The following is a 142,637-nucleotide window of genomic DNA, read 5'->3' as shown; positions in this document are numbered from 1 at the left end:
GTTGGTCACAACAGCTTCCTTTCAAAGTTATTTAAACTATCTCCTTGAGCTCGTGTTATAACGACTGGTTTAGGAAAAATAAACATCATTTACACTTTACTTGGTAAAGTGTTGTAGGCTTCATGCAAATAACCATCTGACTGAATGAGATGCCTTTGTCTTCAATCCCAGAAAGACAAAATGCCAGAGTAAATACTCAGACTGTACCTGTGTGATCACAGGGGTGTTTGGGTCTGCAACAAGATACCCAGCCCTCTTCTTGCAACTGATACCCTGGTGTCTTTCAACCAGCAACACGCAGTGAGGATAAGGCTCTTGGACCAACGAACTACTAACAGCCAAACTAGTAAGACGAGCTAAATAACCTCTTCTCATTTCTTATGCGCTTATGTTCTGTGAAGGAGTCGTCATGAACGTCCCACTAAAAGATACAGGGTTCACCTCCTGTACATTTTGTGGTGCTGTACATTTTCCACTGCCCCTTAACAAGCTTCCTGGAGCAGAAGTATCACACTAGGGTGGAAGTGTCATTTAAAGGTAGTGAATACATCTCTTTTTACAGCTCATCAACACCACCTCTAGGACCAGATTCACTCCTTGTCTCCAAACACAGAATTCCCAGTAGATATAATTCCAACCCCTTCCCAATGCTGAAGAAATTCACTTTCAAAAACTTCCAAGGTATCTTAAAAAAGTCATCCTAAGGCATTATGCAAGTAATGAAATGTGCAGAAAAGAAAGAAATGCTGATGCAAAGAATCAAAAACAATCACATCCAAAAGCAGAGAGTCATGGAGGGTGTCTAGAACAACCTGCCATGACAAGCTGCTGTATCCTTTTAGACATTGTTTGACCAGATTCTGGGATCAATTATCTATGTGAGATAAACAAGCAAGATGGGCCAAACATGGATGTGGCACAACAGGTGTCTGGGACTATGCTGAATATACGTTTGCACTGAATGTCTCTCTAAGGATCAATGCATTTCCACCTTGTTCTTATACTTGTACTCATTGATCAAAGGTCCTTCTTGTGTAGACATTCATTAATTACCACACAATTGAGAGGTGACATGTAGATCTACGAGTCTGGGCCACAGATGGAAAGGGGTCTCCAGAACAGAGGGTGTAAGGATACACATAGCATCATTACACCTGGACATCTGCAGGCAACCAGTTGACCAATAAGCCCCACACAGTTAGCTCTGCCCACAACTAAGACATCAAAGGGCCATTTCAACTCCTCCGACAACAAGTGAAGATCCCTGGGGGTCTGGGAGTCACCAGGGCTCACAGCACAGAGACGAACGAAACTGGAGGAAACACTGTTTGCACAACAGCACCCAGGACGGGACCCACACACCAGGAACTACAGAGAGCAGTGGAAGACCGCTCCAGTATTTCCCCTGCCCGAAGCTGAATTAAGATATTTTGATTTAATCCAATGTTGCATAATGTTGAATTAATCCTGAATGTACTGTAATTTGAAACTAGAGCCACATGGCAACTTGAGCTTATAAAATGCGAAAGCTCTGACAGATTTCCTTTTGAACAGAACATTCTGGCTGTGACTCAGCCTGACCTGTTATTGATTTACACCTTGTTACCGATCTAATGGCTGGACCATATGCACAGATCTTGTAAACTAGCAGGATCAATAAGCAGCTTTTCCAAAGACAAACTCCATTAAACAGTCCTTTCAGTCCCCGAGATACTTTCGTACTCCCCGAGTGCTGACAGAGACTGTGGGAGAATTTCTGTCACAGTTCTGCCTCTTTAAAGAGAAAAGAGCACACAGTATACAGTAGTATATCAAAAACAATAGTTCTTATTTCTGCCAACTTATCTACATGATGTAAACATATTACTAAGCTCCTAAATACGAATCAAACAAAAAACACCTAGTACGTGAAAATGGTTTTAGACTCATGTGTAAATTCCTATCACAAGCATTACAATCTTTTCTTCATTAATTGTAGAATAAAAGCCACCTTTAAAAGGTCCTATATAAAATGGTTTATTATTTTACACCATAATCTCAAATTCACTTCTTTGATTAGATTTAAATTCAACTAAAAAAAAATTCCATCTTACATCAATTCATTCATACCTAAATAGTTAACCATACATGTATGTCACCTGTACAGAACATACAGCCTTCCTGCTATCTGAAGGTCTACAGCAGTGATTTATAATCCACAAACTCCAATTTGTGTGTTGACCCACACAAATGTTAGTTTTCATTCCTGCCAAACTGTCATTTGTGTAACAGAGTTCAGCTCTTTTGGGAACTCCTTAGCATGTGAAGAGCTGAAAGTACTCAAGCTTGCCCACTTAAATCAATAATGAGCGGTTTTAGGTTTTGTTTAAAAGCAGAGCAAAAGCAATAGGAAAGACAGAGATTTGATCCATGGCTGAAAGTTTGGTGCAGATGAAGTTATCCAAAAGATGAAGAACAAAGGGGACCTTTTAGTTATAGTTTACTATAATAATTCCTAGTATCACAGTACGAGAATCAGAGATGGGAAGGAATGCACATGGTAGGAGCGATTGGAAGTAGGGCAAGCGGAGATTCGGAGAATGAGCAGTGAATGAGAATGAGAGGTGATGCAAATGATAGAGCACAGCTCTCCAAATAGGCAGCAGTAGAGCTCTGAACCGAGCCCCCAGTAAAAGCTGATGTTCCCCTGTGTCTGACAGGCGGCTAAGCAAGCAGAGGACCACTAATGATTTTTGCAAAACACATAGCCACCAAATTGAGAAGGGAAGTCTAGGATGGTAGACATGAAAACATCCAATTCACATCTTTGCTCAGGAAATGCAGAACTTATATCCCTTTACGGAAACAAGCAGAACCCGTTGTTGAAGGAAGGTGGGGCAGGGGGTTTGTGCAAAGTGCTGAAAATCTTTGGGCTGGTTCAGCTGTCAAGAAAAAGATGGGCTGTAAAGACTTTTACTGGCTCCCTTTGAGGCCCCTGAAATCTAGGGATCAAAAGCATCAATTTAGGGGCAGTAGCTATGACTATTGCTATGTGCTCATCTGGCTGTGCTAGGAAGGGCAGCAAGCAGTAGGAGTTAATGAGGCATGAGCCAAGTGAGGAACATATGAGAGGCAGAGGAGCTACAAAAGTAAGGTCTAGCAACACCAAATGTGAAAGAGATGTTTGCCTCTAATGAGAGAATGTCAAGTCTTAGAAGAGATGCACAAAGGAGGAGAAATGTGTATATATACAGTATATGAAGGAAAGCAGAAGTGAGATGATGATTTGACTTTCCAAACTTGTATTATTAATTCCATGGATTACAGTGATCCTAGGAACTGCAGTATCTATTACAAAACGCACAACAGAAAAAGTCAAATGGAGTTAACACCTACCGTCTGGATCAAGCATCATAATCAGCAGAATGTGCCTGTAATTCAGGAAATGTGTCAATGATTCAGGAAAAGGTGAGGTTGTTTTGAAATGACTTAATAGAACATGAGGAAGGTAAGTGTACAGTGCCTGTGATGGACAATGGAGAGATTGTTTAGTAATTTCCAGTCACATTAGCCATGTTTTTGAAAAATTGTAATCATGACATAAGATAAAATCACTTTTATTAGCTATATACAATTTTTTGCATTAGGACATCCTTGATTTCTTTTTAAATCTGTATGATTTGAGCTAGGAGGTGTAATGTTCCATCCTGTCCACTATGCTTTCAATGCCACCATCTCCTGCTGCTATGATGTTTTTCATGTGTGTGCGAGCAGTTCCATACTCATCTTTAACTGGGTATTGGGTTTGTGAATCTATAGAGGTACCATCAGCTTGTATAATCCGTGTGCACACAAAAAAACAGAAGTAACAAAAACAGAAAGGCTGTCAATAAAATGCTTAACCAGGACAGGAAGTACATTCCTCAAGGTAGACCAGAGAGAAGTGAGCTAAGCCTGTAAAATAACTGCTTTTGTGTAGTTTGGTCCTTCCAGCCTCTAGCTGGACACCTCTTACAAATATTCTAAAAATTTCTAAACTACTGCTGTATAACTGATATACTGTTTGACATAATGCTTTGTTTAATCACAAAATACCAGTATATCACTCTTCATCTTGAAATTTGACATGACTGCTTAGAACATACTGTAAGAACCATCTTTCTGTTAATCAGATTCTGTGCAGTTGTCAGCACTATTGCAACTTTAAACACTGTTTTAGCCATCTATTTCAAGGTCACATTTCCAGGCCAGATAGATCCCAGAGACTTGATGTCTGAGACTGGTGTCTAGCAGACATCACCAAGAGTGACTGTTGCTTTTTTTAAGTGGAACTGAATAAAAAATGCCCCATTTCAGACTGTTGCTAAGCATAATGATGAAGATAAAAAAGACCTCTAGAACTCAAAGTCCCAATGGTCAGTTGACAATGAATAAAACTAAATTTCCATTTGAGATTTGTGGGTCTTTTTTTTTAACAATGTGGGGTTTTGCGCTGAATTTAAGCACCATCTATGGGAACTGATATTGGTTGTGCTCTGTAAGGAGTTTTAGGCCAGAGAAAACCTGTAAACAGTTTAATTAAATACTTGAGCAAATACATTTACAAAATAAATGAGCTTGCTTTTGCACAGTGCTGTCCATCAGTAAGAATACTAAGACCAGGAGTCAAAAAGCCAAGGGATCTAGAGCAGAATAGTGAGCAGAAACCACAGCAGCCACCATTTACTGAACAGGTATTTTACAGTACAGGGGTGATACGAGATATTTGTAGTAGACTTTAAAGATCATGCAACACAGTTACTGAGGACTAATGATCATTCAGGGACAGATAAATAGAAAATAGTTTTATTTCAAACACCTATCTTGTAAATTACTTGTAACATTTTTCTTTACTTCTGGAATTAAAAATATTTTCATTTTGATTGTTTGGGTGGAACAGCTAGGCAGCTATTATGCAATTACATTTTGTGTTACTGTATATCGGCCCCGGGTCTCCATGCCTGCCTAAACGTGCTACACTTTTCATTACCAAAAACTCCTGTAAACACGACCATCGAGTTTGTCTGCAGTGAAACTATTTTGTATTAAACAAATGCTGACAACAGAACTTTAGACTGCAGAACTGTTAAATAACAGATATTTTATCCAGCAACATCAAAACACACAAACCACGGACTATAGGTCACAAAACAAGACAACCTATGCTTTTAAGAACTGTGCTTCTTAACTAGAAACACCAGCATAGAGCAAATTAATCTTTTTTCCTGGGAATAATCACCTCGCGTTTCAGTTTAGAGAAGCACCAAACTATATCGTTTCTCCAGCCAAATGCAAGCGCAAAAGCAACGTTTCGCTGAAATACATAAAGAACGTATTCCTTACCTTGAAAGAAGGTCTTTCATCTTATTCTTCTCATCTTACATCTTACTATTTTACTCAAAAAGAAGTATAAACCAGTAGACTGTATTCCACAACAAAGTTAGCTGCCGAAACTCCCTCATCAGTTCAAATCGAGCGGCTGTAAATTTAAGTTCATTTAAGAAGTTAAAATATCTGTCATTCAGCGCATTCTGGCCAATCAGAGACTTAATCCCGCCTCTCTATGGCATGCAGTGGCATTTTTTTATTTTGCTAAACCTGTTTATTATAACTGTATAAGCACATGAATACCACAAAAGTGCAAACAATTTAAAACCCTTGTTTACTGTAAACATTATAAGAAGCCTATCTAGGACCAGCAGTAGTAAACTAAAACAGTAAAAGTAGAGTAGGGGAGTTGATTACCATATGGACAGGTACATTGATCTCTAGGGACATACACAGTACAACAAACCACACCACACGATGTAGACAGTACATTACAAACATAAAAAATAATAACAGGGACAATAAATATGCTGTGGGACAACAAACATGCAGTAGTGAGAAAATGAATTATGGCAGACGTGCAATGAGTCCGAGGCCCTGCAGGGAGCTATTGACGATGTGCACTGCAGTGGGTAAAAGCTGTTCTTGAGTCCAGTTGTCTGTGCTTTAACAGCGCAGGTCAGAGCTCAGGGGGCAGACAAGTCTGTGGCCAAGACGGCTGGGATCCTGGATAGTGAATTGTTCTTTTTGTAATTTTATTATCTTACATTTTTATTGGAAGGCTGAGAAAAACAATGAATGTCCCATCGTCATGAAAATCATGCTGACTTTTTATACTTGTTTAATCACTTTCAAATTTGTATCCAAGATAGTAGACATTTTAGAGAAAACCTGAAAAACAAATGTAATAATAACTCCTTACACTTATATAGCACATTTTCTGGACACATCATTGAAAGCTCTTTACAGGTAATAGGGACTCCACTCCATCACCACCAATGTGCAGCTTCCACATCTGAGGACTGGCAAACTTGAGAAATTTTGAAGAAAGAAAGATTAAAATGTGTGTTTTTTGTGTTTAATTCACTCTAATGCGTGCACTGAGAAAGATATAAAAAATATGAAGGTTCAGACAGGATGTCCAAGGAGTCCTATTTAATTGAAGACCCTAACCAGGCCTGTACTGTGTACACTTTCCAGGGTAAGTCAAGATACTAAAGGGTACATCCATGCCAGGAGGACACTGAGCTTGGGTTCCATTTTAGAGGAGGGGCTGGATAAGGAACTGAGTCTCCTTGATCTCAACGCATCTACTGTACATCCATTAAACTGTTGAGTATTTACAAGACTGAATGGAAACTGCTCACTTTTCCAGTGACTGGATTAGATTTTAGCTTCACTTAGTTACCAAACAAACAAAATGGGGAGAATACCCTCCTCTCATTTGCGTTACTTCTAATGTTTTATTAGAAGAGAAACAAATTTAAACATCTCTGTAACACGATGCTTTCGCAGTGTGAGATTTACTCTGCAGGAACTGTGGGACTTGACATGCGCACTGTCTTATACTGTAGTTAAAATTTATAATCACCTAACTCCACCTGCTGACCTTGACACCCATCTTTTATCAGGACTTCCAAAAAAATCTATTTTCCATAAGACAAACTCACCTTAATCTCGATTGTTCCAAAAGGTTTTGTTAACTGTAATTTTATGCAGGAGATGGCAAAAAAACTGCAGGTGAGAAGAGGAATTATCCTTCTTAAACACCCTGGGGTTGATAAATAATGCAGAGCTGACCTCTGAGACGTGCCAGTCCCATTAGAAAACTGTCAGTAGCTCCAGTCAAGGCCAAGATCCACTGTACCATTAGGAAAGATGCCAATGTTAAAGGCATTACAAATACTCCTTTTCTCCTTTCGAAGGACTCATTTTTTTTGCTTATCTTTAATAACACCCTTTGGGACAAACAGCTCCTTAAAAAAAATTTTTTAAGCAGGAGGTGTTTTGCTGAAGCTCCATTGAAGAGGAAGGATTTTTGTAAAAAAATGTACTGTGTCTGACTTATTACAACTTTGCTTAGAACTCACTACATCAAAATGCCCAAATTAAATTAATCATGACAGAAAGAATACTTTAAAATACAAAAGCTGTATTCTCCAGCCCCCCCACCACACACACACAACTCCAAACTAATGTGTTTTGAAAGTGAAATTAGTAATTGAAAACAGTAGTCCTCTCAGAACCACAATGGACACAATACTTCAATACAGGTTTATTTTATTCCTGAACATAGTACAAAAATAAAAAAAATCATTATATCACCTATTTGTATACCAGTGATTAAAAGTCAATTCTAAAAGATGCTTTCAGTTTTGTCTCTGCAGAACTGACACCTGATACACAGCTACTGTTAGCTGGACGTTCCTGGCAAGGGAATGAGGAGACAAGCCTGGAATATTGATTTAGTTTCTCATAACATCCAACACACAAGGGCAGCCCTAGAGCAGCAGCTGGCGACTGTGCAATTGCCACCCCTCAAGTGATCACATTACTCCAGTCCTGGAGTCCTTGCACTGGCTTCCTATCAGGTTTCGAGTCAACTTCAAAAACCTCATGCTCACATACCGTATAAAAGCTCTACATCATCATCATCATCATTATTATAATGAAAAAGTTTATTAAGGTATAAGGTTCTCCAGGAAATACAGTACATAACGTAAGGTAACACAACTGAATGAATACTAATAATTAGGGTACAATTGCATACTGTGTAGCATAGGAAACTATAGTCTGTATCTTTCATTGAAGAACAGTAGTATTCCTCTTGCCTTCAATGCCAATGTTCCCACACAGTTATACAAAAAGCACATACTTTATATTGAATACATCACAGACACACCAGGTTTTACCTGAGTAACACATTGAATGACAACAAAACCACTTCTGGACGAATGGGTTTACACAGCACATGCAAATTCCATTAGACTGGTAAATTGGGACCTTTCACTGAGAGGTTTGTGTCTGAGAATTCACAAACAATCAGGGGCAGATGTACTGTAGTCTTTGATGAGCTGCAGCAGCTGTGCTCACTCCCATTACAAAGGGTGAGATGCATTATTCAAAATCAGTCGGTGAGCAGTCCGCTCCTTCAGCATCTCCGAGTCTTGGGGCAAAAGGGCGTCAGCATTCAGCTACCCCAGGGAGCTCATTAGATTGGATTTTTAGGGAGTTAGTAAAACACCTGTTGTAACCTTTTTTTTCCTTTGAAACATCAGAGGACCAAAGCAATCTTTGTACATTTGGCTATTGAACCTAATTCTATAATTCTATGAATCATCTGAAATGCAGAGTGGGCAACAGAAATGAAACAAATAAGATATTCCAGGCACACACACTATTTATCCCCAGCTTGGTCACCAGTCCCTAGGCCTTCAGGAAAAGGAACAGCAGGTTTTTGAGGTCTCTTATATAACACAATTTTATAACTGAAGCACAGGGTTTGAATTTTATCTAAATGGCCCCAGAACATTTGAAATATGAGACAGATTGGATTTATCCCTTTGGCTCCAAGGTGTTGAAAAATTTTTGAATATTAGGAATTTGAATTTAGCTTCTATTTCTCTAATTCCCGCAGACATCCAGGTGGATGCTGCACATTGGTGGTTGTGGAGTGGAGTCCCCATTACCTGTAAAGCTCTTTGAGTGGAGTGTCCAGAAAAGCGCTATATAAGTGTAAGCAATTATTATTATTATTATTATTCTGTAAGAAGTAATGCTGATTAGCTGTTTTGAAGTTTTTGTATTCAACACACAAATTAACCACATGAGTTAAACCCACTCATCAAGGCATTTCAGTTTAGAGGCAACATACCTGTACAAATCCAGGTCTGTTGCAAGCTGGCAATGTTAGCTGAATCGATTCAGGATCTTTTAAAATTGTATAAATAGCCTGGACATCCCACGTTCTCTACAGTAGTGGTACTCTCTCTTATACTGGAAAGGAGCTATGTGGACACATTATTCATTTTGTCAGAGTTTATTGCTGTCTTAATGCAAATTACCTCTCTTTTCTAACAAAGGTAGCTGTGCAGGAGTGAGATCAGGACTGAAGCACTGCTTTGGAAAGATAAGAACAAATTGAGCAACACAGTTTCACAGCTACTCAATTCATAAAATCTGAGCCTGAATAAGATACAAACAACGCCTGTTAAACATTTCACATGCTGGCCTGGGGAAGCTGAGGCACAGTATTAATACCTTATGGGTCATTATTAACAATGCCAGAGTCAAACACTCTCTATTCCCCAGGTGAAAGAGCACAGCACCTCCCTGTCAACTGGCCTTCACTGCAGGCTACACAAGTCATCTGTAGTACAGAATGTCATCCCTCCTCATTAATGCACTCACTGCTCTTGTCTGCTTGAGTTTCATAGTAGTTCTCTAATCTAGCTCTCTAACAGGGCGGAGTGGTGGCACTGTGGCTAAGGATCTGCACCTGTGGCTTAAAGGTTGCTGGTTCAAATCCTGTGGCTGGCAGAGGAATCCCCTGAGCAAAGCCCTTAACCCCAGCTGCTCCAAGGGCACTGTACAATGGCTGACCCTGTGCTCTGATCCCAAGCTTCTCTGGGGTATGCAATCTGGGGTATGTGAAAAGATTAATTCCTAATGCAAGAAATTGTATATGGCTAATAAAGTGATCTTATCTTATCTAATCCTGTGCAACATTTAATGGAGTTTATAATGACATTTCAGGAGGGATGACAATAGACTAGTTCAATCAACCTCAGGTTTCAGTAATTTGCAATCACTCCTGAGCTAAGACTCAGCTCATCTATAAACACTATATGTAATCCCCTTCTGGCCTTGCATGTGTTTGTGTTTGTGTACTCCACCTCCACCCCACCCCTCGGCCACTCCGCGCTCTGCACGGACACCCCAGCTTTCTCGTTCCCTGGCCGGGTCTCGGCCCTCAGCCAAGCAGGTTAAGCCACATTTTGCTACTAAAATGCTTCATAAACTTTTCAATATTATTAGTTCTTTCAATGTTGTTATTCCTACTGAATAGATTTTTTCATGTACTGCCATGGTGTGTGACCCTACAGAGTCCTGGTGAAAAAATCTTACCCAAATTCATCAGCACTAAATGGAAGCACCTATAAATAAGTTCAGCTACTGAGCTGAATTATTCAGGAATTAGAAAGGCAAATTCAATCCTGAAGTAGCCCTGAAAATCTCCGTTTCTTGTTTTGCCTTGAAATTCCATTGCAGGATTTACACTTTGCTATTGACCACAACAGAAAAATCCCAGACAGCAGTTTGCACGTTAATGATCACCATTCTGGAGCAAAGCAGCTGTAGCTGGCTTTAGAGTCTAAATGCCCAACAAATGATACAGTAACACTGGCAGTCAGTGTTTATCAGTGACTTCTCCACTTACAAATGTGTTAAATGTTTTCACATCTAACAACGAAAATTAATTCATAACCTTGTTTATTGTATGTCCTTGTTTCCAAGTGTGTTTTTTTCTAATTTTAAAATGGTTTAGAAATATCACAACACCTGCATTTCTGTCCATAGTGACAGAGTTCTGAATGGCAGACTTCCAGTCCATCATCTAACTTTATATAAACTGCACAAAGAGCTCTAGACAGGCAGGTTCTATCATAAACACTTACAGTACATAAGAGCTAGATGAGCCAAGTGGCTGCTTCTCATTAATAACATTTCTTACGCTTGTATACATCATTGGAGTTATAAAAACACTGCTCAGTACATACTGGGATACCTCCGTAAAACTGGAGATTGTATGGTTGCACCATAATCACAAAATTCAACCATTAAATACAAAGACTTACAAAAACCAGAACACTGCATGCCCATTGTCCTGTCCTTCATAATCAACACATTTCAGTGTTACACAATGGAAAGATATTCACATTCTATTTATATATGTTCTAAATGTTAAATCGGTAAAGGGTATATATACACATTTTTATATTTTTATGAGGATGGTCTTTGCTCATTCCAGGACTTCAATCACAGTACATGCTCACGGCTCTTCTTCTTCGACTTACATCTCCATTCAGCAAAGTGTGTCTGTGGTGTCCCTGGGGAAAAAGCTGTTCATACAGCCAATGCATAATTGTTTTACATCAGGGACAAAACAAAGGGAGTTGCTTCCCCTTTTATGTCTTTCTGTTGCAGGCTTCACAAAATCCTTATCAGCAGTTCCTTTCAGGAACAAGTATTTGAGTAACAAAGATTCTTGGGACAATATTTGGGATAATATACATTTTGGCATCAAAAATACTGATTATTAAAAAATACACTTGGGTTTTCTACAGTGTATGTGACTGATTGTATGTGCTGCCACAGTCTTGGTCTAGTTGCATGGTGTTCCTGTTATGGTTGTCCAGCTTTGTTTGAAGTGTCCATAAAGGAACTTCAATGAATTGAACTATTTACAACGGATGGTGAGTGGTGTATACTACATTGTGTGTTTCATGTTATGCAATGTAGATACTTTAAAAACAGCTCAGAATGGGAAAGCGGTGCCTTCCAATTTTGTTTTTGTAACTTTATACTTATATAGGATCTTATCATAAAAATAATGAAATAAAAAGACAATGCAATTCACAATGATGACAAACAGGCCTCTCCTCCTTTCCCTCCCTGGTACTGACCACAAATGTTCTGGTTTAGAAATGTACCATATTGTCTGCATAGATTGAGTTAGAGCACTCTTGCTTTCCACACTAGACTCTGTGAACTGAGAGATGAGTATCTCTCGACTCAGTAGCTAAAGCAAAAAGGAGAAGTGAGAATGGCTAGCCCTGCCTGGTTCCCCTCAACAGTGAAAACTGACGTGCAATATTTGAACTAACTTGAGCCTAAGGATTATAATCACTGCTCAGATTAATTCACTTTGGCTCTGTGTTCATTCTCCTCAGAGCTTCAAAAAGATCATCCAATAAAGATGTTGAATATCTTTTTGGTCCATATCAACTAATCTTAAAAGAATGTTTTCAGTTCTTATGGCTGTCAGTGTAGTGAGAATCTTATAGTCGTAATTAAAGAGAGACATTGGCTAGTGTGTAGACTCTCCCTGGCTTTGGCAAAGATGTGATAACTGCTTTCTCTAAAGTTTCCAGTTGTTGAACTGTTTCTATAACATGGTTGAATATGTTACAAAAAGGGTCAGGTCATTAATGAAGGAAAACCTTACAAAAATTCAATAGGACAGTCACCACCGCCTCATGACTTCCCCCAGCAAAGCTCATCATGGCGAACTGAATTTCCTCTTTTGCAATGACCTCGTCTAATTTATCTCTCCACTCTTCCGATAAAAGTGTATGCCTGATTCCTCTAAAAGCTTTGCATTATTTCTGGTAAATCTCTCTCTGATTGATAAAGGGTTTCACGGAAATCCTTAAAAGTCAGGTTTATACCTTCAGGCCACTCTATACAAGAGTCTCATTTGGTAGCCTAATAGCATTTATGGCTCTGCTAGCTTCCTCCTTTCTTATTTGCCAAAGCTTGAAGTCTTCCTACTTTTTCTCCTTGATCCTAATATTTCTACTTGATCCTCATAAATGCATTCTGCACTCTGTGAGTTGTTAAAGTATTGTATTCAAGTTGCTTACAGTGCAATTTCTGAGAGGTAGACCTGTGAAAAGTTATGCTATGCTCATTTTCAAGGTCTCTCATTTGCCCTCTTATACAGTATATGCTTTCAAAGTGTTCCACAGTATTCCAGGAGATCCTGAATTTTCATTGAATGTTGAAAGTGTCCACTCAGGTTTGTTGATTAAATGTAATTAGTAAAAAGTGACAGAGAGTTGGTACTGTAAGTAGAAAATACTTCTACTGGCCAATGTAAAGTATTGCCTTTGACCAGTAAAATGGGGTTAATAAGGAGATTATTAAAGACTTCAGATTTAAAGTGTTCAAGAATAAGCAGAAAGTGATATGTCATATACTGTATGTATATTAATTAATTATAACAGTTTCAAATGAAAAAAAAAATATTTGTATTGTTGTGAAGCAGTCATGGACAGATAATGTTTTACTACAACAGAAGAATTAAAGAGGTGTAAACAGATTTGTCTCTTGCTCAGTACCTTCACATTCGGACATGATGGTTTACAACATGCACAGAGCAGGGCTGAAGGAAATGGGCCAGATGGATCTTTTAAACTCAAAGAGATCATACGGCTAGTAACATCTCACGCATTTCATATCTAGAGATGATGGGAAGCTATAATAAAAAATACATATATATGAGAAAATAAAGTACATCTATGAATGTCACATCCATTTTCTTCACTTCTGAAATGCAGCTCATGTTTTTCTTTCAGGTTTCAATGCATTTTAAACAGATGTGACTGTGCCTGTATTAATGCCACATGATGATGCAGATGCTCCACAAAATCAAAGTGCTTCTGCTCGCAAAACAATTTATAATTACTAATAATCTGGCTGCTCAACACCAGCCACAAAACCTTCAGAATTGTGATTTTTGTCTGCTTTGATTTTTTTCTCAGAGATGGGCTTCCAAATACCTAGTAATAAAATGTATAATAGAATGTACAGATGACAAATAAACTGAAATGACATTGAATGAATTGTTACCCTTTAAAGTGCTATATATTCTCTTCCAACTCGTACCTTTACAATCTTTTCATGAACATATCTGGCATTGTATATCAGAAGCTCTGTCCTTTTACCTACTGTAGGACAAAGTCATTAATTTAATAAGAAGGAGACGAAGAAGAATAACTGCATCATTTAAGTTGCTTCCTCTTAAAAAAACTAAATTGCTTAAGAAAGGTTACAAATGGAGACCATTCAGCCTCATTTTGTTCTAGTAGTGAAGTCATTCAAGGATTTAATCCAACCCTTTCTTGAAAGCAGCTAGAGCTGGGTAACTTGTTCCAGACTCCCACTACCCTTTCTCAGTTTGTTATACAAACAACTTTATACCAAGTGTGAGGCTAACTCATGTCTCACACATGAGACTCAAAAGAAAGAGAAAACAGTGAGTAATGTTTCTGCTGAGAGACATCCATCTGTGCTGTGCTCCAGAGAAGACACGTGTGTGACAAACTCTTTTACTGAATTCAGAGAAAAAACAGCGCTTAACTACCTTAACAGCTCTCAGGCTTGTGTTCAGGCTCACCCTGTCTGAATGAGTGCTCTCGAATCTGTGAATGGCAGCTGGTATGATTAAAAAGATTTGGCTGGCAGGCCTAAACGGAGGGTAGACAAGGTTGTCGAAGATGATAAGCAAACTCTGTGTTTAGAAAACATTTTCCTGGCCTGCAAGGCCTAAAAACGCCTGTCTCCTCTGCCCAGGACGACAAACTGGTGTCAATACTAATTAACCACTCAGCAAAATGTGACGCCGGTCACGAGGAAGAAATCAAATATACCCCAGAACACAATGAATATTTCATTGGATTTGATGTTTTTCTTTCCTTTGGAGTTATCTGACTGCTGAATTTTTACTGGACCTCAGCAGTGGGTTTATGGTGTTCAGGAAATCTGTCAATCACTAGTTGTAAAAAAGGGTCAATCATTTCTCACTTCAATCAATCTCATTTCCCTGTAATAAATGCTTGTATCAAGCAATAGTATTTTGCAATGGTGGAACTCTATTATTAAATGACAAAGGTTAGTTTAGCAGAGATCTGAAAAATGTTATTTAACTCTCCACAATGCTAGTATCTTTCTCTTTGGTTTATGTTAGTTTAAAGATGTAGTTACAAAAACATGTATCGATGTCTTGACAGCAGAAAGCCTGTTTAGCACTGTGGAGCTCAGTATTCAAAATAGTTAAATCTGTTATTCAGCAGGCATCCATCAGCTGAAGAAGGTCTCATTCTATCAGCTCATTAAAACATCAGCAGGGGAGAAGGGGGAATCGTTAATCTTGATTTGTGATGATTATAATGAGTGTTGTAAGAGGTCTAACTCTAACAAATCGAGGGTCTTACTGTTCCCAGCTTTCCTGTTGCTCTCCCTCTATCTCTGTGTCTGTAGTCATTAACACTTGATGACGCTGGAAATCAACCAAGCCTTGATGGGATGACCCCTCGCCAGCAGCATGACTCTGAAAAAACAGTTAAGACTCAGAGGACAGAATTTAAATACATTCAGGGAAAAACAACATGAGAACATAAACCTTTTATACTTGCCACAAACAAGTATATTGTGCTCTGGATTGCACAATGACTGAGAGGTTGAGGTTTCAAAATGTTTCAGTAGGACATATTATGAACGCCTTCACTTCCAGAGGGATGCCGTGATTTGGAAGGCAGATACTACTGCTGTCATGCTCTTTAATCTTCTCCCCAGATCATCCGTTTTCAATACCTGCAACACACTTTATATTCTATAAATGCCCGAGCTAGGGTTAGGGTTAGGGCTTCAACAACACCTAGACATTTCTTGATGCCTCTGCTGTGCTTTAGGATGCATCTGAAATGCAGTTAAAGTGTTATTTTGTTGTTTCCTCAAAAAGAAATGTTGCCTCAGTTTTTGCTCACCTGTGAGCATGCCAATCAAAAATGGTCAAAAATCAAAAGTTTGAAAATAGACATTCTACATGCTCCTCATTATTTTTAGCATTTATAAGCCAAACTAAATGACAAATTTAGCAAAACCTTAGTGGTAATAGTAATACTTACTCTGAAACCGCACAAAACAACCTTATTATATTACAGTATTTTAGCAGCAGGTAACAAGGGCGGAGCGGTGGCTCTGTGGCTCAGGATCTGCACCTGCAGCTGGAAGGTTGTCAGTTTGTATCCCGCGGCCAGCAGAGGAATCCTGCTCCGTTGGGCTCCTGAGCAAGGCCCTTAACCCCAACTGCTCCAGGGGTGCTGTACAATGGCAGACCCTGTGCTCTGACCCCAGGCTCTCTCCCTGTCTGTGTGTCTCATGGAGAGCAAGCTGGGGTCTGTGAAAAGATAATTCCTAATGCAAGAAACTGTAAAGGGTTAATAAAGTAATGTAATGTTAAAGCAAAAAACAAAATACTGGAAATGTGAAACAGATTCTCAACAGATAAATTTAAAATACCTTTAAACTGCTACATTAAAATGTTTCTGTTGGATTTGCAATAACGGTTAACTTTATTAAGTTTTATTAAGCAGTTTTGATCATTAGAAAGTGTTAATTAGTCATCCTTGAGCTCAAGGGATTTAGTTGAAAACTTCTTCCTGAATTTGTGTTAAATGCTTTGAAACAGTTTTACACAGGGAGCCCGAGTCCTGGTTGTCACAGACATGAGGCCTCCAGGTTTTCAGGGTCTGGTTCCATCACCAGCAGCACAAGACTTGCAGAGATGGATTACACTGGTTGAATGAAGCCTTTATCAGACCAATTCAACCTGCTGGTAATTTGCAGGGATGTAGGACCCCCTGTCCTCAAAGATATTCGCTTTTATTGTTGATGAAAACAACATGTTCTACAAAAGGCCACTACTGTGTAACACACTGCATTTAATTGTTTGCCAACACTGATATATAAATTGTGCTGTCAATTTTGAAAATAAAAGAGCAAACTGCTGTTTGTTCTTGATTTTAAACGTGAGTGATATTAAAATTCACTCTATCTTGTATCACAGGAGTAATTACAACAGCTCTGTCCCTCTTCCCTGCAGCCTTATTACAGGAGAACATTATTCATCCCCGGGTGTCATTATCGTCTGCTCGGCAGATAAAGCCCCAACATGGGGCAGAGAGATAAGACGGCAACATAACCAAAGACCAAGGTGACGCCGTCCTTCCTGCGCTTCAGCAGAGATGGAGCACGTCCTGCGGCACGGGCCTTGAGCGCAGGTGTTACTCTGTTTTCTCTCGCCAACAGGGTGTTGACGTTGTGGGGGAGCAGTTGTTAGGCCTCTGGACTCAGAATGGGAAGGTTGTGGGTTTAAACTGCAGGGATTAAACCCACAACTGTTGTACCCTTGAGCAAAATACTTCTCTGGAATTGTTAAAAAAAATACCCAGCTCTATAAATAGTTGCAAATATAAATTGCTTTGAATCAAGTGTCAACCACAAAAAAACTGCCTTTTGTATTTAGTTCTTACTAGTTCATTTTGCTTGCATAGCTTTGCTTCTCAATGTCTTAGTGTCTTATTACTTTACTGTACTGTACTCAGTTAACCTAATCTCATCACAAATACAGTGTTGTGACAGATAAGTATCCCTGTCCATCAAGAAAGACTTACTTCAGAGAGAAGAAAGTGATTCACACATAAAGTGAATCACTTTGTGAATGGAAATGTGTCTCTCTGGAATGTAGTGTTTTTTGTTGTAGATATTATGTTTTCAACAACCTATTCATGTTGATATGCAAATTGTGATTAATTCCACTTTTCAATATTCTGCAGGATATTCTTTTGTAACGTTATGGGCTTTTTAAATGTTTTGGCAGCAGAAGTGATAGTAATGGTTGGCAGCTTTTTGTAGACAGATGTGTAGGGAGAGGATGGCAGAGGAAACATGGCCTCAGATCAGGATGACAGCAGGCTGCACAATATAATCCCAAAGGAACATGGAAATAAGGCTTTAATTATGCAGGCACACCACTGTAACAAGAAATCAGCGAAGACTTTGATGCACATAAAAACAAGAGAAGCTGAAACAATGACACCTGCATTAATAATGCTTGGTAGCAAAGTCTTCTCTGTTTAGATATCTGTGGGTGGACTTCACACAGAAACCTCTCTTAAAGCACGAGGAGTGCCATGTCCTGCCCCCCCCAACAGGCCGCTATCCAAGCTACAGTTGTGCAGAGGGAGAAGAAGCCCACCAGAGACCTGGAATTTACCTCCCTGTCCCAGGACCTGAAAGGACCTGAAACTGGCCAAGTGGCAAGAAGGGGCATTTGAAGTTGCTGTCTGATTTGAGCAACTTTTAATCTCCGCAACTCAATGTTTAAAACACCGAGGTGGATCAGCTCGCCACCGCCTCTGAATAGCTGCAGAGTGCATGGCAGCCCGTCCTGCCGGGGATCGCCATCTGCCCCAGCCACAGGGGAAACTCCACCCAGGCCACACAAACAAGCAGGTTATCATTTTAATAAACATACTTACCTCTTCATTCCATGGACTGGGAGTCTGCTAGGATTTCTTGAGCTGTTGGCACTTCAAGGAACACAGAACTGGGTACAGCTAATTGTGTACATGCAGGATTTATTTTCTTTGTTCTTTTTTTATTTACCTGCATGGAAACCTTCCTCTCTCCGGCGCCTTCATCTCCCTGGTGCCTGGAAAAGAAAAGCCAGGAAGCCGCAGGGGAGTCAGGACAGAAACAGAAGGAGCAGAACGTGCAGCAGGAAGGCAGGAGGGGAGCGAATAACGGGGCCCCTCTGGCATCTCACAGGACTGTCACCCCATCGGGTAATGAGACAAAACGCTTGAAGGATGACTACTCTGGTGAACTGCAGGACGGCAGAGCTGGGCTTGATTTCAGAGATATGAAGCGAGTGTAGAGAGATAAGGAGCTGCAGTAAACACTTGACAGGCAGGAAAATTAAAGCCGCTGACGGTTAAGATGTCACGGGAGAAGTGTTACCTGGGAATGCTCTCGCATGTTCGCAGCTGCAGCCAGAGAATCGTTGTTAATTCAAACCTTTTTTTCTATTTCATTAACCCTCGTTCTCTCACAGGGAGTTTTTTTTTCCCCCAAAACTACACATATAGTGATGAATGAATATTGCTTTTGAATCTCCTTGGTCTAGGAAATAATGAGAATGACGTTTGAAAAGCAATTCTGAACAAATTGTTTGAACTTAGTGCTGGGCTACATCAAAATGAAAATGATCTAATATTATTATTTTCTGATTCCATATGTAAGTGGTTGTTATTAGAAGTGTAAAGATTCTGGCTAAAATGTTCTAGTTTTTTTAATTTGTAGTAAAAGAGTATGAGTAATTTTGGACTAAAGCAAAACAGGCACAAAAAGGAAAGGCTTGGCTGACTTGATATTTTGTTGAGTTACAAACAAAATGAAATAAGTTACAACTCCAAATCTGATTCTAGGTCTTAGTTTTACAGGTGTGTGGATTTAATAATACAAATATCTTGAGGAAATTAAATAGTATTGAGTCCTGTGAGGATTGAATGTACACAGGTGGTGACAAGAGAGGAATACGTGTCCCCAGTACAACTGGTACTCTAAGAGGAAAGGTACTCTTGTAGCTAAAACTCATATACAGTATTCTTCATCTAAACAAGAGCTTTTCAAAGGGAGTATAGTGAACGGACGACTGTGACTTTACAGTTATTTCATGCCCCTCACCTGTTTTGTAGGAACCCTTATTAGGAAAACTCCCTCAAATGTAACCAAAAGATGTCAATGTGCTGGAAGGAAAAAAATGACATTTGAAATCAGGGCTGATTCAGCAAAATACAGAAATAGATTTTTTTTTTACAAATAACAGAGCAGTCTCTCTCTCTGCAGAAACTATTAAAGCCTCAGATCCCTCAATTCTACTGTCGACATCATTAAAGTAACCCAGCTAAATTTCTCAAGAATCTTTTCAGCTCACAGTGTATTTTCTCCTGGAATGCTCACGTCGTAGGGCATTTTGGGAATAGTCTTTTTATTTCCACAAGAGAAATCTCTCAAATGCAGACCTCCTCACTTCGATTTCATCCTGTTTCTTTCATTATGACCATGTCTAGACATTGTTAGAGTCCTGTACATTTGCAAATCCTCACACAATGCTTTCCTCAATATGAGATGTTTTCCTCAATATAAAAAAATCAAAAACCTACTGGAGAGAGGACTGAAGCCAGAGCAATACATACATTTGACAACCCAACTTGTTTTTCAAGATTACTAATCAAAATAGAATGGTCAATTGTATTAAACGGTGCGATTACATGTAATAATAAACAGGAGATGCCCATTACAAGTCACTCTACTGTACTCCCTTTCTTACTAATGTCGTTAATGTATTAAGAAACTTCATATACCACCAATTCACTGCACTTCTGTCTCTTTTCAAGACACCAAAAGGTAAGTGGTTCATGGATTAGTTTGTTCTGAAAATATATAGTACACAGCAAAATTTAACATTAAAACATTCTTCTTCCTGAAGACAATGCTGTTAGACTTAGATTATGAATCATTATACCCTAGTATAATGATTAACATAATATAACATAAAGTTGAGTTCTTACACCATGCACTGTGTTGCTGATCCAACTAGTACATCAAGCTGCAATCATGCTCAATTTAAATGCATGAACAGTGTGGGGGAAATCTACCCTGAAGCAGGGAATGACTTTCTTGGTTTTGACAAGACCACAGATTGAAAGGTGTAGATAAGGCTTTTTATGGTAAATGCTTTTAGGTGAATTGCTTTTTATGGATAACCGTATGGATATACAGATATTTATTTATAGATTTAGAACCATAGGATCTAACCCACTTTTTAAGCAGTGACATGATAACAATAACCACTGGTAGTGATGGAAATATTTCCAGATGACCTTGAAACATAGACAATACTTAAAGTAAATTATTAATTTTTAAGAACTATAGCCTTAAACAGTTGGAACAGGGTTTAGAATACATATACTGTAGTACATTGAATCTTCATGACTTAATATTTCTGAAAATTATGCTTTTAAGCTAAGTGTGTTTTGGTATTTTGCCATGAACCCTCTGATGTGCAACAGAGATGTTTAAGACTGCAATTGGTAGTCAATGCATCAAGTCTTTCAGAAGTCATTTTACTAATTACCAACTGCAGTACACTTAGAGTGGCACTGTAATTATCAAACCGTTATTCAACTGAGCCTGAAAGTAAGACAGAGTAAGCTGTTCCTCGGGTCATTTTTCTAGTTGATGAACTATAAGACCATGTCTTATTGTAACAAGCTGGTACTTAATGGGGCTAGGCAACATTCACTCAGAAAGAACTTTGTAATGATCAGACAAGGTAAGATGGCAAGTAAAATAATCAGAATATCTAAAGAACGGGAAATTAGGAAATCATGGTAACATACATGATGTACAGTATATAAGTCCCCATCTCGTATAATTCTATCCTGTATAACTAATAATTAACATGTTATAAGATTGCTAATTTCATATTAAAAAGAACTTTAGTGATACAACATTAAAACAGGCTCCCTGCCCCAGACACTCCTGCTCAACACCTCCTTCTTGCCCTGTTGGATGGGCCCATCTCACAGAGGGCAGGACAGGCACCTGCCAGAGGAGTGCTCAAGTTCTGTCAGTGTTAGAGAGATGTTCTTTATTATCGCCATTTCAGTCACCAAACATATAATTTAACTTTTTTAGCTGTTACCTTCGTTAGCATTAATATCTCTTTGTATTCAAAATAAGACAATGCTGTAACAACCCTCCCTAGTAACTATTGCCCAGGTCGGCCTTCCAAAAATGTTCTCTAGACTGTAGAAGCTGATAAACAGATAAGCAGGTGTTTCATTAAGTGACCAAGAGACTTATGTACTATTTGACAATATTGGATTCTAACAAAATAATTGTTCTCACTCTCACACTTACCAGAAAATGATTAGTCCCTAAACAAATTCAGAAGAGCAAGTGTTTCTTCTCTTCTTATGCTTGTAAAAAAGAAAAATAACAATTAACGAAAGTAATACAGGAGAATAAAAATGTAATTCTTATTCTTCCTGGGCACAAAGGAGTCTCAGATCCTCTGAAACAGGCTTTCCAATTAAGTTAATTGAAACACGACCTCCTTTGTGTTCAATGTCCAGTATCCCAGTATTTCAAACATATACCTCAAAATTCAAAATCCATGGAGTAAAAGATTCCCTCAGAGTACACATACTTTTCTACCAAAACAGGACTCTTAAAAAAAAATCTTTATTGGAAGACAGAAAGACCTGACCTGTCTCATTTGGTTCCTTCTCTCCATGATTCAGCCTTGTTTAAAGAAACAGGCTATTTCTGCTCTTACCTGGGCTCAATTATCACTGATACAAATCAGGTGCAAACAGGGTGACCAAATTACCTTTTTAATTAACTGAAATGTCTTAGTGATACATGCCCTGGCATTATTATAGGATAATAAAATATTTTTTATTTAGTGGCTGCTGTCATGACGTAACCATGAAAAGTCAGAACCGACACAAGATCAGTTTGTTGTGATAAAACTATGACACACACAGCGCAGTAAATACATTCAGCATCGGCCGGCTGCCTGCCTTGCCAGGCTAGCGATTCCCCATTCTGTCCGGGAATCTTCGGGCCTGTGGAGACAGACTCCCTCCAACGTCCCGGGGCGGCATGTCCCCCCGTTTCCATCCGGAGTCCCGTCTGCATCTGGGCTGAATTCTCCTTCCAGAATGTGGGAGCTGGCAGAGTGATCAGTCGAAACACCTGTGCAACTTTCATGACCAAGTTGGAAAAGTGATAGAACCTCTAACCTCTGTCTGTGGAAGAGGCAATATTTAACCTTAAAAATAATGTATGTCCGAGGTAAGAACTACAGTAAATTAAAATTAGATTCCAAAGTAAAATCATTGATTATATTTCCCTATTATAGGGAAATGATTGTCTACACTCACAAGACAACGATTCAGTGATTGTGAAGGCAAAGCTTTGCTTGGCGCATTGACTATCGTATTTATAATGTTAAAGTTCTGTTGTGAATACGTTAAAAGGTAGCGATTAAATTAAATCACTCTGCAACACGTAAAAACACAAAAAGCATTGCCTTTTGAGATTTTGGATTAAAATAAACCTAGCTTCAGAGAGTTTTATCAAAAGCTTTATCTCTATTTACATTAATCAAAAGTAATAATAATGGAATGGAATAATAATTATTCTCGTACAAAGTGTTCATTTCACCGAAGCTGTATGCAGAAGTCTGAATTAGAACCTTCCACAGCCTCACAAATACCATCCTACTTCTTTTGCTCCTACTAAAGCAGCCAAGTCTGAAACCTCCAGCAAACTGGACAGAATATTTGTCTTGGTATCAGCTGTTACAGGCCTTTGATCTAAGACACACAGAGCACAAAACCTCAGCCTGATGAAAGGCTTACGCTCTTCATTTCTGTCTCACTCGACACCCATATCTCACCAAAACGCCATGGCCATCAGCTTTTGTTTGTTAGAACAACGCCATTGAAGCTGCACATGTACGCCCTGGCAGTGAAAGAGAAGAAGGATCCAGATAAAAGTCAGTGGTTTCTATTATCAGTGACAGCTGAGAACCATTCTGAACTGAGAAACTCTCTTATACTGTAGGTCCTCCCTGCTGCCCAGATACTGTAGCTCTGACTGGAAACCCCCTGGAGGAGATCCTTACACTACAGAACACAGGGGTTCTGTAAGGCTTTACGACAGACCTAGCCTAATTATTCCTAGAAGTGAACATGAAATTCAGACCCTTCCTTTTCTTTTTTGAATGTCCATGTGACAGGCAGTCAGCATGTGTCACTACCTAAGAGGAGCCAGCCATTGATCATTCCACTCCCTGACTCCTTCCTTATTCAATGTGCTGCATTTCCTTACCGTGTGTGTGAGGTAGCTGGTGGGAGGCACAGTACTGTGAACACCAGGAGCTCTGAGGGACCGTACTGTGAACACCAGGAGCTCTGAGGGACCGTACTGTGAACACCAGGAGCTCTGAGGGACAGTGCTGAACACCAGGAGCTCTGAGGGACAGTGCTGAACACCAGGAGCTCTGAGGGACAGTGCTGAACACCAGGAGTTTTGAAGGACAGTGCTGGACAGCAGGAGCTCTGAGGGACAGTGCTGAACAGCAGGAGCTCTGAGGGACAGTTCTGTAAATACCAGGAGCTCTGAGGGACCGTACTGAACACCAGGAGCTCTGAGGGACAGTGCTGAACACCAGGAGCTGTGAGGGACAGTGCTGAACACCAGGAGCTGTGAGGGACCGTGCTGAACACCAGGAGCTCTGAGGGACCGTGCTGAACACCAGGAGCTCTGAGGGACCGTGCTGAACACTTGGAGCTCTGAAGGACCGTGCTGAAGACCAGGAGCTCTGAGGGACCGTGCTGAACACCAGGAGCTGTGAGGGACAGTGCTGAACACCAGGAGCTCTGAGGGACAGTACTGAACACCAGGAGCTCTGAGGGACCGTGCTGAACACCAGGAGCTCTGAGGGACCGTGCTGAACACCAGGAGCTCTGAGGGACCGTGCTGAACACCAGGAGCTCTGAGGGACAGTGCTGAACACCAGGAGCTGTGAGGGACCGTGCTGAACACCAGGAGCTGTGAGGGACAGTGCTGACATCAGGAGCTCTGAGGGACAGTGCTGAACACCAGGAGCTCTGAGGGACAGTACTGCAGTGTGGAGGACCAGCTGTATGAGTGATCAGACAACTGGCCAAATGGGCTGATAAGAAACAAACTGGGTTTCTGAGGTGCAGAAGAATTAACTCAATTTCTACTATTTAAACATTTTTCCTCTGAACTATTTTGTTTAAAGAATAAAGGGTGCTACAGTAATCTCTTATTGCTCAGCTTGCAACAACCCATAAGCAAAACAAGGTTTATGTATCCGAAAAAAAAAACACTTTGGTACAAAACCAAAATTACAGTTGTGCCAAAAGACTAGTAGAATTGACAACAGTATGCCTGCTTTTATCCAGCCATATCATAAAAAGAGGAACATTCTGAAAAGTCGCATTGGTGCCACTTTATATTATTTTTCAAAATGACTGATTGTATATTCACAATGAGGCTAAATAATTGTTTTTTGTCATTGTTTATGATTTATTTCAGCTAAGCCTACGGCATCTCCGACGTTTAATTAATAGAGGGCTTGGGTTTCCTGCTGAGTTTTCATTAACTCCCAACAAAGCACACTACAGGACTGCAGGATAACAGGCATCCCCAGGTCTAAATGTACAGCAGCACCTCTTTTAGGCAGATACTATAACTGATGTTTCTTCACTGCCTCATAACACATAAAACAGACATTAAACCATTTTACAACCCTTTATTCTCAATAATTAATTTTAATTGGACAATTATACATATTTTCACATAGTGTAGGAAAAAAGGATAAAAATAAAATCCTCCCCAGATGATCCACTTCAGATTTTTTTTAACCTTGTTTTTGCTTATCCATCCACAAATGCACTAGGTCTGATAATAATGAAAAATGTTTGGATTGTAATGCTATGAGTTGTACAGAAATATCACAACAGCTCATGAATGTGCATCTTCTACAGTAGAATACAATTATTGTTAGAAGATGTACAGAAGTACTGGATTCAACTACTGAATATTATCAACTACACTGAGGCTGAAAGAAGAACAAAAGCAGTCTCTTACCTCTCTTCACAACCAATTTCACTGGACTACTGGACAAGAAAATAACTCTTTAATTGCTAACTGGTTTAGAAGACTCCTAGCCCAGAGCTGGCTTGAGCAGCTGTATGTGCACTGTGCTGGGGTCCAGGCAGCCTCTCCAGGTCTCACCAGTTCCTCAGCTGAGTGGCTTCACCAAGTAAGAGTCCAAGGCCTGGCAGCTGTAAAGAGCCACACTGTCCAGCACCCACTCTCTTGTCACGACTCTGGCACTGTACTTCCTCTGGAGAGCTGTGGAGAGTCAGAAAAACAGGGGTCTGATTTCCCACTGTGAGAAACTACAGAGCTGCGTGTGTAAAGAGATGCCCACTCTACAACTTCTGAAATCAAGTTTAGACACTTTTATGTCAATATTTTTGTTTCAACTTAGGAATCAATCATTTCTCCCAATATGGTACCGCCAAGCTGCCAATCTAGTCACCTCACTGCAAGTGAGTCTCATACCAGCACAGGAGGAGTGAGGACAGATCACTGCCATTAAGCCACCTGCCATTTTTTACACTGTGAACCTCACAGCCACACTTCAGATTGGGCACCGGTCACGGGAAGCATGCATTTCTTATAGACAGCACTTTACAATCTTTAGAGTGAGCACAGGCTGAAGAGGTGATGCAGCTCCCATAAGCAACACTCCAGGGTCAACATCACGCTTGTGGAACGTCAAGGTTACGTTCTACCCCCCAATTACACTGGGCTGGAGAACCCCCATCAGTACCATCTGCTGACAGAAGCTACACTTGAATGAGTGGTGTCTGCACTGTAGGGTTCAATCTAAGTGCTAGTGCCATTACAAACTGAGCCACTTCAAAGCCACTAAATATACTTGAGGCCTCCATAAACAAGAGATTCTTGTTCAGGCAGTTTTCTGTTAAAGCCATCCCCAGCACTCTTAAGTTATGCATTGGGAAGTGCCCCTTGTATTCAAAGCTCACTGTTGAAAAGTGTGCCAATCTGACCTCTTATCACTTGAACAGAAGAAAAGGTGACTTGAGATCTGCAAAAATTGAAAGCACAAGCTACCCAATCTATTTCTACAGAGCGTAATCATAGAAGTATAACCCATGAATATGGAACAAAAGACATTGAGGATTGCAGTGCAGAGCTACTAGTTCATTACATATTTATCATGCTACAGGTTAGTGCTCTGGTTTGACAATGAAAATATAAATTATACAGCAGGATAATGCAGAGTGCTCTGACAAAATAAGAGTGAGAGCAAACAAGGTATAAATGTCAATACCCAAAGGGTAGGTGAAATTATGTAAGTGGCATTTGCCCACATGAAGAAAATCTGTGTGTTTTCGTAAATTCATGGAAAGAAATGCACGGAGTAAAAATGTCACCTGCTGTAGACAGACAACAGCACATTCCCCATGGCTGATCCCAGAGGTGAAGTGAATGTGGGCAGAAATTGAAGATTAGTGCCAGGGATACATTCTGCACCTCCCAGCATTGTACTTGTGTTTAAAATGAGATAATTTCCCTTTGTGTCGTTTTCCCAGCTTGTTCTTTGGCCTTTTGGACAAGAGAAGAGACTGAATCCATGTCCATGCAGCCCCTCTGTCGTCAAAGCCCCGCTGAGTAAGACAGTAAGACAGTAAGACAGTGATGTCTGCAGGCCGCCCCCTTGGCTGGGCTGCTGCTCTGCTGGGGCTTGCTGTGAATGTGCTTGGGGATTATGGATAGAAAGGTATGCCTTGACACAAGCGGTTTACAAAAGAAAGGATGAAGTTGAATGGTGACTAGATTTTAATGGACTAGCTGCCCTGAAATGTGTTTTTTTGACATACTAGATGTGTAGCAGTGTGTTACTTACTTTTATATGCTAGTAGGCCCTTTTTCGGTGTCAACGTAGTAGCAACATAAATCATAGCAGTCTGTTAGCTCTGATGTCACTGTGGTGGATTTTACCAGTTACACCACACAGAGGACTGACACAAACTGATGTTAATCTAATTTTGAAAAGTATGTCACGTAAAATTATAGATGCTCCAGAGGAATAGCAATGGCCTTTTTCCACTTTGTCTTTTTTTGTCAACAAGTCTTAATTATCAATGGTCAGGTTTCACAGAAACACAAATGAATATAATCTTACTCACTTCTAAATATGAAATCTTTCAATTGGTTTTTAAACTTTAAAAAAAGAAGCAGTGCTTCTGAATCCTGTTTGGGAAGCTGTGTTTTTTATAGTCTTATTTTCAACCATTTATTCATCAAACAGCAAAAAGAGTCATGAGATGCATATCAGTGAGCTGACTGGATGCTGCTGGGAACAGAATGCAGTGAGCCCTGACAGATCGCACTGCGAGAAAGCTTACATAAGTCAACGGGTCACAAGGAATGCAAGAACCAGCAGACAGCTTTGTATAACAAGGGCCTTAACTTTAGATCAGACCACAAGCAGTCAATTCATTTAACAGTGGTTTGCTGTAATTGCTAAAAAGCTGAGCAATTCCACATGTTGTTTTTGGAATACTTAAACCTGTTGGCTGTGAATATGGTACATGGAACAACTGAGAGTGCTATCCGTTAGTCTTTGAAGGTCCTATTAAAATTTGTGACATACTGTAAGCTGCCCAATTTGCCAACCCTTTGGGAGCAGAATGCTGAAACTAGGAAGAAGGGTGCATGAACTTACTCCTCACCTTTGTAATCTGTCTGTGATTCCTCTGCTTCGGGCTGCACCACAACCACTTGGATGAGCTCCTGGAGCGGACATGGTGAAAGAGGTAAATACACACAAGCCACATGTCAGACCCCCAAGAAAACAACCAGCTGCAAAGCACACAGTCTCATTGCACACCCAAACCTGTATGGTATACTTAAAGGTTACTGTCCCTTTAACGTAACATTAACAGGTGTACTGTTGTGTCCTTTTCTGGGACAGAGTTCAATTTCATTCCAAAAGTATGCGGGACTGAGGGAGCCACTGACAGACCCTATCAGGAGTGAAATAACCAGCTGAGTCCGTATCCAATGGCTAAGACCTTGTCCACCTGCAGGCGGTAAGGAGCACTCACTACAGCTCCCAACCCTGATGATAACTCAAATAAACTAGTCCAAACATCTCTCCACGTTCAGCCTTTTAAAACTAAAAGTTAACTTTAGTTAACCTCTAGCACAAAACTCAAGATAAAATGACTTAAAATAATGTGTAGTAATTAAATACGACATGCAGGAGGTCACATCAAGAACCCTATTTATATGTAACCTTTCTTCCTCCCAATCTAAGAAATGCTGCATGAAAAGCACCATTAGATTTTTTTCTGGTTTTGTTTATTTTTTCTTCCCTAAAACAAGTAAAACAAATCCCTTTGAAGTATCCCTTAAATCCATTTAAATCAATTTCGCCCTAAACTGCAAGCTGTCTTGGATAAAAATGTTTTGGTGTTGCTTTTACTTAGTTATTGCAGTATTTGTAACATAAAACAAATGTATTTACTCATGAATAAGCTGTGCAGCTCAATACATTCAGATTTTTAAAATATTTTAATTTTAAATACAGAAATGTTCTAAAGTTATAATTTTGTTCAGCAAACCTTTAGAATACTAACAAAGGTAATCAGCAGTTTTATTAACTTAAGATGATTAAATAGCCAGCTTCTATCCCAGCACATCATTTTTAAAGTGCAGAGAATGGTCCCTTTCTGTGTCATTTAATGTTGTCTTACGCATGATCCAGTCCACTGACAAGAGACCTTCTGTAAAGATCCTCAAAAAATGTTTGCAAAGCAAATTAACAATCCCTAATGTTCTGAATCATTAGAATTAAAACCTGCTCCTTGATTTACAGACCCTACAGTACCTAGCTATTCTCATCTAGTCTCAAAGTATACATAAGGAGCTCATTTCAGTAGAACATCTATCATGGACTAACTAGACACAAACAAGAAGGGGTATTCACAGCGAAGGAGAAATACATATTATATTCTAATTATATTATATATTCTAAATATACTATTTAAGATTTTTTTTAATAAAAAAGCTGTACAATATCTAATAATTATCCCCAGAACATCCAGATGTCCAAACAGAAACTTTTTTTTAAGAGTAAAAGTTAGAGATTTCACAGAACTCTATAATAACTCCTTTTAGAATTCCAACTTTCCCCACTCACTTAAATCTATGACTAAAATCCCTAATACGTATCCCAACAGAAGCACCAGAAATTGCTATTGAAATAAATAAACAGGAGCTCAGTTCTCCCGGTGACTGGCAGACAGATTTCTTTACAAAGCTGGGCCCCAGCTAAGGGAGGGCTCTGCAGCTGGGAAGGGTCCCTGCTGTGTGGGCTTACCGGGTTATAGGTGAAGAGGAAGGGTTCTTTAGCCACAGTTGCTCCACAGAGCTCCACCATCCACTCCAGCTGCCCTGAAACACAAAGAAGCACATGGCTGTTACAAACAAGGGATCGTAAGGAGCTTAGCAAGCAAACAGGAATTCCAAGAGTTAAGCCAGAGGGTCTGTCAACAGGTTTCCAGTTGATGTCCTGGCTGTGCCACTGGTTCAGTGTCACCATGAGTGAGGTACTGGACCCTGCTGTACCACATTCTTCAGCTGAGATCCAGAACAAAGCTCCTGTTAAAAGTGTCTTTACTGCAGCACTTACTACTGAATAGAATATTTCATGCTTTATCATCTGAAAACTGCCTAGGGTTAAAGCGTTTGCAAAAAAACAAGTATTATTAATACCAGACAAAAGTCTGACTGGAATACAGAGTCCCACAGCCTGGAGAGTTTTAATCAAGACTCCGCGTCCTGTCACCAGCGGTTGGGAGATCCTGTGGGTGCTGACTGGCCGCGACAAGACAAGAATGTCTCCTGACCAACATTAACTCCTGGCTCCTCCAAAAGAGTAGAATGAGGAACATGTCTATTAACTCGCTAATATAATTGGAGCACATGATGCTGCATAACAGTGTATACTGTAAGTAATTCTGAGCTTCTGAAGTGTCTTCTTCACCCATCTGGAGATTCTCATTAGGTATCAGAATTTCTGGCTGCACCAAACTGGTGTGATTTATTGCAGTCTATAGAAAAAAACACTTTCAGTTCAAAACAGCATCAACAAGCATGGAGTTAAGATGCTACTCAAATATATGTGAATGTGAAGTATCAGTATATTTAATTCAAGATACAGAAATGTTCAATTTATCTTTATATAGCGCCTTTCACAACAAGGTTGCCCCAAGGCACTTAACAAAGCTAATATCTCCATCTACTGTGAAGTTGGACTCCCACTTTTACACCTGTTTAGACTACTGAAACTCTGCCAGCCTCTGGTGTACCGTTTGCCCACTATGAGTGTAAAAGTACAGCTACAGGGAACCCGAAACTATGTCAGGGGCATCCCCAAAACATTCACCTCTCCCTATGAATAGTTTGTGGGAATAAATAAAGGAACAGATGAGCTAGTAATGGGCAGCGCTGGAGAAACAAAGCGTCAGCATGCTTGAGAGAAGGATTCCATTTATTTTTTAAATATATGAGACTTAACTTTCTATTCCATGGCTATCGGTCAAAATAGTGCCCCTGGGACTTCAATAATCTACAAAACATATAATTAGTTTCAGCTCTTCTTTTCCTTAAGACCAGTGAAAAAGAGAATTTTGAAGAAACCTCATTATACATAAGGATTATTGATCACTGAAAGAGAAATCCATTGGGGGAATTAAAAATTGTATGGCAGTACAGACATGCTCAGCAATTAAAGCTAACAATGCAATTTGTCTCCCCAGATCTACAATCTGTTTGCAGATTCTCTCTGCATTGGCAGTGACACACTCTGACACCTCTGGCAGGAACTGGGGAAGAGCGAATCTTTTATAGATTATTAGCTACATTTATCTCTGTTATAGCTGCTCTATCTGAAAATAAAAAAAAAACAATGTCTGTTAAAATCATGTGTCAAGACATTTTCCTTTTCCGGGTACCTACTGTATATAGATAGAATCTCAGAGATGTTTTAAGTCCATATTAAAATGATTTAATTTTAAGTCAGCTTGCATTTCTACAAAAAGCACGTAGGGTAAAAACACTGAAGAGTAATAGAAATCTAAATGTTCAAATCCAGTCTTTTACCAATGCTGAAAGGAAAAGTGATCTAACAATTATCCTAATGATAAAGATCACATGTTCTCTTCCCAGGGGGCCATCTAGACTTTCATCTGCAGATAAAGAGCTCCAAATGAGCAGTGTATACTGATCTAAAATGTCTTATAAGAGACCAAAAAGCATTCTAACACAATCCCCAGAGAGTTATCAGCAAAGATGCACATCATTGTAAGAAGATATGGAAAACCTATCTGTACTGTATCTCTGCATTACATTTGCTACACTGAACAATTAAAGACTACGTCAAGTTGGGTTTAAGGGCAAAGCAGAAAAATAAAACAAGTCATGACTGACTGTGGACAATGTACAGGCACCAAAAGGCAACCGAATTCTGAACAAAGGTTCTTACCACACCACGTAGGCTGCAAAGGAACAAGTAATAGGTTTATTCCATGCTGAAAAGAGAAGAAAGAAAACACAACGTTTCGGCTGTGGAGCCTTCTTCACAGCTGAAACGTTGTTTTCTTTTTTCTCTTTTCATCATGGAATAAACCTATTACTTCTTCCTTTACATTATTAAATGCTATGTGTGCTTGAGAATGTATTAGCTTTCTGCTATAGTGCATAATTTCAAGGACCTTTAAGCTTTTGAAAAAAGTACAACCAATCTGTAATGCAGACACTAAGATGTAGCATTAGATTCACTAACATTTTCCTTCCAACAAAATCCACCGTCCATTTTAAAAGGCATGCAGCTGCACTTTTCATTCACTTCCCAGCCCCGTGTCCCGGCTGAATCCGCACACAAAATCCATTTCAAAGGCCTGCAGGATCCTGTCTCTGGTGGAGACAGGATTAATTTTTGAATAAAATGTTCAATCCACCTGCAAGATGGCTTTTCATAAATTAATGTACCTTGCTTGACATTTTCAATCTGTGCAAACAAATGCATTATCTCTTTACAGCCAGCACATTCCTTGCATTCATTAAAGTGGTGTTAACAGCTTATACTCAACTCTGCACTATTTTCCATGCAAATAACAGGGAAATTAATCCGCAAAAAAGAAATCAGAATGAAAAAAATAAGGAGCCCATTCCAAAAGCAGAAGAGATTTCTTTGAAAAGTAACTCCTGCCATGTCTGAAACAGTAGAAAATCCAAGTATGGTTGTCAATGGAGACAGACGTGCTGTGAGGCTCTCATGTGCAAAGTGTCTTCCAGTTCCAGATTTTCATTTTTCTCTGAAGTCTGTCTTGTTTTGCCCTCCTTCAAAATTGCACAAGCTCAAATTGCCCCTTACTGCACAGCAAAAAACACAAACCCTGCAGAAAGAGGACACTTGAAAATACACGCAGAGAGGCTACAACCTAATTTGGTTTAGTCTGCATTACCCCCAGTCAAAGAACAAATTACCTTCTATGTGATTTCTTCAGTAATCCCCAGTTGTTGGGAATTAAAATATCAAAGCAATCAAAACCTTGCTGATCTGAGCAATGAGCTGCAAAGGGGAACAACAGCGGTCAGCAGTGATTTTGCTGTCATGACCATTGGGAATTCTGTAATTCACTGACCTTTCAAAATCATGAGACTTGGACAAAGATAATCCAATAGGCCAGTGGTGGCCAGCCCCTATGAATACATGATAAACGATAAACATTATCTACAGTACCAAAGATTCCTACAATTACAAGTACAGTTAGTTGCATTGCAGCAAACACACCTGAAAGAAGGAGCTCTAAAACAGAAAATGGTACAGGGTGGATGTCAATTACCAACCATTCAACATTTTTAAGAGATTAAAGCAAATCTAAAAATCCTTATCAAACACAACAGGAAGATTAGTCTGCACTTTAGAACTCAGCTGAAACAATAATCAGAGGAGACAGCCTGTTGACAGACTATTGCAGTAGCCACATTGAAGTCACGATGACCTGAGGACAAAAATGAAAATCAAGGGAAGATTAATTCAGGACACAGAACAGGAAGCACTTCTTTATACAAAGCTGCCCAGTCATGTTGTTCAAAACAAGACACTGACATCCCATAAGAATTGTCTGGATGGGATTATTAGTTCAATAATATTTTGGCCTTCTGCTCATACCTGAAGAAAACTCAACCAAAACACTGTGTTTTCCTTTCTATTTACTTTTCAGTGTGACTGGAAAAGCAGGACTTTAAAGGTATGTGAACATACGAACATCCTGTGGGATAACATAAATGTCAAAACTAATTACATACTGTAAATGCACACTACTTAAAATATTTTAACTTTTTGAAAATAAATCCTAATGTTTTTATTTAACCTAATGTTTTTATTTAGCCAGTACTTTCACAAAGCCTCAGAAAGTAGAACCTTCTGGTAGTCTTTAACATTGTTACTGTACATTAATATCAGTACCATATCATCATGGAGAAAATCAGATATTGTCCACAGATCTAAGGTACAGGACTACCAATCTCAACTACTGTAGTGATCCATAAAATCCATAAAAAGGTATGGTTAAAGTGTGGTGAACGAAGAAAAGGAAGAAAGAACATTTTACCCAAGAATTGCGGTCTGAAAAATGACCCTCACATGAGGGCCACAGCTGTGACTCTTCCAAGACTCCAACATCATCGGGATACAATCGGCCAAGACCGCTATTTTGAGGCCGAGCTCATGAATCTAGTGAGAGAACACGTGAATTTGCCAGACTCCAGCTGACTGACTCCTGCTCCAAACTGAGCTATTGACTGGATCACGGATTGAGTTTTTGGACATGTGGTGTGGTTAGCATAGGAAGGTGAAGCGAATGTTGGCGAGTACAGAGTGTTCTATTTGGGTGATATTCTGCAGCCTCTGGCCACGGGTCCTTGACAGAATTGAGCAATGCGTGGGTTATCAATGTATATCCTAATATCTTATACAAACGTCTGGTTTAATACTGGTTGCAATGGGACTTTCCAGCAGGCTACGAATCTGTAGGACTAATCCAAATGGTTTCACAATACCCAGACTTGAGAAGTGTATGAACCTATTAAAAGACTGGAGCAGGCACCTTTCATCCTCTCAACAAAGACACAGAGATTCAAAGAAATATTGATTTCTGGGGTGTGAATAATGCTGAATTTACATTTATAAAACATCTACAATTATGCTGTTCAGGTTTGCTTTTGTGACATCCAATTCAGAGAGTCTTTAAATTTGTCATGTTTCATTTATTAATGCAACACATACTTTTCATTTTTCTTTTGCCAAAACAACTTACAGTTTCATTGCCAAGAGTATAAATGAATTTGGAAGCTACTATACTATGCAATCAATAAGTTCAGACTAGATGAGAGGACAAATACCATTAAGAAACCAGTGAAATTATACAGGCATAATTTGTATCAGCTGCTCCAACAAGACTACCATATTTCAGTCTCTTAGGCAATGTGTTCAATATTTATTGTGTGCATCAGAAAAGAAATGTTTTATACAGTAAGATTTGTGCGTCATTATTAGTCCAGTTCTTGGGACAATACATCAATGAATGCTTTCAGGCCAGTCATAAAAAACATTGCTATGTCTAGTTTAAAAGACACCATTTGCGTATTTTAACCACATCCATTTATTTTATTCTAGGACTCCTCAGGCCTCGTGATCAATACTGTCGCTCTACCATAAGACACAGTGAAGACAATCTGAGAAAACACACAGGCATGGAGAAGCACTGGCTGAGTTCAGCCAAGGAAAGAAGTCCTCTCAGAGGCAAGAAGGATGACAACAGAAAAACAACTGTTTGACAGCAGAATTGGGAAGGCCTTCATCCAGGAGCGCAACCCTCTGCTGGAGGCGGAAATTCATTTGTCCTGCAAGAACGGGAGCTTTTCACAAAGCCTTCAAACACCACAGCTTTTAGGATCACAAATCAAAAATAAAAAAGCATTGTTATCCCAAACTGAAAGGTTGCTGTGGAATGCAAAAACCTTACATAAAACAAAATCTCTGAATCTTATCACATGACCAGTCTTGCTCTAATTTTTTAAAATCTATTTGGCAAAAAGGCTTGAATTATGAAGTTGATGGTAAACGTTGGAGTAGAACAGATGAGAAAGATAACACCCTCATCTGTAATAAACATGTTACAACTACACGTTCAAATACAGAATATAACTGATGGCCAATTCTCTCTACAGAATATTCCCTCGTAGTTTCTCGTGAAATCATTTTTTTTCCCAAAACCTATACATTCAATTACACAATATATTCACATGTTCTCTGTAGCCCCTAGTTCTGTCACTAGTGTTCTATTATCCTGTAAATCCATCCATCCTGATGACCAAGTGGATATGTGAGTGAGCTTGTGGGCCCCTGGCGCCAAGGAGCCTCCAGCTGCTCACTGTGATGCTGTTGACTGCTGATGACTTTTGCACAATCTGCTGGAGATTCTGATGATTCAGTTTATGTCTACGTTCAACCAAGATAATTAAAAACCCAGGTGGAGTTAAAGTCACCATATCAGGCAGCAATGGAGGCTGTGTTCTGCATCCCTTTCCTAAATACATTAAAGACTCTTTCCACATGGGGTCCAATTCAGGCACTGTGCTGCTCATCTGGGCCCAGTTTTTTCCCTGTATTACTTTCCTCATGGGTAATTCCCAAACTCAAGGTTTTCACATTGAAATTCCAAATTAACTGTGGCTCCTTTAAAACTCTCTCTCAGAGGCTTAGAGTCAGGTATAATACAATAGTGAGAACTGACTGCAAAGTGTTTGGCTTTGACAGGGCAGGTAACATCCCATCTGTCTTTAAAACCTCACAGCGCACTTTCCCTCCAGTAGCTCTTACCTGTGGTCATATCTGTAAATGATCCATGGCAGCAGATCTCATAGTTGCTCAGAAGAAGCTAAAAACACAAAAAGAGAGAGAGGAGAGAGGACACTACATTAAAACTTTATTTGGAGTGGAAATAAAAGTGGGTAATAAACTAAAATGAGATTTAGACTGTTCCTGATCCATCTGTTCAATAACTCTCCAAAAAGCACTCACTGCTCTGGCTGTATTTCCATTGCAGATAAATTATAGTCTCGTACGTGCCCGTTTAATTGAGCCCAGATCAAGAGTAAAAAGAAACTGAAGCTCATTTGCTTTCTACTGATATTGAGTATCATATATTCTGGGATGCTGTATGGCACTAAAGAAGCTTAAAACTACTCAAATCATCTTGAGGTTTCCAGATCACGTCTCTCGGGATGTGCAGTTTAAAACTTTTCAGGTATTTTTTACTCTGTTCATAAGTCAGATAGCAGCCTCCTAGAGGCATATCAATAGGAATGCACGCTGACAAACAGAACAGTAGGTATTGTCAGGATAGGAAGTCCCCTTCAAACTTCAACTGTGTAATTACTCTCCATGAATCTCCACACAAGAAAATAGATCAAAGAAATAGCTCACTTGGCAAATTCTAAGTTACACAGGTGGACAAAATGCAAGAGCAGCTCAGAGATGAGCTTTACTCTGCCTACAGCTTCAGCATAAAACGGGCAGAGTGCTGGGGACCTCTGTTATAGAAAAAAAAAGTGTTTTTTTTTTAAATAACTGTAACCTACAGCCAGGGAGTAATTATTTAAGGTGTGTTGGCGGAGGAAGTTAAACAGTCAGGATCTGTGTGAAAACAACTTAAAGGTCAGAGGGAAAAGACATCTGGTCTCGTTTTGCTTCCGTGCTCCTGAACAGACATCTGACTTGGTGACAGATAGAGCAGGGAGGGAGGATAGAGAATAAAGTGCAACAGTCATAAGTGACGCCTGATCTCAAAGCCACTGAAAGCTCACCATCCTGGATACAGAGATGTGCAGCCCCGGGCACAGCTCGTCACAAATGGTGGCAGAGTGAGATATCGCCCTCTAGTGGTTTGCATAAGAATAAAAAAGCCACTGATGGTCTGAACTAAAGCAGCGGTTCCTAGTCCTGGTCCTGGAAACCCACACACAAGTTGGTTTTTAGTCCAACTGAGCTCTGAGTTACACGATCATACCGTTCATAGACTTAATAACAGTAAGGATTAATTACAACTACTCATTCTCAGCTCTTAAACATCTTCGGAGCTTTAACTGCTGCATTTTATAAGTGAAATAAAACCTCAAACTTGTGACTGGAAACAAAAATATTATAATAAAATATGTACATATTCAATTAAAGCAACTTCCTAAACCAAACAAGGCTTCAGGTATCTTCTGAAGGTGGGCGAGAATGAAAACCAGCAGGTGTGGGGCACCAGGACTGGGAAGCACTGCTCTAAAGCAGGCCCACACAGTGCAACAAGTGCAGCAGCACAACCCACAGGCAGCAATTTACAGCAATGTGTCAGTAATTAAGATGGATAAAATTAAAACCATGAAAAACTCCAGTACCTGCCAAAAATCCATGTAAACACACGAAGAACAGGGAAACTCAAACAACCACCTCAAACTGCAATCGAACCCGAGATACAGGTTTTCCAGCTGGGCAAAGTGGAGGTAAGAGAAGAGCACAGATTTGCTGTACACAGGCACACGGCACATGCAGAAAGAAACCAAAGCAAACGCCAGATGACATCAGATAACTATTAATGTGCAGACAGTATGAGGAAGCTTAACCTTAAAGTCAGACTTTTAACAGAGTGTGTGCAAATACAGGAGCATGTTTTTGTGTATTGAAAGGTTTAACAGTGACAAAATAACAAACCCCCCAAAAAAGTTTATCATTTATGTCATCAGCAGTGTTTAGCTTCATATGCCAGTCACAGACCCAAAATATTGTTTTTGCTGTAGATTATTTCAAAAAGTCATTGCAGCAGTCATTTGAGCAGAGTCATTGCAAAAAGGCATTTGTTTGGCTCTAGTCCATGTACAGTACATCCCTAATTCCCAAAAATGGGATGTTTTTTAAACAGCGCACAGCCCAACTCAGCTCAGACAAGCTTTTGTGGCATAACAGTGGATTTATACCTGATTCTAAATGTTTCTCCAAAAACAGGCAAAAGTAATAGAATTGAGGTTAGTAATTACCAGGACAGAAGATGTTTATATCTTTCGCTGCTTGTGTGCAATATTGTACAGGACAGTCAATTCCCAGGACAATGGTACTTCTCTTCTACAAAGCAGCCCGCAACTCCCAGATTCTCCACTTGTGCCTTGTCACCTCAGACTGAGCGTGTAAACCACAGCTCCTGGCAGCTGTTTAATGGCAGGATACCCTCCAGTAACAAACACAAAGTGTTGGACTTACTTAACAGTCCAACAAATTTTAACTGACTTTGATGTGGGACTTAACTGACTGCTTTGTCTTCGTCTTGGTACACAAGCTTCTCTGCTCCATCCAAGAGTCGCACGCTAACCGTGAAATAAATACAATATTCCTGCCTTCTCTTTCCACCCCCTTCGCCTGCACTCAACAGAAGACACTTGAGACTCGCCTCTCATGAAATGCAGGATCAGTCTGCAAACACACACAATCCAATCTGTCTTGTTCTGCACGTTGGGTTTTTAATCATCTCCTTCATAGATAGGAGGACCAATTCCAATTTCTAAATTCATTAGCTTTCAGATATCAAATACCAAAATACCAAATACCAAAATAATTTTTCATATCAGAATGCCTGATTTAGGCAAGGTACTTAAATAAAGTAAATGCCATTTGTCTTGCCTTTACAGTAACTATAACAAAAAAAGGCTTTACAACATCTTTACCTAAGAGCAAACATTGTATTTAAGATCATGGAGCTGGCTGTCAACATAAAAGAACCTTTTATGAGCTGAAAACCCAACTGATATTTTGATTTGTTTTAAAATCTGGAATTATTTAATCAAGAAAATCTCAAAGCATCCAATTCCATTTCAAAGAAAAAATAATACAGCTATACCTGTTTTTAAAGGTTTAATTCTAAATATGGAACAACTGCTCTCTTTCACCTCACCCGCTTAAATCAAACTTTTTTTTAATTATGCATTTTCCTTTGCTTTTATCTGTAATTTCTTCTAAACTGTTGGGTCCATATGAAGATTAAGAATTGTTTGAAATATGTAGGAAGAAGAACAGACAGCTGGCATTAAATGCTTTAACTTCTGTATCAGTGTGACTAAAAGGAAGACGGCAGATTAAGATCAGCTACATATCTCTGATATTTGATTTACTGATTATTGTGTCATTTTGAGAACACAGACTTTGTAATGATTAAAGTTTACACAGCTTTTCTGTCCAATTAATTTCTGCTACAGAATTAGCTAAAAGATCCAAAACTGTCTCTATGGTGATTCTTGAAACAGATGTATTTAGATATTTTTATATTTACAGCTAGATCCCACAACGCAATACTCTGAGGTTCTTACTTCTTCCCTTGTGGCTGTCCGAGCTCTTCTGGGTCCCTGGTGATTTCTGCCATTGATCACGTCTCCTTTCACCTCGAAGGCAGCCTGCACCACAGAGAGAGCAAAGGATTTCACTTTGCAAGGAAAGATAGATGTCAGCTTACAAGCACATTCTTCTTGTCTCACAAGAAGGCCCTGATGTGGGCGGCCTCCATTCTGCACCAGAGCACCAAGCTCTAGCCAGCACATAGAGGGAAATGGGAGAAAATTACTGCAGCATTTCTAAATATCAGTCTACTGCATTCTTAAAATGTCACCTGAAAAGCATCACCTCTTGTTGAGGCACTGTTTTCTTTTCAACAGTATAGTCTGTGGTGATGGTCCCTCTAGGTACTAGCTAGGTCTTTTCTTCTCACTTCAGGCTCAAAGCTGGCTTTGGCTCACATGAAGCAAAGAAATGCTGGTGACATGTAAGCATCTTGCTATAATCCAAAGACTATTTCCGTTTTTGAGGAACACAGCATAGTGCAGAAAGCAAGTTCTCAGCAGGCCCAGTTATCTCTCTATTTCAACCTGAAACTGCCCTCAGGCCATTGTCAAAAGAACTACACAGTCTTTTTGTCCAAGCTCTCCAGATGCTACATGACTGAAGTGACATTTTCGTACTGATGGCACTGTGGAGCTCAAAGATTCACAGCTCTCGGAGTCAAGAGCCTGACTGTGTCCTTGCCACCTAAAGTGACAGGAAAACAGGTGTATTTGTACAGCCCAATGACTTGTTCTACAAACCACTATCCAAATAAATTGTGAGCAGGGGTATTTACTGGTTAGTTCAAATACAAATTACCTATATTAGCAAAAAAGCTAAACAAAATAGATGTCCTAGATATCTAAATTAGATGTAGCACGGGGATTCATACTAGAGGCACACAGCTTTTACTGTGTAACTGTTCATTGTATTAACCTTCAGCATCTCTATGTAATTGTTTCACCTAATAGTGCTTTCACTGTGTTCTCTTTTTGTTTCACTACTGACATTTTGAAAATGTCCAATGGGTTGGCAATATCTCTGAAGATTTTAAATACACCTAGTGATCAGAAAGGTTATGGTTTTGTAGCCTGTAAGTACAGGACATTCCTTTAAGCTCTCAAATACAACTGGTTACTCTTCTTTTGATTAATTCCAAACCAGAAGTAAAATTATTTTGAATGAGAAGATTTTACTAGTGCACTGCATTAAACCAACCTTTTAATTAAATTCAACACCTTTGACTATATAGTCTAACATTGCTTGCCTTTTATTGCTTCTTCACATTGTCCAGAAGATGAAAATTATGTGGCAACCTAAACACCTATGATTATTAACAAATGCCTTCTTGAATAACTTCAAGCTCAGCCTATCCCATCTTTTAAAGCTCATATTTCTGTTACTAGTATATAACACTCTGCACTACATTAAATGTCAGCTGGCAGATATTTATGCAGTCTTGAATTTTCCCTAAACCTCTTCGAATTTCCTTTTCAAGCCTTTATACTGTTTGCTGATCTTTCTATTTTGTTATGTGTGAACCTGACTAGTATACTAACAGAATCTACATCACTGGTGTAAATTAGAAAGAGCTGTGGTCCTTTACAAATCCTTGTGATTCTCTACTAATCACCTTATTTCAGCATTTTTATGTGTACTCTGCTTATTATCCATTGAACAGTTTTAATCTAAACAGATGCATTACATTAGAAGTCTAACATTTTCACTTTAAAAAATAATCTCTTGCGCAAATCAAACCCTTTTGTAAAATCGAAATATGCCATATCACATGTTCTATGTGCATCTGTTTGTGATATTGATTGTAAAAAGAACTTGTAACAGCTCCGAAGAAAGAGGCAAAGTACATTCCTCTCTGAACAGGTACACTACATGGCCCTCTGCTGCTGCGCCACACTGTGAGAACAGGACAGCTGGACACGTGCCGCAGTTGGACACCGGCTGTGTCATTTGAGAAGCCCTGACAGACCGTTCTAACACACGCTGCAAAGGCTCTCTGGATCAGGACTGTTGACTACATATTAGTGGATCAGGACTTTTTTCGTCACACAAATGGTAGTAAATTAAAACGTTCAATGGGAACTAGCGGGGGGATCTCTGGTTCTGCATCCCAAATACTTAAGTACAGACTTAAACCAGTACTCCCTGCTGTGAAGAGTTTGACTGATTGACTAACTAGACATCAACACAGTGCAAGTCTTGGAATGGCAGCTTTGGTCTCTGAAGATCTGGCTCGGGTGCTCCTAATGTAAAGAGAGTTTTGCAATTGAAAACATCACTACTCTGGTAAGCAATCACCCACCTCATCCAGCAGCTGTCCTTGCCTGAAGCACTCCCTGATCCCTGAGAGGCAGAACACAAGCAAAGAGTGAGCAGGACACAACCAATGACATCCTGCACTACCAGGCAGCAGGACAGCAGGCACCTTACACAGAGGAATTAAGGGCTCTTGCCAAATGCATAATGGAGACAGTTTAAAGACAGGAGTGGTCTCAGTTAAAAAAGCAACATGCTCTGCAGTGTCATCAATATTCACTGAGCTAAGACCAAGGTACATACTGTATTATTTAGGCCAGACCCTGCCAGGTTATCATCCCTATAATTTCCACCCCTAAATTATTTGATTGAAGAAGTTTTTTTACTTTTTTATTTTTATTAAATAAATGTTATATATTTTAGATTCACACTTTTTATAAAGGGGAGGCATATTTAGCTAGCACAAAATGACTTTGCTCAATTCTCATGCATATCTCGTGCTTTTTTGAAGACTCACATTCTCAAGCACAGCTCACTGTTTCAACATACTGTGTTAACAAACTCAAAGCCTCAATGGTTAAACTGCTTCCTGGGGATTAAAATATGAAACTGCGCTTTCATGGGACATTATCATCATGTTCCAAAGCTATGGACAGGCATCGTGTGTTTTGGAAAGTTGTGAGTAAGCGATGGGGCACAGATCTGGCACAGACCCGGCCTGAGCCGAGGAGCTGGGGAGGCGGGAGGGAAGAGAGAGGAGCTCTGCTGGGAAGACGGGTCTGTCCTTTCACTCTCACACACTGTTTATTGATCCGCCATTTCATTTTGAGATGAATTTGCAGCCACGCTGCAGAAGAATGGAAAGTGAGAAGGAAAGATTGCAGCTGGCCTCCTGGGTGGATATAGAGCAGGCGACTAGAACAGCGTGGATAGGGAGCGTCCTAGGAGACAGTGAACATCTGCTGCCAGGGCAAAGGGACGCAGAAAGCGAATTTTACTCACACAGGAAGCTGACCACCCACATCCGCCCAGCGATTCCCAGGAAGTACTTCAGTGTCCTCTCGCAGACCAGCTCCGGATCTGGGAAGACCAATCAGCGACTCTGGTTAGCAAGGCCATTAGCCCACAGCAATGACAACTGACAATAGTCACTTCTCTATTCATACCCTATTGTATTTTTCATACATATTTACTTTTTAGTGCCCAGGGGAGGCCAGAGCAGAAATTATTATTATAAGATCAGTTATGTCTCACGGCACAGCTTTCTTAAAAATTGTACCCCAACACACAACATACCAAAAAAATAAGAATAAGATAAAGAAGGAAACAAGATCTGGCACAGATTAAAAAACAAACTCTCCCTGTGGTTCTGAGAGGTCAGACATTAGCGCCCCCCTGTCTCAGGAAAAACAGGACGTATAGTCTACATCCCTGTTAAAAATGTTAACATTTTGGTGCCTTATACTGTAGCTTGGAATTAAAATTAAACATTTTTCATTTATCTACACATCCCACCCCATTTGTTGGATAAGAGTCCACCTCCCTTGTAATAGTCTTTCTAATTAAGCTTTTGTATAAGCAATAGCTTTCAAAATCACAGACTAAGTTAACTGGTCTTCATTTATGTTAAACTGCAGTGAGCAACATCTCTTCAGGATTAATTCAGCATCAGGATTAATTCAGCAGTTCCTGTAGATTCCATGTGCTGGGAAGTGTATTACAAAGATTGCAAAGACACAACCATGAGCCCCAAAGAGCTTTCAAAAGACATCTGGGACAAAGATGTGGAAAGGCACAGATCAGGGGACATATCTCCTGAAGCATGGTCATGACGATTATTAAGACTTGGCAGGTATATGGCATCGCCAAGACCCAGTCCAGATCGAGTCATCCCTCCAAACTGAATAACTGAGCAAAGAGTCTACCAAGAGTACAGTTTTCACAGGCACCTTTGAAAGAGTTACAGGTTGGTATGGTCAAGTCTGTCAGACTAGTCAAACTCAAAGTGCATTCCAAGCACTGTATAAATCTGTCCTCTATGACAGGATGGCAAGAAGGAAGCCGTTACTGAAATACACAACAACAATGCATTTAAGTGATACTGCCAGATTAACCTGTAGGCTCAAAGGTGGACTCTACTCTTTTTACTTTGATAACACACAGTCACTAGCAAAAATGACAATTTTGAAATCTGCTGTTAAATACTTGTGGGCAAAAGAAAGAGACTCCTCTTTCTAGTGTTTCCCCAATCAAGAGCGAGAAAATACACTTGCCTGTTGCCACGGAAACAGTTCCGCAAAAAGTGCATAGAACTTAATGCCGTCTGAACAAATGTGTCTCTGTAGAAAACAGCATTAAAAACCCCAGACAAATTAGTATGGAAGTCAGCACTGTAACAGAAGAGGGAGGAGGTTCATCAGGCTTTAGGCACAGGACTCACTGAGCTTAGGCACTGGACAGAAGAGTAATGCAGCTGTCCATGATAAACTAGGCTGTGCTGGAATCTCTTAACAACATCCACAAATGCTAATGAGTTAATTATTATTAGGGCGAGGATGTTTATCACAGAAAATGTGGAAAAAAATCACAAACCAGTTATAGCAGATTTGCTGAAAATCACTGAAGATTCTAGTGGGAGAATAAAGTAATGGGAAAAAACTTTTTTTTCACTAAAACACAGGGCCTAGAATATGCAGATTCCACTTTTTAAGAATGAGATTTCTTTGGGGTCTATATTTGACACTGTGATTTAAACTCCTGACTTACACACAGTGCTGAGAAGTTTGTAAATCATATTCTTGTACATTTTGAGCCTAAAACATAATTAGATCTTCATGAAAGTTTTAATAACAGAAGGCGATAACCTGTTTAAACATTATAACATATAAAAGGCATAAAATATAGCTTTTTTTTATTTTATAAATCTGTTACAGCACTGCTTCTGTCTGTCTCACATCTGTGACAACTGAGGGCATCCTTGCTTGAACATCTTGCTTCAGGTCCTGCCATGACACTTAGGCAGGGGTTGGTCCAGACTTTGCCAAGCCAAAATGAAAAAAGTATTTTTCAGCGATCCTGTTGTAGATCTTTGTTGCAGGAACAGTGAAAGAAATTGCAGTTTTATTCATTTAAAAATAAATCTTCCCCACGTTCACACTATGAACTGACAGACAACCTCTTCATCAGCCTGCAGCTGTCTGGGCTGCTCTCAGTGTCTCATTGAAGATCTGTCTCAAACTCCAGCTCCTGCGGTTGGCACCTCAGGTATCGGGCACAGTGACTCGGGCCATCAGTCTGTTCGTCCACTCTCTGGCCAGCCCCTTGTCCCTTTCAGTCAGAGGCATTTCCTTCCAGGCTCATTGCCCGTTTCACTTGTTCGGTCTCAGCTCCTTTTCTCTCCCGCCGAGGCCTGTCAGCAGCCGACTTGCGTGCGTTCTAACAAGGAGAGCATGTTTAAACGGAGAGGAGCGCTGCTGTCGGGAACCGGGAAGGACCTGATCCCTCAGACGGTGGCCAGGCTGACTGGCTGTCTCAAGCTGCTCCAATGTTTAGGAGTGCTGTTTTGAGGAGTTACCCACTTTTGGCTCGGCTTCAGGTGACCTTAAATTCCCCTCCAGAGCTGATGCAGCTCTGAATTCACAGTTGCGAAGCGCCCAGGTGCCATGAGTCTGCCATCAGCGTGCTGGTGTACTCACAGCTATGGGCTCCTGTGTCTTATTATTTATGTTGTGCTACACTGCCGTCTTCAAACAATGGAATGTCCCGAAACACTTGAACATCCACGTTTAGGTTTCTTGCTCCAAGTGGATCAAATACTCGACAGTCATTCAGAAAAACAGAGGCAGTTGATAAAACTGATTGAGCTGTACAGGGCTGAACTGCACGTTTAGATGCTTTCAGCGCTGTCACGAAGTGCTGCTTTTCTAGTTGGGTGACCACATTCATTGGCATCCTCTCAGAAGGTCTCTCATGTCATTTGTGACAACATGTTAATGAATTAGACTCTGTGTTTGGACAAGCCTGTGTGATGTGAGGTGTACACTGCTGCAGGATGCTCTGTTGCTCATAAACACCAGGTGACTGCAAAGAAAAACTGGTTTTGCTGTGCATGAACTGTGAGACTGATAATATTCTTTAAAGAATGAGAGGCCATCCTGTGCATGGTGTGTGTGTGAAACAAGGCTGCCTTGAAGCAGATGTTCCCGTGTTATTTCTGGAAGTGGTGGAATGCAGGACAGGCTTTAAAAACTTGTTTCACATCTACAGCCAGGTAGTTTGCTATCATTTTTTTATACCACAGGTGACCAACCATGTGCAACAGATCAAGGTGCCAAGAAAACAAGGGTGTCAAACCCCATTCCAGAGTCTTTCCTCATGTACGTAAGGTGCATTGTCTGGCACAACAGCAGTGATTCAGTGGAAGGAAGTCTTGTATTTAGTTAATGTTTCCTGTATAGCATGGCTCACAGTTTTAAGGTTCACCAGCTTCTAGAACAGAAGCACATCCAATTTCAGTTCTTACTCACACTCCAGTTCACTCAGAACTGCTGGTATGTTGAAAACCTAGGTGTCTTCTGCACAATTCTCATCCCATCACAGGCTTTACGTATTTCCTTTAATTTCATTATATGCGTTTCAAGAACCTTCAGTAAATGTAATTTTTGCAGCTGAGAAGCAGTTGGCACAATTCAGCTGTTTTTTAGATTACATTTAAAACACTCTTTTAAGAGCCAGCTGTCAGCAGTGTACAGGGGAATGTTTCCTGCACAGAAAGTTTCAGTAAGTTTTTAAATGTCTGTTCTCAAGTTATTCATCAGTTTTGGTCTAAAACATCTCTGACACTGTTTTCTGCAGTTTTCATTCACTCCACTTGCAGATTAAAGCACTCCTGATTCATACTTATGGGACTATGCTTCTAAGCGTTTGTCAAAGCTTGCTTTACATGTGTCATCAACTGGTGCATGAAGAGAACAGCAGAAAACCTCTCCTTTCATGGAAGGTATTTGGGGAATGTTGTGCAGATCATGCTTGTATGCAGATATTTGCTGTTTTACTCATTTAGCAGGTGTCAATGTCAGACTGCCATTAGCTCAACAACAACAGTAAGTCTGTTGGGCTGGTTCACAATATGTAGGCATAACTGCTGGATTGCAAAACACGCTTCTCTTGAAAGCCATGGGGATGAAACTGAAAGTCATGGACACGAGCAAAAATCATGGTTTTCACAAAGTCTGTGACCTCCATGCCAATATCCCAGCCTCCACCATTATTCATAGTTAGCAAATCTAATTTTGGGTATCTCTCATGTTTTCAACAACCAAAAACTCAAAAATCAATCTATGCAAACTACACACACAAGGACTTACCAGTTTTCATGATGACGTGTGTGGTCCCAGGGGTCACCTGTGCTGCGAGGGTTCCATCCATTTTCCTTGCAAATTTCTGCACCATGATCTGCAGTGTGCACAGAAATAACACTTATGTACATATACACTGATTCTGTTTCTGCATAACACATTTCCATGGTAAAAACCCCCAGCCAGCTGTAACTCCTAGCTGCACAGGCATTTGCGTGCAGAGCGGATCCCTGTCCGCTGAGCTGGGAACAGCAGGGGGATAACGACATTAGCGATAAAGTCCCATCATCGACGCATCAAAGCTAACGATGACAAACTACTTCACAGCATGCAGGAATATAGACATAAAATGTATAGAGCTGTTTTTTTAAAGAAGTGACAGTGAATAACTGTATAGATAAATACTGCGTGTTATTTGAGACAGAAGAGCGTCTTACAGGGTCAGTGATGTAGTGACAACTGTGACTCCTCAGACCCACATATAGTCTTGCTCATCAGTTGCACTAAGAGGTTGGTTTAATAAAAAAACAGGACATATCCCAACAACATTATCTGTTCAGCTGGCATTCAAGTTTTATTTTAATAAAGACCTACTAGATACTTTTTACTTGATTTCCTTAACATGTTTGTTTAAAGACTTAATTTTCCCACTGTATTTCTGTGCAAACTGAACCGTCACACGCCTCAAAACTGCAAAAGCTCCATTTGCAATGAAAAAGTAGATTATTTGAAATAAATGCTGTTCTTCATTTTTGTAAGCTCATCTCCGTAGATTTAATCACCGGTTATCCCCAGTCTTGAAGCCATTCTGTGATTCTCGCTGTTGTTCTCTAAAGCCCCACACTTCATTCCCAGATTTCCCTCCAGGCCCTCGAACGGCAGACACTTTCACCAAAGAAGTGTCCTGACTTCACGGGTTCACGTCCAACATCTTCTCTGACCATGAATTCAGAGAAATCGATAAACACTAAACAAGCATTTAGTTGAAAAGTAATTGTTTTTCCTTGGGATTTCAATTCTCTGGTGGAAGTGCACTCATAGAGCACCCACATATTCACATGCAACTTTATATGAAATTAGTTCTTACAAGATTTTGATTTATAGACATCTTGCAGGAACAGAGCGGCTGTGTAAACTGAGCACTGCCTTACTGATTCACAGCGTGAAGGAAGAGCTCAGGTCAGGAGACTCACCAGCTCACTCCTGTCCAGCCCGGAGCCCACAAGCACCATCCTGCCCCTGGCGGCGCCCCTGTCCGCAGAGACCCTGCGGGCAGCCAGCCGGCCACGTGCCTCACCAGCCCCGGGACTGGTCCTGCTTGTCAAGACTCCCGCGGCAGGGAGCGGCAGTGATCCGGCTCCTTCCCTGGGGTTCGGAATTGGGCCCGAGGCATCACAAGCTCCGCTGCTTCCAGACTGCTTGGTGGTCCCGATTCCCAGCTTTGCCACACTCAACAGCCCTTCAAAGCAGGAAGAAAGAATAAAAACTGAGAAACCAGGACTGCTCAGAACTCAGGAAAGCTTTCCACCACAAAGGGATGTTATTCCTATTTTGTCAAACATCCTTACTTGAGCAGACCAAATGAGTAAAAACTGGAGCCCTTAGGTCCTTTTTACAGTATATCTCCTTTCAGACCTGTGAAGAATTAACCCCACAGAGCCTGGCACTGGAAAACTACATCACTTTAAACTTTTGTGAGGATTCTCGGAAACAGGAACAGAAACATGTCTTCAAATGAACTGAAGTCTGAGCTCGTTTAGATTTTTCCAGCAGCTATGGAAGGAAAGTCTTATCTCCACTGCTGCAGCAAATCTCTCAAATTATTCTGTGCTCAATTATCTTTGAACAGTTTGAGAAGATGTCAAAGACCCCATAGAAAAATGTGCCAACATTTAGAGGCTGCTAGTAAAAAGTCTGTATGTTTTACTTTGTCAGCAATAGTTGCTTTCACTTGAAAATATATTCTTATGAGAAGAAAGTACAAATTTGTTAATAAAACTGGGCAACTAATGAACATTTTGTTTGTGCTATTCATTTCTCACAGATTCCTCACTAAAATATGTGCTTCCCTGGTTTAATGTTTGTGTTCTCATTGGCATGTTAACAGACAACCACTGTGCATACATTAAAAGGGAAAAGCAAATAGAGAATATCATGCTTTATAAATATAGTACTTTAATCCAAATGTAATCCCTGTACTGCATAAGTTATAATGACAGATCAAAGAAGCAAGAAATCTTGACAGGACATGCAAATCAACAAAATTTGAGCTATCGGGATACACACAATATGAGAATTAATGTAAATACAATTTTATTAGTGAGTACTTATAGTACAGTTAAAAAAGGTTACAAAATGACAGGAGGCCATTATAACTAAGAATTAAAATAGCACAGTGCGAACTATTATTTCCTATTCCATTTACTTTAACTAGTTATCTTCTCATAACAAAACATTTTGATCCCAATATAACCATTTGGAAATCTATTTATTTCCATTTCCATTCAACGACCCTGGGTTCGTCCTTTGAATGGGGCAAAGTGTAGTCAGCACACACAGCTGTGTAAGTGGGGATCTGCATTGCTGGGGTCAAAAGACTCGTTTAACAGTACTGGGAATCAGTTTTTAACATTTCTATAACCAAGAGAGTGATGATTTATCAAATCTGAGGCAACAGCTAAATAATCTTCTTTTAGGCTTCATGAATTCTGAGCTTGCACACTTAATAAGGATATAATCATCACATCATGAAATCTTTATTTCTATTTTTGCATGTTTACTGTACTGTATGTCTAATATATTAATGTATAATTATAAACACGCTTACTGGAAATATATTTAAACTCACTCCCTTAAAATATCAGTACTCAAATACAGACATGATTATATAAACTTTTTTAAAAATACACTGTAATGTGATAACAATGTAATACATTATTTATACACTTTTATGCTAAGCAAGCTTTTATAAATACTTTACAGTCAAGTTTAAAACCATAAGTAAGCAACAAGGAGGAAAAGTTCTAAAAACTGCTTAAGAAGTGCTTAATTCATCAGGTATTGAAGTATTAAAACAGAAAAAAATTGGCCCTGGTGTGAGTGTATGTATGTGTGTCCTATGATGGACTAGCATCACATCCAGAGTGTATCCTGCCTTGCACTCGCTGCTTGCCAGAAGACTTAGGATTCCCTGCGACCTTGAATTGAACAAAGTGGTAAGAAAACTGATGGATATTCTTGGCAAAAATCATTAAAGATGATAGTATTTGACCCAGAGACCTTCCAATAGTGTATTACCTCCTTCATCCAAAAATGTCTGTGCAAAAGAAAGGCTACACTAATAGAGAGAGGGAGCCATCGTGCAGCTTGTGTTGATCAGTCTTGAAACCATCAGGCTCTGCCAGCGCTCGACGACGTGCTCTCCTTTCGCTCCGGGGGCGTGCGCATCAGGGAGTTGTGTGTTTTCACACGGGATCAGCAGAAGGCACTGCGGACTCTTGCCAGTGCTGAATAAATAAACTGTCAGCTCCCATTACAGGTAATAGGAGATGAGAGCCTGTGTGATAATGACTCTCATTGCCTCTGCAAAGACAAAGGAATACTGAGCTTTGCTGCTCATTCTCAGATCAGAGGACCTCCAGGGAATCTGTTACTGGCACAGCCTGATTACTCACACCTTTAACCCCCCTACCCTCTTTAATATTTTAAGAGAAGCTAGGCGCAGTCTTGTCTCTCAGTCAAAACGACAAATTTAGGAATAATAAAAAGTAGATAGAAGATTTGCGCTTCAATACAATGCAGCTTTCAATGCAGACTGCAATTTAGAAGCAATCTGAAAAACTTCCAGATGTAAACAACTAGCAAAATCACATTACATAAGGAAGAACAATCAATCAGATTTACCAGCACACTGAGAATCACAGCTCTTGACACAGGACATTGGATGAGCAACTGTTTGAAGCTCGTATGGCATTTCTGAATTTTTAAAGGAAATTTCAAATTTGTTTAGAATAGGCATTTGTTAAACATGCTTTTCACTCCAGGTTTCATATGGCCTACATCAGCCTTTTCAAACATACTTAAATCTAGGTTTTGGCAAAACCTTTACAATCAGTTCTAATCCTTGGACAGACTGATTGGTCTAGTCCAGTTAAAGAAGCAGACTAATTGGTCTTCCATCACCTTCATTCACGAAAGGGTGAATATTACCCTGTATTGATGCACCAGAACAGACGTTCTTCACAGAGATGATAATTTCTTCAACAACACAGCAGTAGAGCAACAGTCAAAGACACGCTGGTCCCACACAAATTAAAAACTGCACACTCCAAATAAACTACTCTTTTTTACCTTTAATTGGAAAAATACCAGCTCTATCAAAGTGATAGCTTCTTGCATGCTTTGAGCTTTTTCAACCTAAACTCTCAACAAAAGCTTTAATAGGAAACTGATGCAACTACCTTTTCAAGGGGTTTAATCAAGTTCCGTTTCACACTTTTATTGAGCTGCACATGGCATGGCAGTGCAGAATTAAATTGAATTAAGATAAGCCATCAGCTCAGTAGTCTGAGAAATTACTTTGGCTTCCTGATGAAGAGATACACTGCTACACTTATTTTAACACCGCAGCCCAATTTCTTTTAACAACCTTCAAAACGTAGTGTCAGCGTGCTGGCACTGCGCTCATGTAGCAAGTCTCTCTGGCAGTTGGGTTTGCTGCTTTTCATCAGTCAGCACAGAAGTCATTTGACAAGTGATGTGGGGATAAGAATCTAAACCCCTTTAATGTAAAACCAACAGCCATAGCAAAGCCTGAAAAAGGGTTACCTCTGAACTCATGTGAGACAGGTTGTGTTTCTGTGCTTTGCTGAGCCACAACTGTCTGAAGGGAACTCTATAATTAATCAGCCATTTGCGAACAACCTATCAACAGCTGGATTACTGCTAAAGGGAAGCTTCCTCATCTTGGTAAGCTTTTGTATTCATAATGAACCTTTTACTTACATGATCAGAAATAGAGACAAGACCCATCTGTCGCTACAAAGCTAGGTTGTTAAACACTTATCAGCACCAAACTGAAGCAATCCATTAGGCTCACATAGTGAATGCTTGTCAAGTTTTAAATATTACCATCAAGCCACCTTGAACTCCTCTGATTAAGACTAAAGAGATTCTTTTTCTTTATCTCTGAGCCTGTCTTGCCCACTAAAATCATTGAAACTGCACACAGTCTCTAAAATCAACTTTACCAATGCAGTGCATAATTTTAACATTTCTTTCCTCGTTCTAAATTCTACACTTTTTAAAACTACAAAACCTCTTCATTAACTACTTCCTCACAGAGTGTAGATAAGGACCATACTGGCCCAAAATCGGCGCCCGAGTCCTACAGCATGTAGGCTAGAAACACAGCCGGATAATGCTGTATTCTCAACTGATCCAGATAGACGATTAAGGGTTTAGTCCAATTTAATTAAGTGTGAGTAACGATAATTCATCTTTTTAAATATATATTTTAATGGATTCCTTAGGTTTCCTTAACCAGTGAGTGCTGGCAGATTGTCTTTCCCACAGATGCCAGGAGGGCTGAGTTGAACAAAGATGCTGCTCTCCGAGAGGTTAGTGCACTTGTGTCACAGGTGGATGACCGATATGCGAAGGCTGTCTAGTTAGGTGTGTTCACTGCAGGAAAGGCTCTGCTGCAGCAGGACAGTCACCTGTCACAGTGCAGGAAGGACCTGGGGGAAGGACAGGAAGGTTAATTCCTGGCCTTCATGGAATGTCTCACACAGTCAGATTAAAATTGGTGAATCTCTTTAGTCTTGAAAAGATGGGGCTTAATAAAGTATTTAAGATACTGAGAAGCAGTGATAATACCAACGAAGAGTTGAGAATATGTTTTTATGGCAGTGGGGTTACAGACTAGAGGGTCATGGGTTCAAATCCCAGCTGCCATGCTGCTGTACCCCTGAGAAAGGTACTTTCCTCTATTTACACCAGTAAATGCACTGGTGTATAAAAAGGTCTACAAGTCAACATGGTATGATTTCATTATGAGATCTTGTTCTCAGTTTACTGGTGAAACAAAGGATTAAAACAAATGTCTAAGCAGTGACTGGCTATGCAAAATTAGTTCCAATAAAAGGAGAATATTTGTTGATGAATACCAACCTAAAATATACATACTCCTTAAAGGCAGGGGAGCTTTGTAAAGATAAATGTCAAAATTCTGCTTTAAGATTCATAAATCACACAATCTTTGTGCTTGGCATGATTCATCAGCGTTTAATGCGATACACCACTCTGGCAATGCAGAGCCATTTATAATCTTCTATTCACAAACCTTTCAGTGACGCAGTTCCCAAGCAGATCTAATAACAGATGAGATATGGCCAACAATCGCTGGGATTTCTGAGGAAAATCAAACAGCTAGAGCTAATTCTATCTAAACATCAAGAAGCAGCAGGAACTGCTGAGTCAGGCTATGCTGCCAGATGCAAAATGGGCAGTTTATTAAAGAAGGTGAACAACAAAACAGCAGTTTTGTTCAAAAACTGATACAGAAGTGCAAAAGACTGCAAGTCTAAGTCTTATTCTGAGCATGCATTTCCATCTGTACCTACTCCAAATTTTGTCTGCCCCAAATATTAGAAAACTGGAAAGAGGAGGTGAATTACTAAAGATGTATATCATAATTTTGCCAAACTATTTAGTGTGGCATTAAGCATTGACAGACTTAACTGTAAAGTCTGAGTTTCAGACTTTTAGGTGACATTATCAAATCAGACCCTTGTTCCCAGACTGCAAAACTGAAATATTTTTATCTGTAAAATTAACTTTTCTATTAGAGGTCATTTCCATGTATCAATGATAACAAGAGGAATAGTTAAAAAGAAGGATCTCGAGACCCACATAGCAAAACTGTTAAAGCTCCATTTGTCTCCTGTCCTTTTCTGTTATTTCTTAACATTCTGTTAGCCCTAGAGATCAAAATTGGTTGGAATCATTACCCGATTAAAAATAAATTCACAGAATTCAATTCTGCTGAGCTAGCTAAAATAGCCAAGCTGAGTATGCAGTCAATGGAGAAGCAGGCAACACAAGTTAAATCTGGACAGGGGTAGTGAACTTAGGGTTTGCAGTAGTGGACATATATAAGACTCAGTTATTCAGCAACTGATCTTTGGGTAATCAGGCTCATAAAAGAGTATCTAGACTTCATGTGAGTATCACTGTCAGAGAAACTCATTGCCCAGATCCATTCCTGTGCTATTGTTGGCACCTTTCATTAATTTGGTTGTAATCCTGGTTTTACTAAATCAATTTTCCTTTCCTTTTTCTTTTCTTTTTTTTTTTGCTTCCACGTACAGTATTAGATGTGCTAATGTACAACAGCTTTGTGTAATAGCTAGTGCTCTGAAGGTTGATCACAAACAAAACTGTATTATGCTCGTGTAAACTCTGGGCAGTTTTATCGCCACTCGCCACTTGTTGACATCACCTTTCTGGAAAAAGTCGTAATCCCTTCTCCCTCTGCCCTGGATGGGTCATTCAGAATAATGGCTGGGGGGAATGTCTGAAGTGCAGGCTGAGGCTGAGGTCCTGAGCCCCAGCAGCGTCACGGGCAGACCTGCATTCCCCAGGGGACAGGTGGTCCCTACTGTATGTCAGAAGTGAAAACTAGAAAGCCACAGTGTATAGCGAAATAGCGTATAAAGGGGAAATGTGTGAAGGCCTGCAGGCTTGTAGTGACACCAGCGAGAGATGCGCTCTGCCTCCTGTTGGTGCAGTGGAGATTGCCAAGGCCCCGGAGGAGGATTTGTTACCAGAGAGGTGAGCCTCTCAGTAATTGGGGAACCTACATTTACAGAAAAAAGGCATAATGAAAGCGCTTGAGGAAAAAAAAAAACTCGCAGACATGCTGGTTTAAGAAATTGAAAGAATAGCGGAAATGTAGTATAATATCTGATCTCATTTTTTCATAAATGGGAAAAAGAAATCCTACAGGCAAGATTCCTCTGCCATGAAAAATGAAGTAATTGTATTTAAATGTCTTTGGAAAATGTGGGGCTGGTGAAGTTAAAGATGCGTGAATTGATGGAGGGGAACTAATGATGAAATGGATGGTAGAACACTGACACTTTATCACGCCGGCGGCTGAAGTAGAGATGATACAGCTGGTTTTATCTCATGTTTCTCAAGCTATGCAAAAACATATTTAAAGAAGAAAGTGCAAGTGACAGTACATATTTCAAATAAATGTGTACACATAATTCTACCGACACACAAAACAGATGTACTGTTCGAATCAGAGGCATCCACGTATTATTTTGTATGTACGTTTGAGATTTGAAGTGATACTGCGATATCCTTGTGATTAATCTCATATACTGTATAATCCACAATTCTTATTTCGACTGAGAACACACACAATCAGATTAATCATATATGATCCCTATTTTTAAGATAAAGTAATACCATAATTCTGCCTTAAACGTTTTTGTATTGTGGGCCTTGTTCTTTCCCTGTTTCCCTTATTTTATTTATATATAACAAAAAATATTGTCTGAATAATAAATCCCTCCATCTAGCTGTAGTATTTACAATTATCATCACATTTTATACTTGGAATTTGCACAATAGCAAATGCACAATAAAGACACTTTCATGCTCAATGCCACCTTTAATAAAATAAAATAAAATTCACTTTAGGGCATTTTCTTCAGCTTGACTTCACTAAGCAATTCTCAGAGAGGTTATGACACTCCATTCATGAAGGCCAAAGATGGCCAGGAAGTAAGTTTTCACCTTGCACACCACAACTGTAGATGCTGGGATTAGTCCTCGGGGAAATGTCTTGGCTTTCGGGACGCACAGCTCTACATGTCCAGGGACTTTCTGGCGGCTTGCTTCGAGGATGTTTTTGCCAAAGTGTGTTTACCAAAGTGAAAACCGTCTGCCCCTCTCGGTGAAACATCCAGTCTCACATCTAGCAGCTGGAGGGAAGGACCATAGGTAACCTATCCCTCATGGACAAAGAAAATGAGAAGATGCCTAGCACCCAGGCCACACAGAACCATGACTGTGTTATGTAGTTAAAGAATGAATGCAACTACTTGAACTAGCTGGTCAAACTGAAGGACAGAAACCACCAATCTAACCTGTTGCCTGCTGGATGGCTCAGAGGAACATGATCCTATGAACTCTTCATCCAAATTTCAGCCAAAACAGCTAACCTCACTGATCACCACGAGGCAAAGAATGCATTAAGAGGGCACAAAGATCTTGTGATGGCCTTTGACTTTCACAATACTGATTAATGGCTCATCCTTCATGTAGCCAGAAAGTGTATATATAACTTGGTGTGACAGATTTTCATAGCTATTTTTGTAAATTTTACTACTCTCAACGTACAGTGCAGAAAAATGTTTCGGAGTGCTGCCAGTTACAGCTAGCAACAGACCTTTGCCAACTGGTGCTATGAAGATCAACGTGTTGGGAGAGATGAAAGCAATCCAGTAATGAAAGTAATCCAACTGAAACGGGAAAGTGATGAGTCAACCTGAAGATTAAGATCATCCCCAAAACTGAAATCGTAATACCGTAATATTAAAAATCTAAGAGGAAGGAAAACTAACCAAAAATATGACTCTGTTGAGGTGAGCGATATTAAAGTGCTACTGCTAGTGGCTGAGAACAGAGCACATACACAGACTTTCAAATAGCTAGAAAGCAGTGATGGGAAATGGTTATCAAGCATCACAAATGGGATATTCACCATCCAAACCAGCACTCTCAAATATGCGCGACTTCCAGAACCCCACTCCCAGCGGACAGGAAGCAATTTATTGAGTTATCTTTTTGCAGATGCTGTTGTAAAATTAGCAACAACATAAATAATTGTTCTGAAATAATTTTGTTAAGTCAAAGAGCCATATTGGTCATGAGCAGCTGTTAAATAGGGCCAGCTGGATTAATTTGGAGCAGTGTGCCAGTGAAGATTTTGGAAGACTGAATAATAAGGTCCTGCCCTGGTATACCTCTACAATATGGCATGAAACTGTCCAGATGCTATTGACATTATTGTTTGCACCGGTATTTAATGCAATGATCTGGCCAGAGCATCCACGTTTCTTTTTAAAATACTGTACTTAAAGCAAAAGCTGTGCAATACAGACAAAATTTCAAAATTATTGAGAAAGATATTTAAGCAACTCTTGGATTAAGCAATTTACAGACATTACTGCACCCAAACTAATAACCTACATGGGAGAGGATAAATAGTTAGATTATGACAAGCAAAGACAGCAACATCTCCTTGAAGCCAACAGGTAGAATTGGAGATTCTTAGTGCCAACAAAAGCAGATTCCTTGCATTAATAACAACCTTTAAAAAAATGACTCAAACAACAGCAAAACATCACTGACTCGTCTGAAAAATCTCCAGATTATTATGGCAGCTGTAAAGCAGATTCAAGATAATATACAGCATGGGCCCAGTCAACACAGAGCTAATCACAAGTACAGTAGTTAAGGGGCTGAGATACACCAATTAATAATACCTTCACGTAGTTCTCAGAATCCCCGAACAATGTGATCTAAAGGGCAATTATAAATGATTTACAAATGTAAACATGTTATTTCTTAGTGAAAAGACCAAATGCAACATAGTATGTGATTCCTTAGAACACAGCCAAGGAACGATTAACAATTGGGAAAGGACTATTCCTCTTGCTCTAAATATTGATCATGTCAGATAATCCATATTAGACTTGCTTACAGAATGCATGCAGCACTACGCTGGTGGTTCCAGATGAACACTGCTCAGAAACCACTTCAACAAAGATGTGCTCACAATGGACTCACTATCTACTTACACTTTTTGTGAGTGCCCTGGGAAAGCTTTTGTTGTATGTGACTATTCGGTGAGCCCTACACTATTCCTGCTAGGTGACAAATATTAAGATGCTATCCATCTTCATAAGTAATTTTGATAGTGACCAGAAACTGCAGCCAGAAAACAATTTGATACCCTTGAAACACACTTGGTTGTATTCACTTGTCCCAGTGGCTCTTGTGGAAAAAAGAATCCACTGTGCTGATGCAAGACCTGTGGCCACATAGTCAAAACTTTCGGCTGTGACATAATGCCATAGATCAGTATAACTGGGACTGCATGGGTCAGCACAGCAACATGCAACCAGGCAAAAACACAGCCTCTTGGCACACCCAAAGGGTGTTATTATCCAAATCCAAGTTCAATGGACAAATATTTGAAAGCAGTGGCATATTTTAAAAAGCCCTACCCATTCCTGCACAGCCTCAAAAGTAAGGCCTGTAGACAACCACTCGAAATGCACCGATGTTTTTCAACACCCAGCCCACTTCAACAGCACCTCCTTCAAATTCCTCCACCCCAGTCAATGAGAGAGGCTGCAAAAATGCCAAGAGCTCTTGTGCCTTTAGTCACACTATCTGTGTGCAACTTGTAATATGTCTTCCGTCCATGTGGATCAACTGCAGAGACACATTAGGCAGGATCCTGCTAGAAAGATGCTGCAATTGAAGAGAAGCCATTTATCACTGTATATGACTTGCTCAGCAGCCTTGCAAAGGCGCTAAAGGCACCAGCACAAAGCAGCCGATGGAGTCTTTTCCTGTGTCAAACTGTTTGCATGAATAACAGTGTTTGTAGGGGAACTTCATAAGTTGTATGGAAGTGCTATTAGAAATAATAAACATGAAAGTGAGGATATTAAGATGAATACATTTATTACTTCAGGTCAAAATGCAAATATGTGCTTTCTGACAAGTTTTATTAATAAAGCCTGAGATACTGGTGCAGCAGGTCATTGTGGGAAATAGCTGCTAGAAAAACACAAGGAGATCAAGGAGAGCTCGACTGGCTTAACAGTGGCCAGACGTTTAGCATGTGAGTCACACTCATTGGAGATTCCCACACTGACGGGCTCGGTTGATAATGGGGAACATGCCTTTCAGCGGTGAGAAGCGAGCTAGAAGTCTCGCAAAGGTCAGTTGCTGCAGTGGAAGGCAGACTAGTCACGACACAACACGTCGGGTATGTCAACAGTCAAACATACAGACCAAGTGAGGTTTTTAAAGGTGGTATCCTAGAACTTAAGCAGCTATAGTAGATCCATGAAATGGCATTATTTGGATTTAGCCCAGCTAATTAACTCTGCTAAGAGAACTTCCCATTACAAAAAAACTACAGCATTAGCTACATTCAGAAAGGCTGTAGCCCAGAACTACAATAGCAGCTATGCTATCAGTCCTGTCCCCAAAGCATGTGTTACGTGACTATTTTGTGTGTAATCCAGGCCCCACAGCAGGTGAGTAAGAGCAAAGGCCGTCTGTGGGACTGGCTGGGCCGCTGGGCCACTGCGTCTTGCAGAATGACAGCGCCAGCCTACCTGGCTCTCCTTCAGCGCCCTGCCCCAGCAGACAGGCCAGCCTCCTGGAAGATGAGCCGCCCTCTGGACTCCCCTGACCCTTCAGCGCTGCCTCCAGCACAGCCATCTCCTCTTCGATCCTCCTCAGGTCCTTCTGGATGGTGTCTTTTTGCTGAGAACGACACACATAAGGCATCACTGTTTGCGGCTCGTCCGGCTCTCTGGGCGACTTCGCACACGTGTTGCGCTTCCCGCACTGCTGAGATCTCCTGCCGATGTTAATCAATACAGCTCTGCAACATGGGCTCTGCCAAGTCATCCTTTCGGTTAGCCCATTGATGGATTTATGAGATGGAGAAAACTGGCTACGTCAGCAGGTCACAGCCTGGGGCGGGGGCCGGCTGACTGGTCGTGCAGGTTGTAAAACACTTTTCCAGAAAAGAGCTGTACAAGTGTAACAAATAATTATAATAAACAACTATTATTTGCTTTTTGGTTTGAACCAAAAGTCCTTCTCAGGACTAAATACTGGTTCTCCCCAGTAAACCCTGCTCCCCCTTGCTTTCTCTGACCAAAGGCCACGGTCTGCGTAGAGCCCCACTCGAGGAAGAACAGTCTGATCACTAAGAAAGTGATACTTAGCATTTTAGATTTCATGAAAGAGCTACAAGGCATGGCTTTTTTCCCCAAAAATCAATTATAGTATACCATTAGTCAAAGTGCATAAACAGTGATCAATCTAATTCCAAAAGTGGAAGAGAAACCACTGAGACAATGTTTATCATCATTAAAAGCTGAAATCACATGTGTGAGTTAAATGACCACATTTCACACCTCTATCCAGCAATTAAAAAACAAGAACCACCTAAAAGGAATCGGTGTAATCCTTATATATAAGTACAAAACTCAGCGGAAATGTAACTGAAACCAAGTCTGTGATACCAGTAATGTCTTCTAACTACTGCTTCTTAATGTTAAAACTACTGACAAAAGAAGGCACTGCAGTCAGAAGCACGCCTACACAGGGAAACAGGCTACTAAAGGGGAATCTGAACTGGGCTCAGCTAACAAGCTCTGACAGCGCAGTAGGTCTGACTCATTAAGTCTGTTTACGACGTGGTTTCTATTGGCTGACCACAGTACATGAGACAGGCTCCACCTAGCATATCCTTAAAAAAAGAAAAAAAAAACTGTTAATGCCAAGAATGAATCCTTGTAGCAATTCCACCATCCATCCGTCATCCAGAGTCCCTTTGTCCTACAGAACAGCGGTTCCCAACCCTTGTCTTGAAGGAACATTGTGTTCTGGGTTTTGCGTCCGCTGAGCTCTTAATCACAGGCTAATCGATCTGAATTTTCTATTTGAGGCTTATTTGTAAATTTGCTTTTAGCTCTAAAAGTCAAATGGGATTTGTAACGGGTACCAATTGCCGAGTTTCATAATTGCCCCTCATTCAGGTGTGTTTCTTGGAATGAAACCAACAGGTCCTCAGCAGAAGGAAAAAAAATCACTGCAGGCACGTCTGATAAAGCGTCACTCCCACCTGTATCTGTTCACCATCAGTGGATCAACCAACTGAGAGCTGTTCCAGTGATATAGGACAGTGCTATTTTATAGATGTTAATGACAAGAAATGAGGAGAGACTGTGGACTGAAGATGTAAGGTAGTTTTGACACTCAGGACTGACTGAGGGAACAAGCTTAATAAAGGCCTAAGCGAGAAAGCACACTGGTCAGTTATTGAGTGGCATTGCAGATGTACAGTACAGCTCAGCTGGGACAAAAAACAGCAGACAAGGTGATCCTCCAGGACAGTGGCAGGGAGCCACTGCTACAGAGGCTCATTCACTGTGGATGGGATGCCAGTTCATCGCAGGGCATGAGCATGCACACCCACCCAGGGAATACAAAACACCACTTAATCCAGCCAGCATGGCTTGGGATTTTGCAGACCAGGAGGAGAAAACCCACAGAAAATGCAGGGAGAGCGTGGAAACTCCACACAGTAGGTGTCTCTGCTCAGAACTGAACCCACGACCCAACTGCTGAGGCAGCAGTGCAAATAGCCACTGCCCCAGCCTGCAATTCTACCAGCAAAGCAAAATTTGATATCTAACGCACAATTTCACAGTAACATGAGAGGCATCCAGATCCTGGAAATGGGTTATAATCAAGACCGGGTTGCTTGTAAACCATGAGATGGCCACCACCATGGCACGATGAAGTCTTACTTCTACTGTTGTGAAGATCATGCTTTGTAATTAAGATATTTAAAAAGGATTAAGTGCATTTATTGGAAACCCCACATAAGTCAAACCCTCTACCTCTCCTAACTCTCTTTTAACAGTTCATTTATTTTCTCTAAAAGAACATAAAATGAATGAAGATAAATTGCTGAGAGAATGCAAATTATCTACCTGGCTAGTTTTCATCTCACAAAATATCACCCATAATGAATTGCAATTTAAAAGATGCTGATAACCACATTTTTAACTGTATTAAGCATTTGTCACCACACATGGGACAGCGCCTGAGGTTAGTGAGTGACACCTGCCATCTGGTGGCAATGGTGCAACACTGCACTGCCTTCTAAAGACTGCAGAGACAAGAGAAATATTAGCTTTCTGCCTCCTGTACAGACCAGCGTTGCTAATGGTCCAACCTGACTCCTACTCCTGTCACATCAGAAGCATGTACATCAATAACCTGACAGGGCATGTTTAAATCTACTGTGAGGAATAAGAGAGAAAACAATGCAATCTCACCTATTGCCAAAAACCATGCTGTCTCAGAAGTGTACAGTATACATCAATTTACAGATATGCAACAATCAGCTCGTTAAGACAAGTGAACTACCACTGCTAGGATGATTATTCAATAAACCTGGAAAAATCATGACAAATAGCTACAGCTTAACAAACCATGTTCTGCCATTATCAGACATTCAAAAATGCTGGCAATTGATATATGTCTGCTACTATTTGTCATTTTGCATTTACTGTGTGCTTAGAATTACTTGTATACTGAGAGGATTTAATATTATAAAAGTAATTAGGTCCGGTACTCTTATGTTGGGTTCTTAATGCCTCTCTATACATATAAGCAAACTTCTTACAAAATGTTTAAATCTGTCAAGTGAGTTAAAATAATATTATGAATTTATCTAGAATGTTATGTCCAGTTCAACTTGGAGAAGCTGCCCCAGAATTTTCACTTACCCCTTGTCTTTCACTGCTGATTGAGAGTCACTGCAATATTAACAACAATATTCAATTATACTTAATACTTTTAACTGCCAAAAAATAATCTCAAAGAACTTACAGGAAGGGACCCACTTGCTCCAACACCTGACATGCACCAGTCAAACAGTCATGCTGCACAGACTCATGATGTGGAGAAGTCTGAGACTACTTTACCAGTTCAGCTGAGGAGCAGGTTTCCGAGCCCAGATCATGCAAAACCAAGGCAGAATCTATCCGTAACACCAGGGTTCTGCCTCCTGCCCCTTCAGCAGCCAATGGATCTTCAAAGACCCTACTAAAGTACCAGAGATCGAGACCTCCTACAGCTCACTGCCCCTGGTCACTGCAGTCAGGCACTGTTGATAGGAAATCCATTCTGCTCTTGGTGGAAGAGCACAACTGGACCCCCAATGCCACTTACAAAAAGCAACCAGGTTTTCCTTGGAGGTTTCCCATTCTAGTACTGACCAGGCACTGCTCTATTTAGTTTCTGGGATCTGACAAGATCAGGGGACACAATAATAATAATCCCCCCTTTCACAATGTGTCACAATGCATTGTGTTCCACAGTGAAGCATTACATACCTGGGTGGTGAGGATTTCACTCTGAGAAGACTGTGGCAACTCTCCAGTGTGGCTGCCTCCATGCAAGCAACCCAGGGGCTCACCTGCTCATTCAGAACAACAAAAACAGTGCGACAGCGTCAATAAAACACGAGAGTCAGTCAGCTGCTAAGAGATTCATTCAACTGTTTCCAAAAGAAGAATCCTCATTACCTGTCTTCATCTCTAAATCGCCTTCGTCTTCCACACTGCTCTGCTTGCCACACTCTTCTACGCGGTTCCTATCGGGCAGCTCCATCTGGCCCTGGCTGCTGTGACTAGGAACCTCGGTTTCTACCAGGTCTATCTGCTCTATGCGATGGCTGGGACTGTCAGACTGAGTTGAAAATAGATCTACAGAGCCCTGACTTGCAGGAACGCTCTGCTGAACAGGTAAAACCACAGATGACTCAACAGTACTAGAAGGAGAGGCTTCGAGGTCACGATTCTGAAGGGGATTCCATTGGTTAGAGTCTTCTTGAGGGTTAGTAGCTGGCTGCTTTGGCCCAAGTAGCTCTGCAAGGGATGGAAGATCTTCCTCAGTATTTGAGTCTGAGTCTGATGACTCCAGCATTCGGGCCCTCATTCTCTTCCTTGGGTTGGAATTCAGTGACCACTGGCTCAGCTGCTCTTTGCCTTCACCTGGTAGACACTGCTCTTCATTGTCTGCTCTGTCACTAGCAACAGCTCGTAAGGGCAAAAGGCCATCAGGGGTCATAGATGACTCCTGCGAGATGTTTGGCCCAGTGGAAAGTTCCTTCCTTGCAAGTGGAAAACTTTGCACAAAGTCACTTTGTTCTCCGTTGCCCACAAAGCTTTCTTTCATTGTACTCTTTACTTTACAGTTTTCCACTAATGACTCATTTTCCTGGGGTAAACCGTCAATGGGAATTTGCCTGTTCAGAAGTGAAGCACAGACGAGCTGCTCCGTGTTAGGTGGGACCTGTGAAAAATGTATCGAACTAAGATTCAAATTTTTCTTCCTTCCTCTCACACTACCCAGAGTAGACTCATCCATCTTTGTCTTCTTCCGCCTGCCATTCCTGTCTCTGGGTCTCTGACTGTCCGTGCAAATCGACGAGAAGGTGGAAGTGGAGCCGTCACTGATCTTGTCAGCTTCAGAAACATCAGCAAAAAGGGTCTGACCAGATTTTATGTCAACATTTCTGCAACTGTCAAAAGACACTGGCCTGGGGGAGGCAGGTTTTGTTGGTGGAATTATATCAGTACAGCCAGAGTTCTCAGTTTCAACATGTCTGGATGCAGAGTATTGCTCATTCCTTAAAGTCTCAGGTTTTTCTGGCTGTTCCAAGTTTGTCCCAGGTGTCTCTGCTGGCTCTTTCACACAAGATGAATCCAGTTCTTTCTCAGACTGCAGACTGGTCCTCTCAACTGCTACATTTACTTGTCCTTTTTCTTCTTCTGGATTTTCATTTTTTTCTGATGCTTTATTGTCACAAAACTCGCTCTCCTGGGATGGGTACTCAGGACTTGGCAGCAAGTTAAAGGACCTTCTTTTCGATATCTTGAATGTTTTCAGAATCTGTTCAGTCTCCAGTTCACTGTCATTTTTTCCTTCCGTCAGTTCCCCTGGAAGTAACTCGTCCATCACAGCCACATCAGATCCTGTGTCCGGTCCTTCTGAGATATCAAGAGCGGATGGAACTAATTGGTCACCTTTGAATGCTTTATTGGAGTTGCAAGGAGATTCTGCATTGCGGATGATGGAAACCAGAGAACTCTCAACCACAATATGCCCGCTTTGTTGCTGAATGTCCTCATAACCTTCTGATACTTTCAAAACTTCTGTTGTCTCATTCTCTTTTTCACTACTTTCACACAGCTGCTCAACTCCCTTACAAGTCAGCATTCCAGCTTGATCTGATGTGAGCAAACACTGACCGTTTTCAGACTGATCAGGAGCTTGGGGATCCCTTTCCAACTCAGAGTCTTCAGTTCTGAGCCTTCTGCCAGTACACCGAACCTTTTCTGTTAAAAGCTGGAGTCTTCTGCTTCTTCGTGTAGCATGGGGCTCTCCAGCTCTACCTGCAGGTTCCTCACTGCTTGGGTAGCTCTCAATCTGTGCTTCCGTCTCATTAATGGTAGGTTTCCATGGGCCAGCACTGTCTGCATCTTGACCAGTATTGTTTTGCTGGCAGCTGACTAGGTCTAGGGGTTTTGCTGCCTTGATGGCCTTCTTTCTAGTCAGTGCATTCCTCTTCCTGTTATCCTTTGTATTGGGTTTGCTTTTCTTTCCTTTCCTCTCCTGACGGTCTGGCTGCAAATCCTCTTCCTCATCCTTCCAGGAACCTCCTGCCTGTGTTGTTTCAGCCCTGGCAGTTCTCTGAGAGGGTGAGGGTCTTTGTTCTATCTCTGGCTGATTTCCATCTGAGACAAGCACATGTAGACTCTCACTTCGAACACGGCCCCCTGCATCGCTTCTTGCAGGCTGGGATGTGGCGTCGCTCGTTTCAGCCACGGGGGAAGGCCTCTTTATGAAGTCAGCTGGTGTCAGCTCATTGGACTTTCTCTTACACACTTTCTTGTTGGCCTGATGCTCTTTGCTTGAGCTTGAAGAAAACACTTCCACACCTTTCCTGTCAGACGAAAAGCTCTTGTTCAGCTGAGCACTGGTTCTCCGCGCTCTCTTGTAGACAACCCCAAAGACCTGATCTTCTAGGGTGCTCCTGCGATCAGTCTTTTTAAGACTCTCAACACACTCCTGGACCAGCTCATCACATTTCTCAGTAGCTGAGGAATCCCCATCAGACTCATTACTCTTTACCTCTTCTAAAAGAGAATCTGCATCAGAGGGTGTCTCAGCAGGTCTGTTCTCCTCTTCTGGAAAACAAGCCTTTTCATCGATCCTGGAGAGCCAATCCATGACCTTCTGGACACTGGTCTTCCGTCTCTTTTCCAAGATCTTATTGGAAGAGACCTGGGCAAAATCGGACGCTTTTAAATTCTCTGCACTTTGTAGACTGTTGTCTTTGTTGTTAGTCTTACTTTTTTCACTCACGTCAAAGGTTTTATTTTCACCTGAAGGGTCCTGGTCATTAGAAGACAGATAATTCTTCTTTCTGCTGGCTAGGTGTTCACTATCCTTCACATCTTTGCTGGCAGAAACGAAACTATGCTCTTCCTCTTCCCGTGAGGAGGTGAGGTCCCGGTTATTACCCATGTGCAGACGGACCGGGATCACTGGGTCAGTCACGTCTGCAGCACTCCTCTCCCGGTCTTGAGTTGTTGGCTCGGAGGAGCCAGCTACTGCCGTCCCAGAGTTCGCAAAGTAAGAAGAATCATCCAGATCCATAAGTTTTGCAAAACCCTCTTTAGTTGGAAAACAGAATAAAACACAGTTTTATTTGAAAACATCTTTTGAAACTTTGAAATAAAAAATGTTGAAAACAACTTGGTCATTTTAAAAAATCTCATTTTTTAAACAATTAAAAACTGTTACTGGTTTTCACCATTCCAGAAAGAGTTCAGGAAAAGTCATACTTTAATCAAAGAAAATACTAAATACACTTTTTTAGCAAAACTTCTTATTTTTCTTGCACTATAAAAGAGAAAACCTTTCTAATTTATGCATACAGTATCATCTCCTAAATTTTTAATTATCATAAGCATTCTCTTTCATTGTTGTATTTGCCCACTGGTCATTTTTCCTTCATCTGCTCAGCTATCTCATTCCTGTTTCATACAGTATGTTCCAGCTTTACAGTGAGCCCCTTCCGCTAGACTGCCTACCTGCAGCAGCAGAGGAAATCGCTGCCTCAAGCTCCTGCTGGGACTCGCTGTCGGTGATTCTACCACCCAGCCTCTCGCAGGCTGAAGACTCGGCCCGAGTCTTGGTCCCGATGGCCTGTGCTTCCGTGAGCCCGAGGTCAGGAGCGCTGGCGCATGGAGGAAAGAGAAAGCAGCAGTTGGCACTGTCGCTTAGCCTTCAGTCAAAGAAGCTACAAGGGATGAATAAAATCCCCCTGCATAGCTGTTTGATTAGCTGCACGTTAAACTTGATCCTGCACTCATGATTTTGTGAACCTTGTGCACTTTAATCATTTTCTCTCTGAACCTACTGGTACAACTTTGTAAAGATGCAGAAATACATTAAAACAGACTGAAATGCAGTTATTTAATACTGCAGTGAAGGAAATGATAACTGGAGAAGCAAAATCAAAATATAAAATTTGGCTGAAGACTGTAGCAATCATAAAATATCCAGCAGCTAAGCAAAGTCATTTTTTTATTAACACCCCAAAGTAATAGGATTAAACAATCTTTCTTACCCCAATCCATTTTTCTGCTCCAAGAGCACTTCTGAGAAGTCTAAACAGAAAGAAAAGGTACTCAGATAGTATAGTTTGTGAATAAAAAAACAAAAGTTTTACTCACCTAAATAAGATGACCAAAAATAGCACAGCTCCATCGCCAATTCTGTACTACAAAGATCAGTGAGAATATCTGATATATTTTTATTTAATATAACAACTTGAACCCCAGTAGATACAACAGGGTTCAAATTCAGCAAGCAACCTCCACTTTTCTCTTTAAACAATTTTATCAATATTGCTATTTCTCAAGAGTTGCTTAAAATGGAAGCAATCTTACTAAGCCTTGTAATTGCATAATAGTATCTACTACAACATTTTTAGTTCCTATTCGTACTTCATAATGTTTTCCAATGAGAACTGTCAAACTGCATAAACAGTCAGAATAAATGCTTTTTTATCACGTGTTCCCTTATCCATGACTGTCCATGACAGAACACACTAAATTTAAAAAGATTAATGACAACACTTAGCCTGTCTCTATGAGATGAGGGGAAATCGGAACACAGGGAAAGCACCCAAGCAGACGGGAGAGGAACATGCAAACTCCACACAGACGATGCCAGAACTGAGTCCAGGAACCCAGAGCTGCAGGGTAGAAACACTAACCACTACTTTTTAATGCTAACTTTAAACTTTAGATTTTGCCAATGTTTTTATTTAATTTCACAGACTATTGTTTTTGCTTCAAGGCTTACAATACTACACACAATGATAAGAGAAGTAAAGGAAGAGAGTATGATGGAAAGAATATCTGCCTACCGAGCTGCAATGGCAAGAGACTCCCTTGTGCCCGATTTTTACTTGTCCCAGAAACGTCCTGACCACGGCTAGCGGCAGGCTGTCCTTCCTGAAGGGAGAACACAAGACTGTCAGCTGCAGGTCCAGTTCCTAGCTTGACGTTCTTCTGACTGAAGTTTCTCCAAATTGGAGCAGTAAAAAACGACAGGATGGGAAGTGTGAGAAATAGAAGGTAAAAGACTGTAGAAACCTGGCCTGACGTGGGGCCATTCTTTCTCTGCCTTGAGTGCATTTTAAACAGACACTGACACTGCTTTATGTGACAACATTTCAGAAATATGTGAAAGGCAAGGTTATCAGAAATAGTCATTGGGTCATGTGTTGAAGTATTGTGCATAGTTCTACTGTTTATGTAACGGACACTTCTAAACACAAATTTACTGATAATGAGCTGTACTCAGACTATAAAACCTTCTGCAACACAGCTTGGATTCGGCCCGCATGTCTCTTCTTTGGTGCTCCCCGGAAAAGGCCCTTTTCACCACAAATTAAATATCATTTCAAACATTCGCTGAACTACGCTGTGACTTTTTGCATCTCTACAGAGGATTTAGAAATGGGAGAAGGCAAGAGCATACCCCCTCTGGTCTTTTAGAAGCTTTACTTGCAGTGGCTCTCTTTGCCCTGTTCCTGCCGACCGGGCTCTGCGGAGCGCCCTTCTCTTCCCACAATTCTTCACAACGTTTTGTTTCAGGAGCAGAAATCAATATCCTGGGGCTGGTGAAAACTAAGACAGGAAAAAAACAAGTTGGGCCAACATCACCGCTGTGTTTTTGTTATTTTTCAGTTGACAACAAAGTAAGTTCTACAACAACCTTGTGGAGCTGTGGTTTACTTATCACAGGGGCTTATTGAAAAGCAATAATTTTAGCACAAACAACACTTGATTGTTACAGCTTCATGAAGACCAGCAAACACCGTGCCCTGTGGACACAGGACCACACGATGTCACTGTACCCCAGACAGTGATATTCCACTACACTTCCTAGGAAAGACAGCCCCACTCACACTTCGTCCCAGTGTCCTGCTCAAAAGCATGGATAGTTCTCTGCAGGGCCTCCACAAGCTGTTTAAAACGAGAGCTGTCCTGCAAGCTTCTGCAGAAAACAGAAAAACAAACAGCAAGTAAGCGTCTCAATGGTGGTAGCTTCTCTCCAATTCACGGCAACCAACGTGGCTTGGAAGTTAATTGTTTAATCTTCAAATATGGGTTAATTTATACAATGGAAATACAATGGAATGTGATAAGATCACCTTCAAAGAAATTAAGGGAAATAATAAAGAATAAAACTGGAGATCTTTTAGTTATGCATCAAAACCAGAGATGTAAGTAAGGTGTAGTGTTTAAGTGTGCAAATGGGCATGTCCATTATTTTAGTAAAACTGTTGTAAGAACTAAGTAAACAGCACAACTCGCCTTTTAGTGACTTCAGCCTTGCAGAGCGGGCACTGTGCCCCAGCCCTCTTGCTTCCACTCAGGTGTTTCAGCATGCACATCCTGCACAAAACAACCAGATAAACTCAGAACCAGAGTGACTCTGCTGCACACTGCCACAGCCAATCAAATCACAACCGCTGTGGGATTCGGTAGATTGATGTTATATATTTACACTGGATGGGACAACAATACTTTAAGTATTGGACTAGTTTACCACCGAAGTCTGAACCTTTCAGGAAAACTGAGATAGAAATCTGCATTCTACCCAATGTTGTTCAATGACATTAACAACTGAAGCAGGTCTGCCACATAATAAGTAAAAAATAGGAAGACTAGTTCTGGCAAATGCATACTGTTAATTGACTGAAAAAGTTCAAAAGTTATAATTCAAGATTATAAAAAGCGGCAATATTTTATTTAAACAAATGCTACAAATGCTGTTGCTCCTCACCTGCAAAACTGGTGGTCACATCTTGTAGAAACCGGGTCTCTCAATAAGTCCAGGCTGAAAACAGAAAGAAGGGGGTTATATTTCCAAATTATCCCCAGAACAGTGAACTGTGGCCATTTTTCGACCTTAACGTTAGTAATTTCTTTTCAGAATGTTAGAGCACTTTTCTCTCATTTGGAGGTTGTATCTTACAATGTTTACATAAAAGTATAAGAAATTCTGAATTAATGTGTCTTGATTTACAAATTGTGTTACCTATGAAAGGGCATGTATATGACACTGCTATGAGAAACACTGGTATTAACACCCAGAACTGCTTCAAACAGTGGTCTAAGGAAATTTAAGGGAGGTCTGGTAGATGAATTTCTTGTTTGAAACCAAACAGGAAAAAAATCTACATCTAATAAATGCTATTTACACATTTATTTACTAGAGATGTTGAAGGTATACTAGAGACATTTAATCAACAAAAATATGAAAATTATATTTAAAATATGGAGATGTTTTATTTCTTTTCTGTGTTTTGCTCTGTAATTTGTACTTGTCTCTGGAAAAACTGGCATGTCTACAAGCATACAATTTTTTTAAAAGCAGCAAGGTGACAATTTAAGATGCATTCAATTAGAACTCACTTTTAACACTAACCCTATTAAATGGGAAAGTACAAAAGATGGGTCAACCTCCAGAACATAAGAAAGGATATAAACAAGAAGACACCATTCAGCCCATCTTGTTTTGCAGTTAGCAGATAATTGATCTAAGGATCTTATCCAGGCATTTCTGGGAAAGAAACCAGGCTAATGTCCATTTCCAAATTGCACAGTCAAAGCTCACAAATGAATATGGACAGGAAGTGCAGCAATGACTTTGTAAAGCAGCAATTTCATAGCAATCAGCACAGGAGAGGACAGGGAATTAAAAATCAATAGAAGCCTGCATCAGGTTGGTATTTCCATTAATCTCATTTAGAAAGTCAGACACAGAGAGTGTATCAGTTACCACTCTGATATTCAGGGATAGCGGCCCTGAATCGATATGCACTACTGTACATCATCTTCACTTGGTGAAGACACAGAAGAAGAAAAAATACAGAAGACACAAATAAGAAAAATAAGCGGGACTGCATTTTAAAGTGAGAACATGAAACACTTTACACAATGGGTGGCAGGTGTATGGAACTAGCCAGCTGTGTTGCAGAAACTGACAGCTTGGCTCGAGAAATGTCTGGATGCGAGAACATCCCAAGAAAGGTTATAAATAAGAGACCATTGATCACAGATACTAGCAACCTTGTCAGGCTGAATGGCCCCTCTCATTTATAATCTTTAATTTTTTTTACATTCACTGTACACCATCCAACTACAAGGGAGAAACTTGCAGAAGGACATGCTGGTGACCTTAAAAAGAAAAAGCAGATTGATTCCTGGTGTGACAGCTCACAGTTATGGGGTGTGGCACAGCCCAGTGTCCAGCACTGGGATCCTGTGAGTCAGCCTTCAGTAAAGAGCAGATATGTGCTGCAGCTTATCCAACTACAACCTCCACACAGCCTGTGCACCTTATTGGTCAAGGAATGTTAATATGGTCCTGTATCTACCAGCAGGATGCCTCCTGCTCCTGCCTGTTCATCATTCATCTAGTTTTCTGAGCCATGAAATGCATATTGTGGTGGTTTGTTCTAGTTCTCCAGCAGGGCTTGTTAACATTTTTTTTAAATAAAGTTTGCAACTCTACCTTGTCACCACAGAAGTGTTTTCAAAAGGGAAAAAACACACTGGGCAACACATTTGCTTTGAAAATGGAGGGCTGAGCTTTTAGGTCAAAGGTGGGCAACTCGAGCACTTGAGTGCAGCATGTATTTCTAGCTTACTTTCTGGCTCAGATTTTAGCAACTCAATTTCAAACGGCTGTGCTGATTTACCACACATACCTCAAGGAGCCCAGCTCTCCAGGAATGGTGGCGCCCTGCCCTGAGTGACCACTCTATAGCCAACTCTAATGACCCTGATCTCACAGGAGGGCCCAGTCCCACTCACCAAATAGGGCACTCCAGGTTCCTGCGTATCATTGACACCACTTGCTTGACATCTTCAACTTTGCATGTCGGAGCCGCCATTGACTACTTCTGCAACAAGCTGGAGGAAAGTGTTCATACAGAGCAATTGGGTTATTCTGTCTCCAAAGCGACGCTGTAAAAAACCAAACCTGTCACTCCGGGCCATTTTCAGTCCTGCACACACAGTTGCAGCACGGAACGGGTTAATGAAGGCAGGATCGTAATTGGTTCTCACAACCAAAATGTTTTTCTCAAGTGCCTTAAAGCTGCTCAGCCATTAAAACGAAACGTGTATTGTTTTACTGGCGGGCCGTGCTGTTCCGTCTTCTACTCCAGCAAATTCCTGTTTCTTTTTAACTTGCAGTAAACTTCTCCTGAACTAATATTTGTATCATATTTATGAACATAAGACTGACACCCAGCTGGCTAAGTCGACATCAAGCATAGCAGAATTATAACAGAGAGCACGTTTTAATAGCAAATATATAACGAGCATGAACTCTACAGCGACAGGAAACTGTTTTGAATGAGGTCTGATCGCATTTTCGCCTTGTGTCCCACCGGGCGCGTAAATAACTCACCAGTGTCATTTCTTTTTACCCTTATACCGACGGAAACAACACAATCTGGCAAATAACGTTCCTAAATATGAATGATATGTAAACAATCAGACCCCATGCTGCTCGATCGCGATGACAAACATCAACACTACCTTTGCAGCTGCAAGCCGCGCGCCACTCTCTCCTTCCGATTTTCCCGCATCCGGGGGCCACGTGACCCGGCTCGCGCAAGGACTCCGGGCTGGCGCACCGCCCCGCGCGCCGCGGCTCCGGCTCGCTCTGCTGCTCGTGCCAGTGGCCGTGGCCGTGGGTCTGCAGCGCTGTGTGCACCCCCAGCGTTTCATCCCGTTTGCACGTTCAGGCGCCTTGCCCCGGTGCGCGGGATCCCCGTTCATTATTAAATAATAATAAACAACTTTATTTCATATAGCGCCTTTAAAGGTGGCTTCTCACAGCGCTTTACAGAACGACAACAACAATAAAATACATAATACATAATACACAGTGAGAGGAGACAGTAGATGGGGTTAATAATAATAATAATAATAATAATAATCCTTTACACTTATATGGTGCTTTTCTGGACACTCCACTCAAGGCGCTTTAAGGGTCACGGGGCTCCCCTCCACCCTCACCAGTGTGCAGCCCCACCTGGATGATGCGCCAGTGCGCTCAGCACACAGCAGCTCTCATTGGGGAGGAGAGCAGACTGATGAAGCCAGTTCAGAGATGGGGATTACTAGGAGGCCATGATTAGTAAAGACCAGGGGGAAATTTGGCCAGGACACCGGGGTAACACCCCTACTCTTCTTGAGAAACACTCCGGGTGTTTTTAAATTTTAATGACCGTGGAGAGTCAGGACCTTGGTTTTACGTCTCATCCGAAGAATGGCGCCTTTTTACAGTACAGTGTCCCCGTCGCTATACTGGGGCATTAGGACCTACACAGGCCGCAGGGTGAGCGCCCCCTGCTGGCCCCACTAACACCTCTTCCAGCAGCAGCCTCAGCTTCCCCAGGGGTCTCCCACCCAGGTACTGGCCAGGCTCACACTGCTGGGCTGCAGTGGGCTGCCAGCTGAGAGGCGCAGGGCGATACAGCAGGACCAGAGGGGTAAAGAACAGATCCCGTTCAGTAAAAGCTCTTCTAAAGAAGAAGGTTTTGAGTCTGGATTTGCAGGAGCTTAGAGAAGGAGACTCTCTGATGTCCTCGGGGAGGGAGCTCCAGAGCTTTAGGGCACAATTATTTCTGTATCCTTTAACAGGCATCATCATTGTCCATCAAGAGCGTTTCGCATTCGAATGGCGTCGCTTGTCTTGTGTATTTTGTGGAATTAATCGCCACTTGTTCTTTTGCACCCAAAGCACGCTGACGAGCAGTTTAAATACGTAGGGTACTTTTGTTTTAGAAATGCATATAAGTAATGTTTTATATAGGTACATTATATATATTATATAGCGTATATACTTTATAGCTACATTTCTAGCAGCATCCTCGCTGCATTCCGTACGAATATCCGAAGAACTATCGTGTATAAGAGTTGAATGTAATAGGAATGACCGAGGTTTTCTATTATGGGGGTAATGTTCAGAATATTTTCGCCTGTTTTTATTCACGTGTACGTTGTACGAGGTTTTAGTTTTTATTCCCCACCGCAGACAGCAGACAGCGCTCACGACCAGCTCAACATTCGCACGTGCCCGGAACCGTGTCGTCATTTCCTGGAAAACACGGAGAAGACGGAAGTCCGGGGCTGCAGAAAAGGGAAAGCAAACTGCTGTCTGTTGTCAAACTGTTAGCGATTTATTTATTTTTGTAATCATAAAACATTTGTGGGTTTTCATATGTTGTCATAACGGACGTGCCATTATTGGATCTACATGACAGTGATCCCCTGCTACTATAAGAAGGGTAAGGCTGGCCAGGGTGTGATTGTTGTTGTTCAGTGCAGGAAGTGAGTTTTGAAGCCGCGACAGTGCTTTTCCCAGACACAGAGACCTTAAGGCGAATAATTTGCAATCTGTGTGCTAAATACAGCGACGGCAGTGAGTATTTCAGTATAATTCACGACGTAAGAGTTGTGAATATTATGAAAATACAGGCAAAATATCCGAAAGCATTCGCTGAATTAATGCATGACCACAGCACTTACTGTAAGCCCCTTGATCTGTTGTGATTCTCTAGGTGTAATTCGTTTAAAATTAGTTCTCTAAGATTTAAATATTATTCGTTTTATTGAGTAAACGGCATATGGCTCGGTGGGTAATATAAGTTGTAAGATTGAGTTATAGCAAGATATGTTTGTTACATAGTGAGAATATTCGACAACAGAATACTGTTGTTCTGTTGTTTCACTATTGCAGTATTGTCAGTGGTCTTTTTTTCTATACATGAAATGGTTTTATAATAGCATGAAGCTGTGCTCGAGTACCATTCCACATGCCGATTAATCATGGTTGTGATTTCTAAAAGGGTTCAATGATATTGTAAAAGTGTAAATTGTATCACTTAGAATGTTTTTTCCCGCTATCCAGATCTACTAGGTTTGCAATGTACGCGGCTACAATATTTGTACATTTAACATATAGGTAGTGGGGAAAAAAATAGAAAAACCTGGGTAAATGACGAATACCAAGTATATTGAAATCAAGGTCTTCCAAACTGATGTGGCTGATGCATTTCTTAAGCAAATAAGATTTTAGCCAAGCCCAGAAGTGCAAGGATGCATTTCATTGGATAGCCAACCAGTGCTAAAAATTATTATTCTTATTATTACTGCAGCACAGCAATGGAGGCCTCCAAATCTTCCAGCTCTACAATGCAGGTGAGCTTTGTGTGTCAGAGGTGCAGCCAGCCTCTGAAACTGGACACTTCCTTCAACGTGCTGGACAAAGTCACCATCCAGGAGCTCATAGGTAACCTTACTGATGGTCAGAGGCTGTTTGTACTAAATGATTTATGACATAAAAAGAAGTGTCTATGATATTCCCATCTTTAAAGGATTATTTTCTTTGAAAATGTTAATTTTCATTGATTTTATTCTGTGACTCATGTTGGAGGAGACAAACACAATAATCCATGTATTTATTGATATTAAGCAGCAAATGCTTTTATTCAAACTAACATGAACTGGAGGTGAATGATACTACACGCTGCTGAGTCACAACCATTACAAAACAACCTGCGCTTCACCTCTCATTGAAAGGAGAGAGCACAAAGAGGTTGCTAGCCTCTTAGATACTAGAAAGTGGTTGAGAAAAGACTAACTATAACAACTTCAGCTCTGTGCTCTGTGCAGAAGTAAAATACAGTGTTTGTTCAGAAATTAAGCTGATGTTTTGCTTGTTGTTTCCAGCTCCATTAGTCACTGTAACCCATATAAAACCTGATGAAAGCAACGGGGATGACAATGTACCAAAGGTGGGTTTAGCATTGTTTAAAAGATATAAGAATGGAAGCAAACGAGAAGTGTTTGGTCAGATTATTGTGAGTGATTTTTAGTTAAGTAGCCGAGAAGCTACTGTTTGTGCTGCTTTTTTTTAAAGAAAAGCCATTGAATATTTGGAGAACAGGTTTGGCATTAATATTTCTAGCCAGAGATGTAAAAAATAAATATTAGCTGAATGGGTGCTGTGCCATACCTGCATGGAAGAGTGTATGCATGTTTTCGGTCGGTCCCTGCAACAGTTTACAGTGTGTCATAGTTCAAAAGGTTCTGTGATTGAATGTGATTTTAGGCAAATTTTTTCAAGGACTTTCCTTGGCTGAGTCTCAGAGCAAACAGCCACTTTTGCTCTTATGTACTCTTTCCCAGTCTATTAAAATCTGTGACATTCACCTGTTAGGCCCTTAGAATTTGTGTTTTGTGTTTGTCGGCTAAGTTTGTTAATTAACTAGTTAATTTTATATATATATATCACCCAAATCCCAGGCTTCTGTCCAACCTGCCTTTTGGAAACAATGTGTTGCCATTAATTTGATATTCATCCTTCCTTAGCTGTGTTTTGACTATTCCAATGATGTCATAGTTCCTTGTTAATGCAGTAGCCTTGGGTTTAATTCTTCTTCTCCAAGCATTGAACTTCAGTAGTATTGTATTACTGGTTTTAAGTTTGTTGATACTGCTCTGCTGGCTTTTCCTGATCCCACCAGGGTTGGCCTGTTGCCCCCTGTTCCTCATGTAAATACTCCTCTTCTCCACTGCGCTTCCTGATGCTTTGCTGCCTCTCTGCCTGTCTGTTGGCTCCTCTTGTCCCAGCAGATCCCCTGAGTCCAGTAGTCCCGAACCCGTTTTCTGCACCAAGCTTTCAGCCCCCAGTCATTTTTTGCATAACTAGTTAGATCTGGTGTTCAGTTTTTAACATGATATATATATATACACCGTTTACTTAATGGTTCTCTTTGAAAAGTGTTTTGTCTTTTCACTTTGTAATTCACGATGAATATGCAGCAGACTCTGTGCTTGTTTTCAGGAGACATTTGTGGAAAACAAGCAAGATGGAGTATCCAGGAAGTACATCCCTCCTGCTCGGTGAGCTAGCCCACCTTTATACTGCGTGTGCCTTCATTCTGCTGTCAGCTGCACTCTAGACCATCTTTCCATTTAGATTAATGATGTTGGATGTTCACTGCAAAGGAAAAGGCTCAAAGTTTTTCGAATCCTACTAAAAATGATCTTTTTGTATCCTGAGTGCACAAATGGTTTACATTGTGTAGTCTGTCTTTGTCCCACATTTAGTCAAATAAGAGCATACAGTAGAAAGGAAACGGCCATTCAGCCTGTCTTTCTCATTCTTGCATCTAGTTCATCCAGAAACTGGTTCATTGAAGGATCCAGAGAAATCCATGGTTTAAAATTGGGAGAGTGCTGTGGTACTTTGGTGAATATGTGACTGTCTTTCCTGTGGTCCAGAATGCTGTCTACAGAGAGTGCCAACAGCTTCACTCTGATTGGGGAGGCTTCTGATGGTGGCACCATGGAAAACCTGAGCCGGCGATTGAAGGTAACAGTTCAGACCATAAGAAAGGTCAAAGGTGAGAGTGGAGAAAGTTGCTCAGCTCAATTGTTTATTCTTACATATTAGATCCTGGAATCTGTTCTGGCTCTTTCTTGACAGTTCTCAAAACTGTCCATTTAACAAAATGGCTAGTTTATTTCATATACCAACTCTAGGCTCCATTCCTCCCACAATTCAAGAACAAGATTTCTTTGTGTAAGTCAGTTTTCCATGAACTTTGAGTCAGTAGACATAAAAATTTTCCCTGTGCTGTCAGTAAACACTGGAGTATGCTGTTACAGTTAAATTTATATAAAATATTTTTACTTCTCTCTGATCACCAGTAGGAAAAAAACTGGCTAAATTATGGAAAAGTTTAATCCTCTGTTTGTATAAATGTGTTTTTAGCAAGATATACATCTGTGGTGGGATCTTAGTCCTCAGTTCAGAAGCATCACTCTGCACCTGTCTGCAGAGAGAGGTATGTAAGCTATGCTTGTTCTCTGCTTCTTTCCCTGCTGCTCTCAGGTGACCAGTGATCTGTTTGACATTATGTCTGGCCAGACAGATGTGGACCACCCCTTGTGTGAGGAGTGTACTGACACACTGCTAGACCACCTGGACTCCCAGCTCAACATCACTGAGAATGAGTGCCAGAATTACAAGTGAGTGCTCTGTTCCTGATGCAGAGCCAGTGGGGATCTGGCATGTTTTTGGCCTAATCTTCGGAGCTGGCCTAGCAAAAGAAGACCCAGAGTAAAGTAAAACGATCACTCTCGTGCAAATCACTACTCATAAATCCAGATTTCTTTGTAAGAAGAAAGATAGAAGATGGTTGTTAACAGCTCATGAAAAGAAATCTCCCAACCCTGAGGTATTTTTTCCAGTTTAATTTAAGGAAACTGCAAATGCTGTTTGAGGTAGTTAGCAAAGCTCTTCATACTCAACACAGCAGAAATACCCATCGACTGGCAAATAATAATTTAATAAATATTAAATTATTAATAATAATTAATAATTATTAATTAATTAATAATAATTAATAATTATTATTATTAATATTAATATAATAATAAATATGGATATGTGTATTTAGCTAAGAACATGAAACATTTCTTTACACAAAAGGTTGTGAGAGTCTACAACAAGCCATGTTGTTGAAGCCTGGCCTGTAATAGATCACTTTGAAATTTAAAATCATAGGATCAGTTAGCTCTTAAAAAACCAAATGAACGAGATGAGCCAAATCATCTTCTTTCCTTTGTAACCTCTTCTTATTTCATGCAAATGATTTTTGCACTGGTACCATACTCCAGATGAACTCCTGCCAATTTTTAACAGTTTGGCTGAAAAAATTCTAAACAAAAGAAGAGGAACCCCTTTGCTCTGGGGGAGGAGGCCTTCAACCCCAAAGTGCATTTGTTATTTAAGATGGTTGTGGATTCTCAGCTGAAGCCTGTGTCCCATCAGGAACTGCCTGGAGCTGCTGTCTCAGATGAGGGAGGAAGAGGAGGGCTCCCTGTTGGCAGAGCTGAGGAAGCTGAGCGCCGAGGAGGAGCAGCTGATCCAGGAGCTGGAGGCTATCGAGGGCCAGCGCAAGACTGTGGCGGAAGAGCTTGCCCGGGGACGAGCCCACACAGAGGAGCTGGAGCGAGAGGAGCAGCAGTGAGTAAGCAGCCTGATGCACACAGGGGCACCAGAAACTTCTGCAGCTGCTTCTGCTCAAAACGCATGCTGTTCAGGGCTGGTCAGGCTCTTCTTACTACTTTGCCTTTTTTAGATGATGATATGTGCTGAAGTTCTCCAAAACCTTTATGCTTTAACAACACATAGGGAACAATTTCCTGTTTCTCAGTATGAAGCTTGATTGTCATCATCATTTTCAAAAACCACTTACTCCTGGTGAGGGTCACAGTGGTAACAGGCTGAGCAGAGCAGACCAGACTTCCCTTCCCCAGCAGCAGTCTCCAGCTGCTTCTGGAGAAAGGGGTATAATCCCTCCAGCATGTCCTAGGTCTGCCCTGGGGTCTTTTCCCAGTGGGTTGAACAAATATTATTTTGAATAAGCATTATTAAGATACTGTACTGCTGCACTGACATGAGACTGCGTAAGCACACTGCTGCCCCTGCAGATACCAGAAGGAGTACAGCGAGTTCAAGAGGCAGCAGCTGGAGCTGGATGATGAGCTGAAGAGTGTGGACAACCAGATGCGCTACGCCCAGATCCAGCTGGACAAGCTAAAGAAAACCAACGTCTTCAATGCCACCTTCCACATCTGGTAAGACTGCACTTCCTGTTCTGTTGATCTGAGACTGGGAACTGGATCTTCCCATCCCATATCAGATCTTGCTATTTAGCACTGTCAAATCCTATCTTAAAACTCACCTTTGTACTTTAGCTCTTAATTGTTTAATTTACTGTTTTAATTTCTGTATACCTAGATCTTTCATTTTATTTTACAGTGTAATTTACATATAATGTAAAATGAAAGTTGCTATGTACAGTTGATTCTTATAATAATATAGGTCTTTCCTGAAACATGAAATGGTTATTGGGCTGGCACCTCTTCAAGAACGCTGAATTCCTTTGTTTTCCTGAAACTCAGATTGGAGTGCCAACGCCATTTTTAATTGAATAGACTCTGTCACCTATATAAGAGGCCCCAGCTCAGTGCTGTAATTTGGCACACAGTAGTATTATTTTCCCTCGTCATTGTCTCTCCCTTCCTGCCTGCAGGCACAGTGGCCAGTTCGGGACAATCAATAACTTCCGTCTGGGTCGGCTGCCCAGCGTTCCCGTCGAGTGGAATGAGATCAATGCAGCCTGGGGACAGACCGTTCTGCTTCTTCACGCCCTGGCCAACAAGATGGGCCTGCGCTTCCAGAGGTGGGGATCCCTGTGCAGTCACTTGCTGGGTGCTGTGTGAAATCAGGAGCCTGTCATACAAAAACTGTTTTACTTCATTTTTATTTCTAATTCAGATATGGTGCATCTCCCCATATGTATTAACAAGAAATTCCATTTACTGAAGGTAGTAGTAGTTGTCCTGAAAGGATGCATACCTTAAGAAATATTTGAAATCTCTTAACTCCGTGGCAAGTTATAAGTACAATTTCTTTCCACAGATATCGTCTGGTCCCGTATGGCAATCACTCATATTTGGAGTCACTCTCGGATAAGTCTAAGGTAATGGATCTGTCTTGAGTTTACAGCCTTTGATTGATTTCAGGATGCAGTATATGGTCTTGCCCTTGTTGTTGAAAATTGGTCAAGTGTTTTACAAAATAAAAAAGCAGCTTTCCCAGTGGTCAGAAAAGAAGCAAACAGCAGATTCTGTTTTACATTATTACAAAGACCTTTATTACTTCATTAGTTTGCCTGGAGGAGTTTGCAGAGACCAACTGCCAGTCTGTGGGTTTTGCTATCCTTGATCTGAATGAACAGTCATGCCTACATGACTCACAGAAATGTAACTACAAAGAGTTTGAGAATAACCTCTTCTTGTTATTGTTGAAAAAACAATAACAATAACAATTCTGTATTCTGACGTTTGACCTGAAGCCGGTGCTGTGTCTTTAGTGACTTGTGGCCTTTCAGCAGCACCTGAATGAGTCTTTCCTCTCCCTGGGGCTGCAGGAGCTGCCACTCTACTGCTCTGGAGGCCTGCGCTTTTTCTGGGACAACAAGTTTGACCACGCCATGGTGGCCTTCCTGGACTGCGTGCAGCAGTTTAAGGAAGAAGTGGAGAAAGGGGACACAGGTTTCTGTCTGCCCTACAGGCAAGTAGCCTAGTTGATTGAGGAGCAAGGCCTGTCCTGTTAGCCCCTAAGAACTGCAGTTCATGTCATTTTGTGACAAATTCTGATTGAAGACAGTTTGTCTTTTTTTTTATCCAGATACATGACAAAATAATGGCTGCAACTTCATGATGAATTCTGATTTAATACCTTGTGCAGTTCCACATGTTAGGGTTACGATAAGATTGAGGATTAGAGCAAAAATAAGGATTATGGTTAATGTAAGAAGTATATCTTGCAGAGCTTTGGCACTTGACACAAGGTCAGGTTTTACAATCATACCTGCAAATGCATGAAGAAGTGTGACACAGCTTCACAAGAACAAAACTAGAGTCAATAGAATTACGTTGGCCCTGCCAGCCCATGTCTGCCTGACCCATTTGAGCTGTAAACCTTTGGAAGGGGTCACATCAATGTGAAGTAAAACTGTCTTCTTCCTGCCACAGGATGGATGTGGAAAAGGGAAAAATTGAAGATACCGGAGGGAGTGGAGGCTCCTATTCCATCAAAACCCAGTTCAACTCAGAGGAGCAGTGGACCAAAGCCCTCAAGTTCATGCTTACCAACCTGAAGTGGGGACTTGCCTGGGTGTCCTCTCAGTTCTATAACAAGTGACGCATTACTCCATCCTTGGACTCACATGCCACATTGCTGCCAATATTGCTGCAAAAGGATTTTGTATCTTGACAACTACATACAGTTCATGGAACTTGTTTACTCCTTATCCAGAAGTTTGAACTTTTATTTTTACTCAGTTATAAAATCTGCCATAAAACATGTTTTCCGAGCTGCTAGCAATCCGTAAGAGGTGCACATCTGTACAACAGCCTGCTGCTGCTGCCCGGAGTGAGCTCTAACCTGCATTGACTAGAGCAGGGAAACCCATCCACAGCAGGAAATGAACAGGAATGAATTTAATTCAATCTAATACGTTTCAAGTTCTGGGATATCGATTGACATATCTTACCCATTGTAGAAAATGACATTCTAATGGAATTTATTCTCTACAAATCTGGTCTGTATATGAGACTGGATAGGGGTTACACTGTATAGGGGTTGTATTAGTGAAATATGACCCTATCCCTTCAGGAAACTACTGAGAATTTAAAACGGTATGGGGAGCGATCATTTACATCTGTGTTCATTCAGCTGAAATGATTTTAATAGATTAAAGATTGATCCATCCCTTTACATAATAAAAAGGAATCCAGAAAAGAAAACCATTAATACTTCAACCTTAATAAATTATATTTCATGTACTGGAAGGCTATGGGGATTTTACTTGTGTTACTGAATAGGTAAATTTCCCTGCAGGTATTTTCAGTGGCAGTGATGCCCATAAAGCCTGTGGCTGCCATTCCTGGACAGACCTCTGTGAATAGCACCAGGAACCAGTTTTGTGCAAACACAATCACTCTAAAGGTTTTGCTCTTCTGTTCTTCATCAGCTCTACTTCTCTGAACTACAGATTTACTCCACCTGAGTGTAAATGTTTTAGCCTGATTTTGTTCCAATACTAGAATACATGCCGTATCATTGTGTGGCATGGATGACCACGGTACTCTGATGTTGATGCAATGATGGAATCACTGAGTGAGTTGGGAAATAATAATGACCTATCATTTTGTCACTTTTATGTTCTTAGAATTTCACTTTTCCTTTTCAATTACTGTTCTAAGTGTGCCTTAAGGTATACAGCACCTTTTTTATGGAAACTACATAGTAAGAGGGTAATTACAATGAATTTTTGAAAGCTTTGAAACAAGGTGGTGTTCCTACAATATTTTTAGCAAACCTTGCACTTGTAGAGAAGTATCTTGGTAAAAAAACACCACTTGGCTTCTTCTGTTATAAGAAAGTTAAAAAAACAGGTTTACAAATTGTCCTTTCCTCAAAATGATATAGGTTGTATGGGATGTAAGTGAACCTCACTTAACCCTGACCTAAAAAACAATTTGGGCATGGAGGTAAATTCTTCAGAATTATGATTTTCAAAGGCCAGTTTTTGGATCATAGTAAGCAGTTACAATTTCATTGTAAAAAAAGTGTTAGGATCACAAAAGTCTTCACATTGATGATAACTGGGGGGCGGTCAGGACAGAAATCCCTAGCAATAGTTTTAATTTGCTGTTTTTTGCAAAGATAAACAGCTGTTTTAGAGTGAAAGAAATTTGAAAACCCAGGCCACAGACCTTGTAATCTCTACCAAGATTGGCTTACAAGCTGCTCCTTTGGTTTGATTAAACATGCTACAGAATAGGAAAAAATATCAACTAGCTTAGCGCTACATGTCTTGGTGTACACATGTGTTTTCCTGTAATGCACGCTCAATATTTGCCATTTGCCAGGGATACTTGGATTTCCAGAGAAGTCTGAAATCTCTGAAACTTTAAACAGTACTTAGATTAATTGACAAAAGGTCCACCTTGAAGCTCAACGAAACATAAAAAAGCATTTGTAAACACTGCTGATCCCATGTGTCCAGAGAAACAAAAACGAGTGCAAATATTTTTAATAAAGCGAATATATTTTAATCATTTATTTAAAAAAAGGTAATTGTTTATCAGTAAATTGACTTTACAGAGACACAAAATGTACAAAAAAGCACCCTGCATTACAGTCCCAGACTGAAGTGCAGGGATGAGCTGGAAACAGTCCAGTACTGCCCCTGAACGAGTAACCTTGGAGTAATGCAGAGTACCAGTCAGGGCTGTACAGCACTGTTCTTGAGCAGAAAAGAAAACTGCAATCTTCGCTGCAAATTTCTTTCAGTCCAGTTCTTATTCTAAACAGTTGGATGTCCCTAGGGAATAGATCCTGCGCAGTAAAGTTAAGTCTTCCAACAATCACAACCTCACAAACCACTGTGAACACATCCACAAGAGCAATCACAGAAATTACATCTTCCCTTCCAGAGAAACAGTTACCAGATATTCTCGTCTCACCTTGACTGAGTCTAATTTTTCTTTTATCATGAGATGTGCCCTTAAACTTGTAGCATATTTGTATAAAATTACTATAATCATTCTGAGCAACGGAAATACTTTAGCAAAATAAATCAAGACAACGGCCACCTTCTATTCTGTGGGCCCTTTTCCAGTTTCTTTAATATAACAAAAAATAAAGACAGTATCAAAACCTTTTTCGGCCTCCATTTAAAAGTCTAAACCGAAAAATCAGAGGAACTAGTGATTAAAGAGAAGAATCTCACGCAAATCTCTTTGGTCCATGTTCAGTTACTAACGAGCTGGACACATTCAAACTATTTCTCACACCAGAGCAGGATCCACTTCAGTGTTTCAAGCTTTAGTTATCTGAACGTAGTGTCTTTATTCCCAACTGACAATACTCCAGCAGTAAGTTCATTTCTTTTTGGGGAACTATAGCTGTCACTGCTTCAACAAAGTCCATCTTTCACACTCCTAAACATGTTTAAAGGAAAGGAATCCTGAAAAGCTCTACACTGTATTTTCAGATGCAATACAACCACACAACAACACCAAAGCCCTGTAGAGACTCTGTCTGTCTGACATTTAAAAGGTCTCTTAAAAACCTTCCAAGCTTTCAGAAAATGGGCCTTTTGATTCATACCACTGTCTTTTAATAAACTGCATTTATAGTCAATTTTAAAATGATAATTCTTTCCCGGGAGCCCAGAGGAACTGCAGGGGCCATGTGACCAACGTCCAGTGTTGAACCACATCACACTCCTAAACTTCTCTTTTAATGCTTCAAAAGTGCTCCCCAAAAAAACAATCCATTACATTGCAGATTAAAGACTGGCATTTTACATTAGGCTTTGTCTGTGTGAGTGAGTGTACTAGCCACAGAGTTGCAACCTAGGCATGTTTCCAGGGGATGTTTTACGTGGAGATGTTTCTAGAGTTACTCTTGATTACAAATTAAACGGCAATTTTATCATACAAAAAGCAAGCATTGTGATATGCCGGTAATTTTTCTACAGGTTAATGGGATTCAATAAGTATAGTGAGTAAACATTTAGCTGGGTAATAAGAGAAATGTCACATTGAACTACAATTACGAGAAGGTTCTGCTATATGTCAGCATGCGTTGAGTGCAAAGGAAAAAGTAAAGAGCCGAGACATTGCATTTTAAATTCCTACTTTAAATTGTGAACTTGACCTTTACTTGTACCAAGTTCAGCTGTTGCATAGAAAAGTGGAATTCTGATTCTAATCAGAACATCCTTTCTAAAATAGTCTCAAAAACTCATTTTAAGAATGTTACCAATAAACCAATAATATCAGTGGTCATCCCTTCCACTGAAAACAACACATTGCTCACTGCACACCCTTAAAACAGCTGCTACAAGAAACAGAAGATTAGGGAGATTAATCTGTTTAATCAGTAATACAATCCCTCCCAGAAAGCTTAAATGATTTCATTTAGCACAATAAAACAAGAACATCTAGTCCTCTCAAGGCTTAACAATATTCAAACAAAGTATTTCAAGTATGTCTCACTTTTTTGTTGCATTTTGGAAACTGCCCCAGTTGACAAGATGATCAAGAATGTGCTACTGTCCTGCTCAGATACACACCGACTGCCAGTAAGAATCCTTCATGCCATCTACACTGTCAATAGGAAATACACCACTCAAATTGTTTTAAAAAAGCAATGCATAATGGAAAATCCTTGCAAAAATCCTGTGCATATAAAATGTATAATACTTGGCATGCAGAGGCAAAATCATAGCTCAGATCTAGGTTCTTGTTGTTTCATATTTAAATGATTTATTTGTTAGAAATGTGTACCCTTTTACGTACTCCAAGAAATCATTTATTCAGTAGTCCAGACCAGGTAAAAAGCACTCAAGTTATTTCCAATTCACTTTTCCTTTCTGCACTATAGTTATTCATGAGATTAATCCAGAGAGATATCCTTTCAAGCTTGAAAGAGCTAACCAGCCCTGGACTACTGAGTCAAATGGACCTTAACTGGAAGAATTTCCACAACGCACCCAACACATCAGGAAATCCAGGCAAATCAAGACGTTTTATTTTCAAGGAAGTAATTCTTCATCAGGAGTAGCTGCTTTAGCTAATAGCCGCTTCATGAAAAATGTATACCTCCTCATAACGTCAGACTAGACCCTGAAGTATTCCAACAGGTTCTCCATCACAGGGAACAAGCACAAAGCTCGGCTATCGTTTTCAACTGTATTAAACTTTTCCTCAAGGTACACTGGAAGCCAGCTTCTGTGTGTGCTGAATAAGTTCAGTATTTTACATCTGTCTGGTAATTTTATGCTCCTGATCTTTTTTCATTACATATCAGAGTTTGCCTCCTACCCACACAGTTTCATTGAATTATTTTCACAGTACTGTAAAGCCAATTAAAATTAAAATCCATAACATAGCCCTCTACTTGTAGTACTGCCAGTTCCCCAACCTTTAATAATTTATATTGAATTTGTGGCGAGTATGATCAAACACAGAGTGTTAATGTCTTGATCTGATTATTTGTAAGAACAAGCAAAACTAAAATAGCTGGTCTTTTTTACAGATTCAACACTTCTATGACAAATATGGAATTTAATTCTTATGTTTCCCCCATCAGGATCAAAGGAGAGTGACAGATATCTGAAATTATATGCTAATCTCACAAATGGATTGCTGTGAAAAAAGTTATTAATTATCTGAGTGAGAAGCTGCAAAGGTATATCATGAAAATGTAGAATACAAGCTCAAGTCTTTGTGCAGCCTTGACCGTAAAGATAACATGACGGGATTTGATGTTTCAGATGGCATTCTGACAGGCATGGTATTCCCAATAACATCCGTAATCCCTACAGCACCTTGTACTAGCACAAACTGCCCCCAGAGCACAAAAAATACAAGAGGGTTAATGTCACACGGTAGAAGACCTCTAACACTCCACAGGCTTGGTGGTCCTCTGGAATCACAGGACAAACTTTCCACCAAAGGCCTGCATGAATGTTGGGCTTGTACCTCAGCCTCTGAGCACAGTTTTACCTCCAGCAGGTGCTGTACAGCCGAGAACCCATACTTCCTTTCCAGTCACAGAGGCAATGGGTGCACAGCACATACTACACAATAAAACTGAGCATTAAAATGTGGGCTATTTATGTAACCAGTCAATCCAGATTAGGAACAGGCAACAGTATCGAAATTCACCAAAGCCATAACAAAGCTGCTACTAAAAAGGAAAGCAAAAGCAAAGCGAAATAACAGAAAAAATACCCTCTAATGTAGAATGCATGTTTAAACATAACAAATTAGAATTTTTTTAAAAAGTTATAAGCAAGTATAACAATATATACATCACGTGTTATACTTGCCATCAAACTTTAAAAAACACTTCAGTACACAACCTGAAATAACACATTATGTTTAGAGCAGAAAGCGAGAGAATTCTGGAGCTGCTCTTGCCCGTGCTGGGGGAGTGTCTGAAAGGGCCGTTCCCCCTGCTCAGCGCAGGGGCTGGTTCTCGTCCATGTGCCGGCTGTGGGTGAGTTTGTGAAGTTGCTGTGCTCAACACAGCCCTTTAGGCAACTTTAGAAGCTGTCACACTGGCTGGGTCCCAGCTGCTACCTTACTCTGGCTGCTCGTTCATCTCCATGTCGGACACAAGGATGTTCTTCTCGGCCGCCTCGGCAGGGGCGGAGTTGGTGCGGCTGTAGCGTGCCCCCTCGAAGGCGCCTCGGCCCGCCCCACTCCTGCGCCTGTACAGGTAGATGGCCGCCACGATGAAGAGGCACAGGGCCACAGCCGTCACGATGACGATGACGAAGGTGGGCATGTGGTCCTGCTCTGCTGCAGAGGAAAATATTGCAATGATTAATTTAATTAATTCGGCAAATCTCTTTGTCCCACATACTTCACAGCAATTGAATAAGCACTCTGTGGTTAAACTTGAACAACTTTGAACTTTGAACTTAGTACTTTGAACGTGATCCTTTATAGAATGAAGAAAGGGGTTCCCCGAGATGTGATTTTGCTCTCTGATGCGTAATGTCATCATCTTTGATGAAGTGCTACCTGTTGGCATGTATTGTATGCCATATGTTACTGCTCCTTGTGCACCCTGTATATTTCTGGCATTTTACATTTTTTTACTCCCTCACCCAAAACTGATAAGCTTGTGATGTTCAGAATCCCATATACTGTACTGACATCTTAATTGTGCAGACGTTCAAGGTTGTAAGAGCTGTGCTGTACTTGAATGCAAAGTCCATCACCAAAGTGTGGGGAAATGGAGCAAATAATCCTCATACTTACCAGATACGTGGCTTGACTCAGCATCTGTAGAAAGAAAAGGGAGAGGAGATAATTTTTTTATTCAATTTCCAGAGCACAAAAGCTAGGATTGATACTCCATTTAGCTTGAGCATAATTTTAACAGAGGTCCTTGGGGCTCTGGAAAAGTGTGGGAAGAGCATGACCCGATTTCCCTAGGATTTACTGACTTAGTAATAGACCTGTAATATATGTATAACTCTCAAACCTTAATGGGATAAAGAGATTAGCAAAGCTACTGCATCCAATGATAGACTTTTGCCTCTTTCATTGAAATGAGACACTTTTGTTACTTTCATTAACATTTTCTGAACCTCAACAATGCAAACCATCAGAGCTTTTAACCCAATGCCTCCCCCATATTGGTCACGTATTACCTTTTCCTGAACACAGGGTCTTGCTTACAGCGCTTTCCAAGTCAGCTGTTAATAGGCCTCCCACTGCTGGTCAAAGACCTCTACAGTGCACAAACTGCAGGATTATAGCTCTCAAGAACCTGAAAACGCAGTGAAGTCACACCCTTATAAACGCCCATGTAATGCCTCCCAGTCATGTTTGTGGAGTGAAAATAGGTGTATGACTCAAAACCCAAAGCAACATAAGCAGTTACATTTTTTTCCAGAGAACGACATCACTCTGACCCTCAGCAATGTCACAGGAGAACCAAACTGGTCTCCTCTGTTATGTTGCATTTGTACTGCTTTGGATTCTGAGATACTAGGGATTTATTTTTCTGGCAAGTGACATTACTCAGCCAGTAATGTTGTCCCTCCCCCACCCCAGCTCCAGCATGGTGACTGCAGCAGGATCAAATACACTTGGAATTTGTACCATTTGTAAGGAGGCCAACTTCACAGTGCCAAGACAGAAAACCCCTGACCCAGACACTCCTCCTCCATTAAAGCCTATTGGCTTTTGCCAGACCCTTCAGGGAGAAGCAGAAATACTGTCTATCATGCTTTGCCTTCTGTAGAACCTATTTGGTTGGAGAAGCGATCCCTAATGCTCAGGCTCCCTTTGTAATCGACTCTTTAGCACAGGCTGTTTCCATCTGTCTTCCCCAGGAGCAGCACAGCGCTCCAGCCTCACCCCGAGGCCTCTTGCAGACGACGCCGTGACTCTTGTTCTTGCAGGAGCCCAGCTTCCAGACGCCGGTGTTGCTCTGGATCCAGAAGCAGGTGTTGGGGCTCAGCATGCTGAGGTTTGCGTCCTGCACCTCCCAGTTGGTGAACTCCACCGCAGAGCTCTCTGGCCAGACCAGGCTGCCCCCTGGGACACACACAGACCCAGAAGTACAGCTCTGAACAGCCATCCTCAAATACCTCACCCCCAAAGTAAATCGCCCAGTTTTCAAAATGTCCACTTGAAGAACTTATTGAATTCACTAATGGAGTCTTATTCCAAAGTTTTAAAGAAACTTTACAAGTTTTTTAATGTCTTTAGAGCACCATCCAAAACTGTCCAACTTAGATTCATCTTACACCATCTATACAGTTCTGAAATGCAGCTCTGTAAACTTCCATTTTTCTTTAGTGCTCTAACAGTCTTTAATCATACTGCAGGATAATATTCTTGCAAGTTTTATTACTTTGTATCTTGCAAATACAATTCCAGAACAGAGGAGATCATGTTCATAAAAATTCCAATGTACATATGGCAATAACTACTCTACTTCATGTGCAAACTGGAGCTCCAGAGTAAGTCAGGAACACCCAGCCCATAGCCAACAGCATCAGGACAGCTACGGGGACATATAGGACATATAGCATAGACATTTAGCTATGACTATGGGGAGCTCATCTCCCAAGGATAAGAGCCAGCCTGACCTTAAGCGACCTCTGACCCGACTATAATAGAATAAGAATGCAGGGCACACAGTGCACCATCTGTTTCCGTCCCATCATACTGGCAGGGTTGTGACCTCTGACCTTTTTGGCTAAAGGTGATACCAAGCCATGCCCCATTGGCCTGGTCCTCGTAGGCCTGAATGTGTTCCCACACAAAGCTGTTCTCCGTCTGGTCCATGATGGACAGCATTTGCGCTCCCACTGGGCCACCGCACGGTTGAGCAAAGAAGGATGCAACACGGCAGAGACAGGAAAGAAAAAAAAAGGTGAAAAGTGATCAATATAAAGGCAAATGAAGCTCCTTATAGCCCCCGGTCATTAATGAAACAAGATTTTGATTAAATAAATTTATTACATTTCTCTTGTATACTTTCTAATTTTTCATCTACTTCCTCCTGCATTCAAACCCCCACCCCCTGGTACCCCTCTCTGAGGTTCAATAGCAAAGCAGCACTAAAATTATGTCCGGCAGCTGCTTGGAAGCACTACGCAACTGGAATTAGACTGCAGCAGCAATCCAAGCCTCCACAGTCCAGCACAGCAGCAGTGAGACCAGCCAGCCAGATGCATTTCTGTAGCCAGTGTTGGAGTCTAGATTACTGGGGGAGATTAACTGGTTTCCTTGTACAAGCTTTGATTTTGGACGCTCCTTTGCCACTGTTCTGAACAAAATGTGTCCATTGTGTCCCCTGTAGAGAACATTCACAAGGAATTGGGGCTGTGCTTCATATGGCAACAAGAGAAGTCAAGTGCTCTTGAAAGAGTTCAAAGGAAGCTGTGTACATATTGTCCTAAATGGTGTTCCAGGAAATGTGTTCGTCAGAGCATTCAAATATCTGCAACAGTTAAACAATGGCCTATATAAAGCCTGTAATAAGAACACAAATGGAGAAAGCTCATCTCTTATTTTGGCCACCAAAATCCAGCAGATATGCACCAGATGTTTAGACAACCTTACCCCCAGGGGGCACTCTTATGGTCTAATGGAGAGCAAGGCTAAGGTTACAAACTCCATTGCCTAGCATGTGAAAGTGTTAGCTGGCTGCCAGTCCTACCTTTGCGGCATTTCTGGGCAGCATCTCTATGTGGAAATAGTTTTTCCAGGTGGAAAGAGTAGCAGTGATTCCGGAATGGGATCCAGGAGGAGTCATCCAGAGAATGTGGACAGTGTCCAGAGTAACTCCACTGGTGTTCCTGTGCTGGCTCTGTGGGAAGAGAGCACAACATGCCTAAGAAACAAGCACTGTAACATGCAGACCAGCCCAATACACAGCATAGAAATGTTACTGTGATGCTTTAACCAGATTGTTACACTGAGTGCACAGCTTTTTAAGGACCATATGTGGAAAAGACACAGTGAAGTCTGTTTGGTCTTTTTGTAAAGAAAATAGGATATTTAAAGGTTTTCTTTTTTCCTTGAAGTGAGAACAGATATCCACTGAACTCTCTTTTATAAAAAAAAATCTTGTTTACTTTTTAATTTGAAAGGACCTCATGTTAATCACACCTAATGAGAATCTATTTTCTGATTAAAACATTTCTTCTGTTTTTACCAGATTTAATGAACTGTTAACAGTCCATGGTGCAGTACCTGTATTTATCTGGCAGATGGCAGCCTTGAGTTGTGCTTCACAACTGTTCACAGTCCATTTACCCTGTGCGCCCATGGACACACAGCCAATGGTCTTCTTGGGCTCCCCTTCACCCCAGTCAGTGTAAGTCACCTGATCCACACCCAACCACTGGTAGCTTCGCCCCTGAAGAAGATTTAAGGAACATCTGGTACAGCAATATCTGCCAGACGATTCTTTATCCACTCATTCACAATCACAATTTTGTTGTACATGATTCAGTATTTGTTGCTGATGCTTCATAAAAGCTTCACACCAATGATCAAGTCATAAGGTAGCATGTGGCACAGAGAAAAACAATGGAACTATATATTGCATTGTAAACAGATTTTTACACTACACTATGTACATTATTGTACTATATTAATCAATATGCAAGTTACGGTGCATAAGCATACTGTATGTGGAAGCTGAAGTGCAATGCCTTTAATAATCTTGCAGGAAGCAACAGGTGTGTGTATTTACAACTGTGTAGAAGGTTTATGGATTTGTTATCCGTTGATTCCTAAACTGTGTGGATTTTTCAAGAACACATCCCCAGTGTATTCCTTAAACCTAAACCGTTTCTACATACAATGGGTTTCACAAAAGTGAAAGTGGAGTGTCCACACCAGAACCATCCCAAATGGGCGATTTTTAAAATCCTATGTGTAACCGTTTTGCTTTTCAGGCTGAAATGCACAGACAACTTAAGAAAAGGCTTGCTAGTTTGGTATCACATGTACAGGGACAGCAGAGCAATGTCAAAACATTGTGGAATCATCTAGTTCTGGTAAAAGTACTTCCAACACTCAAGTATAAAAACAAACCTTTCATGTCCAGCCCTGCACAGAGCACAAAGCAAAGACTACTTTTCTTGTGTTATTTCTAGGTTATCTGTATTAAAGCGTCATGTATAAAGTGCAAAACATGTAGTTATAAACTAAATAATCCAAATGTGCTTTACACCTAACAGATAAAGAAGAAAGCAAATCAAGCAAGGTTATGTTAGGTTCCAGTCGTCAGGCTCGGTGTGTATGGCAGACTATGGCACAGATGCTTCCCGATCTCTTTGGCGATCTTACCCCAGTATTGTAGAGTCCAATCCAAGCGGGCTGATTAAGATCACTCAGCACCTGGGTGAGGTAGGCCTGCTGATAGGGGTCTTGCACAGAGGCGAGGGTGGCGTTCATGGCGTCACACAGGTGCACCGCGCCCTCCCAGTCCAGCGGCTTCTTCGGGATGCGATAGGAGATGTTCAGGAACTCATGGGCTCCAGAGAAAGCGGAAGGAAAGGTATCCACACTTGGGAGCAAAGGATCTAGAGATGCAACATTACAGTGACATTAATTAAATCTCTGTTTAAAAAAACATTACTATTAAAAAGGCCTTAACAGAATTTGTAACAATGGTCTTTACAATAATAAACAGATAAATGACATTTTGGAAGTTTATTTATCATTTTTTTTGGCTTTAAGTGCTTTCCCCCAACTTTGAAGGGAATTATAAGGGAAAAATAAGTTAATTTTCTTAATGTCTTGACATCATACAAACATTTGCACAGAAGGAAAAATAACCCTGTTTAGAAGGAGAACTTCACACATCTCCATGTTTTGAACAAGTCTTGCGCACCTTTTCTCTTCTGGCACAGGAATCCATGTCTTTCCTCTTCGCAACGCTTTGCCACCCAGTATCCCGTATTCCTCTCAGGGACGCCATGCAAAACCAGCACACAGTTCACCTGGACATGAGCACAGGAGCCAGTGAACAAACGCGCCCTGTTCGGCACATTCATCGCCCCTGCCGCCCTCCGGCCTGCGCACAGCAGCACCTGCCGCCCCTGCTGTGTGAGAGCTTGCTGCCCAGCGGGGACAGGAAGAGCGATGGTAGCGAACAGCTTAAAGGTTATTGGCTGCTACAAATGAGCAAGTTTAGGAAGGGGGAAAAATAACTGGAAGTCCAGATTAAGACCTCATCCAGAGTACAGAATATGCCATACCGGAGTCTTAGCCTGGAGGGAGTCCCGGTGCTTCACAGGCTGTCCCGGGGCCCAGTTGACGTACGTCAGCGGTTTCTTCTCCAACCACCCGAACCTCTTTGTGAGATCCGACAGGCCGATCCATAGGCCGAAGCTCAGATTAGGAAGGAGGGTGGTGATGAAAGCTGTGGAAAATGTAATACGTTTCAAGCACGGCTTGATGCAGTGTCTTTCAAAATACATTGGCATTCAATTGCCCTTCGTTCAGGATTGTCACTAGACACGGACAAGAGTAACATTCTTCCACCACTAGAAGTACAGTATAACACTCAGTAGGTACCTATCGCAGGGAGAGACCACTGGAGAGCACTACCTTATCAGTGCTCTGCAGCTTTCGTATCTGAATGGTTGAAGTTACAAATGGGCTTATTATGCTGGTAAAAAACACTTAAGAGAATTGTTACAGCTATAGGTGACTGAAGTATCTCAAAGAATCTAGATACAATGGGTAACACCTGGCTGGTGGGTGGTTGGCCAAGATGTAAGGTGTCCAGATTCAGGTAATGAAATTCCAGGTAAATGATAAAGTGTCAATCAACAGTCCAGAAAGACACCATAGAAGAGAATGGTGAAGCAGAGAGAAAAGAGAAAAAGACCAGACTGGAACAAAGTATCTGAACCTGGTTAAGAGAGCTTGCTATCCTGTTGTTTTTAGGGAACGCCAACTTCCTGTGTAAAAATGGCTCTCCTGGTCAGTGAGTGCATGTTTAGGCTAGGGAGACAAGTTCTCATTCATTCGGTGGCATCTGCACTAACCAAGAGAGAGAGGGTGGCTAGAACATAGGTCTCTGGGACACCTTACTTGTAAACTTGTAGTTTAGTGTGTGTATTGTCACTGGTTAAACATACAGTATATTTATTAACAAATGTGCCTGAATTATTATTTTCACCAAAGCTGTGTCGGAGTACAAAGAATGAGTCTTTAATTTTATCAACTGCTTGGGTATATTTTATACACTCTTTTTCCTTTAACCTCCCTGCACTCTGTTTCACCATCCTCTTGATCATTTTCTGATTTTTTCCCTTTTTGTAACCCCATTTGTACCGGAATTAATGTCCCACATTTACAGTCCATAAACCCACATGTCTTTATTATCCCATTTTTGTGCTATGAACTGCAGCTGAAGGACAGGCATGCTGGAGCAGTGGGCCTGTGTGGAGTTGGTACCTTGCTCAAAGTAATTGGACACAGTGGCCAGACTGGCACCCTGGGTCTCACAGACAGTTTTTGCTGCTCCCCAAGTGATCCTCTTCGACTCCTGATGCCCGTACACCTTGAAGCACTGTTGGAACATGAGGGAAGATTCCTCAAAACTTCCATCATATATCAAAACGCATGTCTCCATGTGAAATATTTTTATCATTAGTAATTTTGTACTTCATTTCAACCGGCAGCTGCGGTAGGAGAACTCTAGACCCAGAAGACAGGCAATGCCATCAGAGTCATAATTCACCAATAGTCTGTGATGAATGACCCACCAACAGGATCATGTGGGAGCCTATGCAATCCTACTTTTACCTGATCAATTTATCTAAATCATTTGGTCAGGTTACTACATAAAACCTAGAAGCCATGGCTTTCTTATCTGGAAAGAGGGCATGAAATTGCAGAGACAGGAGAAAAACCAGAGTTAGGCAAGGGGCCTGTGTGACTCCTACAAGTGTCTAGGTAATAGGGGAGTGAGATGAGATCCCATTTTGTGCTTGTAAGCAGTTCAGCTTCAAAGAACTGTATTTAAATAGAGATCCAAAGACCAGTTAAGACTCAAGAGCTTTGTAAATTGTTTGTAAAATCCCTCTACATGCTAACAGAGGCACCGCTTTCACCTTCAGAGCCCCACTACAGGTGGCCTTAACTAGGCAGCTAATGAAATGTTATTTAAAGACTATGCTCATTATGAACAGTACTTAAATACTGTGCTCATTGTTAATAGTAGAACACACCCTTAAAGAGTCCGATAGTTTATAATACCCACCAGATGAAGAAAAAAACAAACAAACAAACAACTGTTGAGGAAATCACATAGCCATATACTGTATGATATGTTGTCGTTTTATTCTACATTTCAATCTCATTCAGAGACCTGGCTGCACACTGCTTGTAAGAAACCCTATCTCCAAAGTTACAAATCTGTATCTTCAGTTCAGGGCTGCGTTTCAGAATATACATTCTGAAATGCAAACATTTCAGAGAAAGTATAAATAAATTATCAGGGAAAGATCAGTTTAAAAATGCACAGGGATGCAAAAAGACAGAGTCCCTTTAGCTGATTCGTCTTTCAGAGATCAGGGAGCAACTCACCTTGCTGAGGAAGGGGATCCATCCCTCATTACAGCCTCCAGGGGAGGGAGCAGGTTTTGAGGGCGTGGGGAGGGTGCTATTGGCCTTCTTACACACATAGGGCAAGTCAGTGGAGCACTTCTGGTCACTCCATTCGTCTGTAGGAGGACACACAGACTCTGTGGGATCACAGCAGCTCTCTACACCAACCAGCCTATTCAGGGGTCTTTAAGGGTCAACATAATGAAGCACAGTTTAAAAGGATCTTGCAACTGTAAGCTAAAACCACATTGTTTGAAGCCTGAATAAGGGAGGTTTATGAACTAGAAATTTACATCTATAATACAAAAAGAGAACAAAAGCATTCCGGAGAGCAAAGCTTGACTTTTCAATTCTGTTCAACTATTACCAGAAGCCACATATTCCTACAACCTAAAGCATAAATAATTTGATTTATTTTTTGCTTAAAATTGGGAAACACTTTTTCAAGTAACAGCTGAAGGCACTAAATGCAATACTGCATATACCATATAAATTTTACCTGTTTGTTCCTCATTTTTGGGATTAAACTTGGGCCTGAGGTTAGATGCAGAGTGCAGGTGTAAGGAGTTAACTATTTATTTTTCCAAGTTTTTGGAAACCACCAATCTTGCTTTCCACACTAGTTCAGGACCCTTCAGCGAAATGCCTCCTCACCTCCACAGTCCTTACCTGTGCTGGCCTTCATGGACACACACTTCTTCTCACGGCTGACTGGGCGGGGGCTCTCTGGGCCCCAGGCCACATAGTCGAGCACAGACCTGTCAGACCATCTGCAACACACATGCGCCGATAAAGCTCAGGCAAAACACAAGCGTCTGACACAGAAAGAGCCGAAACTGACAATTAACATCTCCTACGCATAGACTGAGAAAAGCACAGAACAATGCAAAATATCATTTTGTCTTTGTTCAGAAAGGTATACTATGATGAACTGCTGAAAGGTAGCCTGTTTTATGGATATGTAGAGATTAACAGATGATAATTATAGGAACATCTGATAATGTAATTAGGTTTAATAGGTAAGTGTGTTGATTAGCTGCTACAACACTTCATATTGGGCTGTTTATGTATAGTTTACCTTAAGTTGTGATCAGGTTTTTGAATATTCTAACAAAAACAAGTATTTTTTCTAGATAGTCTTACCCCTTGAGCTGTCTCCTTTAATATATATGAAAAATGGCTTTCACTGCTTTATGATAAAAAAACAGCTTACTACCATTTCCTCAGCCTTTTGCTTTTCCGAGGGCTGGGAGTGTTTTGGCCAGTACCACCAGCAATGGAGAGGACATTCTAAACCAACTGATTTATAAAGCAATGCAGCAGAGCAACTGGAGCTGGAGTGTCAAAGCTGGGTCAGGCCGCCAGTGGGGGGAACAGAGACATGTTGGTAAAAGGGAAAAACAACTTCCTCACAATGCTATTAGGGGAGTGGTTTTACCCTTTTGGAAGCAAGGTACCCTATTTACGATAAGATCACTTTATTGGCCATATTCAATTTCTTGTATTAGGACTTTGTCTTTTCACATACCCCTACTTGCTCTCCATGAGTCACACAGACAGGGAGAGAGAAGCTTGGGGTCAGAGCGCAGGGTCAACCATTTATACAGCACCCCTGGAGCAGTTGGGGTTAAGGGCCCTGCTTAGGGGCCCAATGGAGTAGGACTCCTCTGCCGGCCGCGGGATACAAACCGGCAACCTTTTAGCCACAGGCGCAGATCTGAGCCACAGAGCCACCACAGCACACCATTTAAAGATTCAGAAAGTAGAGGTTGTCCACTCAGGTTCTGGGACAGACCCCCTCCAGTCTTGGACAACATGGACTTGGGTTGGGTAGTTTTAGTTACATCAAAGTTAGTCGGGCAGCTGCCAAATTCACACAAAAAGTTTTTTTTTTATGAGCAGCTCCCTCAAGCTACACTGCCATCTAAGGAGGATCTAACGCAGGCAAGGAGTGTGAACCTTTGTGAAAGCATGCTGTAATATTTTATTTTCTTTGTTTTTATTGCAAGGGTAATATGAATGGTAGCAAGTAAAAAAAACATTTTCATCCTGCAATTACAGACTGACATATTTAAGCTTAATTTGCTTTTGCATACAGTGTCCGCTGTGGCCTTGCCTTTAAAAATGGACTTCAGTTCACTTTGAACCACAACTCTGACAACTGAACTCATTATTTTCTAAATAACCTAACAGTTTTGCCCACCTTGAATTCAAGACTGCACATTAATCACTAGGATTGAGAAATTTCTACAGGCTTTTCCCAACACCTGGAAGAAAGTTTGTCTGGGTCTCACCATAAAGGATAGACGCCTACTGTACCTGAAACGTCCATCGTTGACATTCGTATGCAGCCCAATCCACCACTGCTGATTTTCCACTTTGGACACCTGCATCCAAACAAGACAATCATCCAAGGGTGTGAATACATGTGAAAAAAACTAACGTCTGCACCCTTTAACAATTTCAGATCGTGTCTCATTGAGCTTCCATTCATTCTTCTGGGGTGTGAATCAACAAGAGTTTTATCGCAGCTATTCTTGTCTCGAGGGTGCTCGTGTCTTAAAAGCAGATCAAATATAAGGATTTTACAATCTTACAAATTAGAAAGTAATGTTAAACCCATAGCAACAAAGAAATGTCAGAAATCTCATGACACAAAAGTGAAAGTAGGACGACGCAGCGTTTCAGGTCCACAACTGTGGACTGGCCCAGGGCACTGGAGTAAATGAATTGGAAGGGTGTGTTAGCATGACGGGAGATGGAGTTAGAGAATTAGGGGTTCAGAGAGATAGAGACTTAAACATTTACCAGTTTATAAAGGCAGGTAGGAATTTAGGAGCAGCCCCTACCTTGCCCAGCTGCCGGTAGAGGAAGTCCTGCTCCTCGGGGCTGTGGATGGACACCAGTGAGGACTCAAACCAACTGCAGATGCGCTCCGCCTGCTCCCAGGTGGACTGATGGTCATAGAATTTGTACTCTGCACCATTGAAGGAAACCCACTCCTTACTGCTGGAGTCTGAGGAGGCAGAGAATGAGGAAAGAGACCCCATTGCAGGTTAGTTTAATTACACTTCAGGATCTAGAAGTAAAGACATGTACCACTTCTGGAGATAATGGGCGAAAAATACCTTCAATTCTCCAAGTAGGATAAACCAGAGAGCAGCTCTTCGTGCTTATCTTTATGCAAAGCTAACAGATTTTAGAACACTCCCAAAGCTGTCCATTGAAACTGTTCAATAGCCAGTGGACTGTGAGAGCAAATGAGCAAATTACAACCTGGCTAAAGAAAAAAACTGAGCATTAATTTCACATCTGTGAAAGGTGTGGATACAGAATGGACTTAACTGCTGTTAAATGAGCATTATTACTTGAAACTCCTTGTCAATAAAGTAAACCAATAAGTGAACAGTGGACACTTGCTTAGGAGATCAATTTACAAAAAAGCAAGCCTGAAGAGAATTAAGTGAACATACCCTCCTTTTCCTCTGGCTCTTTAACATCTGTGCCTGCAGAAAAAACAAAATGCTTTGTGTAAATATTTTAGCTTGACGTTATGCCTTCAAAAAGATAGAATCACAGCATAGTTTAACAGCTCTGAAAATGACTCAAATCATTTCAAAGCTTTAGATTAAAGGTGTCAGCTGCAACACCTACATTCATTCTGCAGAGTGCTCAAGAATCCATGTCGTGTAATGTAGAAACCTGCTACACAGTCAAACAATTAGGTCCATCATATCAATGTCTCCCCTTTTTTAAATGCTTCAATGAAAACACTAATATAGTGATGCACATGTACTGCCCAACAGGACTGCAGGAATCAAACATTTCCAGCTATTTTGTCAAATATAGCGAAAACTAAGAAAAAAACATAGGAAAATGGTCAGTCCTGTCAAAGTTAATAGCAATATGCTACCTATAGTCCACATATTAAAGAGCCATGGTTACCTTTCCTCGTTTTTATTCTTTTTAATTTATATCATTACAAAAATGCAATGTCAAAAAGTTTGACAGAATAATTATAACGGAAAAATGTAATAAATTATTTCAGGAAAGACATTAAATCTGAATTTAGGCCCCCATGGCTGATTTGTTTCCTACACATGGCTGAGCAATCAAGTGAATTAGGTGTCTGGTCACTTATCCTCAGGGATAACATGGATCAATCACAGTATAAACGTGACAAAGCACGTTCACTTTTCTCAAATGTTATTTCAAGATGTTGGAAGTGGCAGAAGGAGCAAAGAGCACCTGGGACAGGGATACCTTTGGGAATTTTGCATATCCAGTCCAGCTCCGACTCGCACTGCATGGCCAGCCACTGCATGGTCCCCAGATCTGCAACAGCACACTGCCGGATGTCATACTCGTAGTAATACCGCCCAAAGTTGTGATAGGAGTACTGCATGTTGGAGATGTGGGAAAATAACACATCAGAGCAGTTTACTGTACCAACTTCACAAAAGCAGTAGAACCTAAAAACAACCTGTCACTCTCCTTCACAAATCTAAGTTCTTCAATACACCCATACAGACCACAAAGCTAAGGACCTAACACACAAGACAAGCTCCTTCAGTAGTCCAAAGCCTGCTGAGAGCACTCTACTGGAATTGACGTCACCCTGGAATTCAGGAAAATCCATTAGAAAAAGTGGAACTAAGGAGACAACAGTACTTGCAGGTATTCAGGCAGAACGAGGTGCCAGCCACTTACCGCTTTGCCAACAAGAATACTTCAGCCTCCAACTGAGCATGGAACTGAGAGCCCTTGCTAAATGACAGTGCAATCGCTTTCTTTGCTATTGATGCTGCTCAACTCAAAGACAGGGGAGAGAAGGGGGTAGAGGCATGCAGATTGAAGGACAGGCTCACCCCCAGACCGTCACTCCATTTCCAGCTGCCCTTGTCTGCAGGGTTCCTGCGATTCAGGCCGATCCAGAACCAGTGCTGTTCATGGTCCTCCGACTCCCTGCAAACAGGAATGAATGGAGAGGAGACCCAAGTGATCCGACAGAAAACTGGACTCCATGTTCATTTAGGTAGTGTCATTTAACTGCTTGCACAGGACAAGTGATGTGCAGAACTCTATTAGCATCTCCCTAATAATTAATTTATTATTTACAATTTAATAGATAGGTATGTGTGCACATGGTGGCTGCAGAGCAATCTGTTGCAGCCCTTAATTTAATGTTCCACCAGTTCCTACAGTATTTTTCCAGAGGTTAGAAGGGATGGCGTACAAACATTAGGACTTGAGGGGAGATACGCAGTCAGCCCTGCCTGTGAAGTCTAGCCACGCCCGGGGGAGCACTCTCAAAGGAGTCAGGAAAACAGAGAGCCGTGCTCCTCCCCATCCAAAGTCAAAGTCAACTCTCTTGCCAAATCAACCCATAGAGTTGTTAGGAATTTGTGGTGTTCTCTCCTAGATATACTTCACTGTTTTGCATGTTTATCAAACAATATTTATATCACAGCAATTACAAAAACATCCATTTACCTCAAATTAAAATTTATGAATCTGTGCGAGCTTAACAAAATAGATAGCCACAAATATTAACAGTAGATGCTGGTAGCTAGGTGATCTAGGTAAATCACAAAAGCCTTATTAAAATAAATATAAATTCCTTGTGAAGTTCCTCATCAACCTGCATTACACTGTTAAAGCCTTTCCTACACAAAGCATCGGAAAACCTCATACTTCACAATCAAAGCCTGAAATTCAACATTCTTTGTCAAAGTTTAGTGCCTTTATAAAAATGACTAAATACTTAATTACTAAAGAATAGGATTTTAAAAACAGTTTAAAGCTACCATGTATCCTTACAATCCTGAATTCACTGTGGTAGTGTGGCACAGAGAAAAGGTCCAGAGGAAGAGTAATGGGGTCTCACCCAAACGTCTCATGGAGGATCTGGGCCACAAACTGCTCTTCATCAAAGCTGCCAATACTGAGGAGCTGAGCTCCATGTTTACGGCAGAACAGGTGGGCCTGCACCCAGCTCAGGCGCTGATGCAGCTGAGGGAAGTGGAACACCTGGGGGAGCAGAGAGGGGACACAAGGCTGTGAGAACTGGGAGATACAGGAGGGGAGGACTGAAGAAACCTTAATACTTAATACTTCATCCCAGTGGAACCAGTAAGACCTGAGTCTACATTTATTTCCTCCTTTGGCACAACTCATACCTTTACTACCTACAACAGACATTTCTTTTACTTCCACTCTAGGCTGCTGGTCTGGCCAGTACTGGATCCTTCACACTCCACAGACCGCGGGCCGGGGATGGGTGTTTTGATAGCACAGCCCAAGAACAAGTCTCTGTTTACTCAAGTGGGAGCTAATCTTGTGGGAGTGAGGCCATGAGTGCTCACCAGCCGCCTCGGGTTTGATTAGAAACACGTGCTAGAACTGGTTGCTTTTCTCTTGGAAGAAACGCCAGCAGAATCGCCGCGTCTCTATGGTCCCTTAGGAAGCTCTGGGCTCAAAGCATCACTTTGCTGCTTGCTGGCAGCTACAGGGTCTGTTACTGATTACTTTCGCAAATACAGAAATTCCTTCTAATATGACGAAATTTGCAAAGCTACCGCAGTTTAGAAGGCCAATGCAATATTTTTTTTTGTCAGGCCAGCCCAAGAACAAATCACTGTTTACCTCAGAAGACCTTTTAGTGTTGCAAAGATACTACAGCATATTGCTGGTGATTCTTGCCATATAACATTTCATACTGTTAAAAAGGAGAACAATTGGGCAGTTCAACCCTGTTCAGGGCAAACGGAGAAGTCCTTGAACCCTTGTCACAATCATGCCTTAAAGCACAAATGAGACAAAGCATGTCGTGGATTTGCAATACTGGATAATATATATAACGGCACAGAGCCTTACAAAAAGTTAGAAATACCAGGTGCTCTTTGCAGCAGTGTCAGAGTAGTAGAGTAGAGTAGTAGTTGATATCAAACTGTATATACATGTATATTGGAATTCAGAAATTTCAATATGGGGTATGGAACGGAAACCTGGAGAAACAGGAGAATCAGAGCTGAATGAAGAAGATATTGTACATCCACAAACACTAGGGTTTAATGTATTTCCAGAGCTACAGAGAAAATTAATCTAAATTTGTTTACCTCTCAGGTTATATATAATAAAACATTACGTTATTAACCCTTTACAATTTCTTGCATTAGGAACTGGGGTCAGAGCGCAGGGTCAGCCATTGTACAGCGCCCCTGGAGCAGTTGGGGTTAAGGGCCTTTCTCAGGAGCCCAATGGAGTAGGATTCCTCTGCTGGCTGCGGGATTTGAACCGGCAACCTTTCAGCCACAGGTGCAGATCCTGAGCCACAGAGCCACCGCTCCGCCCCAAATTAAGGTCAAATGCATGGATGAAATATCAAAAGAACTGTAATTGTGGTATGTTTGAAGTGGGAAATGTATATATCTCACTTATCCAGCATCACAGTATCACCACTTACACACATTGTGAGAGGTATTGATGGGGTCTGTTAATTTAGCCTTAAAGGAAAGTTCCACTAAGATACCTTTAGCAGCCCCAGTGGCTTAACGCTACATAATAAAAGACAGGAACAACACCCATAAACAGGATAAAGCAGACCAATGTCTGCTGCATATCAAATGACAGAACCTAGAGCAAGACAGAGTAGGACAAAAGTAATTACATATCAAAGAACAGGACAAGTACTCAGATTGTGAAACAAACTTTCTTCTGACTGTATATAAGAGCTGGGAAACTCTTGCAGTTTGTCTGTTATGAGGGGCAGACCCAGTGCGCGTTGTTAAACTTATCGAGCTCAATAAAACTGAAACCGCACAAGAGTGTGTCCTGCTCCTCTGATGAAGAATTTCCCACAACATGATATTTTGAGAACACCTATAGAACAACAGGCAGTTGTTGTATGGACATACAGCAGGCTGTTCCATAAACATTTTAAAGCCAGTAGCAGTAATTACATTGTAATTTATATTGTGGCAGCTAAGTATAATGTTGGCAAGGCCAACAGGAGGAATTAAGACACACACCATGCTCCTAAGTGTCCACTGAGCCATCTGCCTTTGAACACTGTGAGTCCTTAATGCAACAGTTTGACGCTAAGCACTGAAGGCAGATTAGTGATGTTTGGCAAGTCAAGGACAACCTGGCTGAGTAGAAACCCACCCTCCCTGTCGTACCCTGGCGCTTGGCGGTTCATGTGCCACTGCTTGGAGAATCCCAAGCCCTGCCAGCCAGTGATACATGCCAACACAAACTGCTAATGGCTGGCATACAGGGCTCAGCCTGTGCTCTAGATCAATGCACAGTGAACCACTCAGGGGCTCCCCGACAACTTTTTTCCCTCCACACAAAAAAAATCAAATGGAAAATTGCCTTTTTTCTCACACATTCCATAAAAGTGCTCAAGTTTTTAAAGAAAGAAATAGGATAAACTTAGTTTAAGGGACAAATGAAATATTTTAGCATTATGAAGAAGGAGAGAACAAAAGTTGCATTATTAGTAAAAACAAACCAACATTTGTTTCAGTACTATAACTGGAAAAAACTAAAAAAGCAGGAGTAAACAGATTTTGATATAATAAGGAATTAATTCTTGAAGATAACAGAAATAGTAAAATACTCATTCTGTATGTTGGCAACAGAAAATACCAAAAACATCATCCAATATTGATGGAGCTCGTTCTTTGACATTACCGACACGCTCTACAGGGGCAATTCAACAAAATCACCAGGTCCCAACATTTACCTAGTCAGACCCAAGGAAAAGAGGGATGTTATCCTAGCTTAGACATCTTTATTAACATTTATACATTATAACTATTATATATGCTTAACTGCAAGCACAACTTACCAACTGGAGAACTGCTAACGTAACAACAAATTATAAAACATAAAGCATAATATACATCATACGATTTTTGGAAGCCTAATAAAGTCCCTTCTAATAGGCTGATCCTCAAATTAAAAGCCACAAGAATCTGAGGTAATGTATGTGTATTGACTGAGAGCTGGTAACAGGAAATACTGCATCATCTTAAGGAGCACAACATCTATCTGGGCAGATGTAAGCGGTGGTTTGCTGCAGAGATTTTTTAGCCTGATTTAGATCAATGACTCGTATTCCTGTAGTGTTGGCAAACACAGGAATGACAGTGACAGACAGAACCATGGGGCTACACTAAAGGAGTAGAGGACATTACCTTATACCAAAAGCATCTTGAAAAAAGTGACTCACTTTTATAATGGTAAAAAATGAAGTCTGCTCTGTGTCAGATAGAAAAAAAACAGTATGTACTTAAGCAGCTGTAGCAGTTTTGGGATCATGTTTCACACTACGCACAATTCTCCAAACTCCTGCCCTGTGCCTTTGTCTTTCCCACAGAGCTGCAGGACTACCTTGTAGCAGTGGTGCAGAGAGCTGCTGGTCTTCCAGCCCTGTGGGCAGGACCCGGTGAGGCTGGGCGTGGGGGCAGGCTGGGGCAGCTCGGGGCTCAGAGCGGTGTCCAGATTCTGCCGACAGATGTACTTGGCCTTTGCAGAACTGCAGTCCTTCACCTCCCACAACCCCGTGGCACTGCCAGTCGCCATGACCACACAGCCACCCTTGCTGAATCCTGAACACAATGCAGAAGACACCCGGTAAAGGAACAAAAAAGCCTGTATGGGCCAGAGATCGGACCATTAAAACAGGAATGGGGAAGGAGAGAAGACAGGAACGTTAAATTCTACACTTTCATCAGTTATACATCGTAGATCAAGCGATGTTAGAATTGCACCATGCTCTTACGGGTTTGGCCAGTGGAAACTATGTGGTGATTCAATTCAAGTGTCAATCAACCAAAAGGACAGAAGTAAAACCTGCAGGGAAGGGCGTGTAAAACAGAACAGGAGGAATGTCTCTACCTGAAGGCTGTGTGAATATGGAACAAACTACCCAGCCATGTAGCTGAAGATAATCCTGCCATTTCTTGAAAGCAGCCACAGAATGAGATGTTCTGATCCATTGGCTACTAACTGCCAAGATGTCCAAAATGACCTTGTTTAGAGTCTCTCATGTTCCAACCAGATTTTGGTGTGGAAGGGATCTACAGCAGTGAGCCCAAGCACAGGACGGTGGTATCAAGAACCCAGCTGTAGGTCTAGGTTAACACTGCATGAATGCCTTCAAACAGGTGAGGGCTTCAATCACCAAGGTCACTGCCCTTTACCTGAACGGGTATGCTATTGTGAAGAGATCGCGTCCACCAGCTCCCAATCTGACTACTGAAACCCATAATAACAAAGGGGTGGTTTCCCCACTCACCCGGCTGGTCACGGTTCCAGTTGGTGTAAGTGACCTCATCACCACTAAGCCAGTGGAAGGCGCCTGTCCCGTTCTGGTCCTGGAGAGCGGTCCAGAAGTAATCCCCTGACCGACCATAAACCAGGCTGCTCACAAACGCCTGCTCAAACCTGACAGACAAGGAAGACGCCAGTATAAAGGGGTCAGAAAAAATTGGACACATACAGCCTGATATTCAAAATTAATAGTTTGAATTATTTTAACTGTATTGTATTTCTATTATTAGTGTTCAAAGAATGCAGTTTACTTACTCTTATTGTATAAAAACTTGTGCACGAATGGGGATGCATTTCAAGGTGGAAAAGCTAAAGTTATTTAAAATAAATACATGGACTAAAGACACCCGATTGCCCTTCATCGGTAAGATCAACAATAAACGAGTTAACCTCTGCTTTCACTGAGGCTCCTGCGTTCGCAGCACCTGTTCATGATGGTGACCAGGGTGGCCTCGCTGCTTATACAGGTCTTCCGGGCTTCATCAAAAGTCGTGGACTCCTCTCCCAGTAAATAGCAGGAAGGACTGTGCCACTTCCAGCCCTAGAAGAACAGAAGGAGACCAAGAAGCTCCTAAGAAAATTTACTGTAATAATGAATCTTCCTAAACTTTTTTAAAAATCTGGCTGGTGTTTTCTTAAAATAGCTCACAGATGTGTAATGAATTCCTGCCAAAATGCTGAGTGGGCGAATTTATCCACGGGGAGATTTGCAGAAGAAGGTTTTGGCATTTTAGAAATCATGCCGCTTTTACCATAAACAAGTTTTCAATCCGAGCCAAACACATCTCATTACAAACCTTAAATGGTCTTTTGACCTTCAGATCTGACCTAAAGCTCAGTAAAGATAATGAGGCTTAGAAAGATCTGAATCTTCCAGAAGCTCATCTTTACCTCATCTGTAAAACATTTCTCACTCTCTGCAAGTAATCCCACAATTCTTTATTACCTTATCATTCATATCCACTAAATATTTTCTAAAACTTTACAGCAGTTTTCTACAAAGAAAAATGTTACATTGACTCCAAATGCTACAACAGAAAAATGGGGAAAAGGTGCTCCACGGAGCATGTACAGGGAAATCCAGAGATCCCAGTTACATATCTAACACATCTGTGGAAGGTGGAAGGAAACTGGAACACCTACATAGACCTGGAGAGTCCAAACCCCACATAGAAGACTCTCCAGTGTGAAATACCATTGAGCCATGTGGCCCTTCTTCCAGCTTTGGACATGGTCATTATGGAGTAAGGACCAGGGCAATGTAAGCTGCAACATCTGTACCACACAAACTGCACATCTGTAAGCAAGGTAGAAGTAAACAACCATCTAAATAATAACTACACAATGAGCTTTAGAAAACTGGGCAACTGAAAAAACAACAAAATAACTAATTTTCAGAACACGTTACAGCAGGTTTTTTGTGCTTTAGAGTTACATTCCTGTGCATTCAGTCTTTTCACTAACATGAAAACACCACAAAACTCATGACTGCCATTTCTCCTTGAATAATTTCTTTCGTCATGTTACCACTATGCCCTCAAGACAATTTGAATTGAGAAAAACTGCATGAGTGGGGAAAAAAACCCAGCATCAACACTGAAGAGTTTCACATACACATCCCGCCAGTTCAATTCCCTAAACTCAATTTTGCCACCTATTTCACCACTGAAATGGGGTGTAATTCAGTTTATTATTTCCCAGCAATTTATGACTCAATGTAGGTGAAATGTAGAATCACTATCTCCAGATTTTCTGTATTATGAAACACTGAAGCGATGGCCTTCATAGCACTGGGAAACTCAATCCCTGGTGGCGTAGATTGGAATTAGATTACATCTTCTCTAGCCAGCTGAACTGTTTCAAAAAACATGGCAAGTATCAGTATACAACTGTAAAGAATATCAATTTTAAGGAAGGAAGAATACATTTCACAATGCATAATTCAGCAAAGAAAGCAACCTTTCAGAAAATTTCACAATTCTATTTCTTCGATGCATAAGTCACACAGGGTGTGATTCAAAAAGTTATTCCTTCCTCTAAAATTAATCTAGAAGCTGAAGGCGTGATCAGGAAACCTGGTTTCTCATCGCAAGCTCTTACACAATCTCAGCCCCTGCCAGAGAAAGAAGTGAAGTAATGCAGCATGTCTGTTGCTCTGGCCTTTTCTCAGTGGAGAAATAAGTCAGTACCAGCCCAACAAGCAAGATGAACCAAAAGGCCTGCTCTCTTCTGTGATTTCTGTTCCTTTTCTTGGATTCTTTCCAGAGACAGCTGGGCTACACCATATGTGTGACCACCTTCATGATGAAGACTGTCCACTTTTCTCTGAATCACATCTCCCCCAGACAAGGTTGGGGTCGGTAGAATTAGCACAGAGGAGGCCTAGAGCCCTGGTTTAATCGCAATACAACTCCATTCTCTGGTCAATGGAATAGACTTGACCACTTCAATGTGGATCTTTGCACTTCCAGTACTGCTTTTTATTATTATTTTAATTGGCAACTTAGTTTAGCATGGTGGCAAAACAACTGAGAGTCAATTTCCCAAAAAAACATTTTATAAACCCCAGCTACAGCATGATGGGGATTTCTCCATGGTAATTATCTTCTACACACTGCAGGAAGAAGCTGATGGTTTTGAAAGCAAAAGAGAAGAAGGGACAAAAAAAGATAACCCTAACTGTAAAAGCTGTAAAAGATAGCAAAGAGTTTTCCAGTTTTCCAGCACTGAAGAGCGGACAGTCTGGCTGACCTCCAAAGACCGGCAGCAGTGATTAATAAGACAGCGAGAGGTTTCAAATATTTACAATGTACATTCAAATAACCACTGACTGTAAACAGCTGGAGGACAGGCCTCAGTATCAAGTCTGTCTCCACATAATTGGGCAGGACAGTGAATGGGCTTTTTGTATAGGCCATGTGCCAGACTGCAGATTTCAAGTGCAAGATCAAGGTCACTTTCTTTGTACTCTGGAACAGTGCAGCTCATCAGCGACAAAAGTAAGCAACAAATCATGCAACAATGCTAACACACTAAACACTGAGCAGCAAACCCTGTTTATTTGGAATCCTTCCAAAACTAGCTACACACCGATTTGTGATTTTAAGGCCACCCCTCCATTTTTACTTTTGTTGCTGATGAAGGCCTTTCTACAAACATTTACACATTTTAGTCCACCTTTAGGAGAAAAGGCAAGTAAAAAAATAGATTAAAATGTGATTACTCCAAGTTTAAGAATGATAAAAAAGCTTTATATTAGATTTGAAATTTTGGATTACCACCCAAAACAAACACTTAACAGCACAGGAAGCCTGTTTTAAAGAAATTAAATGGGGCTTGCAGCCTCTACTTTTCTACATCATCTCAGAACTCAGTGCAATATTCAGAACAAGCTCCAGGTTTGAAGAAACTTATCATATTTACTTCATCTTTGGATTAATTAATAAATTCAATTTGTTTTACATAATAGGAGGTATTTCAGCCCTTCTCATGTTCTAATTCTAGCCAGCAGCCATATCATCCTGCAACTCAACTGGCAACCCACTGAAGCTAAGCAGGTGTGAGCCTGGTCAGTACCTGGATGGAGACCTCCTGGGAAGAGGTGTTACTGGGGCCAGAAGGGGGTGCTCACCCTGCAGTCCATGTGGGTCCTAATGCCCCAGCATAGTGACGGGGACACTATACTGTAAACAGGCGCCATCCTTCGGATGAGACGTAAAACCAAGGTCCTGACTCTCTGTGGTCATTAAAAATCCCAGGGTGTTTCTCGAAAAGGATAGGGGTGTAACCCCAGCGTCCTGGACAAATTTCCCCATTGGCCCTTACCAATCATGGCCTCCTAATAATCCCCTTCTATGAATTGGCTACATTACTCTGCTCTCCTCCCCACTGATAGCGGATGTGTGGTGAGCGTTCTGGCGCACTATGGCTGCCGTCGCATCATCCAGGTGGATGCTGCACATTGGTGGTGGTGGAGTGGAGACCCCATTACCTGTAAAGCGCTTTGAGTGGAGTGTCCAGAAAAGCACTATATAAGTGTAAGCAATTATTATTATTATTAATTGATGATCAACAAATAAAAACACAACAAAAAATTTCAAATACGTTTTTAAAAACGAGTAAAATGTAAACATTTGCTGCAAAACCCTATCCAGATAAACCAACTTTGAATAACACTTTTCCCAAGCGTTCAGCCATCTTACCTATTTCATATTTACATTTCTATTTTCTGATTATATGCGTAAAGATACTAAAAGATACTATGCATACAGATACTAAAAATATAGAAAACATTTCTTTTAAGAAAGAAATTGGGACCGCCCAAGCCTTTGGTCACTCATAGCCAAGCTACACAAGAAGCATGGAAGAACATGAAGAACATGAGACATGTGGATTAGCCTATTTCTTAGAGTGTAAGTGCTTGAAGGCAGTTTCAGGTGCAAACAGTTTTCTTCACTTTACTTTGATTTTATCCCAGTTGGTCACACAAATCCGGTTTTGCAAAAGCGCCCTGTGGAAAACTACATCAAAGCGTTGACTGTCCTGATCAGCAAATTGCGGACTGATCAACCAAGCAGACTGGAACACACCAATTGCATACATGATTTCACACATTAATTCCAGCAACACTGTGCTATGTGTCCCGGTCAGCGATTTTGCAACATCTGTGCAAATTCCAACACATTTTGACCAAGAAAAATCTTGAATTGCATTTCTACCAATATAAATTTCATTTATACCAAAGCATGGTGCCCAGCAAGCACAGTATACTGCTTGAGGCTTTCCTGACCCGGGTCTGATGCTCAAAGAGCTTTAGTGCCACCATTGGAGTACAATATTTTCTTGCTTACCGAACGCTACAATTATGCCTGTTTTGTGGTTTGTCTGTTTTATTTCCAAGTATCTGTGTAAAAGTCATTTTAAGTGATGGTTCAAAAGCATATTCAAAGTTCTTCACTATAAACCAATTACAACTGAAGCAACCTGTTAGACATCAGACTGTAACAACATTGGATGTAAATGGTGCAAATGTTTTCTGTGCATGAAGTGTTCTCATTGTTAAGTTCAGCAACTTGGAATTTGTCTTGCGGTAAAAGCAGCTAACGATATTTATGGGAATTTTAAAAAAATGCGTAAAATCTGCCATTTTTCTCCAAGTGCCCCCTGGAGCCAGTTAATGTACTGTACCCCTAGGCACATGTGTACCACAGTAAAGGACAACCAATATAGCTTAAAGTCAAGAGTATTTTAGGCTATACAGTATATCAAAAGTACAGTATGGAATTTAAATTAAAGGATGTTATGTTAAAGCTGTTCAATGCACAGTAAGAGTTAAATTAGAATACAGTGTACAATTTTGGTCACCATGCTATAAAAATGATTGATGCAATGGAATCAGTCCAAAGAAGATCAACAAGATGCATTCCTGGGGTTTAAGAAATGTCCTACACTTACAGGCTAAAGGAACTGAGCCTTTCAGCCTTGAACAGTGAAGACTATGATGGAACCTGATCTAAAAATTTAAATTCAAAGGCATTGACGTCAACCCAGTGGGCTTCTTCTGAATCAATCTGAAACAAACCAGAGAACAGAATGAAAACTATGTGGAAGTGAATTTAAAACCAAGAGGAGGAGGTGAGTTTCTATCTCTATCTAGGGTTGAAGGAGTATGGAACAAGCTACCCTTCTAGCAAGGAACTAATCCCACAAACAGTGGTGTTAACTACTACATGTCAAGTGCACCAGATGGGCTGAACGGTTGCACTCTGGTGTTCTTATAAGTGAGCAAGATCTGGTGTGACTGGCAGTCAGCCAGTCAGTCTGACGGGGTCTGGGCTCATACCGGTTTGCAGCCATGGTCCAGTATCTTCCCATCAGTCTTCGTCCCCAGCCTCTTGCAGATAGAAGGCAGGGACTTGTTGCAGGGGTTGTCATTCCAGCGACCCTCCTGGAAACAGACCCACGAAAAATTCACGATGAACTCCAGCTTGAACTTGGGAAAAAAGTACAAGCAGGAGTCCAGATGTGCTTATTGAGGCATGTTAGAAAAGTCAATCACAGCAGGCATTTAACAATTTGCTTCAAAAAGGGAATGTTTATCACACATGGACTTTTGATACAGCATTAAAACGCAGTGGATTTAAATGTAATATTTAAAATCAATAACAAAACTTAAAAGTGTATTTAATGTCCTGCAATGGACTGTTACCCCACCTTATGCCCAGTGCTTTCCAAGATGGGCTGTGGGCCACTGTGACCCTGAATTGAATGAGTGATTATTGAATGGTAAAAGTGTAATCAAACAAGGGCACATAGCATAGTGAACGGTATTATGCATATCCATGTTTCCTGACCAGGTCTCACATTGAAAGTCTTCATCTGTCTTTACGTTAATGTGGCCGTTGCTCCCATTTGTAAATATGCCCACAGGTAACACCTGATTTAGCTCAATGTCATGAAGTCAATCACTATTCTCATCACATTATTAGAACTAATTTGAAGAGGTAAATGACTAGGAGAAGTGATACAACAGGAAAATTAATAACAATTAAAGAGAAGCCTTGAAATGTGGTCACACACAGGGCCCCAGAGGTTGACACAATCCTCCTGCGTGTTGTTAAAGTTGTTAGGTTCAGATGGGTGCCAGTAGGTGAAGATGACTGGGGTGCGATCAGACCACTCAAAGTTCATCTGCATCTTGGTGTCGTGGAGACCGATCCACAGTTCGTTCACATCTGAAAACAGAAGGGCCGTTACAGGAAACCCACAGACCAAGCCAGGTCAAAACCAGACAAAATCTGCCCCCCACAAACTACGATCATCCAGAGCCTCACCAAAAGACTTTCTACTGCAACTCAGAAGCCTGGGAATGGATTTAATTAAGAGTAATTAAAATTAATGCAAAGGGAAATGTTGACTACCAGCTGTTTTAAATCTGTGCTCTGAAGACTGTTGAGACACTTTAAAAGCCTGAACTAGGCTAGTCACAAAATCAAAAAAAAAATCAAATAATGTTTCATTAGGCCACTACTAGTAACAATATGTAAGAGAACTGGAATTTGACCCAACTCACGGATGATGTGAGGAGGGTGGTGCCGAAATCATACAGATTAAAATTACCCTGTATTACTGTGACTGGATAAGCCCACAGAGGAATCAAGAGGTCTATCTTTCACAAAAATAAGTTCAATACTTTATTGCCATAATAACTAGCTGCAAGGAATTTGGTTCGGTGAGTTCAAATTCAATTTGATTCGATTCAAATACAAACATAAAACCAACAACAGAATGCATCAACAAAACATTCAAAAACCTCCATAAACACACACCAGTAATAAAATAACAGTGGGATAACATGGAATAACAATGAGACGTGCAAAATATCAAAGTTAAAGTGCAGTTCATGCACATCAGGCTTCTGGTACCAATAGGAGTATATCCCTCCCTGCAAGCCAGGGACTTCTTACCTCGCTTCACCGTCTTAATGATGAACTCCAGCTCTGGCAGTGTGTGAATGCTCACGAGGTTGGCCTCCATCTTCTGGCAGGCCTTCTGTGCGTCCTCCCACTCCATCTTCTCTGCATTGAAACGGTAACAGCTGGCCTGGAACTGCTGCCACCCAGCGTCACACTCCCTCTTCTCCTCCGCCCAGGAGTCTGCTCAAACACAAGCATTCTGCCTCAAATCACCCCCCCTGAGAAAGCTCTACCGTGTACTGGGATATTAGCACAGCACAAGGTAGTGAAACACAGTAAGTTGTGGTAAAAGGCATGTTTAACCACAAAACACTGAGGAATGGGGAAAAGCAAAATAAACACTATGATGTAAGTAAAGGAATACAGTTGGAAAAATGAATGCAAGTTACCATGTTAAATTTACAATGGAAACATGGAAATGGATGGCAGATCAAAATCAAGAAGACACTATAAGCTCTCACAACTCTGGGAACAATTGTTTTCCGTCCAAAACCTGAAGTGTGGGATTACCGATAAACAAGCCACTCCTCCACTCTGCATCAGCTGCTTAGTCCCAGAGAACATTGAAACTCCAAGCAGACAGGTTCCCAAGGTCAGGATGAAACCCAGCACATTCGCTTGAAAGCTACAACACTAATATCATGCTGCTATACTGCCTCACATATTCTGGAAGCACATCAAATGGTGGAAAGTCAGATTGGAAAAGTGCATCTGCAAAGACTACTTCACTTAAAATCTGTACTATTTCCTAGTACATTACAAAACTTATCCCAAAATATCAAACAAAATTAGCAGAGCAAATGTTACAGGATGCTAAGGATTTCCTCATGAGCTCGATCTGACCGACATACAAACAGCAAGTGAAAAACCCCAGGACAGAGCCCATGGGTTTGCCAGAAATGTTTTTCTTTTACTCAGTGGCAAGGGGTCACCAGCTACTGACCAGATCTGTAATTTGAAAACAGCGGTTGGGTTGAAGCTTCACTTTAATTTTGGTCATAGTCTGATGTTTTTCCTTTGTCAAATATTTCTGAATTATTGTTACCATCTGGACTCATATTTGTAACATTGTGCGATGCAACAGCTAAAGCATAACCAATTCATTATGAAAAATAGTGCACACTACCACATACCACACCTCCATGCAGTTTTGTTAAAGCTAAGGAGAAGAGATTCGCTTACGATGACTGGTGGAGTAAATTGTACAGTACCTGTGCTGAAAGGGTCCATGGTGGCATTGGGCCTCTTCTTACACACATACGGGAGAGCCATAGCACAGTCCTTGTTCTGCCAGCGCCCAGAGGACTCTGTCCGGATCACCCCACAGTTCTCCTCATCCACATGGTCTGGTTGGTCTGGAGTGAAGGCACAGTTTCTTAGGGATAGAAGCAGCCCTCATGTTCACGTAGGGCTCTGCCGTATCGAAACTGGCGACCTCTGACACTGCGGCACAGCCGTGAGCAATGGAGCAGAGAGGCACATCACTGGACAGCTTGGCTGCATGTTCATGCTATAGGGCCCGACAGCAGGGCAGCTGTTTCAGACCGACGTTTGCAGGGTTGTGCGTGAGCGGGGACAGTGCTGCCACTCTCACAGAGCTCTGCAGCCCCTGCATTTTCATTGTCTATCCCTTCTGCTGTTGTCCCTACACTCCGGTGTCCTTTACCCCTGCCAGCCTTCACTGGAGTAGAGCGAGGAGTTTCAAATGAAAAGCGTTTTGGAAACTGGAGCCGCACTTTGGCAGGATCATATCTGTCTACAAGTTACTTTTCATAAGTTTTAAATCATTCTAAAAGCTATTTTACTCACAAAATCAGTACAGATACACCAAAAATAAGGAGCTTATAGTGATAATTCATACATTTCCTTACCCAAAATATAATGAAAAAAATAATTAAGGCCAAGTTGACAGTTTCAGCTTTACTCAAGCACTCTGTCAATGTTTTGGAGTACTTTCCAAACATAGACATGATTCCATTTTCTTGTCACATCAGGTATTGGGAAATGTCACTTATGTACACATACAACTTTTGAAAACAGTTAGACAGCAGAAATGGCATTTCATAAATGCCTCAAGCGTCACACTATTGTAACAGGATTGCAAAAGCCACAGAATTATCCCATACAATATGATCAAAAGGAACAAAGACATGGGGGATATGCAGTATAAATGAAACAGGAAAATAACATCTAAATAATTGTTACAAATAGTTACGTGCACATCCTAAAATCGATTGAAGCTCCCTAGGTAGGTTTTAGGTATTCTATTTTTAAATGGACAACTGCTGACAGGACAGGGGTGGACTAGTCTCTCACCTGCCTCCCAGTTGAGGTATTTGAGAGGAGAGCTGTCTGACCACTGCCAGCCTCCATTGATGTCCAGATCATTGAGGCCAATCCACAGGGAGGAACTGTAACCAGTCAACAGACCTAAGGAGAAAGAAGGAAAACTATTAACAGTTGTATAGGACAGTCACAGAACCTAAGGACAGCCACAGTTCTGTGACAAAGCTTTTTTCTTCAGTACATGACAGTTACTTTTTTGCTGCAAATCATGGTTAGAAGAAAACCAAGCAGTACAAGTGCTGGCTGGACTCACCGTTGATGTAAGTCTGTTCATGCACCTCCGTGATGCTCAGCAGGTCTGCCCCTTGCTGCTGACAGCTGACACGTGCCTCACTCCAGGACAACGTGGACTGAAAATTGAACTGGTAACAGCTGCCAGTCACAGGGTCCATATCCCAAAAGGTCTCGCAGCCAGGACCTGGGTGCCAGTAGGTAAAATCAAGACGCTTAATGTTAAGTCTATATATTTTCTCTACATTTTACACTGATAATTACTAGATGTGCAGTGCTTAAAATATCATTTTTCTGAGGACTATTATTTCAGCAGGTGAATCACAATGTCAGCACAGGGGCACTTTTACAGCATGGCATTTGCTGGAGCAGAGAAAAGTACCTTACTCAAGGATACCACAACAGCATCACACCCAGGATTTGAACCCCTAACCCTGTTTCACAGGGGGGAGCACCAAGCACTAATCAACAGAGTTACCTTACCATGGTTTTCGAGATTGTACAAGAAATTAAAAAAATGAAAAACTAAAATGAAAGCTTTCTTTTGCAATTCTTGGCATAAGCACTTTGCACTGGGAAAACACACTGACATGTAATCTATTGGTAGTTAGTAGCCAATAGATCCGAAGATCCCATCCAGTCATTTCCTGTAAGAAGGCAGGGTTGACTTCAATAACATGGCTGGGCAGCTTGTTCCCTACTTCCACAACATTTTGGATAAAGATGTGCACAGTTTCAACTTGTCTGTTGGTTCATGTGCATTCTGAGGACGTCCACAAGGCTGACTAGGTCAGTGTCCATGAGGATTTTTAATACTTGTATTTAAGATTAAAGAGGTCAGGTTCCTTCAGTTTGTTGGTCCCAGACATTCCCTTAAATCCAGGTTTCTACAGTATTTGGTTCCTGTTTTCTGCACTAGTTAAAAAGCAGCTATACAGTATACATAGAAAATAGGATATTTTCTATAACACGAACACCAAAATCATATACAATATTCTAAATAAGGCCTTACTACTGCATTATCCACATAATGTTCAGCAGTGTTTGTTTTCCCAGCAGTGAAACTACTTTCTAAAAAATAATCAGATTAATGAGAGCACTGACTGCAATAATAAATACACATACAGCACAACGTGAGTTTTTAGCAGCAAAAACAAAACAGAGCAGCAGCAGAAATGTTATATAGTAAGAAACAACCTCAGCTTGAAAACTGTTTATGTCACCCAGATACAGGAACACAATCTTTTTTTATAACTTCATTTATCGGGAGACAGTTGAGAGATATTCCTTCTAGAAAACCAGACTATGCTAACTATTCCGCAGTAAGCTCAGTCATCTCCTAAAGATCTTCTTTTTCCACACAAGAAGCCCCTTCTGTTGTATTTAATAAGTATTATAACAGACAGACTCACAACACCCTAGGCTTCTCAGTTCTCCATCCCATCCTTTGGGCACTTTCACCTTATTCAAATTATTCTAATTGCCACAAATCACATCAAATCAATTCCTATTAACTTAGAGTAGTGCAGTCTTATATTTCATTAAAAAAATGAAGGGCATCATTCTAGCTTGTGAAATTTCTCTAACCAATTTAAAGTTGGTTCACATCACATTTTACGTTACCTTAATAATGTAAATGAAAGTTCACCCCCTGCTCATCTAAAGATGCTTGTTATCGATGCTCTAAACTTTCTGCCTCAAGAACAGCAAAGAAGACCCGTTTATCTCACGCAGTTATAGATACACTATTTCAAGCTACTGCCTTACAACAGGCCTCACAAGAGCCACTTACCACATCTGCCAAGAAACATTGTCCTCAAACACCCTCTTTCTCAAAGAAACTAACAGCAAAATCAACTAGACCTTTTTCTCTTTCACCTCTATGAAATTCTGCAGAATAGTTCTTTTGGCATTATTTTCAAATAAGTACAGCCTTTACAGTAGACTGACAAGGCATTCCTGATCACCTTTACAAGTTCAGATGCTGGTCTTCAGAAGACTACTCACATTAAAATCAACAGGTATCCAAAAACCATGAATTCTTCCAAATTTGTTTAATTGCAACTTAACCCTTTTGTCTCCAGAGGTTTACATTCTCGCCATTTACCTTCCTTGTTCTACAGCTAGGTGATCAATCCTCTAGGAAATTCATTTAAAAAATTAAAACCTGATTTATGTGTTCAATCCACTAGGTATTAAACCAAGATGGAAAACAAAAAGCTTCCTTTTTAAAAGAACAATACATACAGAAGTGAGCTCATCTTTCGAGGTTCATGTCATTATATGTAATTTTGGTACAGTTTGAAATTTAGTAGAAATAGTCATTAATTTTTTAGCTGTAACAATTTAAGCATTATCTTCGGTTCATATTTATTGAATTTTTTTAATGGTTTTATGCATTTAACTGATTATTCAGTATACACTTCGTTACTTTAACTGGGGAAATCTCATTAGATCTTAGGCTCACATAGTATGTTTCTAGTATGCGTCATAGGATGTCTCTTTTTAGGCAATGATCTGCCTAAAATCTCAGAGACAAGTCTGCATGTCCTGACAAAGGCTTTCATAAGGATAAGGGGTAAGTATGCAGTAACTGTTTTTAAACATTCCTTATCAGCATTTGTTACACATCCTCAATAACACTGAGGGTTTTTTCCTCTTGCCATAAATTTAATTTGAAGTATTCTTGTTGTTCAGCTGTCAGTTCTGTAAGTTTAAAAGAAACAGAACTAAGAAACGCTCCATATTATATACAACAAAAAAAGGACTTGTTTAAATTTATTAAGATAATCATGGTCATCAAAATCCCAAAAAAGATTTTGCTCTGGAATCAGTAAACAGAAAAGCAACCAGATACATTCCCAGGGTTTACCACAGCAGGCTAAAAGAATAACTGCCATCTTGAACACAGGCAACCTGATTCAAGTACTAAAAATCTCCCCAAGAGCTGACAACAAACCCAATGGACTTCTTCAGAATCACTAAGGGAATTGTAAATAGAGGTTTGGGTATGTATTTGGTCACTCTTCTCTGGACTGGTTCCAGAACAACAATATTTGTTGCAATGCGGTGACCAAAATTACACTCATTCTAAATAACCTCTTACTAGCACATTATCTAAATTTAACATCTCATTATTTAAATGTCACACTCTCCCAGTTTAGAATAGCCAAATATGGGTTTTTCAAGGTCTCACCTCACAGCTCCAGACCTCATGACTGTACACAGTTGAGAAAGACTGTAGGCAGACTCTTTCAACCCTTCCTACCTTCAAGTCATCTGTCTCTTTAAACATCCCAGTTACCACAGCCCTGTACTGGAGCTTCAGCTCCAACCAGAGGAGAGACACAGCACTCAACAGCACCACAAGCACCTTAATGACAACCAGGGTCACCATGTAGCCAAGGGAGCCCAGCCAGCCATTCCCACTGCCAGAAGTCTTCCTTCCAGCTGGGGCTCTCTGGAGACCCTTCAGACCTGAGCAGTGATCTTGATATGCTATTTGCCTACAACAGCCAAGAATGTTGACAGTCAATGTTTCTTTTCCTCTACAAGATTGCGTTTCCCATTTTATATTAATAAGTTGGTTTTCGCTACCTGAACATAACTTTGCGTTAAACATCCTCCAGTTCTTATGTATTTGGTGTAAATCTAATTTTTATGCAGTGTCTTCTGTGTTAATACTCCTAGTTTGGCATCGTCTGCGAACGTGTTGGTCATTACATCTTACATCAGTAAATCTTACCGTGTTAAATTTTGGTATCTTTTTATGGATGGTCATAATATATCAACTTTCCAGTCAAAATGCACATAACATCTATAATCACAAAAAAGTAGATAAAAAATTTCTAAAAGATTTAATGCCTTATTCGTTTATCTGGTTGCAACGCCAAAAAGAACATCCTCTATTGCAAAATGCTGTTCTTCCTTTGACTTTCTCTTGCATCTTTACACAATTTATGTTTTTAACTGGATCCTGTACTTTTCTTCAACTTCTTTCATTAAACTTCTTCCTTTATACTTCTTTTAAAATATATTTCAAAGGCTTAGTTCCTGAAATTGTAAAGCTTTCTTTTGAAACAACTCATACTGTTTCAAAGGATACACTATTTCTATCACAGTTCCCTAATGATTCTCTCACCCCTGGTTTCTAACTTGGCCATGATTTAAAAACACTAGATCAATAACGGCATTTCCCTACAAATGGAGTGCGGCAGCAGTTGTTGGAAAGGCCTGCTATTCCAATGCTCATCATTCAGAATTGGGCAGATATTCACACAGCCAGTCCGGGAAAGGACAGCAGGACTTGGCCAGAGAATTGCAGTCAGAATGTGGGTAGAAGGGAAGAGGACTGAAATCCATATCTGTTCAATTAAAACCACTTGCTTATTTTGTGAAAACAAGGATATCAATCTCAATTTTACATATGCACCAGTATTTTCTGACGTAGTACTCATGAAAGTGAGAAACGTTTCTTTTTACCATACAGCTAGCACTTTGCGTTTATTCAGTGATCTCATCTAAAGGAAAAATGAAGCTTTCAAATTCATGGTAAAAACATCTGGGTTTTAATCATTGATCTGTACTCCAGGGGGCCTGCATTCCTGGTCTAACCTCCATCACCCCCTCCTTATCCTGCTTACTGTTTGGCTTGGAACAGGATTACTTCTGGAGCCCCTGAAATAGGATCGCAGCGGTTTCAGACAAAGATACTCTCCCACAGTGGAGCTGTCTTTTGAGTTATGAAAACAAAAGATTCTGAACTTAAAGGGGAAATTTTATTTTACCTTTAATTTTTAAGAGAATTTTTTCAACTGTTAATTATATTGGATATAAGGCCCCTAACACAGTTAAGACACATCAAGTTCAGGCTAAAATCCCTATTTAAATATTTCAAGCAATAATTATTCCAGTAAATAACAAAGCTCAGTTGCAACGTGAAATGGAAGAAACAAAACTTCTCCCAGCATAGAGGCCCCAGTCAGCACTGCTATCCCACAATAACCAGCAGTCGTCCCAGGACACAGGGGATAGCAGATTGACCGACTGCAGCACCTCCTAATGGGAAGCACCAAGCTGGACTCACTCTTTACTGGACAGAAGCCCCATCGCTCATCCTTGCCGTAGTCGGTGGTGGTGGCACACCAGAGGTGCCCGTCCTCTCGGCCAGTGCTGGTACACTCGTGGAACCACTGGTTGTCATACATGAAGGGGATGGTGCAGGGACGGCCGTGGGAGTTCCCCTGGATGGTATAGATCTCTAGAAGGGCAGGGAAGATAGGCAGCAGGGTTAGAGAACTTTCCTGTGAACGCTGGATTCCCCAGAAAGATTGCACACACATTCCACTTTAGAAAAATCTGACAATGTGTAGCATGGTTCTGATAATTGTTTTTTTTACTTTGGAATTATACCCAGGCATACCATTCTTTACAATACATAACACTATAGTGTCATACATAATGGATACACGTTTATACATAGTGGAGAACTTCATCTCCTTGAGCTTTGTTCACCTATGTTTTATCCAACAAATGGCTCTTAAGATTACTGTAAATATTGCTCTTCTACACCCTACTGTGACATGACAGTCACGATCTAGATCTAGGTGCGAAACCTACATAGTTCCATAATAAGGCAGTTAACGCTGATCCTGGTTTCCTTAAGATTTCGGAAGCATTCCCCAGTCAGCACCTCAGGAAGACCTTGACAGCTCATTTGACTTATTCACTTACTTGGTTCAACTGAGTCATGAGTGTCCAATGTGGAAAGAGCACCATTAACATGTAACACTGGAGCACTAGTGTAGCCTATACCAGCTCCATAGGATGACCATTGGATTGACTGACTGGTATAGCATTTAGGATGAGGTCATTTCTAGTTTCTGTACTATGTGGATAAATAAAACTGGTTAAGAAAGAAAAGTCTGTGCTCATGTTAGTTCTAGGTTTGTGCTCTCCTCAAAGGGTGGTTTACCTTTAAAGAAATGAGGACAACTACCCAGTTCATTGTCTCATGTCCCATCCTCCTGAAAACTAAGTTGTATACTATTTCCATAAAATCATACTTACGATTGTTTGTAAATCCCCTTTTGTTCAATACCAGTTTCTCCAAAAGTTAAACTTTTTTTCTATGTTATCAGAAGCAAAAAGTATATTCTAATATGAAGTAAGTTTTTCAAATAAATATCCTGATTATTACGTAAGATCACTTAATACTATACCATAATTTTCTTGATTTGTATTAATTGATATTGTAAAATTGTTAATACACCTGATGCACCAAATTAAAGTAAAGATTTTCATTTGTGTCTGGGTGTCATGTACTTACCTACATGGCAGGCAGTGGTGAAACTCAAGAGCTCTAATATTCAGGTTACTATTACTAATTACTTGCTTAGCGGTTGCCTCTTTCCTAGACAACATACAGTTCAAATTTTTTTCATAGCGGTATGAAAACTCAAGTCAAACTCACTGCAACTGAATAAAAAAGTTAAACTCCAAATCAGACAGTACACTTCTTAATTAATTACGAGTTCTATGAATCCCCTATATATATATATCTGCTTCTGAATAAAACAAACATGCTGTTCTCTTCCTGTTCTAGACTAGACAGACATTTTACACGTCCAGATTACACAGCCATGTGGCAAAAGGGATCCCGTCAAATGCAAGAGCAAAAGCTGCTCACATTCTTCACGTCTCATTGTGCAAGAAAGCAGGCACAGTGTGGAGCCTTGCTTGCTCAAGCCTCTACTATTTTTCCTCTTTATTGGCTTCATTTCACATTTGCTTTTAAAGTTTTAAACATTTCACGTTGCTCAGATTGTTAAAAAAGAAGCAGATTTCTTTCTGCCATAAGAGACTAATTTGCTAAAGTTTCTCAACAGGGAGTTCAGGCTCTAATTCAGTGCAACTGAACTGGAAGCCCTTCATTTACCCTCTGTGGGTTTTAATGTATACACAATAAAACCAGACTACAGTTTAGCAGAATGAATGCTAAAACATGCTCAAGTCAGGATTAAGGGGAGATCAACAAAACTTGAGAGAAGCTACTGTTGCCATCCATCTCTGAAAGATCCAGACTGACACACAGCCAATATGTTTTCATTTACATAGGTTTGCATTTTCAACATATAAATTAGAAAACAATTTTCCATAATTAAAACTGCTAGCAATGTCAGTGATGACTGCCATAAAAAATATTATTCTTAGACCCTTTTAGCATAATGCTCTATACTGAGGGTCTTTCATACCCTGACAATAACAGGGGAAAGTATGCGAACTCATCTGGAACACTGTGGGGAAATTAACTCCAGGTGCTTTTTAGAGTGAGAATTTTATGTACATATTTTAATAATTTGGTTACTGTTCCAACTGAGCCACATGGGCCCATATCATTTGTCACAAATTTTTCATACACTACATTTAAATATTCGCAAAAGGTAAGTCCTTTAAAACAATAACCTTACAAGACTTAAAGGTTTTTTTAAATACACATTTCAATAAATTTTATTCTTATATAGCACCTTTTAATAAAGCGCATTCTCAATGTACTTTACTTTAATTATGGACTACAGAAGCTGAGAATTACAGAAAAAAAAGATAAAACATGAAATTAAAAAGCTGAAGAATTGAAAGACATTGAAAATGTTAAGATGAGATTAAAAACAAGTAGCAGAGATTGTGTTTTTAATGTGATCAGGAATATTCCAAAGACGAGGGACTACTGAGGAATGGCTCGGTCCACGAACATGCAATGTGAAGTTCCGGGATAGTAAGGACCCTAGAGCCAGCGGAATGGAGCGAGGAAACTGGGACGTGTGGGATAGTAACTCTTGAAGGTACACAGTAGACAGACCACGCAGTGCCGAGGAGGTCAACAAGACAATTTTAAAATTAATTCTAGAAAAAACAGGTAGCCAGTGCATGTTTTTCAGCACAGGACAAATGTTTAGATTTTCTTAGCAATTTCTTAGTAATTTCTTAGATGACTGAGAAGATGAATTAATTTCTCAGCATCGGTAAGAGAACGAATTGGTCTTAAACGGGATACGTTTTGTAAATGAATGCTACAGACATTTGGAATTAAGTGCTCCAGAAGAAATTATAAAGCCTGAGTGTAAAGTGTAAAGCAAAGCAATTTTGTGGATTTATGTTCATATAGGACAAATCTTTAAAGGTGACGGGGGACCTGTAGAGTAGCAAGAGAGTAGCCCACCATCCTGATGCCTTACCGCGGTATGATTTGGAGCAGAGGTCCTGATCCGTGCTGTATAGTCTCCACTTATTGCTGTCTGACTGGGAGGGGTCCCTGGATGGCACCTGGGTGTAGTTGGCTCCTAGAGACAATGGGAGGTAGCGATCCAGGGTATCTAGGACTTGCTTGCAGTAAAAACTCCAGCGTATCCTCCCTGGCTCACGGTCACAAGAGTACATGTCCAGGACAGAGTCGCTGGTGTTGCCAGCAGAGAGGCCCAGACACCGGGAGGATCCCAGGTTATACAGGCGGTTGCGAGACACCCACTTCCACTGATGCGAAGTGGCATTGCAGTCGGGCGAAAGGTAAAGACTGGAGGACTTGACTCCCAGGCAGGACTTGAGCTTAGCATTGTAGAAAGCAAAGACATCATTATCTGGAAAAGGACAGAGGACACCAGCAGAAATTAGTTGAATAAGTACACAACAACCTACTTTGTAATTGCCAATTGTGCCTTTATTTAGACTTATGAACCCCAGTGTACACAACAGGATAATGAGAATGGGCAAAAAGGCTCCTCCAAATCAGCCCATCTTAAGACACACTGACCACTAGAAACCTGTTAGGACCCACGAGGTTGCACAGGTTGCTAATGGACGGGGAGCTGAAAGCACTCAGGCTGACTAACCCTAACCCTCTTTTGGCAGTATTGTGGAACTAGAGGCTCCTGACCACAGCTGGGTAGTTTGAGCCAGGCTCAAACCCACAAATCCTCCGCTTCAATAATTTTCATAAATGGACAAGATTTTGACAGCCACTGGGCAGCACAAAGAGTAAAATAAAGTTTACAAGACCCAGAAAATAGCTCATAGGACTTGACCACCAGGAAAACAATCCGATATACACTGGACATCAAAAAAAGCTTATCACCATCTTGGCATAGCTTTGATCCATTGATCATTCACAGTCAGGCAAAAACAGTCAAATCGCCTGTTTAGAGAGTGGATTGGTACAGATACGTACAGATGTGATTTAGCCTGTTGAAAACCAAGTAGAATCACAGAAAGAAAACATCCTCCGCTGATCAATACTTATTCTTGTCATCCGTATGGTGGAGGCTGAACTACATTTTGAGCATTCAAAATATCTAGTCTGGTAAGATGTTGTACCCAAACAGTCAGCGGCATGTCGCTTTCATGCCAAGAAGATCCAAATCTTCAGAAATGCATTAGCAATTCAAATGTCAGGAGGCAGCTAAACAGTCAGTTTACAGGCCAGACAACCAAAGAGGTTTTATGTCGAACATTGGTGGTCACTGGGCAACACCTAGAGCGGATTTACATCCTCAAGCAATGAAGCAAGATTTTTGGCAGACAGCCCTAATGGACGTCAGTGAATGTGGCACGAAGTACTGTGTATAGCACACCAGTTAAGGGGGTGGAGAAGGTAAAATCAACTTGGTTATGAAGATCATTATACCTTGGACAATCTACATCCCAGACTTCAGTCCCACTGTATGTGGAATAATCTGGACCATCTTGTGGCCTATAGACCAGTCACATGTTTGTTCCAACTCTATAAACTAACATCTGCAACCAGGTACAACACCTGTATCACAGATGTAAATGTATAAATTCCAAAATTCCAGGCATGCTATTAATCTACGACCCCCTGATACTGACAAATGTTAATCAGCAATATGAACATACACATCATATTTGTCCAATAAAATTGGAGTAAACTGGACAAACACCTGGCACTTTAACGTAGAAAATTACAGACTGGGACTGAACTGTATATATTGTTTACATTAAATGTTAGGTGCTAGGTAAAATATATATCACAGTAATATATTTTACTTCTAATGTGCTTAATTTTTTCAACAGCTTGGACACCATGTTGAAAAAAAAAATTGTCTAACCAGGGTTCCAATATGGTAGTCTGACACCAAAGGACCTACCCCTGGTGTTTCTCATCCAGCCCCTGTTTCTCAGCAGGTTGGACGTATCCCACACTTCCTCACCAAGAAAGAAACATGGTCTGCTGCAGCGGTCTGTGGACCACTAAGTGACAGTTTAGATGGCAAGGTAACCTCCCATATTAAGGCAATGTGGAGAATATGACCAGTCAGTCAACTACATTCTACAGAATACAAATGATAAAATATATTCTGACTGTTCTAGCCTCACTTGTAAAAATATCTGTTTATCAAATACCTTAATGGGAAAAATAAGTTAGCTTTTCTAGGTCATGTTCAACTAATTTAGGGGCAGATGCTGTACAAATTTCCACATTTCACACATGTTAATGTAGCTGACAGTGCTAACATTCAACTTAATGAAGGGAAAACAAGTTGTTCCAATGTCTCCTCTTTTTCCCCATTAATTATTTTAAAATACTTAACAATGGCAAAAAAAGAAGTTGTTTCACAGTAGACCCGCATCAGTGTCAACAGCAAAAGAACATCAATTTCTTAATAAAAACAATAAAATGCATGCAAAATGTTTTGTGCATCTCTGAAATGTTTCTCTTTCCAGTGTAGAATTTATATCTATGAATGCATGTAAGTACATGTAAAAGGACCTGGTTTAAGTTCGCATTATCGCCTGTAACCTGTAGTTGGAAGAAGCCAGGTTACTTCCAGCTGGGCCACTGAAATTGAAATTGACTTTCCATGACATTATGGTAAACCACTCTAATGGGTGATTTTTAAATGTTACTGAGGGAGATGACAATAAGCAGCATACAGTATACACTTTTTAGGAAGCATCTTTATTCCCTGTGCTCATAGGCACTCTCCACACTTGAGATACTGTATGTTTTTATACACCTCTCCAGTTTTAATGAGATAGCAAGGGATGGACCCTATGCAGATCCAGGGAACTCAGGAGTTAGAAATACAGAATTAAACAAGGGAATCTAAACAAGCAGTAGGTCAAAACCCAAAAGGTCTTAGAGCAAAAAATACCTGAGTGAGAATCCAAAAGCTGTGGTCAAAAGCAAGGCAAAATTCCAAAGGCCAAAAGGGCCTGTCTCAAAGTGAACAGGAGATTGTTGCTCTCACAGTAAAAACCTAATAGTGAGCAGGGAAGGGTCAGAGCTGGGCTTAAGTAGGCTGGGAAGGGGAGGTGTGGTGGTGAAAAAGTGCTAGGATTGGTTGACGAGGTCTAGATCTTCTGAGTCTTCCCTGAGTAGCTGAGGTAGGTGCTTTTAGGTTTGGAGCCCCCTGGTGGCTGGATGATGGTACCGTAACATCCAGATAGAAGAGGCAATGCCTCTCAATGCCAGTATCCTGCATTTGATTCTAGGTTGGAACTCCATTAGGGTTATTAACACACAGTTTAGAGCAAGAGGAATATGGTGATAAATGTGAAAAATTATCACACAATCTAGTAGGGTAGTTCTAAAATTAAATGTAATATTTAATATACACTTCAGTCATTGCTGTGTGAAATATGTTGCAGGAGACCTTCATTAAAGCATACTGTAATAACTCAGTCCAGTTCCAGCTTTTCATACTGTTCAGGATTGTAGAAGAGAGCAATGCTGGGTCAAGATTTCTACAAATTACATGATTCAGTCATGCTCCAAAGCAATACTGCTACCCCTGTTTCATTCCAACAAGAAATCTCTAGCCAAAAACAACCTCCACTAAAGCCACAAACATTTCTCCCCAGCCCCCTCCCAGGATAAGCCTCAGTTACATTTGGCTGTTTGTTTAGAGAGCTTCCACATGGCAAATATGCTCAGCCAATGATCTACCATAAATCTTTATCCAGGAAAATAAACCAAGGGCCTTAAAAGATAGAAGCTGCTGGTGGTAGTGTGGGAAGAGAAGCCAGCTAAAACAAGTAAGTTCATAGAAGGCCCTTTATTTGTACAGATGTTTTCACTGGAGTCAAGATCAGATTGCTATATTGTAAATAGCTATCCGTAACACCTTTTGTTTTGCTTTTGTTTGCTCTACAGGATGCAGTCTTGTACAGTACATCTTTAGTACAGTACATCTCATCAATTTCCCTTCGGGATCGATAAAGTCTTATCTATCTTTAGAAAACAGAAGAAATCTGAGCTTATGATTTTTTTAAAGATCTTTCTTGAACTGAACAGCCACCCCAGCTTAAATCACTAATATAGCCGACTCTGAATAGGAAGCCTTATGTTTCCAATCCACATTTCAGCTCTGATCAGGGATAGGATCCGCAGAGCCAGCATGGGCAGCAACTGAACTAGTTGTCAGCCTAGTTCACCGACTGGCTGGCTGTGTGATGGGAAGGTCTCAGGCTGCTGATCTGTCAGTGGGCGGGCCAGCAGGGTTAGGGCTTTTTCTTGCTTCGGATCTGACAAGCCAATATAATCACACACATCATTTTAAGGGTATACAGGGGCACACAGGCTAGAACAAAATGTGAAAATACTACATGGCCTATTATAAGTGTATGCCATGCTAACATCCACCAAAATAAAAGTTGTGTTACAAACAATTGCAAATCGTTTTAAATTTACAAAAAACATTAAGCAGTTGCAGGCAGCAGTGTAGAGCAATTGTTAGGGTTTTGGACTCTTGAGGGTCATGGGGTCAAATTTCAAGTGGTTAAAGCTGTATATTAGAGCAATTTCAAGTCCTGATATCCCAGCCATTAGCAGCAATAGAAAATAATTGGGGATGCAAGGAAATAAAGAATCAGCTCTTCTAAAGATTCATCCCTTTTCACTTCAAACACAAACTTCAGCATCTAAACCTTTGCAGTCAATGATGAAGAGCAACAACTTTGCAGACAATTTCTAAGAAAAGCACACACATTGTATGACCATTTAATAGAACGTAACATACAGTAGGGTGGCTAGACTAATTTATTAAGAAAATATTGTAATACTAATGCCACTTAGTGCAATGTCAAAATAAAGCACAGACATGCTTCTGCCAATGAAGACTGTTAAGGTAACAGTAGTAAACTATCCCTCATGGTCTGGGGGGAAATTAATCTACTGTGCATGCTTACAGCAAATCCACAAAGTTACTACATTGATTAATCTGACAAATGGATTAAAAACTGGAGGTGTTTCAACAAAAGCTGTGGCTGCCTGGTATAGTTTAGAAAAAGGCTACAGTAGATGCAATCATAGTAACAGGGCCACATGACCTCTCACTGGGCCTCCCCTGTGCTTGCCTGTTGTTCCATGTGTGAGAGTTCACTGCTGTGACTGTACCTCCACCGCGGGAGTAGGCAGCTCACTCCATAAATTAATAGCTTTGTGTGAAGAATGACTTCTGTTTCAAGTGCCAAAATTAGTTTTCCTTACCTTCCACTTATGCCCTCTGATCCTGGGTTTTTAGTGTAAATTAAATATCTAGTTTGCTTCTCAGTCTTGTTTAAAGTTTTGAAAGCCTCAGTTGGATCTTGGGTAAGTGCTCACTGCTGTAGGGTAAAACGTCTCATCTGATGCAGGTTATGTTGCAGATCAGTGACTTTCTAGATGCCTTTCTGTGCACTTTTACTATATCCTGTCCTTAGATGTGGTGACTAGAAGTAAATAATACTCAGTGGAGCTCTTTTCATCTCCCCTGCCTCCTTAGGCAAAGACAGGCCTCCACAGTTCTGCTCATTATTCAAACCTGCTTTCTGAAATTCACCATATCTTAGACTAGATTTGGCTCTCCCTTGCTTTACTCCTTTAGTTTTGTGCTGCATTGATAGGATTTATTTACACAGGTTAAAAAAGCAGCAGAAAAGCATATTTCTCTTTATTGATTTTTTTACAAATGGACACAATTAAAGAGAAGTACAAGCACAATTGAAGATAGACAAAAGAGACCAAAATATTGTAATATAAACAAAAAAGAGTCCATTCCAAAACAGTGCAGAATGAATATACAGAATATTACGTACAATCTTAGTCAACACATTACAAAACACATATTTTCTTCTTTTTGCCTGTTTGCATTTCATTCTTCAAGCCTAGACATCTATCTGGCTGCTCATCTCTGGACAAAGTCCAGGGTAACTATTTTTTACTTAAGCAGAGAAAACTAAGTTAACTGAAATACTGAAACTGAAATTGGCAACCCAATGTACTTTTTGAATCAGTGAAACACAAACCAGAAGACATAAGAAGAAACAAGGGAAAAGGGCATTTTAAAATTAAGAACAGGAGACACTTTACACAAAGGTTTGTGGGAGTCAGTCAGATATCACCCAGCCATGCAACCTTTCTCAAAGAAATCACAGGACTACACGTAGGAAGAGGCCACATATCCTTCCTCAGTCTTTTAATGTAATATAATTGTGTACATAAATGCCACACCAAATGCAACAGTACACTTGAGAAAATACCCAGATCGTGATTGTGTCGTTGAATGCATTGTGCATGAACATGGTCCATCATATTCTTATATACTGGTGGCCAGCGTCTTAAAATCCATAAAATTACACTTCTAGTTAGATCTAGGAAGTGACTTTAAACCTTTACTTCATACTTTCCAATATTATCACTGCTACTCGTAGCAGATCCCCAACACAGAAAACGCTTTTTCCCTGTAAGAGGGGGTCTTAAAGCAGACTTAACTGTCTCAGAAGCTTCTATTGGTATATAGTTTAGAATACATAAATGAAGGCTTTTAGAAAAAGTCTCCGTTTAATACTCGATTTTCACTTTTCCTCAAGAAAATTTAGTTAAGTGTTACAGGATACAATACCGTCTGAAAAGGAAAATATCGAAAATTGGAAAGGAAAAATTACGTAACAGGGTTATACTAAATGTCACATCTGGGTGCCATATAATTCCTTGCAAAAAATGTAAACTCGTTTAAAAAAAAAGTTGTGAAAAAATCAAAGACAGTTTAAACCGTATTTATTATCCTGCGACGCAGCTCTTTTTAGGGAGAAAATCCTTTCAACATGAAAGCACGTCCCTTCCCCCCTTCGAATACTTCGCTCTCTCGGCACATCTGTTTTTACTCAGTTTCTGGACTTTCGTGGCATTCCTCTGCATCAGCTACTCCACAGCAAAACTATACTTGCCACGATTCCCCGATACCAAATCCGCATAAAACATTTTAAACATTTTAAAACGAACACGGCGCACTGTTCAACAGGCACGCTAACTTTTAAAAAGCAATAAGATGAAAGAGCTATTCTTACCTGAGATGGCAGACCTTAGTTCCAGACTAAGAATAAATAAATATAAAGTGCATGTGTAAAAGCAGCGGCAGCGAGTCCATGGAGAAAGCTTTTGACGGTCGCTACGTTGCATGCCCAGAGTTACGGAGAGGTGGGCTGTCGTGCCTGTGCCGGGGTGCAGTGATGAGCAGAGAGGCGCTGGGTGAGGAGTCTGCTCTTCTGTGAGCGCGGCCGGACTGGAGGAGCCGCAGACGCTGCGTCACCAAGCGCCCCTCGCAGTTCCTGCTGGAGGAGGCAGAGCTCGCCACCGCCAGGGCTTGCTGAACGGCTAGACCCCCTCACCTGAAACAACTAGTACGCGGTGCAAGAGTAAGGCTAGACCACCTGCCCGCGTTTACTCGGCTTGGTAGGACTGGCCTCCCACTCCTCAATTAGCACGATTGCTGGACCCACATGAACAGGTCGCGATTAGTTCTCGTCAAATCTATTATTGCCACTGGAGAGGCGGGTTCGGCGTCTTGGGTCTGGCTCTCCATTTCCATAAACTCATTTACCGTGTAATTTACAATCTAGATATTTTGAACCACGTATGTTACAATACTTTTTAAAAATAATTTTACCAACTAAATTATTTCATTATTTCACCTAATAGACGTTTTGTTATCCCCCTCTTCTTCCACGTGAAGACACAAAATAAATACGTGAACTGCCAGCACTTAGTTGGTAAAATCCGTAGCACTGTCCTAGTAATGGGCCCTAGTAATGTATAGTAGTAGTAGTAGTAATAATGATAGACTTTGAGGTATATGGCACCTTTCATGGTACATCATGGTGCCATCATCTCAAAGAGCTGTACCATAAAACAAAAGAGATGTATAATCACATTTGAATTGTAAATTAAACAAGAAAACATTAGAGCATAAATGTGAATTTAAGAGAATTTGGCAGTGTTGACTGATATGTAGGACGTGATACAAGATGGGACATCATTCCACAGTCTTGGAGAAGAGCTGAACAGGGATGTCTATCTCCTGGTGTTTCCCAGGAACCTCATAATGTGATCAGAAAGAAGGGAGCAAACCGGTCACTGGTGTAGTCAAGAATTAAACTATTCAAACCTTTAAAGGAGAACAGTAGAAATGATCAGTTTTGTTCTGAAAAGCACACTTAGCCAGTTCAAGGACACTAACACAGATGATATGTCCTAATGCATTTTAGTTTTAGTTAAAATCAACTCAATAGTTCAATAGTTTTGAATATACTGCAATTTCTTAATGTATGAGTATGGTAATATGAACTGCATTACAATAATTAAGTCTGGAAAAGACAAAAAATGAAACAGGGGGAGATGTCTACTGATGCCATGTTACAGAAATGATCAAAGATACCTTAACTACAATGTGAATATGAGCTTCACATTCAAGGCAAAATAACCCCAGGATTCCTTACCTAAGTACTTATACTGATTCCATGATCATCAATACAGTAGATATACTAAGACCTGTTTGTGGAGTTGATATAAAGAGCCAGGAACGTAACTTTGGTCTTGTGCAAGTTCACAAGTTCACATGTGAAACATTGTATAAGCATTTGTAAGAAGAAAGAGATCATTTGGTTAGATTTTGTGTAAATTAGTGTAACCTCAGTGTGGAAATGAAGGCTGATACCATACCTACAGTATGAAGAATTTGACCTAAAGGTTTTGAAAGATTTTGTCCTAAATATAGACATTAGAAATAACTATGGGGTTACTGCTAGATGTGCCAAATGGCCTCTTCTGTTTGTACCTTTTCTAATAGTCATTCAGATTAATTTAAAACACAAATATAAAGTACCTGGCAGAAACTCTGATTAAAATAGCAGCCTCTTTCAGAGATTTGAATGGATTTTGTTTTTTCTTAATAAAATTCTTAAAATAAAGCAATTGGCACAGATGAATATTATTGGCTGGCAGTGAAAAACAAATTGAACTAACTGGTATCCAGTGCAAAGTCAATGCTAATTAAACAGTGGTGAATTACCCTGGGCCTTTCACATTTCTTTGCCTCACTGGCAAATCAGTGCAGAGAATCTTGAATCTCCATAGTGGAACCCTGTGGCTCAGCCTGTGGTTTTGACTTTTCTTTAATTAGTCAGTATTGGCAGTTGTTCAGATGTTGAGCTTACTGGGAGGAAAGTTTTACTGCCTGCCTACGCCTCTCCTGTGCCAAAGAAGTGAGCCTAGTAACTTCACTCTCACTTCCTGTGCGGCCTACCCTGCCAAAAACCTCCCATTATTGATCAAGAAAGCAGAAAGAAATCTACTTTTGTCAGCCCTAAAACACCACACTACGTATTTGTACACCGTTCTGTTTGGGAGATGTAATTTTTGTAACAGGGTGTTTTCTACTGTGCTGAACATTTATAAATTTTAGAATCATTTGACAAAAGTTTACAGACAATCATCTTTTTTATTTGAAGGAAGACAGAATCTTAAGATCAGGAGAGCATGATTCCACTGACTGACTTAATTAATGCTATTATTGCGATTGGGTGAGAGGTTAGTAATAAACCAGAAGAAGCTAATATTTTAGTTGAGCTGTTGTTTGAAAAACTGTTTTCTTTTTGTTATTTATGCTTCTAGGGAGAATCTTGAAAGATGGTAGCAAGATCAGAAGACCTTTATCCAGTAAGATGGGATGAAATATGCTCTCTTTGCAACCTTTCCTGCTGACAGTCAACTAGCAGCTCCTCTTTGCAGTCTTCCTGGAGGGTCCTTACAAGAGCAGTATTTATTGCAATGGTACTGGAAATTGTATGGATTATGTACTGAGTGAGTACCTGAAGTATGCCCTTAGGATCAAGTTAGTAAATTCTTGTCTTTATCAAAACAGTTTAGCTATACATAAAACCATTAACTTTTTATTGACTCTTTATAGCTATTTTCATGTGAATTGATTCATAATTCTACAACTGGAAAGGGCGTAACACACTGCTCACAAAACATCATCTGTCTCTTTTTCTGCTGTGATCACACACATCCAGTCACGCAGACATGCTTATTGTCTGTGGTCCAGTCTAATACAGGTCCAGACTGGATTGTACTAAAACATCTTCTACAGTGGAAGAGTTGTACTTTTTAACCATAACCTAGTTACTGGCTATATGTCTGAATGTTTATGGAGGATTGATTCCATATGACCTTTTTCACACAAATTACTTTGTTGTGGAAAAATGGCAATAGTGGACCATCAGGATTTATTTTTATTTAATATTTATATTTCCAAATTTATTTAACTTTTATATTAACTTCAATCATTTAACATTGAAAAACTAAATTATTTAATATTTTTATTTTATCAACATGTGATATAATTACTATCTTGGTTAAGAAGGACTATCTGATTCCTGTTTATTGCGTTCATGTTCATCTTTATGACAAGTAAAAAGAAGTTTCTGAGAAACAAAGCTGATTCTTTTCTGAAAAAAAGACACTGTTCAGAAGGATGCAATTAAAAGCTAATAAAATCTGTGAAAATTATCTATGTTATTAGCAGCTTTTCAGCAATCACATGAAACAGAGGTCAAACTGGCAAGGCAAGCAATGTCTTTATTTCATTTATAAGAAATGTTGTCAATGTTATTGTTGCATCGAACAAGCACAGCATATCAAGCCAGAGCCTAGCTCTTCAAAGGTGCCGCCCTCGATTCAGATCGTCCTCTTGGGAGGACACATTGCAGAGAGTTTGGCAGCAAACACAGAGGATTCAAGGCCTTCAGGTGTGAGAAAAAAGAGCAATTGGGAAACCACATTGTTATCCCCCATAACACAGGTTTTAAACACTACTTTAGCTCGACTGTGCTTGTCCAGTTGGCATTAACACTCTACTCTGCTTGTGTATTTACACTTCTTTCAAACTTTGTATGCATTGCTAGATAACCTGGATAAAGGTATAACCTAACAACAATATAACAACAATAATAATAATAATAATTATAATAATAATGTGATTTATATATGTATACATATTTTACATGGCTACACAGGACTAACTGTTAAACAAATAACACTAAACAATCAATTTCCTTATTAGTATAATGGTCTGTGTAGTTGATTTGCTTTATCATTCTGAAGCATTTTATAGTCATTATGAAACAGAAAAGTGTCCAAAGCCTGACAGAAAGCATCTGAGAAATACTAAGCATCATGGTCCTTATCCATGAGTGACATCGCTATTAGGACACTATGGCTAGCCTCTTTATTCTCTCAGAGAATGCCTGGTCTTTGTTTCTTCAAGCTATAGATATATATAAGATCACTTTATTGGCCCTATACAATTTCTTGTATTAGGCATTTGTCTTTTCGCATACCCCAGCTTGCTCTCCATGAGACACACAGACGGGGAGAGAAGCTGGGGGTCAGAGCGCAGGGTCTGCCATTCATACAGCAGTTGGGGTAAAGGGCCTTGCTCAGGGGCCCAACAGAGTAGGATTCCTCTGCCGGCCACGAGATATGAACCAGCAACCTTCCAGCCACAGGCACAGATCCTGAGCCACCGCACCGCCCAGCTTATAGCATGTAAGTATGAAAACAGAAGAAAATGTTGAGTTAATTAGGATCCATTGAAACAGCAATGGCCAAGGACCCTCACTGAGAGCTCATGGATGCCTCACAAAAGCATGAACAACAGAACGCCTCCTGTTCTGTCATTACATCTTCCCTCATCAGCAGTGGAAATCCTTGAATGATATATTGGTTGCCCTAAGGTACTGCTTATATTTTTTATGAATTTTCAACAAGTCTGCATTGGTCTGTTAATCATCCTTGACCAGCTATTAATCCACATTTTCGGGAATTTCTTCAATTGCAAGAACTGTATAGGTGGCATTCCAATTCCAATAGGTGGAATTTTCCAATTAAGATTTTAAATTTTAGAATGCACAAGGAGTTGCAAGGGGAATATACACAGTACCGATTTAGTAAAAGCCTTTGAGAAGAAGAAGGTTTGGAGTCTGGGTTGGAAAGTGCTCAGTGAAGGTGACCCTATGATCATCTTGGAGACAGAGCTCCAGAGCTCTGGGGTGTAGCAAGAGAAGACCCTGTAAGTCAGTCGACACGAAATCAGATAGTAAGCGAATGCAAGGACATGGTAGTAACGTGATCACTTGGTCGAGATGTTAGTCTTGTGATACTGTGATTTGTAATCTCTAACCAACACCCAGAGCCCTCCCACTCTTATTGAAATGCATTACTTATAGCAATGTGAATCCAAAAATATTATTTTAACATCAAAGCTTTATTAATGACTGATCCACAAGAATACCTAGCCATTTATGGCAATTACTGAAGAGGTCAATAAAAGATACAAGATAGGTGTATGGGCCCCGTAGGCAGACCTTTGGACTGCTCTGCATTTAAAAAAAGTTTTAAAAAAACTTCATCTTTGACTTTTCATGCTCCATGTGTTTATATTCATTTAAGATAAACTTTCCATAGCTGGGAAATAATCCTGAAGATACCACAGCTGTCAGACCTTGTTTGGTCATAAGAAAGTGTTTTTTAGGAGCTGAATATTACATTTCTACACTGTACTTTGGGAGCAGGTTTTGGATGAGGAACTGCAATTTAAACAACAATAGAAAGATTTGTGTTGATTTATGTTCACTTGATCTTAAAATTACAATTTTGGCTTGTAAGGCTCCAATTATTGGTAATCTTTGTTTCTCCTCCTCATGCCTTCATTTGTCAGGAAACGTACATATTTTACGGTATCACTGGCTGCAACAAAAACCTTTCAGCATCTACATGCGTGTCATCTTAGAATTTAAAAAATAAGAATGTTTAAAAATGAGAGGATGACATTCCGTCCATCTAGCCTGATTGGTGGTTAGTCATTAATTGATACAAGGATCTTATCCAACCATTTCTTGAAAGAAACTAGGGTATTGGGTTTAACAATATGGCTGGGTAGCTTGTTCCATACTCCCAAAACACGTACGATAAAGAAGCACCTCCCGTTTATGTTATTAAAAACACTCCTTTCACTTGTGACCTCTGAAGAAATCCACTGGGTTGATTGTAAGTACCCTTGAGGATATTGAATATTGTTTATCAGGTCTCCTTGTAGTCTTCTCAGGTTCAGGACTAAAATAATTCAGTTCCTTTGGTCTGTCAATGTAGGACATTACCTTGAATGCTGGAATGTGTCTGGTTGCTCTTCTCTCGACTGATTCCAGCACAGGAATATATTCTATGAAGTGGTGACCAGAATTTTAAGCACTATTCAAAATGAATCCCTACTAGTGCATTATACAATTTTATCAGTACACTTTTGATTAAAATACTAGCATTACCTTTTTGCTTTCCCACATTGTCAAGATTAGATGTAAATATTTTGGTAACATAAACACCTTTTTTTTGTAGTAGCCTCTTAGCTTAGAATTTTATATTTATATTTTATAGTTTTCGTTTTTGCTATCTGTATGTAAAAAAATGCATGTGCGTATATCTAAACCTCATTTGCCAGGTCTTTGTCCAGTCTTGAATTTTATGTTTCTGGATGGCATTACTCTTAAACATTGTTTGCTAATTATAATTTGATATTATCTACAAATCATGACTAATTAAATAACTACAGGTCAACGAGCATTACATTAGATATTTTCCAGTACCTTAGTACTATGCCATTGTAAACAGCTGTTGGATGAGTTGTTTCCTTGAGTACAACTGGTACTGTAAGATAGCACTGGGCCCTTGGTATTTATTACTCTTGAGTGCTTAAACTACCCAAACACTTCTCCCTTTGCTTTGCTGTTCCTATCCAAATGTCTGGAAGTTTTCCATGTTTGTCCCTAATATATCTTATTACTGGCTGGGCTCCACAGCAGCCCAGAACTGGATAAAGCAGTTAGAAAATGGATGAATGGTTCTCTTACCTATTATTTCAGTCCATAGTCCATAGGCCTCATTGGCTAGTGCAGCTCTGACATTAAAAGCAGCTTTGGGGTTAGTCACAATCAGCCAGCACAAAGGCAGGTATGTGGACACAACACTACATTGCTTTTTGTTTAAAAATATAGAGGATAATAGAAGTCCTAATTATAAAAATGAACCTTCAAGAAAAAAAAGAACAAGTAAAATAGTAATAACTGTAGAAAGAGAATATGCCGCAGGCAGAAGATGCAGGACAAGACTGATGTGACAACATCAAACTGGGACCTACAGAAGAGAAGGCAAAATGCTGTTCATCTGTCCTATCACGTCTCAGGTGAAATCACTCTAGCTAAGCAAAGACATTAAAGGCACAAAAGATCAGCTAAAGAACACTAATCAAATAGCAAAAAAAAAATGAACTAACTTATCTTGTGTTTCACATAACAAAAAAAATATAGATGTTAAAGGCAGAATTTGTTTCAAATAGAATACACAAACTAAGAATAGAAAACAAATATGAGAAATCTAATATTCCAATAATCATCTGCAGACCCATCCAAAAAAAAAGTTGTAGTTTGGATATAAATGTTAAAGATTATCAGAAGAAGTGCATTCTTGTGGGATGCAAAAGACAATGTTTTCATTTCTAGATTCACTTTCCATGCTTTATAAAATCAGTTGGGCCGGGTTCTCTCCTCATATCTGAGCTTTAAAATTCTTCGTCATCCAAGCTCATCCCACAAGTGCTCAATAGGGCTTAACACGTCAGATGAGATGAGTTAGTTCTCCAGCATAGCAGGGACACAAGTTTTTTTTTCTTTTGATAAGCAGGACATACTGGTTTCTTTCTGTGACTTTCTAGTTTTTCATCTGGTTTGACATTTAGTAGAGGTGTATAGCCTCATTACCTCTCCAAGTCAGAATGAGAAGCTTCTTCTAATATCTTCTACTCCTCTGATGTCTTTCTGCTGTCAACTTCCATGAAAAACAGAAGTAGAACATCTAAAAATAATTATCTATTTTGCTCTTGAAAATTTTCAGCATTACAAAGGAATGATTCACATACTAGTAATGAACCCAATGCGCATGCCCTCATCATTGAGATGATTTTTATTTGACCTACTCACCATTTATTGACACATGACAGCTAGACAGCAGTCAATAACATTCCACTGGGGCAGCCAAAAGTCCCTGAGGGTTGTATCAACTCATTAGCACTTACTGTACTAATCCAGTAAAACATGAACAACCTCTTAACCTTTTGAAAAAAGAAATGAAGTTTGTATGTTGTGCAGAAAGTTTAAATGATTTTAAAAAATCAGGATGAAGTCATTTTAGGTCATTCTTCTTCAGCTGTTTAAAAGGAAATGTAACTACAGTGCAGTATAACCAATTGGCCATATCCAAAACACACTTTTGCATTTAGACATCTGTTCACTTTCAGTGTTAGTGAATATACAGTAAAATGTGTTCAAAAACCCTTCCATGGTAGACAAAGCTGACCTGAATATCATAAGAGACTTAGAGCACCTTCCCTAGCCAGAACAATCCCCAGATCTCATTGTTACTGAAAGCTGGTGCCACATGCAGAGTGCACAGGTCCATCGCACACACCATTGCCCTTATCACAATGTCAGCTAAAGGTAATCCTGCTAGAAGAATAGAATTGTGTTGCAAATATTTCATACCCTGTGAAATAACAGTCAAAGCTAATTTTTCAAACTATTTGTGTGGAACTCCTAATATTTAGGTCTGTGACTGAAAACACTCTCTGAGCAGGCAGGTAAATACTGGTCATTTTTAAGATCCTTATGTTTTGCATAAGGATCAACTGCAAATTTACTTTACCAAGTTTTTTTAAATTTTTTGATGAGAATACCCACTGGCCCACTTATAATCAGTCACAACTATGGAGAGGTGACAGTCAATCACAGATACTATCATTTGACAATACTATCACACAGTGGATGTGCTTATACAGTAAGTGACCAAGTGGCTCAGGCTTGTTTGTTTTGGCAAGAGAACTACAGTGAAAGCTGTCTGTGTTTCCGTGTGCTAAGAAAGGAAAGACAGTTTAGTCAACGAGAACAAGGCTTTCTTTCTATGAGTAGGATAAACTTTCTATTAATAGCCCATTTATCCCCACGAACTTTTAGAAGGCACATCGCACTGCATTAATGACAATTCAATCAAGAAACAATTCCATTAACTATTGCACTGACCTCCATCAAATGTAAAGTGAGAACAGGTACTCCTGAAGGCTTAATTGCACTGTTTGCGTAAGAATTTGACTCAGAAAGGTATTATACAGATACATTATAAAAGAAATTAAAGAAGAGTCACAAATGGTAGATGATATGATGATCTTTTGAATGGGCTAGGTTGTTAATGTTAGCGTGTAACATTAATAAACAGATCCAGAAACCATTTTCTTCCCTAAAGGGATTGAATCTACTTCCCTCCCTTAAAACAATTGTGGGGTACCCTTAGCTT

At 40.5% G+C, this 142,637-nt stretch overlaps 3 protein-coding genes across 5 annotated transcripts; 1 reads left to right on the top strand and 2 right to left on the bottom strand.

Moving 5' to 3' along the window:
• Nucleotides 1–25,318: 25,318 nt before the first annotated feature.
• On the bottom strand, nucleotides 25,319–73,919 carry si:busm1-163l24.4 (BRCA1 DNA repair associated). 2 transcript variants are annotated; one of them, XM_015361847.2, is made up of 21 exons: nucleotides 73,782–73,919; nucleotides 73,050–73,148; nucleotides 71,014–71,067; nucleotides 70,542–70,622; nucleotides 70,133–70,221; nucleotides 69,703–69,851; nucleotides 69,086–69,173; nucleotides 68,282–68,321; nucleotides 67,743–67,888; nucleotides 64,167–67,322; nucleotides 63,975–64,057; nucleotides 60,168–60,318; nucleotides 48,927–49,192; nucleotides 47,743–47,830; nucleotides 43,379–43,456; nucleotides 42,423–42,463; nucleotides 40,096–40,179; nucleotides 36,575–36,632; nucleotides 30,005–30,078; nucleotides 28,353–28,413; nucleotides 25,319–25,938 (listed from the first exon to the last, which is right to left on the bottom strand). In XM_015361847.2, the coding sequence occupies exons 2-21, from the start codon at nucleotides 73,127–73,129 to the stop codon at nucleotides 25,826–25,828; spliced, it is 4,980 nt and encodes a 1,659-aa protein (XP_015217333.1). In that variant the 5' UTR covers nucleotides 73,130–73,148; nucleotides 73,782–73,919; the 3' UTR covers nucleotides 25,319–25,825. The 2 variants fall into 2 exon arrangements, with proteins under 2 accessions (XP_015217333.1, XP_015217334.1); XM_015361848.2 differs by lacking the exon at nucleotides 73,782–73,919 and adding an exon at nucleotides 73,651–73,768.
• Nucleotides 73,920–75,332: 1,413 nt separating this feature from the next.
• On the top strand, nucleotides 75,333–83,681 carry becn1 (beclin 1, autophagy related). Of its 2 annotated transcripts, none has more exons than XM_015361940.2 (12): nucleotides 75,333–75,538; nucleotides 76,409–76,542; nucleotides 76,983–77,047; nucleotides 78,100–78,158; nucleotides 78,540–78,630; nucleotides 79,153–79,289; nucleotides 80,095–80,289; nucleotides 80,757–80,903; nucleotides 81,362–81,511; nucleotides 81,751–81,811; nucleotides 82,226–82,404; nucleotides 82,869–83,681. In XM_015361940.2, exons 2-12 carry the CDS (start codon nucleotides 76,416–76,418, stop codon nucleotides 83,035–83,037), a joined length of 1,380 nt encoding a protein of 459 aa, XP_015217426.1. In that variant the 5' UTR covers nucleotides 75,333–75,538; nucleotides 76,409–76,415; the 3' UTR covers nucleotides 83,038–83,681. The 2 variants fall into 2 exon arrangements, with proteins under 2 accessions (XP_015217426.1, XP_006638148.1); XM_006638085.3 differs by having other exon boundaries at nucleotides 75,334–75,538; nucleotides 82,262–82,404.
• Nucleotides 83,682–84,930: 1,249 nt separating this feature from the next.
• Nucleotides 84,931–133,638, bottom strand: mrc2 (mannose receptor, C-type 2). Its single transcript, XM_015361939.2, has 30 exons — nucleotides 133,253–133,638; nucleotides 126,148–126,546; nucleotides 123,000–123,173; nucleotides 117,936–118,100; nucleotides 117,653–117,766; nucleotides 116,548–116,691; nucleotides 115,328–115,516; nucleotides 114,441–114,595; nucleotides 113,704–113,808; nucleotides 108,287–108,402; nucleotides 107,827–107,975; nucleotides 106,920–107,137; nucleotides 103,408–103,550; nucleotides 102,389–102,485; nucleotides 101,784–101,919; nucleotides 100,994–101,026; nucleotides 100,370–100,536; nucleotides 99,840–99,907; nucleotides 98,190–98,290; nucleotides 97,500–97,636; nucleotides 96,366–96,480; nucleotides 95,159–95,322; nucleotides 94,792–94,900; nucleotides 94,245–94,480; nucleotides 93,141–93,306; nucleotides 92,605–92,754; nucleotides 91,631–91,750; nucleotides 90,792–90,971; nucleotides 89,685–89,708; nucleotides 84,931–89,219 (listed from the first exon to the last, which is right to left on the bottom strand). The coding sequence occupies exons 1-30, from the start codon at nucleotides 133,362–133,364 to the stop codon at nucleotides 88,999–89,001; spliced, it is 4,407 nt and encodes a 1,468-aa protein (XP_015217425.1). The 5' UTR covers nucleotides 133,365–133,638; the 3' UTR covers nucleotides 84,931–88,998.
• Between the last annotated feature and the right edge of the window lie 8,999 nt (nucleotides 133,639–142,637).

Source organism: Lepisosteus oculatus, chromosome 28 (assembly GCF_040954835.1).
Source record: "Lepisosteus oculatus isolate fLepOcu1 chromosome 28, fLepOcu1.hap2, whole genome shotgun sequence".
Taxonomy (NCBI): domain Eukaryota; kingdom Metazoa; phylum Chordata; class Actinopteri; order Semionotiformes; family Lepisosteidae; genus Lepisosteus; species Lepisosteus oculatus.
The sequence above is the reverse complement of the archived record's forward strand: the minus strand, read 5'-3'. Positions and strand labels throughout refer to the sequence as shown.

Bases quoted from the DNA above. Each gene is read 5' to 3' on its own strand.
- si:busm1-163l24.4 (XM_015361847.2), bottom strand. From the start codon at position 73,129: ATGGCGGCTCCGACATGCAAAGTTGAAGATGTCAAGCAAGTGGTGTCA. The intron at 49,193-60,167 runs GTAGGCTGGCGC...CCTGCTTTGAAG, and splicing joins GGGCGCTGAAGGAGAGCCAG to GGCTGTTGAGTGTGGCAAAG. The intron at 30,079-36,574 runs GTAAGAGCTACT...TTTGTGTTTCAG, and splicing joins ATTTACAGATATGACCACAG to GGCAGCTGGAGTGGATGGTG.
- becn1 (XM_015361940.2), top strand. From the start codon at position 76,416: ATGGAGGCCTCCAAATCTTCCAGCTCTACAATGCAGGTGAGCTTTGTG. The intron at 81,512-81,750 runs GTGGGGATCCCT...TTCTTTCCACAG, and splicing joins ATGGGCCTGCGCTTCCAGAG to ATATCGTCTGGTCCCGTATG. The intron at 82,405-82,868 runs GCAAGTAGCCTA...TTCCTGCCACAG, and splicing joins GGTTTCTGTCTGCCCTACAG to GATGGATGTGGAAAAGGGAA.
- mrc2 (XM_015361939.2), bottom strand. From the start codon at position 133,364: ATGCAACGTAGCGACCGTCAAAAGCTTTCTCCATGGACTCGCTGCCGC. The intron at 115,517-116,547 runs GTACTGTACAAT...GTGTTTGAGCAG, and splicing joins CATGGACCCTTTCAGCACAG to ACTCCTGGGCGGAGGAGAAG. The intron at 93,307-94,244 runs GTAAGATCGCCA...AATCTTCTTCAG, and splicing joins TTGGACTCTACAATACTGGG to GGGCGAAGCTACCAGTGGTT.